General features: G+C 41.1%; 6 protein-coding genes across 10 annotated transcripts; 3 read left to right on the top strand and 3 right to left on the bottom strand.

The window, feature by feature from the left end:
• Window positions 1-331: 331 nt before the first annotated feature.
• peli1b (pellino E3 ubiquitin protein ligase 1b) lies at window positions 332-34558 on the bottom strand. Its single transcript, XM_026309688.1, has 7 exons — window positions 34242-34558; window positions 15067-15384; window positions 10121-10250; window positions 8873-8974; window positions 7436-7633; window positions 6699-6887; window positions 332-4136 (listed from the first exon to the last, which is right to left on the bottom strand). Exons 2-7 carry the CDS (start codon window positions 15147-15149, stop codon window positions 3558-3560), a joined length of 1281 nt encoding a protein of 426 aa, XP_026165473.1. The 5' UTR covers window positions 15150-15384; window positions 34242-34558; the 3' UTR covers window positions 332-3557.
• An 8400-nt stretch (window positions 34559-42958) lies between these two features.
• Window positions 42959-63323, bottom strand: abch1 (ATP-binding cassette, sub-family H, member 1). Its single transcript, XM_026309207.1, has 21 exons — window positions 63217-63323; window positions 61327-61441; window positions 59025-59167; window positions 57896-58055; window positions 57578-57732; window positions 56319-56426; window positions 55359-55452; window positions 53870-53944; window positions 53425-53602; window positions 53113-53209; window positions 52839-53007; window positions 52159-52259; window positions 49746-49816; window positions 49523-49572; window positions 49261-49317; window positions 48995-49065; window positions 48732-48820; window positions 48027-48130; window positions 46045-46204; window positions 44422-44526; window positions 42959-43686 (listed from the first exon to the last, which is right to left on the bottom strand). Exons 1-21 carry the CDS (start codon window positions 63321-63323, stop codon window positions 43580-43582), a joined length of 2316 nt encoding a protein of 771 aa, XP_026164992.1. The 3' UTR covers window positions 42959-43579.
• On the top strand, window positions 62443-71574 carry lgalslb (lectin, galactoside-binding-like b). The gene is made up of 5 exons (XM_026309208.2): window positions 62443-62723; window positions 63274-63357; window positions 63446-63534; window positions 64236-64422; window positions 66946-71574. Exons 1-5 carry the CDS (start codon window positions 62691-62693, stop codon window positions 67087-67089), a joined length of 537 nt encoding a protein of 178 aa, XP_026164993.1. The 5' UTR covers window positions 62443-62690; the 3' UTR covers window positions 67090-71574.
• Window positions 71575-73098: 1524 nt separating this feature from the next.
• aftphb (aftiphilin b) lies at window positions 73099-81806 on the top strand. 5 transcript variants are annotated; one of them, XM_026310017.1, is made up of 11 exons: window positions 73099-73178; window positions 73584-73720; window positions 74564-76089; window positions 76182-76351; window positions 76552-76678; window positions 77024-77080; window positions 77179-77286; window positions 77392-77452; window positions 80923-81024; window positions 81206-81326; window positions 81480-81806. In XM_026310017.1, the coding sequence occupies exons 3-11, from the start codon at window positions 74599-74601 to the stop codon at window positions 81613-81615; spliced, it is 2373 nt and encodes a 790-aa protein (XP_026165802.1). In that variant the 5' UTR covers window positions 73099-73178; window positions 73584-73720; window positions 74564-74598; the 3' UTR covers window positions 81616-81806. The 5 variants fall into 5 exon arrangements, with proteins under 5 accessions (XP_026165802.1, XP_026165800.1, XP_026165804.1 ...); XM_026310015.1 differs by having other exon boundaries at window positions 73099-73182; XM_026310019.1 differs by having other exon boundaries at window positions 73099-73182; window positions 80944-81024; window positions 81480-81805.
• Window positions 81807-82293: 487 nt separating this feature from the next.
• Window positions 82294-93664, top strand: actr2b (actin related protein 2b). Its single transcript, XM_026310275.1, has 9 exons — window positions 82294-82418; window positions 84588-84698; window positions 86477-86692; window positions 87004-87076; window positions 87551-87687; window positions 87847-87996; window positions 89174-89319; window positions 89812-89944; window positions 92065-93664. The coding sequence occupies exons 1-9, from the start codon at window positions 82371-82373 to the stop codon at window positions 92233-92235; spliced, it is 1185 nt and encodes a 394-aa protein (XP_026166060.1). The 5' UTR covers window positions 82294-82370; the 3' UTR covers window positions 92236-93664.
• Window positions 93665-97424: 3760 nt separating this feature from the next.
• Window positions 97425-119377, bottom strand: LOC113131764 (sprouty-related, EVH1 domain-containing protein 2-like). The gene is made up of 6 exons (XM_026309407.1): window positions 118825-119377; window positions 108103-108295; window positions 107846-108014; window positions 107079-107143; window positions 101374-101532; window positions 97425-101131 (listed from the first exon to the last, which is right to left on the bottom strand). The coding sequence occupies exons 1-6, from the start codon at window positions 118848-118850 to the stop codon at window positions 100343-100345; spliced, it is 1401 nt and encodes a 466-aa protein (XP_026165192.1). The 5' UTR covers window positions 118851-119377; the 3' UTR covers window positions 97425-100342.
• Window positions 119378-125559: the final 6182 nt, after the last annotated feature.

The following is a 125559-nucleotide window of genomic DNA, read 5'->3' as shown; positions in this document are numbered from 1 at the left end:
TTTGGAAGCATTTGGCATGAAAACAGGGACCCACATATAAAAACATTGCTAGGAATCTTTATGAATGTGGTTTTGACTGACAACATCGAATGTACAATAATGTCCTTGATTCCAGGAGCATAGATATAAATAAGTTTCAACAGAAACTGCACAGCTTCATAACATTAGCAGTGTTACAGCGAGTGTCACTGTGTTGACCTCTGGTAAAGCCGTCTGTCCTGTTATTCTTCACCCTTCTGTAATTGTACCATATCTAAGCTGCAAAACAAATGGATTTGTCAGCTTTTGTAATCACATCATTCCCGTCTCTGAAATGAAACCCAGCACACAGTGAATGTGTCATTTTAAACTTTATTAAGTTGTTACAAAAAAGTGTTTGCTGGAAACATTCTTTGCTTTTGCCTTTACAAGCACAGGGAGACTGTGGACAAGAGAGGAAGAGCGAATGGAGAGAGGCGGGACGGGGAGGAGGTGACAGCACAAAGTGAAGCCCTTACACACACACACTTCATCAGAGAGAGGGAGTCCGAGAAACAAGACAAGGCTGTGAGGGACTGGAACAACACTAGACTTTAGACCCAGAACAGGCTTTTTATTTGTGAGGTATCCTCAGAAGAGAGCAGAGTGTTTGTGTTTGTGTGTGTGTGTGTGTGTGTGTGTGTGTGTGTGTGTGAGAGAGACAGGTCACTGTTTTACTCCCTGAGGTGAGTTATTGTGCTGCAGTCTGGGGGATGCAGATGCAAACGGTGTGTGTGGAGAAGAGATACCGTGTGGACGGATAAATAAACACAATCATCATGAACACATAAATGAAAATCTCACTCTCATACACACACACACACACACACACACACACACACTTTGCTACTGAAACCTGCAGGAGCTCTGTGCACACTGAAGAATGTGCTGTGCAGAGTCTGGAAGTGCCTGATCAGTAAAGCCGCTCCACTGGTGGAAGGTTTCTACAGTACGAGCGTGTGTCTCGCTCTTTTTCCGACAGGAGCTGCATGAGGGAAGTGGACAAGCCACAGGTGTGTTGTGAGTACGCAACAGGAGTCAGGAAGAATCTGTCCTTTCACTGATTTGCTAAACCTCAGGACTGCCTTCATGAGAAAGGTCTCACTCTGTGTGACTAATACATAAAATCTATATATGTTGCCTGTGGTCTTTCTTGACCCTTAAAACAGTAGAGGGTGAATTTAGCTGTTCTTAAACTTTCAATGATCTTTTCAGTAGATGGAGTCTGATTTCCATTTTATAAAAACCTCTTGGTTGGGCTGCACCAGCTCTTCGTAAATCCATCACTCAGGCCTCAGACACGATAAGCTACTTTCAAACTAAAGGTTTACAGAGTGAAACAGCAACATTACTCTGGCAGTGAAAATAAAACAAAAAGCATCAACTATATAAACAGGCTAGTTTGTAATTTGAGGTATATTGTGTTATTTTGTTCCTTCTACTTTGAAATTCTCTTACTTTATATCATCTTTAAGAATACCACTGTCATAAAAATATTGGCCAAATACGTTGACTAGAGCCCGATGTGCCGATGTAATCGGCCGATATTAGCTCATTGCAGTTGAATCAGTGTTGGCCCATAAATGAAACAGAGAGAAGACGAATCATGTGTCACGAGTACTGCTCAAACAAGTTCCATTTCAAACTGCATTATGTCATGAGGTCTCAGTGAGGACAAAACAGATGACATCAACGTTCACATTATGTGTTTCTGAAAACAGGATATTGGCCAACATATCGACATATCGGGATCTGTCTTAAAAATCCTGTATCGGTCGGACTCTAGTGTCTCTCCTCTCACACTGGATCATACATTAACAAGCTAACGTTAGCTTTGTCGTTTGGTTCAGGCAGCGACGCAAAGGTTTGGATCAGCTATGTAAACTAGTTTGTGTGGTGCAACATCTTTTGATTTAGTACATTTGCATTGAAACAGGCCGAGGTTGAACTTACAGACACTGGGGCACCTGGCTCCTGTTACATTTTAGCTTAAAAACTCCAACTGAATTAACTTTTTAAATGTAAATGTTATTTAAAGCAGCAGCCAAACAAGCCTGGTATTTTGTACTAAGAGTGGAGAGTTCGTCACCCCTAAAATACTTAGGGACCACTTTAATTCACTGTTTGGAAAGCACAAATTAATACGACACCTTAGGGAATGCACACACACACACACACACACACAAAGAGCATTTTGCGGCTTGGCTTAAAGAAATGAAGCCGTGTGTGTGTGAATCAAACCTGAGTCAAACAGCTACAGTTGTGTTTTGTTGCTTGATGTGTCAGATGGATGGGGCTTCCTGAACTGTGACAATTCAGGTGAGAAAGAACGAGAAGGACACAGACTGTAAAACGTCTCAATTCCTCCTTTGCATCTTTGTAAATATGGCTAAACAAACTGGTATTTAAATATTTTACAATACTGGAAACAGTCAACCTTCATTTGTGTTGTGGTTAATGCTAAAATTAATACTGATCAGAAAACTGTTCCCTATCTGCCAAAATATTGACAATGCTTTTTGCTAACGGTGCTCGTAAGCACTAACCACTGACCACACTGATGTGCTGCAGGCTGCCTGATCAGTAAGATCAGTATTAAACGATGATAAAAACTGTTTGACCAGATCTGGTTATAGTGTGTGTGTGTGTGTGTGTGTGTGTGTGTGTGTGTGTGTGTGTGTGTGTGTGTGAGTGTGTGTGAAATATTAGCTACAAAGCTGCAGCATCATATCTAACCTGTGATCGGGGGGAAAAAAAAAACAGAATCACTCTCCTACAGAAATGTTTCACTCAAGAGTTTAAAGGGAGGGATCAGTCATTCAGGCTGTCTGAAGGTGCACATAAGATGCCTAGAAGACTCAGTTTCCCATAATGCTATAGGAGGTGTCTGTTCCAAATCTATTGCTTTGAATGTGAAAAGGCCATAGTGTTATGGGTTAACACACAAAGTGAGAGCATGCCAGAGGACGGGCTGTATAAATACGACAAACAGGTCTGAGAAAAGAACATTGGGAAACAAAACCCTCAGAACACACCTAGAGCTTTATATCTGATTAACAATATATACTGTATTTTCAAATTAAAAACGCTAAATAGTACTGAAGTTAGGCATATCGGACAAAGGATGAAGATAAAGGATGAAGTGATGGTTCCTGGGCCATAAATAAACATCTTTGTTTAAATTAACTCTAAGAGATGTACACAGATTTATATTGCAACAATAAACAGGAATAACCATATGTTTGCACTAGGGTATGTTAGTAATTTAGATAAATACTGTTGTTGAAAACACAGAAACTTTAACCCAGCAATGTTCTTTGTTTGGTTTTTGTGTCTCTGGTTTCACGTGAAAATATAGAAATCTTTGTTGTCATTCATGAAAAAGCAATTACAAAGGTCACTTAAAAATTAGAAGGAGACAAAAAGTCCAGAAAAAGTTTATATTTCAACTGCAGAGGAAGGAAAACAAATCTGGGTAGCTCCTCGTTTTCAATGCAGGGTCAGAATTCAAACAATGGATCCTGGGAAGATACCCCCTGCTAGTCGAGGGGTCCCTGGAAGATGAGTCTGACATAGCCCTGTTCACCAGTCAGCTGCTGGGCACAGAAGGGGCAGGCAGCGTGGAAGGTGTGTGTGCCATGTGGCAGCGGGATCTGACTCCAGAAGGCTGCTGTCTTCTCTGAACAAACATGGCCGCAGGGGTTAAATGCATGAGTGGGCGGGGCGGCGTCCACATAAAACCCCGCCTCACAGCCCAGCCACAGGGGTACATAGGGCCCTTTAGCTCGGCACATGGGGCACTCCCTGTGCCGGCCCTCCCGGCCCTCTCTCTCCTCGCGATGGTTGCCCCAGTTGTGGTAGCCGTGCACGTGGCCGCAGTGGAGGTAGACCCACGGCTGCTTCTCGTCCGGCGTGTCTTTGCGACGCATTGAGGGGAAGGCCAGTGTGTTGAAGCCCACGGGACACTGCGGGCGTGCTGCGTTGATCTCCTGCCGCAGCGCCTCCAGGTGTTTAAGGGTGGGAGTGCGTGACAGGCCTTCAGCAGTGCGCCACAGCAGGGTGGCACCACAAAGGTCGATGAGAGAGCCGTCGACGAGCTCCTGAGTCTCAGTCTCCACCTGCAGCAGAGAGACACAGAGATTGTCGATACAGGCCGCTACTACAAAATACACCAGGACTGAACCTTGGTTTTAAATTGTTGCACTTCATTGTCATTGCCCCTGAAACTAAAAAAAACACAATTCATCATCAGCAACTTTAAATTATAAAATGTAAACTGCTCTTGGGGTCAAATACCCAGAAATAAATAGTGAGGACATTACCTCTGTGTCCTCCATTAAAGGTACAGTCGTGGTTATAATTTGTCCTTTGGACAGTGTTAACATCTACACACTTTCATGGGAAAATATCCAACAGTTGTCAAGACATTTCACACACAAACAAATGTCCCTGCAAAGTCCATCATACAAAGTCCATACACTGACTCTTCAGTTTATCAGTTTTATCAAGTCCTCTAGTCTCTAACAGAAGTTAAAACAATGAAAAGTGACACAGGCTTTACTCTACTGATTCCTGCCTCTACGACAGTCTGGTGACACATGGAGTGTGTACACCACTACACCACTGCATGCTGGGATACACTCTAGCCCCCATGACACTGAATATGACACGTTTATTGAATGAACAGATGGATAATCCTGCAGCTTGAGGTTTGCAGTACTTGTCTGAGCACAGAAGGTGGCAGTGTAACACTGGCTCTCCCATTTTCTCCATTTTCTCCTCAGACGGCTGTGTGTTTCTGGGAGCAGAACTAACAGCTGGAAGCAAGATGACAAGAGGAAACTGAAAGAACAACAACAGTAGTGCACAACTAAAGCTGCTGGAAAATTTAGTAAACTTCAGCCTTGAGGAAGCACTTGGATTAGCTTGGGTCAGATCAGTCCACAGTGGGAAATTCCACATTTAGATAATCAGAGAACAACAGGGTGGAGTGAAAACAAAAAGCCAAGGGGGAAAGTCTGAGCAGGATGACAGAGACACAGGGGGAAACCTTAAAAGATAACAGTTTTTAAAAAGTCAAACAGATAAGGGGAGAGGCAGCTCCCAGGGTTTCTGGTGTGATCACACATGCTAAAATTGAGGTCACTGCAAATCTGTGCACATTTCTGTGGCAGAAGCTGACGTGTCCCTGCCAGTGCTAAGCACATGTCACACCGATACATGACCTCACACATAAAACCACTGTCATTCTGTTGTTGACCAAGTTGGGTTCACAAGGCTGCTCCTGTAATCATTAATCTGTTGCCATGCACAAAATAAAAAAACACTGACAATATGATAAAACTGCCTGGGTCGATTCAATCTATGTAAACATCCACACACCCTCACACCTCGACACACACTTCTAATTTAATTACACTGAGGCAGCTCGTTTATTAGCACAAGAGCTTTTATTAAACGCAGCAGGAGCTCACACTGTACCCTGCTCATTTATTATACTTCACAACACCCCCACTAAAAACAGTGTGTGTGTGTGTGTGTGTGTGTGTGTGAACTGCACTGTAAGATATGCCTAATTATGCTGGATTCAACCTTGTGTTTAACTGCAGAAGGGCAACCAGCCGCCCTGCTGGCAAAGCTGAGTGAGTCCTCTAAAAAGCTGAAACAAAACTGCACACAAAATGACAGTAACACAACAGCTACTACACACCCCCCACTGTTTACAGCTTTATATTAGATAAACACACCCTGTAAAACAGAAGTCATTGTTTTCTCTTACCAAGTGTCTTTTTTTTTTCTAATGATGAATAATTAAAACCAAAACTCATTCTTCAGCTCAGGTACCTATTACTACACGTAGCTCAGGGAGCTTCTTTGGCAAATTAACTAAGAAGACTTGTTTCCTCCTATTCATCTAAAAACCCATCAGATGTTAACTTTTGCTAACACATGGCTATTCAACATTCAGGTCCAGGTGAATGCGTTCATCCTGACAATTAAACCCTATCACGTTCTATCACCATGCGTAATGAAAATAGATGCCTTCCCACAGACAATCAGCTGTAAAAATAATGAGTGGTCTCTGTAGTGGTGGATAATGCACACACTGACTCTGAATGGTAAAGGGCAGTGGAGATAAGAGAGCTGTTAATTTGTGCTGCCTGGGAGAGACTGGAAAACAGCTGGGACGGTGGATAAAGAGATGGATTCATGGCAGAGCTGTGGACATATGGACTGCATGCTTGCGGCTGATGATGTGTATGTTGTGGGAGGAGAGAAGACCTAATTAAACACACCACCAGAAACCAAATCCAATGAGACAAACGCCACAGGTCATGCTGATGAGACAGCAGGAGCGCTGTGATAGGCTGAGAGACTCTGAGGTCAGCTAGAGGATCCCTTTACAAGGTCCCGTTACACAAAGCTTTGACAGCCGGGCCTGCTGCCATGGAGATGCCATCCCGATAACCTCCTGGCGGCGTTAAGCTCTGACTAACCTCCTGCCGCCTGACTGACATTCTTGGTGCAGGCCAGGAATGGATCGGAAGAAATACATAAAAGCTTTGTTTTTTCAATAACAATGTTTTCTAAAGGTTATTCTCAGAGTGCAGTGAAGACGCCCTGACTGCTTTTGCACCACGTTCAGTGAATGTGATGCTATGTTTCATATCTTCTCTCACCATCTTTCCTCTCTGCTGTGCTGAGCGGGTCTCCCGCAGGGTGAACACGTTGCCACAGACTGAGATCTCCCTCCAGACACCTGGTTTGGAGTCCTGGCTGAAGCCGTTTCGAGGGTGCATCACCAGCACACCGTTGGTGGTCAGCCCGTCCATTTGACCGTCGGCCGTCTTCCACTTAGCAGCTTTCTCCTGAGGAAAATGATGACATGGAGAGGTGTGAGCAGGATGAGGACAAGTCAAATATCTGTTTTGTAGGCCTGAACCAAAACATCTGTAATACGTGCATGCACAGCTTGTCACCCAGTTGTCCAACATTAACACTTTATATTGTGATTGTTATGTTCCTGTTTATTTTGGGACTGTACTAAAGACTGATGACAAAATGTCCAAACGCATAAAGAGACAAGACAGAATGTAAATTATCAACATTCAGCTGCTCTTTTTTTTTTTTAATATTCAGCATGTATGGGTTCAGTTTGTAGATAAGGACACTTCGTCATGGCACTGACAAATCAAGAACAACGTTGACTATAAATTAAAAAGATAAGAAAAACAGGGAGTGAGTTTTATCTTTCATATAACCACAACACCAGCTGACTCATCTTTCACTTCTTATTTTCCTCTGTTTTTCTGTTACATTTCCCTTTGGTTCTCTGGGGTTTTCTGCTTCATCTTTCTGCCTTTAACTGTCTCACTCGCCTACATGTGCCTGAAGCACCACATGAAACACAGCTCACCCCTAGGAAGATGTTCTTGGAGGAATCAAAGCCTGCAGCATAGATTCGTGCAGCATAAGGCGGCGTGCGCTGGCACATGATGCGGCAGGCGAAGCGAGAGATGGTGCTCTGAACCGACTGGGTGTCTGCATTACTCTGGCTGCCTGCCACCGTGTCCGTCACAACAAAGTCTATGGGACTCTCTGTCGAACGACCAATCTGGTGGAGAGAGATGAAAATGTGTTAAAACAAGTTTTATTTAAGACACCATCTTTAGATAAAATCCAACCCATTCCAGCTATGAGACAACAACAACAAAAAAAATTTCTCTGTGGGGATCCACAACACAAAATACAAACAGTCAAATAAACAATATGAAATGAATCAGTAAAAACTGGAAGAACAACCAAGAACAAAATAGGTGGATGACAAAAACACATGATACAACATTAAAGGAATTTTATGAAACGGTGACAGACTAGTTTAACTGGTTGCTATAACAAAGCTGCTGTAACATTGTGAGCTTTCTGTTTTATAAAGGGTTTTTGCTGCATCATTACTGTACCATAATCAAAACAATTACAGTGCAGCCTCCCAGGATGTTAAAACCTTTTGAAATATGTTGTGTGAAGGATCAAAACCCTTTGTCCACACCTGAAGATGATCAATGTGTTGCTGATGTCACGTGTTGAACACTTATTTTATGACCTAATACACAACGAAACCAGCTCACAGCCCATTTCCAGGTAAGACGTTTTTTTCCACCTGCTGATGAAAACCCTGACACGTATCGGAAGGTTTCAATGGAAACTGACGGTTTTCTCCAAGGCCAAGAAGTGATGTCTGCTTTTACACCAAAATGATTTTTATCTATTTGTGTGTGTGAATGAATTTAGACTAATACAAATAAATTAGTGAGGCAGTTTTTAAATCACCTGATTAATGTGGTGTTGAAGAAAACGTAACATTTGGATGATTCACAGACAAATTCTGGCATTATAGGGAATTTTTTTAACTTTGATTTCTATCTAAATTTATGAATGTTTATTTATGACAGACACTGGAAATATCCCCTAGACGTCTGAATATCAGCTCAATGTGTGCTCTGATTTAACTGAGTTAGGACTTAGAGAAGGATAATTCATTTTGATGGAAATTGCAGCAATAAGGCTTTTAAAGTGCATTAATTGCAAAGAACTACATGTCAGTCCAAATTCAATGCCTAACTTCTTGTCATGCACCTTTCTATTCACCTCACACAGATTCTGTTCCCCCTCCACCCCTGACTCATCCATCTCCCCCCTCACAGTTTGTAAACCAATAGTCCTACTAACCAGTAGTCTTACTGTGGAGTTTTTCATTTAAGCCCTATGGATGGATGCAGCAGCGAAGTGGAAAAAATACTGTAAATGGATTGTAAAATGGACTGTCATGCTGATCAAATCTGAGGCATGTTACCTGGAACATGTCTGTATTGCTGTCATGGGTGTATTCCACCACCACTGTCTGTGCTCGAGACAGAGTGTACGAGATGCTGTGCTGGTCTCTGTTGCTTATGGCCTGTTGACACAAAAGGAAGAAAGGAACGACAGATGAATAAAAAGGAGGGGAAGGAATTAAAACCTTTAGACGTTCTAAAAATCAAACCCTTCACTTATTGTGTACACAAGAATTAACATGAACATGTTTTATAACAAAAACATCGTTGATCCTTTACAGAGAACAACAGGTGAAGAATAGACAGGTCGGGCAGGTGAAGAGTTCAGTTAGGTATGTATTCACCCAGAGCTCAGCCTCAGAGCCTTTCAGTCAGTCAGGACCACCCACGAGCACCATGACTCCTCCAGACTATAGGTTAGTGCAGCTAAAACCCTGGCCTCTGTGTGAGTGACTAACAGTGCAAAAGTGCAGGTCTATAGAGAATCTATTAACTACAGATGTTAACCCCACCCCCCCAAAATAAAAAGGCAAATGTCCTCACACACATACAACCACACACACCCTTTATAATCCCCCAGTCCGCAGATTTGGAGGATTTCTGGGCAGTTTTGCAACTGATGATGGAAACACACTAACACATGCTTCCCAGTTACTTTTTGCTGGGCTGTGCTCATTTGCTCTTCCTCTAAACCCTCATTATGTTCTAGTTAAACGTTGTGGAAAAATGACTGTTCAAATGGCTTTTAAAATCTCAACAAAGCCTCGTACCTGCTCGTTTTCCTTTTTCTGCTAACTCAGGGAAGGCATGCTGAACTCGTTCCTCTTCCTGTCTTGTTTATTGTGTGTGTGTGTGTGTGTGTGTGTGTGTGTGTGTGTGTGTGTGTGGTACTTTAATATCACAGAACAAACAAACAGAAGCCTTTGGTGGAGCAGCACAGGCCAGATCCACTGAACTGGGTGTGTTTTATTTGATGTTGTCAAACCTAATCACCTACAAAAATCATCTATTTTAGGACATAGAGATGAGGAGAATGAAAGATTAACTAATACTCTCATGTTTATTTTGTTTATTATTCACATATATTACGTGTTTCTAACATATTTCATGAACACTGAAACTCGCATCAAACATAAATCATATCAACTGAGAAGGAAAGGACTGAAACTGCTGAAGTGTGGAGTTTTGATGACTGCAGTTTTGTGATAACTGGGATGACTAAACGATGCCGTTTTGTGTGTTTCTCTGTTTATGTGTGTGTGTTTCACCTTGGCTGCCTGTGGAGAGCAGGCGACGTGAACTGTGCTGGGTTTCACTCCATTTGCCTTCGGTCTTCTACAAAGTGCAAAACGGCTTTTACGGCGGCCCCGGTCTCCGTTGGGCAGAGAGCCATTGTACCTGCACGTACACACACAAAACAATAAGGCATTATTGTCTGAGCAGCTGTATAATGCACTGGAAAAAAGCCTCATTGTGGGAAAACACTTGATGCATTTTGGTGTACTCCCTCAAACCCACTAAGACTACATGCATACACACAAATAGCAGGCTATACTTTTCATACATGCTTCTTTACAAACGCACATCATGTCCCTACAAACAACAAAGCCCTCCAAACATAACCCCAGAAAGCCTGAGAAAACAAACACACACAGAGACTCATTTAGCATGATACATGGCTGGGGAAAGGAGAATAAACAGAGGCGTTCCCTCCGACAGAATGGAGTCTCTGTGATTCCTAACAAACTGGGACTGTTGTCTCTCTCTGAGTGTGTGTGTCTATTGAGTATCTTATAAGAAAACGCTCATTGAAGCATCCATCATCTAAATCTACCACTCAGTAGTTAACAGTGCGTTTATATGTTTCTGAGAACTGACCTGACCTGTCTGCAGTCCATCCATCAGAGTGCTTAAAAACTGGGTAATGTGGGAGAAAAGGGGTCATCCCTCACGTAAAAAGAAGCATTCACAAAATCCAGACACCTCACTCAGCATACCAGAAGGTTCTCAGTGCCGACAGTAGGTCTAATAAATGCAACACTAGTGAACATGTATAGGACGGGTAAAGAGAGAAAGCACGCATATGCTGTGGTTCAAGTTTTCAGAGCTGAATGTGAATATGCAAAGCACAGAGGTACTGTCAAAGATCAACTGAATACAGTTACACTGTTTTCATCTAAACCGTTGATGATTTGCACTGGATAAGTTTTAGATGAGCCATCACCAGCGTGAAATGATATTCCTGCTTGCAACAGCTGCGTTAGGAACATTAACCACACACATAAACACTGCTCACTACTTCAACATTGTTATGGCATCGAGAAAACACAGAAGATATGGACTCCTCCGACTTCACTGATACAAAGACAGCTGTAACAAATGCAACTTAAAAAAAAGATGCCACAGACATGATCACAAATTAAATAGCCCCCTACAGCTTTTAAACATGATATAAATATTTAGGCTAAGCTAGCAAAATAACATTAATGAAAATAAAGAGCAATGTTTATTAACTTCTCCAACACCCTGACAGCTTGTACCACTACCCAAAACTCTCTAAAGCAAACTTAAGGCTTCAGAATTTTTCCACAAAAGCAGAAATCATGTGAGACCACAGAAATACTGGACACCACAGCAATAATGTCAAAGAAATAGCTCCAAGAAGTTGCAGAAAAGCACACACAGACATCATGCTACAGCAGAACTAGCCACGCTGTACAGTACCACGGCACAGCTGGAATGTGTTTTTGACCAATCACACTCTTTAAGTGAACCCACCCACTGTACAGAGTCCAGTACAGACAGCACACGGTTGTAAGAACGCCCAGCCTCCTGCTAAACGTTTCTCTGAGAGAGCAGATCTGCTGGGATCAAACAACGCTGGGAGGGTTTATGAGTAACCATGGTGAGAGAACAGATCCACAGCAACGTTTGGGAAGAGTAACCATGGCAAGAGCATAACCATGGTGAAGTTTGGCCCATATTTGCAGAGAGGGCAGGGCAGTCTGCTGGAGAAAGCTCAAAATCCTGCTGCAAGTTCAAACCCAGGCTCCCATGGGTGGCAATAATGTGTCCATGTACTTACATGCATCCAAATATTCATAAAACAATGTGAAAAAGGCCACTGGGTTAGTGTGTGTTTATGTGTGTGTACATACAATGAGGCTATAACGATAGGAAAAAGTTAGTCTGTGTGTCTGCACAGACATCCTGGACTCTTTTCTCGCCACAATTAGTAGAAAGTGTGTGTGTTTGTGAGTGTGTACCCTCAAAATGCTTGTAAAGTGAAGCTCAGTGTGCAGAAACAGGTTACCACCTATACACTAAACCTATAAAAACATAACGGCAGGTTGTGTGGGTAATTACTGCTTATGGCTGAGTCACTCTTCGTATTAACATTTCAAGGTTAGTATACTGAAGTTAGAACCTGCCAAAAACACAGGCTTATTTTTTGTAAATATAGTACAGTGCTTAAAACATAGATAAAAAAGTACAGATTAAAAAAGAAAACAGATGTAAAAATGTGTCTTAGTGCCAAAGTAAATATATTCTGTGACCAAGAGACCTCTGAATAGTGAAAGAATACTAATTTTAGTAAGCTCTATTTCCAAATCGGAATCTAACCTTTCTTAGACCTAACAATATTTGGCTAGTGGACAAATACAGAACCTCTCTTGTATGTAGACTGATTTGGATTGGATTTGGAGGGACTGCAGTGTATGTGACATCATAGTTATTAAAAAGCCACATGGAAGTCCAGTGTGCCCGTAAACAGATCGTCCCCAGAGACGCTGCAGCATTCCTCCGGACTGGGCCATTAGCATCACTGGGCTTCAAACATGGTAATGTTGGACCGGGGTTAGTGAAGAGGTCAGAAACAGCGCTGTGGTGTGCAATGATGGGGTTCTCCGTTAGTATTTGGTTGTCTGAATCTGTTCTTAATCACACAGGCCTACGTGTTTCAGAGAGGGGAAAAGCATCCTATGTTCCCATGGCCATATATGGCTTCTAATTTGCAGAAACCACAGGTTAATGAGAGTGAACCGTTTGTGTCACAGTAATTGATTCACTTCCCTAAGGGTGGGGGTCTCATCTCCCACTGAAGTAAATTAAAGTGTTTCTAGTGCGGTACTCCTTATGAAATCATTCACGACACAGAGCAGCCATACCTACAGCGCAGTGTGTGACTACTCATCCAGCAAAACATGTCCCTGTTGACCTTTTAAAAGGTGGCCTGACCTAGAAACAAAAACTAGGAGCGGAAAAAGCAGAGCAAAACGGAAAACTGGGGTTCTCCCTCATATGGGCATGGAACTACATTTACTGCTAACTGTGTTTTTCCACTCGGGAAAATTTCCACGGACATCTCCCTGACAATACCGCTCCAGCACAACCCAGAACAACAAACTGTGAGTCAGCTGTGAAACCAACTGTGTGTCTCTGTGTGAGACATGAAAAATGTGTGTGTCTGTGCACAAGAAACAGTACGTGTGTTTTTGTGTATGCATGTAAAGAGTCTTTCCGACTTGTGCATTCCTCTGTGGAGTGGGCTGGGAGGGGGAGTGGAGTGGAATAGCCCTTTGGGGAATAAACAGGAGACAGAGAGATAAAGAAAGTCCTTCCCTGTCAGTTGTTACTGGAGAAAGTGTGTATGGGTGCAGTTATATGTCTTCTATGCTGAAGATGCAGGGTGGGGAGGAGGGTTTTTTCCTACAGCTGAGTATGTGGATTGGAGTCAAAACAAATCTTTGGAAGAAGAGAAAGCCAAGAGGTTTAAAATGAGACTCTCATCCTCCAGAAATACTAAATTCAACCTGTTGCTGAACTGTCCTATAAGTCTATAGTCTGTGCATGACTGTGCAATTCTGTGTTTATGTTGTTTTCTTAAAAAGCACTTCTGTTGGCTTTTCTGGCTCCCTGCCATTGCTCACAGTAACTCTTCAAATGCAGACATCTGTTAATTGACCAAAGTGCTTCTGCAGCAACTCCTCGCTGTATATTCCCCCAGGACTCTTGGTCTTTCACCACAGCAATAGTTATAATAATATATTCTGTTTGTCACCACATTTCCATTGTTCCTAAGCCGTGACTGTCTCGTTAATTATAATGTATATAATTACGAACATGCCAAATGCAACTGTAAACTTTATAACATGCTTCAGAAATCTTTATGACAGTAAGTGGCAGCGACTGGACACACTATATGATTTTATCTGCCGACTGCGAACACCAACTGACCCAAACAGGAACAGACCCAGTCCTCTGCAGGTCCAGCAGCCATCACACCCAAATCAACTGGAGTTATGTAATGCTTTAAGAGGTTAAAGATGGTCAAACTGCACCCAAAATTATGCTGAAGAGGCTTTAAAATGCACGTTTCAGTAACTGTCTTTGGTTTATGTACCACAGGAACTCAAACCAGAACGACAAATGAGTAGGTCACATTTTCAGATCCACATGCGGAGTGAATTCAAAGCAGCTCTCAAAAACACTGACTGAACTGAGCTAGAACCACCAACAACTAGGCTACGTCAAACGCATCCATCCTTTATCAGCCATGACCCAGAGCTCCAGCAACAAGCGCAACATACAGGAAAACATGCAGATAGCAGCTAATTATCTTGACTACAGTGTCATTTTAGCACAAAGAGTCTCCAAGATAAAAGGTTAAAGTTTGTTTTTTTGGTTGGTTTTCGGAGGGGGAGATAACATTTTCTTTCAGAAGTTAAAACATGAAAGTGAGTAAAACAGGAAACACCAGTCTAAACCCATTCAGTTGTCCATCATGTAGGAGAAACAGCAAATCATCAATCATTATTTTTGTTTAAAATTAAAAATATCATTAAAAGTATTATTGAAATGATTGCTGATGGATTTTCTTTTGATAAACTGATCAATAATTTATTGTTGCAGCTCTGAAATAATATGCTTACAGAATTGAAGTACGTGGCACTGTGACTAATAATTTGAAATGCTAGATGTTAATCAGTTGCTGATGTAAATGGATTTACGTTTTATCATCTCGCCTACAGTATCTGAAACCTTTTTTTTTTTAATTTATCGTTTTAGCATGAAATATAAGCGGGACTGTGGTTCTGACACTGGAACCATACCCTGCAAATCTCTCATATCAACTAAAAATGGCATTTACAGAAAAATTCACAAAGGTGTGTTCAGGTGTAATGAAGAGTGTGTGTAACTTGTCAGTGCTTACCCCAGCACAATGAGCTCTCCATACTTTACTGGCACTTTGGTGGAGGCAGTGGTGGAGATGTTTTCCTGCTCCGGGGAGTACATTGGGCAAGGCTGATGCAGGGTTGTAGGAGGAGAGGAGAGGAGATGGGTGTAATCCAACAGGGTGACTGGAGACGGGAAGGGGAAAGGAGGGGAAGGGAGAGGGGAGGTGCTGATCGAATGGAGCACGGGGGGAGAGGAGGAGAAGGAAGGGGAAGGGTCAACTGAGCCTCAGCTCCACCCTCTCATGCACCCTCTCATGCTTCTTGTGTCCGTCTCTCACAGCGCTTGTCCTGCCCTGCAGAGTGACAAAGAAAGGATTGACACAGATGAATGTGTGTTTACTCATGTTGAGCAGGAACAGGAGAGATCGAGATTCAAACTGATTTTCTACCTTTAAAAAATCCAACAACTTTTCTCATTACTGAATTCTGGAGATTTCAGATTTCATGCATGTGGTCAGTGCACACAGTTTCTCAGTAAACCAACAATCACACTGGCTATTTGGGCAATATCTGACAACTTTTAATGATTGAACATGTTTGTAAATAGTTGAGTTTTAGTCCAAGTCATAAACATTATAATGAAGAACCTCATTGGTTTGAATAAGGGGGGTCCACTGACTCAGCACTGAATATTTCTTGAGCAACACAATGCAGTCATGGCACTTACTTAGCAACACCAACAGTGTTTTTCTGCCGTTTAGCTCACAGTCATCGTGAAAGATAAAAAGATCATCGCTATGATAATGGTGGTGAAATCCTCTCTCATAGTATTGTAGCACTGAGCAGCACTCAAATATGAATCTCCCGATTCACATTTCATCATCTCACCACAACCAGAAGCAAGATGCCCACATCAACCTTTAACTCATGGCTGTTTTTGGCCTGAAAAGTTGTTCAAATGTGCTTGTCCATGAGTGAATGTTGGTCATTTAACCAGCAACTCCTACTGTTTGGTCAGGAGGTTGTATGGAGAAGGATGAGACATCATGAACCACAGACTACACCATCCACTCAAGCTGCTCAATGAAAAGTAGGAGCAAGCGGATATGCCAGTGTTGATGAACAAATGCTATTGGAAAAGGCATTTTAACTGTGAAGGAAAAAAAAAAAAAAAAAACAGGAACAAACTCCCTCAGAGCCTAATCATACCCAAGATATATTTAGGGACACTTAAGTTGCTCAGTCAGGTACATGCAAAACACACCCACACACACCTCAACCTCCCGAGAATTTCCCAAGATTTTCCTGCAAAGTTCCAAATAAAACGGCCTCATCAGACATACATAAGAGCGGATGATGTGACTTGTTTTTTCTTGCTTAGTGATGTGGGTGTCAGTAAACGCTGACTTCAGAAAATGACTCAAACACAAACACACACTCACAGAAAGAGAGACAAACACCTAAGTCTAAACACACAGGAAATCACAGCAAAAAGCTGAAAAACAAGTGAGAAAGGAAGATGCGATAAAAAGTAGAGGATGGACTGAAGATCTTTCATGTTCAACTCATCACCTTTCTTGTATGAACTGAAGGTAAGCTTTCCAAACAATGACTCCATGACTTCACTTCCGGGCAGATACCCTCATGAGAAGCAGAATATTTCTCCTACAATCCCCAGAGTGCCTTTCTGCTAAGAGAATCCAGAACCACAGATGAATAAAGCATAGGAAGTAAAGTGATCTGATGAGGCGTGTGGATCGGGGCAACAACAGGAAGGCTGACACAGTCCCATTAGACTGAGTGGGAGAAGTTCGTCCAGAGGCTTTCCAAGTAGATATTCAATTCAGATGGAGTGTCAGTCAGAGGCATTGTTCAGTACGGACTGAAGAAAACATGTTAAGGAGTATTGTGATCCTTCAAAAATGTACAACATACCGTGTATTTCAGTGACACCTATGAGATTGATGCATGTCATAAAAATCCAGATCACTGGTAATTTAATTGAGGGCAGTCTCGGTTGTAGGAAGTGAACAGAAGCCTGACTGGAATAAGACGAGGGCACCTTGTGAGTAGGTTTACAGGAAACCCAGGTGGACTGGAGCAGAAGGAGGAAGCAGGAAAAGTGAGACGTCTATGGTGAGATAAAGTTAAATTAGCCTTGTCATGATCAACAGATTCTCAGAGAGAAGAAAAATGCCACATGTTCAATGGACTGCAGAAAAGGGAAGCACATCTGTATCACGTCGTTTTCTTAGATGGCAAGTTAAACTTTCGTCAACTTTTATTGGCATCGACCAAATATCACATGCAAAGACTGCCTTCAAAAATACCTACATCTCAGTATATGACAGTATTGGAATAAGAGTAAATATATTTATCCACTAGTCACTGAGAATGATGCATCTTCAGTAACTGTATGTTCTAAAATTAGAAATTAGTCACCCATAAAAAACGAGGAACTGACTAACAAAAACACCCTTAAGAGAATACGCTGATTTAATGTCACACAGGTGAAAGGTTACCTGTTCACACTGTTCTACATGCTCATACAAAATGCTTCACAGCATCACACTAGGACGGTTTTAACTCTGATATCTCACTTACGAAGCGCTAACAATAAATCTAATATATTCAGTATATCTCAACAAACATCATCACGGTGGTGAACTATAAGTAGCTTGATCACACACAGTGAGAGAGAGAAATGAGGTTGGAGGTGAAACAGTTGTGCCCCAAACAGAAATCACACCAGAATTCAACACATTTTTAAGTTAGCACTTCGTGCAGTTTATCCAGCAGCCTCGTGCTGCATTTGTGAACAGTCATCAGCATGTGGTGGGAATGGCTGTGAATCTTTTCAGCTTTTGTTCTCACAGAGCACAGTAAATTTGTGGCGGAGGAAGGATGATATATTATGGTTGGTGGCAATAAAAGCAAAATGGAAAACCAGGAAGTGTGCAGGAAGAAGGGGAGGCGTGATGGGTGTGTTCGAACTGTAAGCCTGAGCCCCACCTGCTCCCCTGACAGAATGTGGGGTTAATCCAACATACTCACACACAGGCATACACTTACATTATCACAACACACTGAAACACTACGCTCTTATCTGTATGCACGATAAAATCCTCTCTGGACACATACTGACGTGTGCTCAGCCAGCAGTGTCGAGGGAGCTGTTAACCGTCTTGCCGGAAATTGATTTTTACATATGGATTCAGACGCTGAAGACCAAAAGAAAAATAGGTCTGAGTGTTGTGGGTCTCGTTAACGAACACTTGTCCACAAAGCTGAATTACCTTTCTGCCTTAACTGTACGGTTTTCAAGAACTCAGAAAAAAGCCACTGCCGACCTCTCCAGAGCCTACATCTTACTCAGCCTTTGCAGGAATAAAACACGAGTGACACCTTTATTTTCTGTCATTTAATCATTTGGGTTATGCTTTGCCAGTCATATATAAGAAATACATGCATTCTGTAATTTAAATTAAAAAAAAGGCCAAGGACAATTTTAAAGCAAGAAACTGATTCAAATTGGCATGTCTAGAACACATGCCATATGTATGGGTGTGTATATAATTTCTTGAGTGTGTGTGCCTGACTAAGTGTTTGGCCTTTGCAACCCTGTATGACACAGAAGTTGGTGTGGCTGCATGCCAGTGGCTGCTTAGCTACCAAACACACAGTCCTACAACAATAGAACCACAGCTCAGTGAAACTGGCTTTGCTGGCTGGGGTCACTGATTGTAACAGTGTGCTGTTGACAGCAGGAACAGCAGCCTCACACCTACAAAAGCCCTGTTAAAGCTTCACTAAGAAGGCATGGATGACACCTGCCATTCTTTCTGGCTGCTATCAGACCACAACACATGACAAACCAACGTCCAAGCGCAGGTCTTCAAGTTAACACAGAACCAGGATAATAGCTGCGCTTCTCTTTTTGAACATATCTCCAGCTGGGCCTCAGTGCTACTTGCCACACTGTCCTATTTAGCATATGTCAAAGAGCAGCACACCATGCCCAGAGAAAGCCTGCATCAATCCATCACATCACGCCCAGAGTTAACAGAGCCTTCTGCACGGTGCTGCACCACGCTTTCATGTTGAGTAAAAAGGTGTGTAATACTTGAAAAGGCTAGCATTATAATAAGTTACAGGCTGACACACTTTCAGGATCACAAGGTACGGCTTTCTGCAAACAGACAACCTTTTTATTTAAGGTCGGGAATCAAAAATGGGTCAGAAGATAATCTTACTGGGTACTCCATGCACAAAGAAGAACATCAAAAAAGAGACGACAGTCGTGTGTTAATTAATCTGACATGCCTACTGCATTGCCAATATACAAGGTTGGTCCAGATCCATAACCAGCCAAGAAACACTGGCCTAGGACCTTAAGGCTTAAGGTACTAGCTCAGTTGACAATACTTGCCATACCTCACATCTCTGTAACAACACAGCTAAGATTTGCCAACAATTTGCAAACCTGTTTCCATCCCTGCAATGTTTTCAACCAATTTGTCTCAGTGGAATGAAAATCCTAATTTCCCAACTCAAAAAAGTCTCTTATCAAAATCTTTACTTTACTGAACTTCATTGTGTGCCAGGCTGGGGCTTATTATGTGAGGGAAAATGAAAAATGATTTTGTTTCACTGGCGATGTGTAGAGCTCTGACAGCATCTCTCTGGATAAATAACAAACACTGGTGATACAAAAATGTAGAAATAAAAACACAGTCAAACATAAAAGCAAACTAAAAGCCAAAAACCCCACGCCAGGCACCAGCACACAACAGAAAAGAAAGCCAGGACCTCCTGGAGCGGCATCTTCATTACTGATAAGTGGTAATGATACCCTCATGGTAAAGTGGGTCATCAGATCAATAAATAATAGCAGATGCCTGGAATAACAACAGCGAAGATGACATGTTTCTGGCTTTCTGGGTACGTGGAGCTTTTTAAGCACAACTGAAGAAACAACACAACAAACTGCATTTTTGTGTGAAATGGTATAAAATAATTATAAGAGCTGTTCCTTCCTTTATTCTAGTGCCTGGATTTTGCTGAAAACAAACCCACCTTGCTTGATGTTTCTGATATTTCCTTTCCTGAAAAAGATGGAATAATCACATCTCAGCAAATTGACCAGCTGTCTCCAGAATGTGTTCAGAGACCTGTGGGTTATGTATTCACGTTTCTGTGTTTCGCTATAACAATCAAACAGATACTGATATTCTGCATCTTGGGCGAAAACTAGGCTGAAAGTGGTTGACAGTTGTTGTGCTAAAAATGAAAAATCTAGGGGCGGAAAAGAAAATCCTCTTATTACTTTTGGCTGTTGTGATGTTTATCAAAGCCCTTTATCAAGAAGGTCATTGGATAGCTAATCATCCCAGTATTACTGGCTCTTACCACATCCTCAAACACTCTCAGGCTTTTAGGCATCTCGCACCTTTCATGTTGCCAATGAGCGGCTTGTGAGCGAGAGGCTTTGAGCTACCCAGCTGCTCCACGCTGTGCAGCAGCATCACACATGGTCTTAAAAAGCTTACAGCAACAATTTCCCGAAAACAGAAAGTCTCTCTGCCTTTGCCTCCTCTCCACTTTTCATCTTTTCATCACCTCTAACAAACCGCTTGTTCCCTTTATTGCAAATACAGTTAGATATGAGACAAGACAAAGTGGACTTTAAATTCTTGGTGTCATGTGTACACAAAACAAACACATTTATATTGTGCCACTGTAGTATGAATGTCTATTTGAGTTCACTTTACAAGTAGATGCCCAGTTCTAGGTATCTGTCCTGTTTAGGTAAAGTTACCAAAGTGCGACACCAACCAGAGACACCTTCAAAGAACAACGAGTAACCTCTGCTGTCAAATAAATAACGGACAGATCAGGACAACTGACTTTAGCAAAAAAAAATACCTCACACATCCAACTAAACCAATTTATTCATTATCTATACCCACTTAGTCCTTAACCAGGGTCACAGGGATCAGCTGGAGCCTATCCCAGCTCTCTTTGGGTGAAAGGCAGGGGTCCACCCTGGACAGGTCACCAGTCCATCACAGGGCCACATAGAGACAAACAACCTCACACACTCACACTCACTCCTATGGGCAATTTAGAGTCACCAGTCAACCTGACATACATGTTTTTGGACTGTGGGAGGAAACCAGAGTACCTGGAGAAAACCCACACAAGCACAGGGAGAACATGCAAACTCCACACAGAAAGGCCTCTGCTGGGTTTCAAATCAGGAACCCTCTTGCTGTGAGGCAACAGTGCTAACCACTTATCCACCATGTCACCTCAACTAAAAGCATTATGTAGATATTTTAAGACAGGACTTGTCGATTCCCGTTTATTTCATTTTGCTGTTTTTTTATTCGACTGTATAAGAAAGTTGGTGCACCAGGTCTGGTGTTAACAAACAAATTAACAAATGTCTATAGACCAGGAACCACAAGCACATGACATGAAAATACTAAAATCAACTGACTAAGACTAAGAAACCTACTCATACTCATCTCCTTCTTCACAGAGAGTGGGTGTTAGCCACCTTTCCAGTAGAATTTACAAAGATGATTTAATGGTAAAAGTAGTGGTTATTTTTTCTAACGTCAGTGACATCTGCTCCTACCCACCTTCCTCTGACATATGTGTTGGGTTTCTATTTGTAGATGCTAACCCAAGCTGATTGCATAAAAAATGACTGCAGTGAAAAGGCCGATGGGATTTCCCTGTAAACAAAACAATGCCAAAATGTACGAGAGGTACCTGCAGTCAAACAAAAAAATATCACTGAGAAACAATCAGCAGGTCAACTGTTTGCTGCTAAGCTAACCAAGGGAATTGTGGGTATCACTAGTTTTCTTGATTAATGTAGGTACAACTGGGTCACACCTACATTTTACTTCTTGCTGCAGTCCTTAAAATATTTTAAAACATGGAGCTGCCACCCAGCAAGATGCCACTGTAGGAGTCAGTGTGCTCAGCTGATCTACATCACGCTGTTGAGGTTAAGCATCAGAGGAGATAAGGCCATCTCTTCTGAAAAAAAAATCAATCCCACTCCAACAGGAACTCCAACCCACTTAACCAGTGTCCTGTTTGGAAAGACTTTCAGCTGCACAGGCACATCCATGTGCTTAAAGTCAAGGAAATGAGGTGATCATTGCTGCAGTCAAACCACAAGGAAACAGCAGTGAAAATGTCTCCTGGGAGACATAACTGTCACTGTAGATTTTGTCCATTTAAAGTAAAGCTGCATATTCACATTACAACAATACTGACTCCACTGGAGTGAAAATGATTTCCCCAAAAGCTACAGTGACAATAAGTATTAAGCAATAAGCACAACCATCATCATCATGGGACACTGACACACACACACACACACACACACACATATATATACATACACACATACACATGCACACAGTAAAGACAATGTCATCTCTTTGGTCTTAGATTTGAATTTAATTAAAGCATTTTTAGAACATAACATAATGAGAAACAAATATTCTGCTTTTTAAATAATTAGCTGGTTTGTACAAGTCATTAATAAAATATGAAGTAAAATTTAAATAATAAACTGCTTAGTGGCAGCAATACACTCTGTTCATGTTTACAGTGTGTAGAGATCTGCTGTAACAGCGATTACAGCGTGCACACAAAGGTTATGTTAAAAAGCAGCTGTGTGTGTCACCTTGAGTCAAGACCGTGTCATAGACAAAACAAAGAAAGACTAAAATTCTGCTTTTGACAGCAGAGTTTTGAGAGGATCTTCATGCGAGGGGAGCCGGCGCCACATCAACGCCTCAAACCATAATCCTGAACTTCCTGCGACAAAACACCAGCTGCTTGGTGGGAGAGCCAACAAGTCTTAAGCAAGCCAGCCAGCTCACAAAGACCACAAGTACCTCAGCTCAAAACGATAAAACGACAGCTTTCTGCCCCATCATGATTTCTCATTCAGAAAGAGGATCCCACCTCCTCAACTAGAACTGAATGAGCCAACTTTCGATGAGAGACTGGAACCAACTGGTACTGCTCCACCTCTGAAGAGAGTCAGCACAATGTTTGTCTAACAGTCACTCTACAAGTGGGATTAAAAAAAATAATCTAAGGTCAGTTTGAGACAGACAGAAAAAAGAAAGGATGCACTATGAAATTGGATAAAAGGCTTAGTAGAGTTCTCTCAAAATGATAACTAACATGGAGGATTATGCAACACGTCATGGAGGAGCCTTTACTGGTGTAGGAAAATGGAAGAACTGCTGGGTCTGAACCTAAACCTCACCCTTATAAGTGGTTCCTGTCTAGAAATCAGTTTAATCTTAAGGACACTCATTAACAAGTCAGAGCATGTGTTAACTCTACAAATTATGGGGAAGTATTTGGGATATTTCCTGTTTAGGGTGGGAGGTAATGTGTGTGCAACAGCAAGTTTTTTTAATCCACCGTCGGTGTTTGTAATCCAAGTGAAATAGATTTGTGCCTGCATATGTGAGCATTTGTGTAGGAAGAAGCCTGTTTCGAATGGCTGGATCAGAGAAGAGGGACTGGTGTGCACACTGAAGATTACGTGCTCAATGTCCCAGAAACTGATCTGTGGGGATGAGGGGGGGGGTAAACCTTACGCCAGATTCCTTCTCTCTTCTACCTTCCACTCTGTCTTCTCCTCTGTCAAACCTGTGCGATCAATGAGCATGAACAGATGGCATCACCACTACAGACCATGAAAAGAAGAAGCACGGAAGAGGAGAACAATCTACCTACCTCAATCAACTGGAGCAGCAGGAAAATGTTCTTTTTTCCAGTGTTTTTATAAAGTGTATTTGAATAATATGTGCATACACTTCATTTATCTTGTATCCGGCGCACTTCTTCTGTCAAGCTGAACCCTGATTTTAAAGCGTCATGCAATATGGATAATTCTTTTTCCTGGATTTGATCCAACACTACATAATGCACCCCGAGCCTAAAGTGGGCCTACATTAAAACCACTGGAGCAATCCAATTTAAAAAACATACGATTGACATCTGCTCCACATTTAGTAAATATACAGTAGGTCAATGCAGTTTGAGTAGCAGCACTTAAGAAGCATGCTGCACCTGCAAAATGTTGCTGACATATAAAGAACGTGTCCTGAACCAAAGGCAGCTTTTACTGAAGCTGATGGTGCATGCATGTATATCATTAATTATACCTCATGGCTGCTATTTCATATTCATCTGTGTTACTCTGCAGTACTACTACACATAAGCTTGCAACACTGTGCTCCCCATATAAGTTTCAGTGTTTTCACAGAGTTGTTGCATTATTGATGTAATCAATTTAAAAATACAATAGTCTATTGTCTCCTGTTGGGAACAATGCCAGAGAGCTGTGAATCTTTCAATGTGTCTGAATACAGACATTTTTATACTAAGTGAAGACCTAACTGTTACCTCCATACCACTATCCACAGAACCTGAACCAGCAACAAAAGCCACAATGGGAAACCACACTCTTCAAAACAGGATGATTAATGACAGTCATCCTCCTGATGACTGTGAACAAAGCTTTTCATTCGCCCCCACCTCAGCCAATGCATTTCCACAATAAAGAGATCTTCCTGACGTCTGTTTGTTACCTGCCAAACTGACTGGATGGCAACACACACTGAGGAAAAATCTGAAATCTGTCAGCGTTTGGCAAATGGTTAGTGTTAATTTTCCAGCCTTCTCACACTCTCTTTTACTGGTGTAAAGAGGGTTTCAGAAACATGGCTTCAACAGATCTCCCAAGTAGATTTTTTTACAGTTAATGTAAATATTTTAATGTGTTTAATTGGATTTGTGCTGCAACTAGCTCATGATGTCTCCATGTCTCTGTAGCTGGCGACTTCCTGACTCCAATGGGAAATGACGAGACTCATTTCCATTCACACACCACATCTCCCAAAAAAAACCTCCAATCTTCTGTCTGTGCCTCCAATGAGTACTGGCACACATAAACCATTTCCATCCAGAGGAAACTATAAAGCCAACAGAGGACCTTTAACAGGGAAAATCACTGCTGTTGCCACACTACAGAAAACTAATGTACTGAAGTACATCTCCAGAAGCTCAGCTGGGTGTGCACAGACAGACTGCATTATCAAAAGTGTGAATTCCTGGCATGTGTTACTAAGCAGGAAGTTAGACAATGGAAATAAAACATAACAGTGTTTAATGCATGTAGATGTATGGTTAAAATATGTCTTTATTTTGAGATTATATAGATCATTCTGAAGATAAACACTCACTGGATGGATGGCACAGTGGATGGCACAGGAGCACAGGAACATGTCTGTGTGTGACCATGGACATGTTTGTAGCCAGCCCACTCCAAAGTGATTTACAGTCAGTGTGTCAATGGGCACAGGAAGTCCCAATTCCCTGCGCACTCACAGACAGGCGCACATTTCTCATGTTCACTAGTCCCTGGAGGTGATCTCCAGTGTGTGTGTGTGTGTGTGTGTGTGTCTGTGCATCTTTGTCTGTGTGTGGTCCAGTATTTACACCAAGGTGGACTGGTGTGGACCATATGCCAGAATCACGAGCCCCAAAACAAATGCTTGAGAGGAAGGAAGAATTACGGGGGGGGGGGGGGGGGGGGGTCTATTCTAGACCTACAATGATTAGTCGATCAGCCAATCACCAGAAAATTACTGTAGCTGTTTCCAGCTACTTTCAATATAAAAATATGCAGGTTTTTTGTTTTATTTAACTATAAAATTATTTCCTTAAGGTTTGTGTTTTTATACTTCACAAATCAAACAATACAATCACAGACACACAACTAAGGCACAGATCAAAGGATAATAATGATCAAAATAGTTGATGGATTTTCTGTTGACCAGTTTCAGCTCATATGCAGAAGAACAAGCATCAAACACAATTTCTAAGAAAAAGCCTCTAGTGATATAATTCATGTATGTACTAAAAAAAAGAGTCGTCATATTCACACACTGCAGCACCTTATGGCCACCTTGTTACCACGATGATTTAAATAAACACCTAATATGCAGTAGATCTGATTTTGCTGGTCTGAGTCACCAAAGTTGAGTAGCACTGTTATTTACTCTGCATGAGTCTCCCAAATGCCGTAAATGTAGATGTGAATAATCAGCAGGCTTAGTTTGAAAGGAACATACTGCTTACTCAAGATGCTGCACACATGCTCTCTAACATGGGGAATAAAAAATTAATTAGCTTCAGTCCATCTGCCATTTTTATGTGTGGTAGGTTAAATTTCCTCCCTCTTCACGGAAGCATATTACATGACGTCCACACTCTGTGGTGTCTGGGCTCACTGGAGTAACCATTAGCCCGCACCAGAGAGACCATAAACTGGCACACAAATCAGACATCTTCCCCATCTGCTTTTCACAACACAGTGAGTCTACACAGACACTGAAGTGGCCAATATTAGGCCACACTGAGCTACTTTTAAGAGGATCTTCCGTAGTGTTGGATTAGTCAGTAACAAGGCCGAATAGAATAATCCACCAATGGACTGATGCCAAGCACTTGACCAGAGGAAGCGTTGCCACAACAATATTCACACTCACCAGCTATAAACAGCAAGGCATGAAATATGTGGAACAGGTCAGGAGGAGGACTAGAACATTAGAAACAAGATGGGGAATGTAAATCCAAGTTGTGTTGCCGAAAGCAGACGTGAACATAGTGAACATGGCATCAAAAGCCACTGGGCCTCATACAAAATCAGCCCATGAGGAAACATGTTGAAATGTCCCGTAAACATTCATGGCTGATGAAAAGACAAAACACCTCACTCCTCTCTGACCATTTTGAACCGAGAACATCCCACATGAACCCGGGCACAGATCCCCTAAAGAAAAATGCACATAGTTAACTTTAAAGTGCAGCCAGGACCAAGTCTTTCCTAGTCCTTGACGGCACCATTCACACCTATACCCTGCACTCCTTAAAAAAGGAGACTAGAGTCGAACCCTTCAGCATCAAATTCTTGCTGAGAATCAAATGAACTCATCAAAACAAACTACTGGTTGCTCTGGAGGATCCAAGAGACTGGCATGTCTACAGAACCAGGCATCCTCGACTGCTCTCCCCAAAACAGGATCCTCCTGCTGAGTGGCTGGTGTCCAGACTCAATATGTTTGGACTCAGGTACTCTGATAACTGTGAAAATATGCAAATCTGACTCGTGTGATATTATCTCAATGTTTCCTTCTTTCCACTATAGACATTACAGTGTAACTGTCAAACAAAAGCAGCTTAGAAGGAATAATCAAAAACAGTGATGGTTCCTGTTTTTACTTTATTTTCGATGAAAAAAACTCTTGGAATATCCATATGAATCAGACTTCCCAAAATCTAACCATCGCTGCCTTAAATTAAAAAGACTTGGCTTCTCAAAAAATGGCTAAAACAGTACATCCCATTTTGTCTGAGGAGTGGAAGAAATGAGTTTCACACAAGGAAACGATGGGCTGCAACGGCACTGATCTCCAGAGAGTAAAATGAAAAAGGACTGTGCCATAAAACATGTGAATAAATGTGTGGACATTATGGTATGGTGAACGACCACAAGGTGAGCAACTTCATTTTAGTTTGGTCAGTCAATCATGCTAAAACATAACTGACAAATCTAAATGTTACTCTGATAATTTATTTGTAACCAACAGTTGTGCTTTGTCAGTTTCCAGGTCAGGCTCGCTGTGCTTTGTCAGATCAGCCCACCAGTTTTCCTGTAAGCTGCACTGGGAGGAGGCTAACTGATGACAGAAGGTAGGGGAAGAAATTCTAGGGCTAGCGTTCAAGTTACAGTCTCATCAATGATTCAGTGGGAAGAACAAAGACCCGTGTATGTATGCTGACAACAAACAGCCCTGTTGGTGGATGTGCAACAAGAGGCAACCCCATGCAAGGACATTTAAGAATGCACACAGTCACATTTCAACGTAGAGGGCCCTGAGAGGCACATGTGATCTTTTCAACATACAGTCAAAGACATCAAGTGTTTCTGGAGCCAACCACCGCCTCCTGATTGTGCAAGGGGCACACAGTGACCTTCCAAGAAGCTGGGCAGACAAAGAAATTTAGAGTATGTGTGACTTGAGAGTGCGGTATAATTGGAATTCATTTGCATTCAGTGTAGCAGGGAAAATTACACGACCTCTTAAAACTGCTGTTAATTATTCAAATACATATTTAGCACTTTTATAGTGCTGTATGATTTAAATAACTAACAAAAGTGCCTCCACACTCTTTATTTAAAGCTGTTATTGAGGCCACCATGTGTCTGAACTGCTGTTTTCTATCATTTCAGCCTTTTGCCATTTTACGTATTTGACAAACAAATGATGGCAGATAACAAACTAATCCTTTTATACACAGTTTCATCTGAAAGCACTGTAAAACCAGAAGCTCAGCTTTATGTATTAACTTTAAGGGGGTCACTTTCCTCTTTAGTTACACCATTACATTCATCTTTATAGATATTTTTATTGCAATAAACCGTAGATCGCCAAATTCCTGGTACGCTTCTGCAGTTCACTCATGGAGAACATACATTTGATATTTTGAGAAATATATATATATATATATATATATATATATATATATATATATATCAATACTGTGGGCTTTCAACCAGCCCATCTTGATTTTAGTTCAAAAAATTAACCTTTTGAATTTGGGGAGACCGAAACATTTAAGATATTTCATATAAAAGCCAGCCATAGTTCATAAAGTCAGATGCCAAAAGTGGTATGAAATCATTCTGTTCCCACATACCCTGAACTAAAAGTCAAGATTACAGAACCTACAGCAGAAAACATCAGGGGAAGAGGTTTTCTGTAGCTGTATACATAAAGCTGATTCATGTTTCCGTCTACCATCCGTTCCTGCCTGGGTCCTTCAGGTTGCATATCTCTGGGGAGGTAAGAGGAATAGTCTACACAGGTTTAATTGCGCTGCACCTGGTCACAGTGTGTAATCATTAGCCACTTGTCCAGTCAGATGAGACGGGTTAGTGCTCAGTGCTGCTAGCATTCAGGCTTCAGTGGCGTTAGACTTAGCGTTTCTCCAAATAAATGGGAACCATATATTATGTAATAAATTACATTTAAAAATGATCAATTTTACTTGCTGTTGCTATATTGAGCACAAGGACCTTTAGACTTTCATTATTTAACAGATTTTTCAGCAATAACTACCCAGCAATTACTAACCAACAGTTCTGCCTGGAGAAGCCACAACCTCAACAAGTTGCACACTCGACTGTATATGTGTGACGATGTACACAAAGCTCTTTTGAGGTTGGACATTGAAGCAGGAAATGGTTATCATGCATGATCAGAAGTGGAGTCGACTATTACATGTGTGTACTGTGCGTATGAAAATGTGTATGTGTGTTGGGGGAAGGGAAAGTTGTCACAGCAGTTTCAGCTTCAGTCGCCTGTACAAAACAAACTACACAGCAAGGAAACCACAGAGATGGTTTCTTGAGACTAGTACAAACACATACATACACCCTCACAAAACTGCCTTTCGTGTTTTATGTATAACCTCAGCAGGGGTTTCAGTTTCTGCTGGTAAAAGTGAAGGAAAAAAAGAACAATTAAGGACAGGAATTGGCTGTGGCTTCAGTCTGGGCAGAGGTGTTAAACACATCATCAGGCACACGCAAAACTGAATGGTGAACATTTTCTAAATATTCTGCCTTTCTCAGTTACCAAATAAACATCAGGCAGAAAATAAACAGCTTCTACCACGTTATAGTTATAGTCTACATTTAAAAGGTTTTGGTGCTCTATCAGCCAGCCAGGTACACAACAAATTACTGCTCTACTATATTGAGCTGTAAAACAGGAATTATAGTGAATTTTGGGGTGTATTGTACTATATTTACTCAAAATGTAGTATTGGTCTTGTCTTGGTCTTACTGCTGAACAATGAATTTATTCAGCATCTACAATATATGCAGAGTGTAAAGGACACGGTGTAATAAAGTAGGGCCAGGGTAAACTATATAGGCATGTTGAACCCATCTAGTTTTGCAAAAATCCCCAATCACATCAGCGTCACATGAGCAGACTGAATAATGTCATTCATAATAACAATGTTTAAAAAGTTAGCAAGGAGGACGCCACTTAAAACATCATTAGTAGCAATAGGCCTGCAAGTAAGTATTTTCATTACCCATTGACCTCTAGATTATTTTCTTAATTAAACAATACATTTATTCTGTTAAAATGTCAGAAAGCGATGTCTTCTGATATCTTTTACTGTCCAGCAATCTGTGAAAAGCTAAAGATATTCAGCCTACAATGATACCAAAGAGAGAAGTAGCTAATCCTCACAGTGGAAATGTGAGGAGCAGCAAGTTTTAGCTCTGATCATTTTGCAGCGTGACAACAACTCTACACACAAATAAGATGCAACTGCCAGGTCAAGAAGGACAAGGAGTCCTGCAACAGCTGATCTGGTTCCCACAGAGCCCTGATCTCAACAAACATCATGGAGTCAGTCTGGGACCATAGGAAGGAACAGAAAACCCTGAGGCAAGCTAAATCCACAGAAATGTGGAAAATTCTCCAACATGCTGAAAGAACCAAGTACCTGAAAAAAAACAGCACAAGTGTAACTAGAACAGTTGTTGCTACTCTAAAGAGAAAAAATTAAAACTTCAGTGTATTATTTTTGCAAACATCCTCACTTTATTTTTAGAGGCTATAACTTTTCGCTCTACTTGTGTCAGCAGCACATCCCTGACAGACATTTTCCCAGAACTCCACAAACATTTATATATAAAGAAGCTATTCATGTATTCAGCCGGGTTTCCTTAACATTGCCAAATTGGACTGCGGACTCCCCAACAGCTGTTTTAAAAGTTTCTGTTTCCCCATTACCTTACTGTTCTGACACAGGTAGTGACAGAAAAACTCTGGTGTTGATTACAGCAGCTGAGAGCAAAGGAAAGAATAACCCAAGCACATACTAGGTAACTGTGAAAGAGAAATAAAAAAGGACAGGCAGTGAGAGAAATGAGAAATGTGTTAAGAGATTAAGATTGGTGGTGTGATGAAAAAAGTAGGCAAAGCTCAGAAACAGAAAGGAGAATATGTCAATGTAAAATCTTCATTCAGGTGATGTGCAGGTGCACATGTGCCTAAAGATATTCAGTTTACAATAATGACAGAGAAGTAGCAAATCCTCACAATGACCAACAAATGAGTTTTTGCTCTGATTTTCAAAGGAGTTTTGAATTAATTTACTGCCTATAACCTGTTACTGTAAAGAGAAGTGATTTAAATAATTTACGTGGTTTACAATAAACAGATTCTCCACAACCGGACTTTACCAGATTCATATGAAAATGTGGATAAGTGGTGACCTACATGAACGACCTTAACGGCACCAGAAAATAAGGGATTTGGTTTGTTGTTTGTTTTTCTATCTGAATGAATGCCTTGTTAGCTAATGTACATGAGGGATCGACTGGAAATGATTCTGACAATAGGAATAGTGAAACGTGGTATAAGAACCGCACTGAGCACAAGCTTCCTCAAGCAACAGTATGGAAAATCGCTGGTGGTTTAATGTCTCCCCTACTCTTTTCTTCTCTACCTCACAGAAACAAGCCCATAAAAATGTGCCCACTGTCTGACCCACTTTCCATGACAGACATAATCTTCCTCCTCAAACTTCAGCCTGTTTACCAGCCCAGCGGAGAACAAGCCGGACCTGGAGGAGGATAAAAAGCTCCTCACACACAGCAGGGGGAAAGCTGCTGTTCAGCTGTGCCGACGATTAGACTCATGGATTCCCACTGAACTCGCTGGCCCTCACTGATGAAACTACACAGCACAGACATGTGCACACCAAAAGATAAATGCAAACAAAAACAAAAGTCTCCACTTATGATGAGCACTGTACACATCATTAAGGTTTAAAGTTGTGCAAACAAACAGCTGTTCTGACATGTTCATTTCCTCGTTTGAATCTCAAACATTTTCACCCAGCATCAAGATGATAAACACTGCTGGCACGACTGTTATAGCTCAGAGAAAACTACTGAATTCATTCATTTAAAATCTAAATCATTGTTTTTATTCCATTTGTCAGTTTTCTCTCAAAGCTTGTCCTGATGCTCTATTAGACTGTTGCAACGCTCATTCACTCTTTGCTGAACAAATGTAACTGCTAAATGCAGACAAAACCAAGTTTCTAAATGTTTGTCAGATGCTCAACAACGTTTAGAAAAACTGGACTAATTATCAGTTTCCCACATGGGCTTTATATGTCATAAATAATCTCATACACTTGTGCATGCATTTACAAGTGTAAAGTATACAGCACTTCATAACAAAAGCCTGCATTCCTACCACTGCAATATAATATTTTTAAATACCAAAAATGATATAAAAGCAATAATAAGGCTGCTAAATTGCAAAATGCAAAACTCTTAAAAATTTCAAATATTGAAAACTATATTTATTACGCTGACGGCAAGAACTTTCTAAATCTGTCTGACTGTGTTTCATGGTCCTATTGTATCACAAATCCTACTGAGCCTGTAAAGAGGAATGCTAAAATCTTTAACTGAAATAAAAAAAAAAAAAAAAAACATTTAAAAATGAAAAGGGAGTTATGAGGTGATATAGCTTTCAGTCCAGAGTGAGACTGAGAGGCCTCTCTGTGTCCCTGCAGACCAGGTTACTAAGGATACAGGCAGCACTGAGCCTCCATTAAGACATCAGAGCTCTTTCTGAGCTCCCGCCTGACACTATCAGCTCTGGTTTCCTCCCTAAAATTGAGACTCTGAACCATGCTGGAGAAGACACACACACACACACGCATGCATGCACACACACACTCAAGCCTGCAGACAACACGCCCATGCAAATGTACAAACATAAATGTGTACATGCAACACTTACACTCTCCCCTGTTACAGTGTCTGAAGCACTTCACACTAGACGCTTTCAGCATTTACAGGACTGTGAGAAGGCAGAGCTTAACTACTCTGCACAAAAATATAACAAACATTCCTCATTATTCATTATAATACAGTTTCATCAGTGTTGTAAGTTGACGCAATTTACACCAGATTCAGGTCTGCCATGACCCCTGATGGATCTAATAAGGACCCAACCTGTTCAGTGTAGCCAACCCAACAAATTGATTGCAGGACTATAATCATATGGACACACTATAATAAATTCCTCCCTCCACTTTTTGTTCACTGTTCAACTATTCAACTTTAATAATGAACAATTAAACAGGTAAAAAAAATTGTTTTATTGTCTCTCTCAGCCTGCTGCAGTTACCTTGAAGCAGATGTTGGGCTTAAAATACAGATGCAACAACTACACAGCTGCAAAGTTTAAGTATTAAATGTTCTGCTGTTAGACTAAAAAAGCAAGGGCAGCTAGCAGCGACCAACATTTTAAAATAAAAGCAAAGTTTCCTGATAAAGTCATCACACTAACAAGCAGACAATGGAAGTAAAGCCTGAGGCATCCGGGTGGAGCAGATTTAGTTAATGCATGTTGGCATTTCCAACACGGGGAATGGAAGTCAGTGAGATCCCTGTCAGCAACAAAACTTCAGTCACACCAGAGCAGAGTGAACGAGACAGAAAGTAGGAGAGAGAAAAACAAGACAGACACAAAGCCATGATGAGATGGGAGAAAGTAAAAGAAGAGAGGGAAGTCATTAACTGGCAAATAAGCTTTACGGCAAGACTCCGTGTATTTGCTTCATTCCTTATCAGGCAATGTTCCCTTTGTCACCCCCTCCTCTCTCACTAGTCAGCATGCAGACTGCAGTCATTGCCCACCGGAGGCTTTATCTTTATGGAGCTTCTGATTTCCACTGAGATATAATACGGACAGAGCCAAAACAGGTGCATGTGTGTGTGTGTGTGTGTGTGTGACTTTGCAGCTGCAGCGCTCACAGTATCAGCCTTAAGATGACTTAACGTTACCTGCTGCCTGCTTAACACATGAGCTGAACTTCATAAATGATCGGTTCTTGGTCACAGATCCGTTAACAGGACGAAACAAATGACGCTTAATCCCCCAAAACACTGTATTGACGCTGAATTAGCCCAGTCACGTCCGCGTTTAATCGCTATGATTTTCATAATTCAACACAGTCGGGTGGTTTGTAAACAAGTACTCACTGCAGTAAAGATGATGAAGTCTTTTTATTGTCCTGTGCTGTGCTGCTGTCTGGCTTTCCCAACTTGCTGAGGCTAGCAAGCTACGGTAGCTAACGCTCCACCGGCACAAAAAAAAAAAGAAATTTCGTCTTAATTTCTCCCCCTCTAGGCTGATTTACAACAAACAAAAAAAAGAAACCATAAAAAATGAGAGCCAGTACCAGCCTGTGGCATTTCTTCCCCTCTCCGGGGAGTTATGACTTAGAAATGCTCACCGTAAGACAAAATATCCACGGTGTTATATTTTAAATGACAGGCTCTCCGCGGTGTGCCGTTCTTTGTTGTGAGCATCTCAACGTAAACACAGCGTGTAGAGCGTACGCTGTAGGAGGAGAACACTGACGTCGCCGCAAAGAATTCTGGAGCCTGTAGTTTTTCTCTCTGGGTTCGACTAAGATAGATAGATAGATAGATAGATAGATAGAGATATCACTGTTAAAATACTCCATTACAAGTAAAAGTCCTGCAGTTAAGTAAAAGTATTTCATTATTATTAATTGATTAGTGATTAATTATCAATAATTTAAGAGTGAGGCCAGAAAAAAATCAGATTACGTTTAAGAACCTGCAAATTGCATATTATGTTGAATGACTCTAGTCATCTTGATCATGGGCAGCACAGTGAGTTGGTGGTTAGCATTGTTGCCTCACAGCAAGAAGGTTCTGGTTTGAAACCCGGCAGGGGCCTTTCTTTCTTCTGTTTTGATATGGGGTGGACCAAGCTGGAGTGGAACAAGTCTTCTAGAGTGGTTTCTGTCTGTGTTACTATCACCTCCATCTTATCTTTATCTCCAGAATGTTGCATGGCTTCTTTCTCATTTTATCCTTCTGTTTGTGCATGAGTGAATATGCAGGCATGTGGGTGTGTTTTTACTAGAAATGATAGTTTTTGTTTGTTTTAGCAACCACCTTAACAATATTGAAGAAGCTATATAGTATAATCTGTAAATAATATATTTATATTTAAAGTTTATTTATGATCCTGAGTAGTGCCAATAGCTGCACTACTACAATACTTATGTGTGGTTCTGGATGCAAGTGCAGCAGTCTTGAAGATCTTCATCCAAAAGCTGCAGGGATGTTATTCTACATGCACAATCATGACAAGGTTGCACAATCCTTTACACTTAATATTTTAATAATACAGTTTCCTTGATTGCATTTAATCTGGGGAAACTAGGTTTGATGACCTATGACCTATACACTAATATATATGCAAATACTCCAACAGGAGATTTGTGTGGCCCACAGAGCCACTTAATTAAAAGTAATGTACAATATTTGATCAATGAACAAATGCAAGCTCGGTCATAAGCAATGAAACAAATAAGGATGAAATGAAACCTAAAAACGAGAAGCGTCAAATGCCATTTTAAAGCTTCAGCTACAAAAGAACCTCATCAACCACTTGAATAACCTCATATGAACTCTCTCTTCCAAACAATTGAGAAGTGAGTCTGTCCCAGATGTGACACAAACACTATCACTGCAGTACTGCTCCTGCTGTGTATATATGATTCCTGAAGTTTTTACAAGAAAGACTCCAGTTTCTGAGATTGTGTTTGTGTATACTTGGTTTGAGTGGGAGACAACACCTTCACTGTCAGAATGAGTGGAAAAATAAGGTGAAGCCAAGAACAGATTAAATAAAACTTCCCTCACACTCACACACACACACACACTTATGCACAGAGACAGACTTATTTTTGTACTGCTGGGACGCTGTAAAGCACACACTTACGTTTGCTAATAAAATACGCACTTGCTCCCATACCGAATGCCAGAAGTGAGTAGTGGGTGTTGCGAGTTCCAGTGTTTTCAACGAGCTGCAGAGCCTAAAAGAAAGCAGACTCTGCCTTTAAGACTTTGCCTGAGAAACATAAAAAACCGGTCAACCTGTACACAGCCATACACATTCATGCACACACCTTACGCAATCTTTGCACACATTTTAATCTGTGTTTGAACCCTGCTGTTTACGTTGCTATGGTCACAGCACCAACACCTCTCCTGGACGTTTCCAGCGCTTGGAGCAGCAGACACACCTTCCTTTGATTCCATGGGTGGAGGAGTTGCAGCCAGTTCACTTCACTCCTGATGGATGTTTTGACAAGTACTTCTCTATAAAAGCCAGTGGGCTGCACTTCTGTGTGAAGCATCAGGAAATAATGAAAAATGTAGAGACACACACATGGTGCGTGTGGTCTGATTACAACCCCCACATAAACAGTGGCTCCAGCCAGTACTTGTGTTTTCACACTGTTGGAATTCATGGTTGACTTCAAATTCATGTTGCTCTGTGAGGTTTTATCTTTTCTGTCTGAGATTTCTCCACTGCAGGTCGAGTATTTTGACTGGCAATGAAAATAAATCCACATTTACTGTACTGTGCAAAGACAAAATAAAGAAAAATACATAATCAAATAGGTGGTTACCAGACTATTTAAAATGTCAGTAATTAGAAACACACATGCAAAACATCAAACATAACATCACAAATCAGCAATGAAGCCATAAAAAATAAACTTTAAAAATGTCAAATTCAATGTGTTTTAAGGTCTTTTTCATTCCCAACATGTTCATTTCCAGGAAAATGAATGTGACATTGACAAGCCTGGAAAACAACTTAAAATATTTTACTGAATATTATACTATAATTAGAGTTTTTTTAAAGGTCATAGTTAAAACAGTGTATGTATGTATATGTATTCACATAATAAAAGTGAATAACAGTAATTAACATAATATAAGTGGAGACATTTTTACATTCAACCAAGTGTTTAAACAATAACTAGAAAGTATTTAGAACCTTTTAAAAACGTAAGTTTGAGCTGCACTGAAACTAACTACAGATCTCTGCAATAAAACATGATCATTAAAATGTTTTAATTATCTTTTAATCTAAATTCTGATCAGAATAAATAAAGTATCTTGGTCTGCATTTAAAATTAAAAGTCTGCCTCTGCTTTCTGGTTGAACTGCATTTTAAAAGTTATTTCTGTCTGCAGGTTTTGAAACGTCTCAATTGCAGCAAAGTTTTATCCCAAAACAGCTTCTGATAATAGATTTTGATAACTCAGTTTTAACATCAACCCAGGACACAGGTCTGCTGCTGAATATTTTGACAGAGATCGAGCAATGACCTCAGGTCTATGAGATAATCTCTTTAGCAACAAAAACACTGTTAACTGATTAAACAGTTTTCAGATGGTGTTATAATGGGGATCAAAATAGTTCATGCTGTTTTGTTTTCACCAGCTGCAGAAGTCTTATTTTGGCCTTAGACTCTCAGATCTGTTTTTGACCTGATTTACTTAACTTGAAACATTTCCTTAATATGATGTAAGTGCCCTAAATTTCAGGAAAAGCATCTGGTCTAGTCCCATGTGATGCTGACAGTGGATAAAGTGTGTGCAACTGCACTAAAGGCAGACTGTTCTCAGTGAGCATTTTGCCCTTTGTTGTTGTTGTGTGATAAGACCAAAACATAGCAACAGCTGGGCTGCGTTCAGCCGCACAAGGGAGTCAGGAGGTCTGCATGGAGAAGTCTTCTCTGGTGTTGCAGGATTATGTGATAGAAACATGCTGTGCTTGTGCATAGCCAAATATTAAATAACACTACTGTCCTGTGTTTGAGGGGCAGAGCTGAGCAATGTTGTCATGCTGCCATGGTGACAGTAACCATGCACAGGATAATGTTGACAGAATGTTTAGCATATCACAAAGCAGACACATAGGGTGACTGGACCAGACGAATCAAATGTGTGTGTGTGTGTGTGTGTGTGTGTTGGCATTGCAATCCATTATGTAACAGACATACTGTTTTTTTGCCAGTTGCTCATACGGAACTGTGAATGGCTGTAGTGTGGAATTGCTTTTTCCACTGAAATTACTACTATTAATGAAAATGAATTACTACTGAATAAACTACAACTTACAATACTTTAATACTAATACTACAATACTTTAAAATTCCCCCTCAGGGATTAATAAAATGTATCTTAATAACTACATGGTATTCCAGTTGCTTTTAAATGAGTGTAATTGTTCTGTATTACACAATCTACCAAAGTTGAAATATGTCCTTTAATATATTCCAGATGTTTTAATAAATAAACTTGTCAATGGGAAACAGCACTGGTTGTTGCATTGCTCAGTGAGAATGGTTGAGATGTGATGACCTTCTTCCTGATAAGATTTTAAAATACCAGCACCTGCCTGCACACATCATACACACATAAATGGAGGCTACAAGTGATACTTGGCAGGCAACAGCAGTTTGAGAAGATAAACCTGCCAAGACAAGAGGCAGATGACTGACAAGATGTTTTGCTAATTCAGCTGTTGGTGTGTTGAGACTGTCCCAAAACTTTTAGAACAAAGTTGCTTTTGCAGTTTTAACAATATGGCATGTTGATTCCAGCATGGAATACTACTACTATTACTACTACTACTAATAATAATAATAATAAAATAATTCAAACACATGGAAACAGGCACACAGATGATCACCATCAGTTCAGGCTGTCTACAGTATGATGATAATGTCATTTCAGGCCTGGCATCCTATAGGTGACAGAGAAATCAAAAACTGAGTGCTGCATATGTAAGGATCAGTTTCTAATGATAACAAAAGTGCAAAATAAAAAAGATAAGAAACATATAATCCAGTGCAGCTGATGACCATAAAAAAGCAGACAGAGTGTCATCAGTTGTCGCAGTGGGATAACAGTTGGAGGTTTCTCCTGCTCACGAGGGATTTGTTGGGTTCGTAATGAAAAGCAGATGTGGAAAGCAGTAAATTGAGTTTAATTCTAAATGTTACTGTGATTTTCCTTTTAATTGAAGCTTGAGAAACACACAACATCTGGATCAGTTTGATGACTTACTCAGTGTTCTTCCATTATTAGATCTAAATAGCGCGTTCTGTCCCGATCATTTTCCTTGTGCATGGAGCAGGGACATACAGTATGCTATAGCCCTACAAGACTTTGGGCGTCATTGCATGTAATTACAGAGTCATTGACTGTAATTAGGCGTGGTGTCATCACTAGGCTCACCAGGCACAGTAAGTGGCTGCAGATAGACAACCACTCTCATTTCACACTGAAGAACAAGAGGCATTTATTAGCAGCCTATCAGTAAGGCTGTTATCTGCTTTCCAGTGGTTGTGTTACAAGGTACACAACATGCACATCTAAAACAACACACAGAGGCATTACTTAATTGTTTCTCTTGTTGTGTTTAGTTTTCAGATTTGATGGCAAATTAGCAAATAAATATGGGGAAGGTGCCAGCAGAAGAAAACAGGTCCTCAGACCTAAACAGTCGTACAGGTTGTGTGTCCCTTCCCTCCGATACGACCCAAACCTGCGTGCCACAGATCAGCTGTTGAAAGGGGCATTTTGTTTCTGTGGTAGTTTTGCATGTTTTGTTGGTAAACAGCATAAACAGTCACTTCCTACAGTGGCTCTCTGGGCCTGTTCTTGTTAGGCCTGTTCCGTAATTCATCAACACACCACAGGAAACGTGTACGCACACGCCGACTATCCCCATTAACATGAGAAATATTCAAGGCTCACGCATCCGCACAAAGTTCAAATCATCGAGCAGTCACATGACAACCCTGAGAAGTCAGTGGGGGTCGTCCTCATCACCATGGTGACAAGCAACACAGTGATGCAACCAGGTATGATGTCATCGAATAAATCTGTCATCCAGGGCCTCTGGGTGTTTCTGTAACCAAGGAATTGTGGGGGATTTTTGTACATTGGCACCGACAAATTCTGGCACAACTCTGCAGAGCAGAACAAAGAGACGAAGGGAGGAGTTCTCGTTAAGGTTTATTGTTTAAAAATACATGAACAGAACTTGTGTGCTATCACAGTGCATACATGTCAACACAGGAGTGTAAGTAAATGGTTTACATGTCCTTTAGAGAGAAACGACGGAGGTAGTGGATTGGAGTTCAGAGCAGCGTGGGCATTTTATATAAGCTTAAATATTTGTGACTAAAGAGGCAACAATCAAAACATACATTTGAATAAACATCCTGGGGTCTTATTAATGAAGAGGCTAACACTCAAAAATGCTGCTGATTTGCTTCATCAGGATTATTTTTGGTGTAGTTTGATTGACAAAATAAGTGGTATCAGACTTATATTCAAATTTAGCTAAAACTCTGGGGCACAGAGCCACTCCATCAAAACAACACAGACATATATTTATCGCAAAATTAAAAAAAAAAAAACTTGGCAGACGATTGTGTTTATGTTGCTGACAGTAAGACATTAATTGAGGCAAACAGGTTTTCAGGGACTTCAATTGAGCTATTGTGTCATATACAGCAGGACTATAATTACTGCCGAAAACACTGTTTAAATTTGCTCAAATGGTAAATCACAATAATAACAGAGGCAAAAAAATGAAGACAGCTGTTATATAACACAAAGATAACATCCCCCATCATAACTGTAAACAATATAATAGATATATTTTAGACGTGCTGCAGTTCATGTGAGTGTTACATAACAGGAGTTTTGTTCCTTGTTTTATGCAATAATTGGTTAATATCACAGGAAATCCTAGAGTGTTAACAGTGAACATTGTTCCTTGAAAGTGGATGTAGAACAATTCAGCAACAAACACCTCCTGATTATCTTAACACAGCTTTGGCCATAATATCTCAAAGGTTGTCAAAAAATAAAAAAGCCATACTTACCAAAGTATGTCCATACTTTTACATAAGCAGTACCAATTTCACCAGCGTCTGTCCACCATTTTAAACATTATACATTATGGTGTAATGGGAGGCACAGAGGTTAATCCCTACTTCAAAATGGTAAAAAGAACAGAGATGCAGTGTATATCCTCGGTGTTTGGCAAAATCCAGTTGAGGCTACCACTCTCCTATTTCTACCAAACGAAAACATAATGTCCCTTAAATTGTGCAGCTGGGAGACTGATCAATGAACAGCAGAGCAACAACAGCAGATTTACAGTGCAGCAAAGAGTCAGCATCTAACAATGCAAACAGAATCTCTAAACACAACTTCACCATTAGCCCATAATGTAATTCAACACAAACCAATCAGCAGGATTTACAGTCATTAAGAGTCATTATTTATTCTGTGAATGGACACATAAAAACAACAAATCATAAAATCACGGCTTCTAGAGAGGAGGGAACATTCACAACACATCGAAACACAACACATGCTGTGACAGTAAGCATGTTTAGTTCTGCTAATAAAAAATACTCATAGGTATTAAGCATCTGTCCAGATCAATGTAAACATTTCTTAATCTTTAATAGAGTTGGCACAATGTGATCCTGGACCAAGTCTGTAGTCTGCTGTTTTTTCAACATGCTGGGTCTGCTGAAGGTTCTCACTTTTAAAGGAATAATTTAAAATACACCTATGTGTTTTCTTGTTGCGGGTTGGCTGAGAAAACTGATGTCACCTGCAAGACAAATATGAGGCTCTTTCCTGTCTGTTTAAGCTTTGCAAAAATAAGAAAAGTAAAAATGATCGTTTTTCGTTTTACAAGGGTTTTTGTGCAGGACAAATTACCAAGTGTTATAATAAAGAGCTAAGTTAACTTTATGTAATAAGTTTGTTACCTTTTCTATTAATTACCCTTTCCAACCGTATTCTTGATTATTTTCCATTTTTCCATCAAGAAAGAAAATATAAAAAAAATACCACTTATAGTTGAAAAATACCCCACAATCTAAAGTCTGCCCCTGGTTTTTAAACAAAAAATATTCTTATGATATACTCTTTGACATATATCCACTTATGCATTTTAAAGTATCTTAAAGGACAGAAAACCAAGCTTTTTGACTCAAACTCATTTGGTCACTGTCATCTCTAAACGACAATCCAACACCACCACGCTCCACATTTCACAGCAATTTGTCATTTCTGGATGTTGCTTGGATTTTTCTTGCTTTTCTCCACAGTTCAGACATGACAACATCCCAAAGGCACATCTCTGTGACTTGTTGGATCCAAAACAGCATTACTAGTGTGTGCTTTTAGGCTGTTACTGTTACTGGGGGAAGATAAATAAAAAATAGAAAGTATGAGCAGTTTGGGTAAAACCTTTGCGTAAAAAATATAATATATTTTGTTCGGACGCAGACTGACTCCACTCTGTCCTGCAAAGTGGAGAATAACTCAAATTTTAAAAAGTACAGTCCCGACACTTTCCCATGACCAATGTCAAAGCACATGTTGTTTTTCTCACGCAGGAGATGCAGGCACCAAAACAAAAGCTATGTTGAACCTAAACGGAAAACATGCTCATCTACACGGCGGTTTGCACCTGAGGACCTTTTAACGCAGCTGGATGAAACACAGTTACCACTTCCTGTGCACAACTGCACACAGATACAACAAGAAGCAGGTAGAGAAGACAGTGTTGCTGTAGGAAGCCTGAATGTGTGAAGATTTCCTGGACGACATGAAGCAATCAACACTTTAAAACCTATTCTGCAACAACAAGCCTCTCCTCATCTTTTCAACAAAAAAGAAGAAACTTCTGGTAAACAAAACATTTTCTTGTGCTACTTCTCGTTTTCTGACAAGTTTACATATATTTTCACTACAATACAAACAAATGTAAAACACAAAAACTGTAAAGACGAAAGCAATGCCCTACAATAATTTCCCCAGTATTTTCCAGTTTTTCCCTAAGTAGACTGCTTTGGCTTCACCTATTTAGAACAAACAGCCTGCTAGAGAAAAATTTGTCTATGAGCTGAAAGACTCGGCACAAGCAGAAAAAAAAGTGACCCTGAGTTGGTGCATGGCCCATTCTGGGGTGAAAGGTTTCAACAAGCTGCACGTAGAAGTGAAGCAAACTAGAAGACTTCACAACACTCTCATAGCCACATGCTCTCACACTCTACATGTGCATATTTGTTTTGTGCACTCCTACATGCAGCAGTTTAGAATTTCACTTGCACTTGAAGAGGCTAAAGCAACTGTTGCAGGATCAGGCAGCTGGCTGGAGACCACAAGAGTGTGTGTGTGTGCGTGTGTGTGTGTGTGTGTGTGTGTGTGTGTGTGCGTGCGTGCGTGTGTGCGTGTGTGATTGAGAGACAGATAATTTAGAGGAGAGAAACCGGTGCATCAACCCATCAGCATCAGTCGATTAAACAGTGACGCCCACCCCCCTTCCCTTCTGTCCTCGTCCATTCACAGAAAGGAGTCTCAGGCAAATCGTGGGCGCCTGGGATTTACCTGTCCACTTCATCTTCACATTAGAGGATCTTTTCTGGATTGAGTCTCTCACTTCCTCAGCTTTAAGATGACCATGGCCAGGATGAGGAAGAAAGTGTTCCATCCCAGCGTAACCACGAAGCCTCGCCACACGGGCATCCATGACAGACCCCAACCTGTCAGCAACATTCACATTTACTATTTAGATACAGGAGGCCAGAAGTAGACCTGGTCAGGAATTACCTCAGGTTACTTACACTATGTTTTTAGTGCAGGGTTTTACTTCTCAGGTGACATACAGACCTACTGAACTTATGGATATTGTTTGGGCTCTACATGGAAAACTACATGGCTGCAAAAAGTACTTTCACCTCCTCTTTATATTATCCAGTTTAAAAAATAAACACAATTCATGGTATTGGTATATTTGAGCCAAACTCATCCATTTGTACTAGAAACGTCACCAAACCTCAGTAAAGTCCTAAAGCTAATATGGATGAAGTCCTTCTAGTGCTCAGAGAAATAGAAAATTGAACATCTTCAGTTTCATGACAAGTGTCACGCAGCATTTACTGGTGATACATGCGATGAGACAAAGGCTCGAGAATGGCCAGTGAATGTAATATTGCTCCTGTGACTTCTTGTGTTGACATGCGTCATGTAAAGTGGAGGCAAGATGTTGTCGGGTCTTAATGAGAGGACGAGGTCCAGAGACGGAGAAAAGATTGGGAGACAAAGCGAAACCACGATGTCCTGCATTCCAGGAAGGCGAGTTAAACTGGATCCAGGGCTGATTAATGATTTAGACGTCTGGCTGACACACTAGACACGTGCACGCATGTGACTCTACAAGCAGACAAGCTACAGTCACTTCTAACCTTTTAAAACGGATGAGTGTGTGTGTGCATTACCTCTGTACATGATACAGCGAAGCGCTTCGGAGGCGTAGGTCTGAGGAAGCACCAGGCTGAGGTAGCGGAGAGGATAGGGGATACACTCTACAGGCCAGATGATACCTACAGTACAGGACAGACACGAGCTCACATTAGACTTAAATTACACCTGATGTTGACACAGAGTTTGTATCTGGATGATCAATCTGAAATGAATCCAGTATAGCACCAACCTCCGGTCTCCTGTGTTTTATTTATTTCACTCTGAACATGCAAAACAGGTTAGACATGAGGTCTGAAGTTCATTCTTGAAACTAAAAATCAACTAGAAACAGTGTTTGAGAAATCAATACCACCACACAGTTCACTTAGCAGTTGTTCTAGAGAGTTCAATCATATGACAGGGTCTTCAACATTAGTTGCCAATGAAATTGATCTTTTTTTTTCTGAATATTTTAACTTCTCAGTCGTGTTGCCTGATGTTCAAAGCTCTAGACCAGCTGTGAAACAGACCTTGGTGTGAGTGTGTTTTCTTAGCTGCTGTTCCCAAGATCAAGAATAAACATTGAACCTCAGTTTCAAGGTCAACATGTGGAAAAATCCTTTATGTGCTCAATAAAAAGGAAACTTTATCCTCTGAAAACTGTGCAAACTCCACCGGTGGATGAAAATCAGTCAACAGCTTCAAAGCAGCTATGACATGTAACCCTGGTGGATTGTGGGAAGTGTAGGTGTCCTTTGAAACATTTCTCCTGAGTGGCACTGATGTTTCTGGCAACAACAGTGTCTCAGCCAGCAACTGTGATGTTTCAACTGGTGATAACAGTGCGGTCATCCTGTAGCTCTGACGTGTCAGCCCAAACAGATACTTATCTTGCTCTTAGCTCTTCCTGTATTGCTAAAGAGTTTCTGTGTGGTAGAACATTCAATATTTCTGTGTCCTGAGCTGAAGTCTAAAATTCAACCAGACCTGTGGATGACCCGCTGTACCGAAAGCTGTGCACAACCTCTTTGATGTCGTTTTGCACTAAGCTCCAAGACACATAATCACTGTTCACTTTGGAAGCAAAAAACTATTATTGCAAATGAGGGGAAATTAATATGAAAAGTGGCCTTTCATCAATCCAAGACAAATCAAACGTGAATTTTTCACTGAACTAAAACAACTCCTCTTGTTCTGTCATTTACTTTTTCGTCATTTAGTGTGTACGTTTGTTGTTTGTGGACCTGATGTAGTGACCTGTATGAGGATGTATGACAACCCTGAACCCCAACTATATGTGACACAGTGTCATAAAAGATTAAATTACAAAAACCTTGGTCTAAAAAGCATCACTAAACTAAACATGTACAAGGAGCTGGACTCTGACACGTGTAAAAACATTCAGCTCTCTTTACTCTCGGAATATGCTACATGTTAGTGAAGGCTCTAAAGTTTCAATGTCATATTCCAACCCAAAAAATGAATCCAGTCTACCTACACGCAGGCCACCCACACAGAGCTCATAATCAGTTTTTCTGGTTCAACACTGGTCCAGTAATTGGACACCTACTTTTTAAGACAGTTCACAAATTTGTTTTTAACTTTCAAAGAGCACAGGCTGCACAAGCTGCTGCTGCTCTTTCATTTAGGAGGCCTACCGCTCATGATGAGGTTAGGGTAGAAGATGCCCAGGGCGGCCTGGTTGGCGCTCTGCTCGTCATCTATTGCGGCTGAGATGACGAGGCCAAACGAGATGCCAGTGATGCCCTGCAGCACAATCAGTACTATCACCAACACCAAGGAGCCTTCATTCGGCATCTGCAGAGGGAGAATGTGACAGCGGTGAGAAAACATAACAGGCTTGGAAAAGTCAAAGATATTTTCATGCATAAAACTGTAGCTGAACTGAATTTTAAAAAATAGGAAGACAAGGTTGAGCCAGTACAACAAAAACACCATGTACATTTTGTTTGTTTGCACAAAATGTAGTTTTTATGGAGATTCAGTTTTCTTAAAAGACTTCTGTAACCTGCTCCTCATCTCTGCTTGGGGTTATATTAACATTACTGGCATATCACACCTGAATCTCCTGAGTGTGGATGGTTGAATTGCATTGTGGGTAATACTCACCTATCATTAGATTGAAAGTGTTATAGGAGTGAAACAGATAAATCAGATGAAGAAAGATGAGGAAAACGATAAACAGGGAATAACTGAGTGAGACAGAAAAACTCCCTGATGTTCTGCACTGATCTTCTGCCAAAAATACAACAAGAACTTGATTAAGTCTGGCTGTTAATCACACAGACAGAGGGGAGTGTAAACTGAGCAGCGGCGTTGAGGAGACATGGAACGATTCAAAATCCAATAAAATCAGAGAGAAACGTCTGCAGGTCTCAGCTCAATAGATTCACGTTGATAACTCTTTTAACTTGAGCAGAATCTGCAGACATTTGTGTTGTGCGTGTGTGTGTGTGTTAAGACACTATCCGTCTCCCCTGACAACGTGCAAAAATAGACTTGTACCGAGAAGCCACATGACCACTTGGTTGCCACAGCAATCAAGGGCTGTTGTCGTGGCAATCCTGCAGCGATCCTTGGATATGACCAACGCAGGGAGTGATTTATGGAGCGGTGGTCCTCTTTAGACTTTACCACTTCAGCGCACACACACACACACACACACACACACACACACACACACACACACACACACACACACACACACACACACACACACACACACACACACTCACAGAGGCATGGACACAGATCAACACACAAATGATTTCTATCCAGGCCATGTCTCAACACCTTCTCCCTGTATTGATCTCATACATGTGTATTGGAAATCACTGATCAGCAGAATTCCCGTGTCTCCGCTGGTTTGTTGTTCTCACAGTAAACCTGACCCTGCTGACCTTCACAGCCTACCAGGCACACACAACAACATTCACCACAAATTCACTCTCCTGTCACATGCGGTTTGTAAAAAATGCATAATGCATCATAATATTGGAAAAATAAAAGGTCTGTTTGATGGTTAAATGATTTATTATGTTCCTGTTGTCAGTTTTTTGATGATGCAGTAAAAATGCAAATGAGCAGGGTAAGAGACCTGCTGCTAGATTCATGAAGCATTAACCCTCAACATGTCAGAACTGCTCAGTACGTGTCAGAGAAATGCAGTGACCTCTTTCAATCGCTAAAAACTCCTGACATTTGTAGCCAAATAGCACAAATTATATTATGTGTCCACATTCTGCTTAGGCTTAATATTGATAGACAAGATTGTGCTTTCCATAGAGGTTAAACAGGACAGATGCTGCTCTGTATGTTTTACAAATAGGTATCAACCTTACAACCCAGAAGAATGATCCAAAACAACAAACAGCATTGTGAGTGTGTCCCTGTATTACCTTAAACTGAAAATAAATGCCAAAAAATTTAAATTGGTTGGTATTTGTTGTGTTTGATTGCTTATCCTACATGTTCCTGCTGTTACTTCCCTCCATGTGTGTAATTTTGCAACTGCAAAGCCCCATTTCCTAATCAATAAAGGTTTGTCTCATCTGAACAGTGTGTGTTTGTGTTTTTCTGTGCAGCTGTTTTGTTGCATTATTGTGTCAGAATGACAAACCTTGAAGACGAGCAGCACGAAGAGGAGCTGCAGGATGATCTGAATGCTGATGACAAACAGCTGAGAGAAGAGGTGAGCGAGCATCGTCTCCACAGAGCTCACACCTGGTACACACACACACAAATATTCATATTCATATTTGCATATTCCTATAAATTTCTTCATGATTTTTAAGCTACAAAATGAATAATTTATGTTAAAAAATAAAACTGTCTGCTTTCTTGCTGGTAAACATCTTCTCATTCTGCTGTGATCGTATTACTCCCTCTGCTGGAAATCTTTCAAATTACACCTGAACGACTGATCATTTAGTTTCAATTCAAGATTTGTTGTCCCGCTCATTATTGTCTGCAGATTTGAATTAATCTACAGAATTTTTTTGTATTTCTAACAAAAATAAACCAAATATGTAAATGCACTACATATTCATATATGATATCATTTATTTCTGTAATTGTATTTTCCAGGGACAATGATGAGTAGTCTGTTTATCAGTGTTAGAGTTAGCCGTCAGTAAATAAAACACACATGAAGTTAAAACAAGAGAAACAGGTGGAAAACAGCATAAAGCAGACAACCAGCAGATATGGCTGCCTTTAATGAAGATTTAGGATTAATTGCAAAGGAATTGTATGATTTGCTGTATTGTATATTTAATGGAAGAGAGTGGCTTTTGTGTTTGTGTAGCTCTGTATGATTTCTCACCTGCGACCCAGCATCTGTCCAAAAGTCCTTCCTTCCTCTCCAGGACAAAGGAGAGCGCCGTCAAGCCCACAGCCAGGTAGAAGGTGATACTGCAGAGACACTCATGATCATTTCCATTCTCTTTAACACTCCCCTTTTTAAAACAAACCATACATAAACCAACACATAAACCAACGCTGCTATAGTGAGTCAATAAAACGCTGTTTCTTATATCTGGTGGTCGATAGCAGCAGTCCAGCCAGTCAGCCCACAATCACACTGACCTGAGCACAGCTCCAGGGGTCACAAATGTAGTGAAATCTGTGTTTTGGCTCCCATAGATCGGCTCTTCAAACTAGAAAATGACAACAACAAAAGACTTATTTTTATTTATTTGTTTCTATACGTAGCATTAGATAAGAGAGATCGACATAGAGTGTTAACGTGACTTTTATTTATTGTACTGCATTTATATTGCACCACAAATTGATGCATTTTCTTTTTCATATATTCCATTTTTATTCTGTTATTTCATAAACTTTCTTCTTACCTTTATCGGGAGGGCAACCAGGTACGACATACTGCCCAACTTCTTCTCCACAAAAGCCTGCAGACAGATGACAGTGTTTCAACAACACATTTAATGAGTATTTGCCTTTTTAACAATCTAAGTTATTGCTGTAGCAGAGTGTGGTGATAATTCAGTGCTAATTATGAAGTAATTAGTTTTACACATTTAAAGATTTTGGTCTTGATTGCGGACTGGAACAGCTGAGTATTTACAAAACAAACAGCAGGACACACATTTATACCTGAAAGGCCTCATGAAGTTTCTTCTGCAGCATCACAGCAATTTGTCGATCTAGAAAAATAAAGTTAAAAATAAAAATAAATGATAAAAATGACCAAATTTATCTTCTTAGATTCACATTAGATTATCATGGTGTTTGGATAAATTGTGTGCACCATTACTAAAGAAGCTGACCTATTTTAACACAAAGACAATAAGCCATGATAAGGATTGACACATCTTACTTGTCAGGTCCAGCCAGACATGTACTGATCCTCCATCGATCACCTCTCTAGAAACCTGCCGCTGGATCATCCTGTAAAACCAGGGGCAGGATCATGATCTGAACAACTAGTTCAGGTTTGCAGATTTATTATCATTAAATGTTTAATATTTAGCAGAAATCAATAAAATGCATAAATGCAAATGTTTTAGTAGCAGCAGAGGGTGCAGCATAGGTGGGATAGAGCTTTGGTTAAAACATAATTTCAATAAATCAATGCATATAACCCTGTTAAGCCACTGGCGATGATAATGCAATGCAACAGTTTAGATTACTGCCACCTGACTAGGACCCGAAGAAGCAAACACCTTTTGTTTGCCACATGAATGACACATGATTCAGTAAGAATGAGAACTTGATTGGTCGACACCGAGCTGGGACCTGCCCAGGTGTGTTAGAGACAGGAAGGACCAGACTGTCCACCCCGGGTGTCACATACACAAATATATACAGGACAGTGATCCACACCTAAAACAATAACTCGCACCCTTTCCACTGCAGAGATGACTCATCTTCACATGATGGCAAGTCTAAAAATGAGAGCTGCAGTGGTTTTATAGGTGGAAGGCAAATAACAAAAATGTAAGTAATAATAAACAGATGTCAACTGTATGGATGTGCAATAGGTGCAATAGGGATCCTCTGAGCACCAAGAACATTTGTACAAAATGTCATAGTAAGCCATCCAGTAGTTGTTGAGATCTTTTAGTCTAAACTGAGGTGATGGTCAGACTGACTAACCATTTAACTGCCATCTCTACAGCTGTGATGCTAATGTGGCTAAAAAACCATCTGCCAAAACACTGTAATTTTTATTGTGCAAAGTCTCACCAACATGCAAAATAATCAGCCAGTCATTTTAAGGCCTTGTTTGGTTTGTTGCACATTAACATATGGTTGAGTGAAAAGGTTTTATATCATGAAATGACTATGTCTATGTCTGCAGTGAGCTTGATCATTTGTGTGTTTATCAATTCTCCTCATGTGATGAGCTCTGCAGCTATTATATGCATGTTTGCGTGTCATGCTGGCGTTTTAATTAAGACATGTGCTTTGCTGAAGAGCCCTTTGGCACATGCAAACAATGTTCTGTAATCAGTAGCTCTGTTGTGGCATACTGCCCATAAATGTGAATAATCTGAGCAAAGTCAAACAAGAAAGGAAAAGCGAGAGGGAGAGGAACGTAAACGAGACCACTTGACCAGGTCAGATCATGTCCAGAAATGTTGAGGCTCATCAAGTCAAAGATCAGATTTTAGCTCCTGGTGCTTCATTTTGAAACCTCCCGCTAAAGACATGCTAAGACTGGGCTGAAATACCAGGTGTGCATTTCCTGTGTCATGCTCACACTTCACTTTCCCACACACACCCAAGGATGCCTTTATATCGCTGCTGTGCAAGGCCAAAGCCTGGACTGTACGTTCCGGCAAGAGATGACAACCTTAAACTTACTGAACTAAAGAGAAATCTATGCATATCTTAAATGACCATTATGGTCAGACTGATGTAATTACTGTTGACCATCAGTATCTGCAGTAATTGCTTCTTTCTTCACTCATCTCTATGCCATCTCCTCTCCCTCTTTCGTACACACCAACATTTTCATTCAGCTGCTCCTGTTAGGGGTCACCACAGCAGACTGATTGATTGGCCACATGTTTTTAGGCTGCATGCCCTTCCTGGTGCAACTCTCCTCATTTACTCAGGCTTCGGACCGACACCGAGACCAGATTGACTTGTGTAACCTCACTGGCCTGGAGTCTAACAGCCCCTGGTCTCCCAAGGTGGTCTCCCATTCAAGTACTAACCAGGCCTGGTCCTACTTAGCTTCCAAGATCAGACAGGACAGCACGGCCTCAAATACACCAAATTGAAAAAGATAAATACAGTACAATAAACATGGTTCAGTCCATTTCTGAGCCAAATGGTAATTATTATCTTATTATATCAAGAAACACCGGCTCATCTCATGTAGTTCTGCATGTTTCTATCATCAGACTAGTCCTCATTTTCGCACTCCACTGACAAGCCTAGCTGCTTTGTGTGTTGCACCAGCTTTGTCTACTGCATCAGCAGCTGTTTCTACAGCATTATGCTCAAAAGCAGCAGTACTGAGTTGAACAATGTTTAGCCACATAGGCAACTACATGAAACCAAACCCTTCAGGCTAAAAGTGGATTTGAAGTGAAATTTTTCATGTGACTCCAGTGTGACTCATATTGAGGAAAGATTTCTAAGCGGGTTGATTATAAGTTTACGGATTACGGCTGCACTAAGAACAAAGTCAGCGCCCTGCTCTGGCTGAATGCAACTGAGTGAACCTAATTTTATAACCGGTCACCTCACGGTCGAGACCTGGTGCCTGTTTCTCTCACCTTTTTGTCAAGTAGCTAGTGAAGTTCTTGCCAAAGCCAATGACACCCCAATACTCTCCATTATAGACCCCATCAAAAGCATCAGCATGAGACAAAGGCACCTGCAAATAATAAAAGACGGATGTGATTTTATATACTACACACTGTATTTTAATTCTTTCATATTACACTCACCTCAGCAACATCTTGCCGCACATCTAAACCCTGATATACATTAGAACATTTCAGAAAAGGCCAATTTCACTTTGTAGTCTTTATTCAGTTGAATTGAAATGTTGTCTCAGTGTGATTCAGAAACACAAACCTGTGCAACAGATATTAATGCACATCAGGCCTGATCATACCCTCAGCTGTCATATTTATATCCCAAAACCAAAGAGCAACTAGCTGATTTCTATATTTGTTTTTTCTCAGTAGCAGTTCTCCTGTTGGAAGATTTATTTGAATTTCACAGATTTCCAGGAAAACAGAAGGTTTAGTGAACAAAAGTGAAACTTATTTAAATATATTTCAAAATAAACATAATAGACCGAGTCATTTCAGATACAATGATCACTGTAATATTTTCAAAATAAAACATTTCTGGGCAATCTGATCAGTTACAACTACTACTGAGAAAAAAAAAACTTAGTTCTTCTGGTTTTGGTGTATAAATATGAGAACTGAGGTCAGATAAATACCTGATGTACACTGGAGTTGTCCAGGAAGCTAAGCAGCGATTGGCTGAAAGAAGCGGGGGAGGTCTCGTTGTTCACCACAGCAACCTCGATGCCCTTTGGATCTCCTCCGATACAAAAACAGATCAGAGTGATCTGGATGACAGGCAGCAAGAAGTGGAAACACAGTGAGCTGCAAACACATTGGACACGGTAACAGTCACAAACATGTGTACAACACATACAAAGCTGTCTTCATTTGCAGATATTACTATTAAATACTATGACTTTGATGTACCCTGGCAATCTCTTCATCCTCACCAACGTTTTGATCATCAGGGCAGCGATGTTTCTGCATTTTGGCAGCATGTGTCTGGCTCGCACTTTCCACTCCACTGTACAATAACACAAGCACTAAAAAAGTTAATATACAGGTATGTCACATATGAATATTTACTTCACACAGCATTAATATCTAGTATTTATCACCCCTCTAACTTTATACTGTACACTTTAATAATATACTCTGCTATAATTATTTCAGATAACTGTATTTGTAGCTGATTAATAAACTGGAAAAACTTCTGTAATACATGTTTCAAGTGAGTACCTGAACATTTGGGACCTTCGTCTGCAGGACCTGGTTCAACCCCAAGAATTGGCCGACTCTCTTCTCGTCCGTTTTCGTTTGACGGGCTGTTCTCTAAGGGGCCGCTCTGCGGACTGGACCGTTTAGAGCCGACCTGGTCTGACATCTCACACAGCTGCAGGAAGGCTTGTTCCAGGGTCTGCAACACAACGTGATGCAGTATTACCAAAGTTATTTTGTCCTCACAAAGCAGGAAATATCACTGCACATTTGTCAAAGTCATTTGTTTTAGTTCTTTAGTCTATTTGTTGAGTTCCATATTTCTTCTTTGGTGAGAGTTTTTTCAAAATTACTTTCGACCAAATGGCACAACCCTAAACTACTGATGCTGTTTTCAGGTCCCTGCCCTGACTCCCAGCACAGTAGCTGCCCACATAGTTCACCCCAGGTTTTATAATGTACCCACAGTTGAACTGTGCTGCTTCATGACAGCGTCTGGGGGAGCTTCAGCCAGCAGGCATCCATTCCTCATGAGACCAACCTAAGGAGAAAAAGGAAAGATAAAAACATGATTTAGAACAGATATCAGTGTCTTTAAAAACAGCAGTGTTGTCAGAACACTAACTTCTCTGACCTATTTATGGATAAATGGATTTATGGATACATCCAGAGGTACAAAAGAAAATAGATTCACCTGCACATGTTCCAATCCATCCAGTCCTCCCTCAATTTAACACATATATAAACAAAGCTACTGCAGAAACACAAGAAGCCTTTATTTCCAAAAAGTACCTGAATAGTCAGACAGACTATTTCCCAAAACAAGAAAAAGAAAGTGGTGCAAATAACAAGCAGAACGCAGTGGACAGGAACATTTTATAACACCAGGTCTTTGCAGGAGACAGTAAGACTTATGATGCTGCAAAGTTGCACTGTTGCACCATGTGCTCCTTTACCTGACACAGTTCTCTCAAAGTGCAACAAAGACAGAAACACATCAACATACACCCTCAGTCTGGGTGATTTTCCACCCACCTCTGATTAAACTCAGAATGGGGACATCAGTGAGCTGAGTGAGTGGTTGGACTGGTTTCTGTGAAGAATTTCCCTGTGCCTCTGTGTTTATATGGAGCTGCATGAACAAGGGACCAAAATGTCCTTGGGCCTCATTTTGTGCAGCCTGAGAAAAAACTGTAAGTTATGTCTCACAGGCCAGAGACTCTGAGTATGACTGCACCAACACAAGCTGATTAATGTTGAGATGGTAAAAACCACACAAACAGGCCAGCGCATTCACATGAGGATGTTTATAGAGTTATACAGATACACCTTGTCTATACCTGAATTTAGACAATGAAAATATTTAAACCATCACGGGACAAAATAATCTCCACTGAACCCCAGACTGAAGAATGTGTTTTAGTTAGCAGCATCTGATCTGGGAAACAGTACATGAATTTTTTTTTTTTTTAAATGTTCAGTGTTAAATTACAAAAATGTTTATAGTCATGATTAACAGATCAGCCTCTGGAGGCTTGTATGTGCTGGAACAAGCAGCTTCAAAACAATTTGCCTTTCACCAAAGCAAAACATTTCAATTCGTAACTAACATGTAAGCAAACTATTTGTTTAGTCAGTAAAACAGAAAGACACAGCAGAGCTTTTAGAGAAGGTCTATACAAAGTTTACTTCAATGTATTCCCACTCAATCTGAGCCTTTGGCCCTCATGTCAAAAGTAATGAAGATTAAACCTCATCCAACATTTTCACACAGAGCAAATATCAAAGGGCTCATTGTTTTTCTATGAAGTGATGGAAAACTAGGACTCATGTAAACACGGTGCTATTGATTATGAGGCTGTAATTCTGAGTGTGTTTGTGTGTGTAAGTGCTTTCAGGCTTATTTTCTCTTGTGTGTACTCCGAGTGTGGCCAGGCACGTAAGAATGATCTCACCACGTTAGCTTGCCTGGCCTCCTCTATGTAGTGTGTGGTGATAATGACAGTGACCTTCATCTCCTTCACGATCTTCACCAGATGCTCCCAGATCCTAGACGGAGAACAAAGAAACCAAATAAATTACATAAGGCTCACTAATAGGGTTCTCCTAAAATCGCAGTGTGAAAGGCTTAGTGCTGTGCCTGCCAACCGTCTGATCTGATGAGGATTTGTTATGTAATTACACAATAAAACTGGAGCAATATATTAAAAGCTTCAACCTGCCCTATATTTGTTTATGGCTGCACCATAGTGGGTTATAAACCATTAAGCAAATGTTTCTATACAGCTAATAAAGGCTAAACAGGGGAGCTTAAAATAAACAAGGTTTAACAGAAATACATATTATGGAGTATTAGACACAAACAGGTGAAAACCTTTGATTTCATGTTTGCAAACAGTCATTCTGACCATGTTAAAAGGTTCACAGATACTGAGACTGTTAAAAGTAATAAGTGAATATCTCATATTTTATATGGAGTGCTACCTTTTCATTGCAGCCATTTTTACTTGCACTAACTACAACATCAAGTTAATAGTTAATATTTAACATCTTAGAAAGAGTTTGAACAAGGAACAGTAGCGGCAGTTTACATATTGTACATTTACACACGTGCAGCACTGAATGCTAAGATGCAAGATTTACTAAAGTTTATTATGAGCCATGTATCTGTGTCGTCATCTGTAGCACATATGTGAAAAATCATGTGCACGTTTTCATGACCTGAATTGTAAAAAGGGAACATTTCTGTTGGAAGAGCAGGATTTGGCCTATAGGCTGTTATTTGGCCTGCAGACTGAGACTGTGTCACAGGTCATTCAACCACTGTGGGAATGAAGTCTGTTGATATGACAACAGCAAAAACAGTTACAGCATATGTGTGTGTGTGTGTGTGTGCGTGTGGTCGTGTTACATACTTAGCCCTGAGCACAGGGTCCACGCCGACTGTTGGTTCGTCCAGGATGAGCAGCTCTGGATTCTGAAGCAAAGCCACTCCGAGGGACACCCTGCGCCTCTGACCCCCACTGGACCACACACACACACACACACACACACACACACACACACACAAAACGAGAGAAAACACAAATTCCAGTGACATGTTCTCGCATGAGGTGATAGGAACTGAAAGCAATTAGCTGTTTTCCTGACAACACACTGGAAAACAACAAGGCCCGAACAAAGGATGTTGGAAGAAAGTTTGTACTTACGTTTGCTGATTTTTAAAAAATATACAAAGATTTTTTTAACCTACTGTGTCACAGATTGATCCCACTGTATTAAAAACAAAATGAAAAACACATGCCATGTGGCGTGTTCATTCATACCACATGAACATGTCAGCAGCCTGTGTTTAGGTCAGGCTGCAGCACAGCAATGAGAAGACGAGGAGCCTGTTGCAAACACAATAGACTTTTAAAGACTTACCTTCAGGCAAAGTTTGAAATGCAAGTGGCTTTACAGGGAGACGTCTGCTCAGTAACAGGACAGTCTGGTGCACCACAGATGATTTATTCAGAATTTCCCCCATGGGGGATGAATAAAGTTTCTATCTATCTATCTATCTATCTTAACCACTTTTATTGATCCCTATTAGCGCATCAGAGATTTCAATAACAATGGCAGTTTTCTCTTTTCTGACATAAAGAAGGAAGACTTATTTCAGAAAAATGTAATAAACAGAAATCTACCAGAAATATCTGGGGAAAGACTAAACACTTTTTAAACTGTATTTCTTGACTGTTTCTTTTTATGGCCTGAGAGAAAGGCTTTCTGGTCTTTGTATCTCCCTCTGTGGAAATGATGAAAATGTCTCTGAAAAGAGAGGTTCATGTGTGGGTGGAAATCCTTTCTTCCAAAACAAAGAAACTACAAACTAAAAGCATTCTCAACAGCCAGACGTTTGCAGAGAGCTGATCGTCGAGGCCTTGCAGATATAATCGTCTTGTTCAGAGGGAAATTAAGTTCACAGAAAGTCAAAAATCATCTACTGCTGCACAAAAAAGACGAACCTGAAAAAAAAAACTGAAGCCCTGCTTAAAGTCACTGTTAATGAAAATTTTAAAACCTTATTTGAGTGTAAATGCAGTAGTATGATGTACAGTGACATGGATCTGCCCCTCTGAAAGGTAACTGCATACTGAACGTTATCAACAGTAACACCTCTGGGTATTACCTGAGATTTCGGACCAGGCTCTGCTTCGGAGGTAAATCCAGAATTGTGACGAGCATGTCCAATCTTTCCTGGGTTTTCTCCAACGTCAGGCCATGGATTCGTCCGAAGAAGATCATGGTGTCACTAATGGTGAACTCATTGTACAGCGCTAGCTCCTGTGCAACACATAGACAACCATGTTCAAAGCTGTTGCCTCCTCGTGTTAAAGGCCTTGAATTTGTGTAAAGGTTTGGCCTAATGATATGGTCTGTTGCATCTAATAAACACGACAATTCACACCAACCCTTAAATGTGATGAAGATATATTTTGTTGTTTACCTGTGGCATGTATCCAACCATCTTCCCTGGAACTTCATGACCAGGAAACGCAGGTGGTTTCCCCAACACAGTGATGTGACCTCGGGAGATTTTCAGAGTTCCCACAATGCATTTCAGAAGTGTGGTCTTCCCACATCCACTGGGCCCCAAAAGACCATAACTGTAAGAAGGGATGGTGAGCATGTAAAACCAGGAGGCTTTCGACAGATCTGTGAGAGTTTATGACCTACATTTAAATTGCATGTCAAACAAAACAGCAGTATTTGTAGGTTTGTTATTCCATCAATCACATCAAAACTTTATGAACTGCTCCTTTTAAAAGGTTTGAAAAGAGCAAAGCAAAGTTCACAGATCCACCTATGAGCACCTGTAATTAACATATCTTATGTGTTAATACGTCCACGTCTGTGGAGCTACCCAAACAGAAAGTCACAAACTAGAAGCTGTGGTTATGGAGTATCATTTCCTGACAAACTGTAATTTTCACATTCCCAGTTTGTATTGTCAAGAAACAGTGACAGCAGGTCACTCACTTGTTTTTCTATGTCTGGTTTTGTACCAGTTTAACATATTACAAGATGTGAATAAGTTTATTGCCAAAAATGTCTTTTCTGTTGTTTGACAGTTGTCTTGTATTTTTTGATTTACTTGTTTGGTTGTTGAAGATTAAAAGTGCCAAATGAATAAAATGTTCTCTGTGTTTTGAGGGACTGGCTTTTTAAAGCTCGTTCAAATCAGATTTTGTGCTGTAAAAATCAAAAGTTTGTTTTAAACAAAGTGAAAACAAGAAAGCAGATCACATGCACCATGCTGCCCAGCTCACTTCATACCATGTGTAACACTATCTCATCTTTGTCATCCAGCACATTTCTGACCTGTTAACTATGTGAGAGCTTTTTGTTCTTGACAGGCTTGTTCATGTTCATCATTTGTAGCTCAGGAAAAACCATAAATGAAGTTTTTTTGTTTTGTTTTTGGCATCTGATTAGTCTGCACATACCTCATCTAAAATGCTAACCTCACCGCTGGATAAAAACGTATTTTTTTAAGATGAAGAGATAAATGTCTTATCAAAACAGCCTGATATCACAGCCATGATAAAAGATTTGAGTCAGCACGCTGCACTCACATATATCCCTGTGGAACTGTCAGGTTGAGGTTATTGAGGACCTTCAGTTTGCCGTACGACCGACAAACATCTCGGCACCGGATCGCATAACTCTCCTGTCCAGCAGGCAGAGGAGCCTCCAGGTCAGCCTTCATAGTCCCCCCCTGCAGGGGGAAGAGACGGTTTTGTTAAATATGAATCACTGTCACTTCAGATTTTCAAACTGCACTAAGCAAAGATAGTTACAGTCTCTGCCTGCACATGTGCACAATAACAACCTGTCCTCCAGCATCTACTGTGCATAAGGTTTTCATCACATGTGCATATGTGATATGAAGGTTTGTGATCAGTTTCATAGTCTTAACTTCAAAGAGTCACACTGTTTCACTGTAAGACGACATCTTCACCAACAGGTGATATTGTCTGTTCAGCTCCATTTAAGGCCTGATGCTCAGGTGTATCTTTGCGTGTGTGTGGAGAACCAAAAAGAAAGTGTAGATTTTCTGCCACTACATGAGAAATATTGTTTGCAGGAACAAATGAACAATGAGCAGTGGTGCAATCACAAACTCTTCCTCCAAGAGAAACGAGTTTGCATGAGGAAATATGCTGAAATAATATTGTTGACCTGAGAAGAAGTAAAGCAAAGTGAAGTGTTTTAAAATACTGAAGTTTTATAAAACACTTCTTCAGACTCCAAAAACACAGAAACTTTGTCAGGCATTGCTGATAAAGAATAAAACGTATGGTATAAATCTGACTTATAACCAATAAAGTAATCTGCCAATGACATTGGAGTCCTGACTGAGTTGTATTCCTGTGTAGTTCCCATCTGTGTAGACATTACTGAAAGAAAGCTGGCAGCTGAAAGAAAATGCAAAAAGCTTCTTCAAAATATAAACCAGGCACCAACCAAGCACTGAGACAGATGAACAGATTGGTCCTTTGTCAAGATGGGGAGAGAAATGAGTTTTAACCCAAAAATACAAGAGAACTCTCACTTCTGTCCCAACAGCATACAGAATGAGCTCTCTCGTTCCTAGTGGTTTCTCTGCATCTTGTCGAGCATCTGCAGAATAAGTATTTAGGTCATAACACACCATCTGCCCAGTAATCTCTACTAACAGCCGTCTTTCATGAGTTTCCCTGGTCTCCAAATACTCCCTGCTTTAATCCAGCTTCTCTCATTTTCCAGCAGGAGACTGGGGGGATTGCATTGCGTAAATTGGCACATTCGGTGGGCCTCCCCTTTGGCACTGTAGCCTACACTGACATCAGCATGAACAAAGACACATCTAACCATCATTCTTAGTGTTGCTGTGAGAATAAAGCAGCAGTGAACGCAGACACTCACCCTGAGAGAAGACATCGAGAGGTAAGGAGGAGTGGAAAGGATGAAGAGCAGCAGATGAGTGAGTCCACAGACTGAAGACAACAGCTAAAGATCATGTCTCAGCTGACTCAAACATTTGAGATGTGTAAATGCAAAGTGGAAGAACAGGTTTGGTTGACCATGCTTCTAAAGAATACCCAGTTATTACACATAAACACACCCTCCACTGCGGCGTGTAACAGGGAGGCTTTTCAGAAACCTACATCACTGATTAAAGAAAATATTTTGCAGTAAGTTTGATGAAAAACACCAAATACTTAACGGTTACACCTTCAAAAGTGGTGAGATTGGTTTAATTTTCATATCATATCATATGAAATGGAGCCCCAGTGAAGACTACTTTGTGCTCTGGTATTTTGTGCTTATGACTGTTTTACATTTTGAGTGTTTGGTTAATCCACCTGCAAAACTGTCCTGATGTTCTAATCCAGCAAACCTCCTCCTGATGAAACGGCCTGTAATAAGGTAAAGTTGGTATTCTGCATGGAAACATGACTTTAATCAACACAGCGAGGATTCTCCTCATTCATACTCTGCTTTTGCTCTGCTGATCAGGAAGAATTCCTACGTGCCTGCCTAGTTATCGCCAACTTGTGGAGAAAAACGGGTTTAACAGGTGCGCTCAAATCTCTGGATTCAGCAGAAAATCCCAAACTGTGAGGCTATTCCCAAACTGAGCCTGGGTAGCCTACATCCACCGAGCCACCAGATGCTGCACTTTCACTACTCCCTTTAACATCAGTGCGTCACACATCAAGCCCATATTCCCTCCATCTGGTGTTGAATGTCTGGCTGGTTATTGCGCCGGGGAACCACACATCTCTCCATGTCTTTACAGCAGCGCGCAGGAAAGGCCTGTCGTCGGGGGAGATACGAAATCCTGAAGGTTTCGCCGCAAAGAGCATGCAAAACCATCCACACACATCTTACCCGCTCCGCCATCTCGGTGCAGTCTGCAGGTCCGGCCGCCCTATCATCCCCACCGGCAGCCTCCGCGGTCATGGCAGTAGGGAGGAGAGTGGGCCAGGACAGGAGGACTGCGTCTCTGTGAGGAGAGAGACAGGGAGAGAGACAGGGAGAGAGAGGGAGAGAGACAGGGAGAGAGAGAGAGGGAGAGAGACAGGGAGACAGAGAGAGAGAGAGAGAGAGACAGGGAGAGAGAGAGGGAGAGAGCGAGGGGTTTGATCCCTGCTGGGAAAAAATGAAGCCAAGTTTTTAAAATTAATTTCACATGTTCCTTCTTTTTTCTCCTTATGCTATAAAAAATGCTTTTAAATTAAAAGCTTTAGAATAAAAATAAAGAAACAATTCTTGGTTGGTTTTCTTTAGCACACACACTGAGAGGTGATTGGATTCAAACGCTGGATACATGACAGTAATATCAAATGGTAAATTTACCTATAGGAGAAAGGTGAGATATATTTCTATTCAGTCTGTATAGTGCACACTAACAGCACTTTGAAACGTTACTTTAGTTGTAATTCCCCCAAATGTCCACAAAGGGGCAGGATGGACCAGTTAAAACGTATGAAGGTGAACTCAGCCTGGGCTGACAGGGGAGGAGACAGATGGGAGGGAGGGGGGAGGTTTGCATGCACAGGAATGGATGGATAGAGGTGTAAAGACGAAGGAGAGGGGGTGCTTGTGTAAAAGTCAATAGAAAGGGAGACAATGTGAATGTCCATTTCATTCACTGAAAACCAATTAATGTCCCAGGGACACAACTGGGCAGAAAGTGCTGTGTTCCTGTCTATTTTTGGCCCCCGCCGCCGCACACTGCCACAGTACTGGTTAATCATTCAAAAACATTGATTTTGCAGACTTTGGTCAACCAGGCCAGAGCCCCATGTGTCACACTGCAACTGGGTGAATGACGGTGCAGCAGTGTGGGCCATAATAACCAGCAGCTATTCAGTCAAAGTATTTTTCTGGATTATTGTTCCAGTCGCGTAATAAAACAGCCCAGAGAAGGCGTTTCTTAATTAGGTGAAGGGTTGAGGAAAATCTGTCTGATTAGCCTTCTCCAGCAGACGGGGATTAAGCTTTTCGTCTGTAATTATTATAAAGCATACGTCAGCAGATATCCACCCATTACGCGCAGACAGAGGGATGTCCTGGTAGGTGTCTGTGCGCTTTGTCAGGCCCGGTCAGACGTGGAGCCCCAGGAATAGGAGCCGGACTGGAGCAGGAACAGGACTATCCTCCTGAGCCAGTGCCACGACGCTGACCGCCCACACTCCCCGGCAGCGCTGCCTCTGCTCTGATTGTAAGCATCCTATGTTACTCAGCTCAAGATGGCGGTGCAGGCAGCGGAAAAGGACGGAATAGTGAGTATTCTGGAGCTGCAAGGGAATCGAGGCGGGTGTCGGGGTGTTGGTATTTGTTGTCTTTGCACAACGGTCTGTGGCTTTTATTGAAGCGCACCGTTATGTCGATTATTGTGAATGCGGAGCGCCGTGCGCTGTGTATGCGCTGCGCACGGCGACTCCTCTTTCATCTGTGGCTGTAGAGGAAATGGGAAAACCGATAGGTTTGTGTTGAAATGTGTCGGCGCTGCGTGCTTACCCAGGCCGCTCAGCCGGTGCCCTGTATGTGCGCATTTACGTCGCGGTGCGAGATGTGGCCTATTTGGTTCTTATGAGGCCAATTTCTAATCTCATGTGGCTCACGACAGGATCCACGATAACAACATGACAGGTCTACTGCCACCTCGTCATTGTTGGAAGCCGCATGCGGGGCCATGCTGTGTGTATTTATTAAGACACAGGCCTGCAGTCGCATGCTGGGTCTTTACCTCCAGCCAGGCCCGTTTATTCCTACCTGACAAAGTGATAAATGACTGTGTGCATCCTGTGTGTTTTGTCACTGGTGTTGAAGAATGTGGAAGAAGACCATCTGAACGACTCGCTGGGGAACCCCGGCCTCATCTCACCTGACAAAGAAGATTTATCACGTCTCCTGGTATGTAAGATGCCTTAGCAGTCTCCTAGGTGTCCTTATTTGATGCTGCTCCAGGCGGTGCCTAATAAATTCTACGTGCTTTGCATAGACGGTCCCATTCAGCGGACGCATCCGGGGTGGCATGCGGCCCGGGAAGAAGATCATAGTGATGGGCATTGTCGACCTGGAACCAGACAGGTAAGATAACACGTAGCAATTCATGCACACACCTTATCTGGAGCCTCGCCTTATCTCATCACATTTAAAACTGTTTTCTGCCATCTGTACGCATGCTGGGTGATTTTAGAGAAAGAGGTTTTTGTTCTTAGGCCGGTCAGACTTGCAGAGCCACTCCAGGACACACGGAGCAATGAGAGAATGGTGCCTTCTTAAATATGCAAAGACAGGGCGTTTCCTCACTGCCTTGGAGGGAAAACGGGGGGAAGAGGAGACCCAGTGAAGCAGACTTCTTTGGGTGTGGACTTCCCCTACTGGGAAACTTGTGTCAAACTTGGAAGAGCCCTAACATGACCTCATCATGTTCAGTGGCTGCTGCTGGCACAGGATTCATGCCAGAGTTCATGTGAATGTTCCAGCGGACAGAGCTGCTGCAGGGCTATGAGCAAACAGCTGTTTCTTTTGTTGATTGTTGTGATCAAACACACTTACACTGAGATGTTTGTGTTCAGGGGTGAACCAAAAGCAGCAGCAGGGATTATTTAATTTATATTTGCAGTTTGTTTGCTCTTGGGCAGCAGCAGCAGCAGATTTGTGCATCAGATTGATTTTGTAGATTTGTGCATGTTGGATTAGTTTTTGGACTCATATCCTACATCTGATGTCCTGCTTCATGCTCCCTGTCTGACTCCTCAGTGCGCTGGTTTCTTCTTCTTTCTCAGGTTTGATGTGAGTCTGACCTGTGGACGTGACTCGGAGAAGGAGGAACCTCCACATGATGTAGCCCTGAAGCTCATTGTCCGCTTCACCGACCGCCAGTTTCTGCGCAGCGCCCGAGTTTCTGGGAAATGGACAGACGAGGAGGCATCCATTGCCTACTTTCCCTTTATCCCCGATCAGCCTTTTAGAGTAAAGACTCCTTTTCATTATCGAGTCATACATCACATGACCCTGGGTACTTGACATTGTTGACCTTTGTTCTTCATGATCATGGTTATAGTTGAGGTATTTATCCTACGCTTGTGGGTTGATGCTACAGGCAGAGTTTCCCAGCAAGAGTCCACATTGAAAAGTTGGTACAGTATTTTGATCAAGTGCACTGGACTAGACTTAGACCTCCTATTGCTTTTGAAACCCTTGCAGTTTGTTCCCCTGTCCATTTGTCCAGCATATTCCAGACCTTGGAATCTGAATATTACACAACACTCCTAAATGCAGCCTTTCAGCTGTAGGGATTTTCAACAGGTCTGGATCCCACCTCTCCACAGCTTTTGCTGCAGATATTATGCCAGTTTTATTAGATATAAAGGGACAATGTGACGAAAAAGTAAAGAGCAGTTTAAATGTACTGTTTACCGCTGTGGTGTCAGTAGGATCCATGTGCAGAAGTTGGCCGTTCTTTATGTGGGCCTGTTACCATACATGCAGCTCTGTTGAATCTGGTCTAACTAACATTGGGAGCATTGAATTCAGGAGTTGCATAAGTTAAAACAGATGCTCTGCTGTGAGAGTTGTTAGCTGCTGAATATGGAGAAATTACATTGCAGTTCTGATACACTTTGGAAGATGAGTAGCAGCAACAAATGCTGAAACAATCGGTTTAATAATTGATAGTCAAACAAAAGAAGCAGATTAATCGACAATAAATGAAATGACTGCACCCTTAGGTGTATTGTAACGTATATGGAGGGTACAGGAAATATGCTAAAACACAAAATGTTACAGCAGTGTTGTTTTTTACAACATTGTCAACATATATTTTAAAACTGTCAACATTACGAGCAACCAACTATAAGACAGACAATGAGTTACAACAGTAACTGTTAAAAATATAAGAAAGAGGAAATGTTTTTCCATGCCACATCGTATTCGTCTAACATAAGTCTAACATAAGTGGTGTGTTTATGTGCTGGATGAGGTGGACGGTTGAGCACGTATGCATGATGAGTAATTTTCATAAGACCGGGGGCTTGTTAGCTCATAATGTCATTCTGCTCTAATAATTCTGAATGTGGACATGAGTAACACACATGGTGCTCCACTAAAAATGAACTAAGCAGAATTTAAAATCGGTCCTTAAAATGATACATAAAAACTTTCTACATAAAAAGAAGCTTCAGTCCCACGTTTCTGTTAAAGAATGCATACAGTAATACACACAAACAGGATGCATCAGTAGTCGTCAAATGACTCAGAAGAAAACGCAGCAACTCCCATATTTATTTTTAGAGGCAATCCCTCATCAGCTCTCTGATAGTGTCATTGTTTGTGGTCGGAGCGTGACCGAGCAGGTCAGCACAGTCATCACGCTGTGAAAAGCTGTGGGCTGGAGATTAAGGCTGTCGTGTGCATTGTTTCCAACACACTGCCTTTAATTCAGAGGCATGTCGACAGACCACATGATGTTTAGAGCAGGATGGTTCATGTCTGTTACACTGTATCGTGCTGTGAGATCACATGACATTTACGGTAGTTTCTCTGGTCCAAACTGTGCAGAACCTCATTTAAACATTGGTATTTGGTTTGTTGAGGTTCACCGTTTGCCGGCACAGTGAGCCACAATTTGTAAGCCAAAGTGACATGGACACACTTAAAGAGAGGGAAGAATGTGTTTTGGTGGTTTGGCGCATGTTGTTTTGATTTTTATGACCCACAGATTTACTGTTTTGATTCACTCCCTGTGCTCTCCACAGTTGTTTCCATCACCAGGGAGCTGTTTCCACCGAAAACACTCTAATTAAACCCACAGAAACAGGTCTAAGATTAAAATAAGACCTGAGGCTAAAAGATTAAAGATCTGCCTTGTTGCTGAGGTTTAGATGGTTAGACTGATACTACTCTCATATCTGTCTGTGCAGTATATGAACCTGCCAGTCAGTTATGTATGCAGTAAGACAGGAAACTAACAATTGTTTTTGTGCAGATTAAACAATCAAGATGTCAGTAGGTGGATATTGTTACCTTAGACCAGGGGTCTCCAACCCTGATCCTCGAGCGCTAGTGTCCTGCTTGTTTTCCAGATCTCCCTACCCTACCCACTTCTGGTTACCTGGATCTGGTATGTTCTGGTACCAGAAACTGGAAGGGCAGGGATAGTTGGAAAACCTGCAGGACACTAGCACCCAAGGACCAGGGTTGGAGACCCCTGCCTCAGACAGAACCAGACCAGAGTTTTCTCCCCTTTTCCTGTTTTTAAGATAAGCTCACTGTATACTGTAGCTTCATATAAAGGACTGTCATCTAATCCTATGAGCATGTTTCTCAAAATGTCATTGCTTCTTTGTAGACTTACAAGTTGTCCTTTGCTTCACTTCAGCTTTCATTAGTGATAATTTGTGTCATTTGATCTTTTTTTCTCTCTTCTACGTTCTTCTGTTCCCTTCTTTCTTCTGCTGTTCCTTCTATCTTTCTGCTCTTCCCCCTCTCCTGCAGATTGAGATCCACTGCGAGCACCAGAGGTTCCGGATATTCGTGGATGGACACCAGCTCTTTGACTTTTATCACAAAGTAAAATCTTTGTCCTCTATCGACACAGTACGGATACACGGAGATCTACAGATCACCAAGCTCGGTTAAATTCCCCACAACTGCCACTCTGCAAGTCGTGTGTGAAACAAGGACTTGATTACAGATGACCACACACATATGCGCCTGTTACGTCATCATCCACGATCCATCATGCAACACTGCAACAGCATAGCAACTGGGGAAAAAACAAGCTAAGGTTTTGTTTTTTTTGTTTTTGTTTTTGTTTCATTTCATCCCCTTCTTTCTGTTTAACCAGGATCTGATATGATGAGGCTCTGTGGATGAATGTGTTTGCTCCATTTTCAGGTATGTTTCTTTGTAGCCCCAGTTTTGTGAGATCAGGGACCTCAGCTTATTAATAGCACATTCATTTTTAATGCTGAACCCTTTAGGGATGCTGAGGTAGAAGCAGGTGTGAAAAACCTTTCAAGGCTGGGGAAATAGCTGGGATGTAATAGATACCAGCTACTCTGGAAAAATACCTGGCACTTAGCAGTTAATATCACAGCAAACTGTTTCTTATGAGAGAAAAATCTCCAAATTTGGTAACTGGCCACAATGTTTAGGTTCAACTTGTGGGTGTATAAAAACCTTTCAAAATGTTTAGGATAAACAAAAAAATCTAGCAAGCAAAAAAACAAAAAACAAAACAGTGATCCTAGAGAGATTTTTACTGGACAAAAGTAATAAATATACTGTAGAATTCAGCACTAATGAACCTGAGGAGTGTTTAGATACTCAGTTATGACCAATTCCCACAATAATAGATAAACGTTGCAGGTTATTTAACACTTTCAGATTCAGTTTCACTCAGCCTAGCTGGAGAGTTTCTGATTGCAGCGGAGTGCAGTATTACACCCTGTTTTCTCAGTGTTGATGCATCTCCAACTCCGTAGGTGCTTCCCTGTCATCCCCTGGGTTTATTCCAGTTGTCATGGCAACACGCTGCAGTTTCACCGACCTAAATCCACAAAAACGAGGATTATATCATGATAAGATTTAGCAGAAAGCGTCGCATACTGTACATGTGTTGGTAGCTGTCGCTGTGGAGAAATGGCTTTAGAATGAGATTTCTGATTTGGACTCGGTTCTGTTGTTGACCTTAGAGCACATTTTTACAGGCAAACCTCATCAGAGTTGTACACTTGTACAATATGCAAATTATACTCTCATAAAACTCACACTTCAGTATAAATTTAACAGAAACTATGTTGTCATAGTGTGCAGGTGTTGGCTGAGTGCAAACCAAAACCCCAAACACCTTCAGTCATATTCGACCATCAGCTTTTCTCGAAGCAGGATAAGGAGCCCGATAGTGTTTTGAATGTAAAGAACCTATGTCTCTACAGTAGCATAGAAGATATAATAATGAACAAACTTTAATTATAACTTAATTTAACATTTTTTGCTGGTACGGCTGGTGCTCAGTCAGTACCTTGTTTGTGTTTGCTGTTCCCTGGATCATCAGGCAGATAGACATTATAAAGCAGTTACATCCTTGTTTAATGCAGCCAGTAGTTTTTTTATATGAGTCAAATATTGTCATTTTTGTTTCGTGTTGCATTGTGTTGTCTCTGTTACCGTTCCACTCTACAAAGGATGTTTTTTCCTTCACTGAGGCAGAAAGGAAGTTAAATAAATACACAGCGAAAGTTATTATCAAAGGAAAACTTCCAGCATTAGAAGTATTAAGGTGCTGTGTTTACATGTTTTTCAGTATCCACACTTACTATGCTCTAACAGTAGAACTGTACACAGCCCACTTTCTAATAAACAGCTTCTAAGATGTAACTTATGGTTCAGTAATGGTTACACTATCATTTTCTAATGTTTTATAAACATACATAGAAGCCACTAATTAAAGCGAATGGGTTGCAAGGTGTAAAAAATCATTATGTATCCAGTAATAATGCGGTTATTAATGCTGGTGAACAAGTTATTCAGTTATAAATGATAAATCATGATAAATGTTTCTGACTTCCCCATGCTGTAGATGATTATAAATAATAAATACATGGTCCAGACGCTCTGCAGCTGTTTTTCAGAAGGTCAGAATAAATAAATAACTAAGGTCAAGCAAAGGGATTTTTCACAACCTGGCAACCCAGATGGTGGTTCACTATAATGGCTTGGAGCATTATGTTTTAAACATTAGTAAATTATGTATTAACCATTAATGAAGTATGATTTGTAACCCCTTTTTTAACATATAAAATATTACTAGAAGGTGGCACTGATTTCTACTGGTTCCACACAGATGCTAGTAAATCTTGAAGCAGAGATCTTCTATTATAATTCACAGAAAAGTGATATCGATGCTCTTAATGCCATGTAATGGTTTGTATTTAATTTGGCACCACGGTGAAGAAGCAAAGAGTACCATAGCTGTAGCTGCATAGAATGACCTTAAGTATTCAGTGTTGGTCTTATCACCCTTTGCTGCTGTGAATTTGGAGTAAGCCATGACAACATGCAGAGCAGCTGCACTGACTTCACTGCTCTGTAATCGCTTACTCATGTTAATGAAGCTTCCTCTGCTATTCTGAGCAATGTTTGAGGAAACTTTTGTTCAACAGTGGGCTGCTGCTGCTGCTGTCTGCAGTGTTTGTTAACAGAGTGAATCCTTTTTTTACATGCATGCACTGAGTATTTGGAAGTTCCTTTCACATAGCAATACAGGCGCTGCTGTAACACTGACTGCTCCGGAGCAGAACTTGTTGTCCCCTGGTTGCTCAGACAGGGTCTTCCTGTGTTCCTTTCCTTTTGCTTGACAGGCGCTGGTTTATTTCGGACACAAACAGGAAACGAGTGGCGTTTGGTATGAGAGGGCAATGAGGAGTTGACTTTGACAAGCTGTGGGCCAGTGATCCAGTGTTACAGCAGAGCAGACGTATAAATAATGTGTTATTGTGTTGACAGGGTGTGTTTTTGGATACAGTTTTTTGTGTTATTTCTATTAACTGGTGACCATCTGTTTGTAATGCCACAGTTTCCAGTAATGATGTATTAATATAGACCATTTGGAGAGTAAGTCTCTAACTCAACAGTATGTTCCTCTGATCTAGAAACAGGATGTGTGTTTAAATGCGATGCAGGTTCATGTTTTTGGCTCCTCGGCTCTCACGCATGGAGCAAAGCTGGCAGAAAGTCAACAGCTGCACTGCTGTTGCTAGGAATTATGGGGGAGGGAGATGAACAGTTCAAGACTTCCTGAATTAAAGGGCTCAAACCAGGAAGTGCTTTGTGTGTAAGTATATGTATGTGCAGGGAGCTGACGTGGGAGTGTGTTTTGCCCAGCATAGTGCAGTCTGCCTCTGTATTAGCAAACTGATCTCGAGACTGTTGTTGGTTTTCCAGCTGTGTACAGGCACATTGTGTTTTACCAGATGTGGTGCAGGTACTCAACAAGCTTGCTGGGTACTCAGTCTTACTTATATGGTACTGTTGCACATGTTGCAGGAAAGAACAATTGTGGTACATGTTTTAGAAGAACCTCAACAAATATAGTGTTTGTTCCTAAAATAACAGGTCTCTCCTAATGATCCCATGTCACTTAAAGAACAATCTTTGGACATAATAATTCTTGCTTTTATCTCATATTTGAATTGTTCCACAGCCCTTTATAAATACAGCTAAAAAATGAATGTCATTGTCTTTCTGATTGTAATCTGATGATAAATACACAGGTGAAAATATTTTTTTTCTAATCACCTCAGTAATCCAGGATCATGTCCTGCTGAGTTGTGAAATAAATCTATGATCCTTCTTCATTTAAAGACTGAGGGGGACTAATGTAAGAGAAACGGTTTATTTGATTCGGGTCTATATGTTGACCTACCTTTGGACTTAGGATGTACATATTTATGAACATGATCTCACAGCATTTTGTTGTGCATGTACGTTAGTAGGACTACCTGACTCTTTTGTAAACATGAAGGACTGAGTTATTCTGTTGCTGGTTTTTGTTCCTGCATGCTTTTTCAGTTTTGTTAACCATCTAATTGGCATATTTCAAGAGCAGATCTAACCTAATGGCTGCTTTTTATGTTCCTTGGGCCTGTTCTAATCTAGTCTTTATGACCAGTCAGGTATAGTATTTACCTTCATAAGAAGTTACAGTATTTGCTGACATAAATATTAAAATGCACAAAACAAGAATATGGATTCAAGTATCTCAATCATGGTTCTTCCTCTTTTAAGCACATGGTGCTGAAACCAACATGGCTGTGAGAACAGCTGCATCATGATGTCCATTTATGTCCTTTGAGTAGAAGTAGGCTGAGCTATTGCTTAATGTGCTGTGTGGATGTATAATCATGTTATCATTTCTATTTATTGCAGTGTAATCAGCAGGTGTGTGTGTGTGTGTGTGTGTATGATAACATCATACCTACCTAGTTTTTGCTGTTTATATGAAGGCATCTTGTAAAGTTGAGTTTTTTTTATAACAGTAAAAGTGTTTTGTTTTTGTTTTTGTTTTTTTTTTGGTGCTGGGCTCCAACATATAAATATTACAAACCATACTTTACTGTATGACATAGGGAAATGTGTGAAATATGTATTGGATCAAACTGTTCCCTCTACTCTTTTTTTTTTTTTTAAAACCACAGAACAAGGTTAACCATCATTTTGACAGGGGTTTTTCCAGGATGTAAGTCTGAGGATCACCAGAGTATTTGCTGTTGTAACTTTGATCTTCTGCAAGTCTTTCATGCTGCCAGGCATGATGTTGGCTGTTTGATCTGCTGTTTACAGCTGGGCAGCATTGCAAAAAGCAACTTTGCTTGCATTTCCAACACGATGTCTGATACCAGGAAAAAAAAAATCAAAAATCATAGATCACCATGATTTTGTGTCTCATTGGACAGCATTTAGATGAAGACGGTACATTGGATCTTTGTGTTAGACCTCTCCAAACATTTCTTTCTTCCTCATGCTTTTGGAAAAACAGCTACTTTGCAAACCAATAAACTTCTCATCTTGGAGCCGTGTCTGTCTGAAAATGCACAGGTACTCAGCACAAAATATTCACCTGCAAAGCAGGAAAAAAAGGTTTCAGTAAGCCTGCTAAATCAAGGTGTGTGTCTCTGTTGTTACAGAAAAAATTAAATACATTCAGGGTTAATGACAGAACATATGGGATTTAAAAAAGTAGATAATTTTTCCCCACCACATTTTATTTACTCATATATTTAGGTTCAGTAGAGATTATTGATATTTACACTATAAAGTGTTAGTTCTTAAGTACAGTTTAGCACAGCAAATGTTGCCTGTCAGAATGTCCAATATAACTATTTCTAATTATTATTGTAGTGAGTGACAGTTCTCTACCACTGGTGTGTCACGAAATGTCAAGGATGTTAAACTGTTGGAAATATCTCAGAGAAGAGGAAGACGAGGAGGCGATGCCACGGGGAGAATGCTGAGCCAGAAGGTCAACGCCAGCAGCGACGTCATATTTCCATGAGGCGATAACATGCCTGAGTCCTTAACACTTTTATGCATCAGTCTGTGGAAATGATATGTTTATGCAGGAATTGTCTACTCCTCAAGTATTTGGAATACATAAATTGTACTTTTTAACCACATACAGTTAGAAGCTAAAGTTTGGGCACCTTTGGGCAAATAACATATTTTGATGTTACTTTTCTTTGTGTGCCTTTCTCAAAGGTCAGCACTCATACTGATGCCCAGTGTAGCTGAATTAAACAATATAACGGTGCCACTTTATCCTACCCTGAAATGAACCAAGTCTGTCAGTGGGGCTATAATACCACCAAGGTTTGAATGTATGATAATACAGCTGCTTATATGCTTAACTATGGTAATAATGAACATAATAAAGAAGCAGAATAAACTGTTGATAGGTGCAGGGTCAAATTCCTCAGCACGTTGGACAACAACAAAGATCCTTTATTAAAATGAGAATTCCCTCGGATCTGAAAAGCGAACACCGGACATTTCCCCTTACGCTCTTTCCAGTGAATAACTACGGTTCCTGGAAACGGGACATAGTGACTCCTCTCTATTTTTTTTTTACATATCTTCAGTAGTTACAGGGAATGATGTTGAGAGATGATGGAGCAAAGCTGCGGCACTGACAGGCAAAAAGTGACGAGGGGGCGAAGTGAATGAGTGTCGGTAAATGAAAAACTTGGGTCATTGCATCGCTAGTTAGCATTTAGCCTCGTTTCATTAGCATGTCTGTGTTTGGTTGCTTTTTACAGACAGCTAGCTAGCGTTAGATACTAGCTACACTAGCTAGCTGTAATTTTAGCTAATTAGCTGCTGTGTTGTGACAGTATAACAAAATGTGATTTGGAAAGTTATGTTTCTTTTTTTACATTATTTCAAACATAACATAGAAATGATTATCGGCAAATAGTGAAGTAGCTGCGCGCTAGTCGTTCACAGCTCATGTTTACATGGCGTCATATTCATTATTGACACCTGTCAGTCCAGGCTGAGCAAACTATTCACTGTTGCTTTGTTTATTGACGCCTGTAGTTCTTGTGTTTTCTGTGTTTTATATACAATGACAGATACCGGTCCAGGATCTTGAAGTGGCTGTAGGACCTGGTTTAAACGGATTATCTAAGCAGCACCAAGCTGCGGATAATGTTTCCCGTATCAGCTTACTGAGTCCAGGATCAGCACCAGGAGAGCCACAGGGCTGCTGGTAATAATAAACATCTGAAGGGTTATTGTTAGGAAAATAAAATGCCCATAAGCACTGAAAAAGATTTTATTTTGTAGAGAAATCATGCGCTAAATCCAAACTGCGCCAAAACAAGTAAAGCCTTATTTTACTACCATGCTTTCATTGTAGGTTGTTAGTGTCTTATATGGCATATAGGAAGCCTCACATTTAAGAAGCTGGAAAAAGCAATTATTTTTAATGTTTGCTCGAAAAATGACAAATCAAAATAGTTAAGAATTCATTCTCTTTCGATCAGTTGACAAAAAGAAAGAAGAACTGACAAAGCAGAATATCAATAAAACAAATGAAATGAAATTCAGAGAAAGAAAGAAGTCGTTTTACAAAGCAATTATGATTTAATAGCCTGAAACTTTAACTTGTAAAGCTGAAAGAAAGCATGGGTCCTTCTTGGTTTTCGGTGTAATGTTCTCCCAAAAAAGCTGTTTTGGGTTCAGCTTAGTTAGAGGAAGAGCCACATGGTTCATGTCTGAGAGTCTACATGCAAGTTGTTTGAAGAGAGTATGTCTGAAGTAGACAGACAGACACCAGAACATTAGCTGCCTTTAAAGGAATCAATAGGAATAAAATCCCCAGACGAAACCCTAAACAAATAGGCAACTAATGTAAGGATATTAAAATGAAGTAGTATTACAACCAAAATCATTTAGCATTCTCAGTGTCTGCCTCCATAGAGGTTTTTGATACGTTGTCATTTCAGCAGATCTTGACATGTACCATAATCAAACACTGAAACCTCTGTCTGCTTTCCAAAGCAGCTATTGTTCATGATTCTTTCCTGTTTCTTTTCACTTTCCACTTCAGGTGCATGAGGCCTTCAGGCTTTGCTAGGAGAAACCATGGAGCCGCACATCATGCCCTTGCACTCTTCCTCCCCCCCTCCATTGGCTGATGACAGTGAAGGGGAGGTGGGATCAGAGGAGGATGAGTTTGGGGACTTCGGGGGATTTTCTGTTGGGATGTCCTGTTCCCCTCTTGGCTTTGCTGATTCTACTGAGCCACCATCCAGCCTCAGACAGCCTTATCCTGCAACAAAACCAGCCAGTGATCAACCCGACTGCCACATTAATCACCCAGTTGAACAATCCCAACCTGCATCCACTGTGACCTCCGGTTCCAGCAGGAGCCAGATAGACATGGAAGGACAGGACTCTGATGCTCAAACATCTTTGCAACTCACAAATGGATATGAAAAAGTCCACACTCATGGGACCCATAGTGCTTCTATAATGAGCATTTGCTCTCCAAAGGAGGAAGCGGGGTTTGCTGATTTTGCTGTGTTTACAGAGCAGGCAGCACAGCCCTGGTGCTGTGGCTTTTCTCCCATAGGCAGCACAGAGCAGTGGGATAGGACGAAATTGGGTGAGCAAATATGTGATCCAGGACAGGAGGTTATTATGTACTCTGAACCTAAATTGCATTGTGCATATAAGGAGAAAGAAAATGTTTACACTAAGGTCCAGCACTGTGAGAAAAGAGATGCAGCTCTCGTGCAACCATCTCAGGACCACGATCCACCTCAGGAAGCTGCCGCAGCTTTGGCTTTTCCATCTGCAGAACATCACCTTAGGGAGGAGGATGAAGGCACCCATGGGACCAGTTTGAGGGAAAGGAAGCACAGTTTTAATTCTTTACAATCCTCTGTGTTACAGGAGGATACAGAGTCAGACGAAGATAGAGAAAAGAGCATTTCTGCTGTTCCCCAAACAGTCAGTGTTTATGAGTCTGCTTCAGAAGATCTAGCATCTTTCTGTGACGATTTCTCATTTGAGGGGGCTTCTGTAGACATGGAACCAAATGTTTCATCTTTTGCTTCTCAAGAGGATCAGACTGATTGGGACCAGACTGATGAAGAGGATGAAGACCTGGGAAAGTACAGATATCGTGACTCCTTTGTCAACAACAGCATGGGAAATCAGTTTGAGGCAGATAAGGCTGTTCATCATTGTGACCAATCAGCAACTCAGGAAACTTCTGCTACCTCCAACTTTTCACAGGCTGGAGCACATGCAGAAGATAAATTTGCAGACAGCAAAGATGGAGGTTTTGCACAGCACAGAGAACGAGAACTTGTCCACAAAGAAGAAGTACGGGTTCAGATCCTAGGGAGCCTTCCTCCAAGTGACAGTTTTGCAGATTTCTGCTCAGCACCCACACAGGGAGATGGAGAAGGGTTGTGGGCAGAGTTCAAGGATCAGAGGGTTCAGGAGGAGGAAAAAACTTGGGCACAGTTCAGAGAGCAAGTCAGCATCCTGCAGGCTGAGGAAGATACTGAGGAGGAGCAAGGAAGGGAAGGACAATATGGCGTTTTAAGGAGAAGCAGCTGTGAGGTGAGAGACATTTCACTGTCATTGCTCTTTATGATGTTAACTAGCTGTGTTCAGTTGGTTTATTGTGCATGGCTTGTCCTTTTTCTGGCCAGACATCACTGTCCTGCCGTGTCCAGCAGCTCCTCCAGGCCAGTTTCCCAGAGGCAGTGGTCCCAGCTATGGATGGAGAGGAGGAGTTGTTCAGCCTCAGTGCTCTGCTTCACAACCGAGACCTCCCTGAGAGTGAGGAGGAGGAGAAACCAGAACTGTGCGGTGCTCAGTGGTGAGGATACCCTCCAGAATTAGGAAGGTGGTTGGTGATGATGATGATTCCAAAGAATTAGCTTTACTGCTCCATTTTGTAGAATTAATCCACAGATAGTTTTATTTGTGCTAAATACAGCTATTTCATATGTCATCTTTGTAAATGTTGCTGTTTTTAGAGAATTCCCCAGATTGTCTTAGTTGTTAATGTCGTCTCAGGGATAAACGAGGACTGTGGTGGCCACATCAGGACATTCACAGTGCAGTTGGACTGCAGTTTCAATGGGGAGGTTCCCACTCACACAGGACTCTGCTCAGGTGCCTCGGTGTGGACACAAGGAACATTGTGAGTTTGACATAAGTGATCCAAGCAGCATCTGCACCAGTAACTGTGTGAACAAGCTGACAACTACCAATTATGACTGATCCACACACTTGACTTGCTAAAGTGCTGGCAATGCTAAAGTGAAGTAGACTTTATAACCTGGATTTGAAGAATAACAACTGTCTCACTCTTACTTGTAAGTTGCTGAAGATAAAAATCTGTGCTAGACTGGTTGTGTAGCTGGGGCAACTACACTTGCACTTTAGAGCTCAGTTGTTTTAAGTCACAAGATACTGAAAATGTCTGAACATTAAAGTCAGTTGTATCTTTTCTGTTTTTGTTTTCTATGTCTTTGCCTTCTGAAAGGTGTTCATTGGCATGAAGAAGCAGCCAGTTTCTGTACCTGCTTTTGCATCTGGCCTGGTAAGTTACCTGTAAAAAAAAAAGAAGTGAACTGAATTAAATAAAATTGTATTTCTTTGCATTTTTGGGGATTTCTACCTCATTTTATTCCTCAACAGGGAATGCTAGAGCCCACCAAAGACTCCACGCACGCTGCCTGTACTCCGAAACACACAGCACCTCCAGGGCCCTCTGAGAAACCAGACCCCTCAACAGATTCATTGAAGGTAAATTGGGTTTGTTTGATTTGACTAATTTAAAAGAGACCAGAATATAACAGAGGTAAACATTAACCTGAAATTATATTTTAAAAGTAATTTCTCTCACTGTAGGAGGTGCTTCCTTCCAGCCAGCGGGACTGGAACAGCCGTGGCCTTAGCAGCTCTCAGGACGGTACGTCCCCTAGCCGAACCCCTTACTTCTGGGGGTGGAAGTAGATTACCAGCTCTCTTCTTACATGGCTTTTTCTAATGAGCAAATACTTATGAGAGTTTCCTCTAGAATCCGCTGGACTCCTCCTCACTTCCTCCATGGCATGTCTGCTTCTTTTATGCATTTATGCCATGTTTCCCCTCTACTCACTCACTAGTGGGTCACCACAACATTGTGTGAAAATAAAGACACATACCATGTTGTTATGATTTACCCCAACAAGAAAAGTTTCAGGGCTGTAACATACAGCAAACCCTAAACCAGAACCAAAAGAAAAACAGATGGGCAACCCAGATAAAGTATTTCCCCTCAGTCACCACAGAACAATTAGAGAAACACTGATGATTTTCTTTTTCTCCCTTTTTTTCAGTTATTCTAGTGTGTCATTTTTACCTGCCATCACCTTTAGTGACAGAATTTATCTCAGTATTCATCAGTCCCAGTTGTGATGAGGAACACTGGGGTGTAATGTGGTGTTTAAAGCTGCTGAAAATGATTGTGAAGGCTACTGAACACAAGAAGTACATGCTGTTACTGTGTTACTTGATCACCCGGAAGTATTTAACTACAGCACAAACTGTCTCAGTATAATGCTAAATTTATGTTTCAATAATAAAAAGCACTAAACTAAGTCAACTCAGTGAGCATGGCCATAATGTGCATTAAGTTAATGGACGTGTTTATCCAAAGAGCCATTTTTATTGTGTTTGTGGTGTGTGAACTTGATTTCATTTGATACAGACTTTGTACAGAAAGAATTTATCCTAATCTAATCTAAGTAGATCTAATGACAAAAACAGAACAAAATCGCAAATCATAAGAAAAATAAGAAAAAAACGATGGGACATGAATCCTGCTTTTGTCATTATTGTCCACTGCTGCTAATATGCAGCTACTTTAAAAATAAAGTTAAGTCTAGATATGAATTAGCTTGCAATTCATAAAAAGCCTTAATCTAAGTTTGCATGTCAGAACAGTGGCAGACCACACACCTGGCAGTATAATCTATATCGCTGCTGCATGTTTAAAGTGGGGAACGCAACGGTTTGCTGAAAAATATATCTAATAAACAATGACTCTCACTGTAGCCAGACACTCTAGATAAGGATTTAAGGAGGAAGATATTTTATTTGCAACATGCACAAAAGATATGTGTAGCTACAGTAAATGCACTGCGGCATACTCTTAGTTATCTTGTTTATCTTAAAAGTACTGAAATACCAGAATTAGTAAAAATAAAAGTAACCTTTTTATTGTTAATATGGGAACTGTCTGTCAGTGCCATGTTTAGTGCTGCACATTGATGTGACTGATTCTTAGCTGTGGTGTGTAGCATGTTAGCTGGTGAATTTGTTTGCTGTTGGGTGGGACTGAGCAACCACTGAATCTATGTCAGTAACTTTACCAGTCATTTCCTTGCAGACGCCAAGCAGAGTTGAGTTTACAGGTATAGAAAAAAACATTTAGATTGAAAGGAGGCACCTTCCAGGTTTAGGAACACCTCTTTACCTGCTCTGTTTCCATATTCCATTAGTTTATGTTCGCTTTTGAAAGTCACTCTCTTGATGCAATGGCAATCCAAATAGACAAATGAAGATGAAGTCACTTAAAAACATAAAAATATTGAAACAGAACAGTTTTGCAGAAATTAAAAAATGGACAGCAGAGGGCAGTGTACTCTATGTAGGGTCCTGAGTGCAGCAAAAAGGTTTAAAACATTTACTTCATTAACTGTTGGAACAAATAGAAATAATCAAGTAATGTCACATGAAACTTTGTAATCTGCCATTAATGCAAAAGGACATGTATTTCATGTACCTTAAATATCTGTTTCTGATCTTATTGTCTTTTTTTCATATGGTTTGGTATATAAAATCTATCACTGGGGTTTGATCTATTCTGTTTGGGGGTAGTGTTCATAATAGAAAGGAATTACGTGTCTTAGACATGATTTCACAATCTAAATGGGGGAAAATGGTGACACAGCCTAAGGGGTTGTGATTACTGCTGTTGCTTTATGCTGCTTTTCTTGTTTTTCAGTTTGTACTCCCTTGTGCACTGATGTATATATGTGAGCATGCCGAATAGAATAGAGGAGTGTTTCATTCCAAAGCATTTCATTTTGACAAAAATCATACCTGAAGTCCACAGTCAGCAGTCACTACCAATCAAAAATGCTTCTACAATATTTGTGTAAACCCTGAGTTGGTTTGGAACTGCAGTTACAATATTTGATCATGAGTTGTGCCTTTATGCCAGCACTCCTTTTCTAAAACAAACTTATTTTTTCAAATGGTTTGACAAAAAAAAAAAAAAAAAAAATTGTTATTTTTATTTATTTAGTCAGTTTTTCCGCTTAAACCCAAGTTTAATGCACTGCAATGAGAACTTGTAAATACTGAAATAAACCAGTTGATTCTTTCTGCTTTGTTTTGCTTCTCTTCCTCAGCTCTTCTCTCTTGCTGAAGGCTTTATTACTTTTCTCTCTAGCTGATGCAAAGTTGGAGTTCTCAAACAATCTAAACGCTTTCTGAGATTTGGTGCCAGTTTTTGATATAAAACTGTTACTATTAAAGGGGGCATCAATATCAACGTAGTGTAGCTTGAGACAGCAAACATCTTTAGAAAGTAACAAAAGGTTTCACCTTCCTTCAACCCTTCTATTATGATCTGAGACTTTTTAAATGTGTTTACAGGTCATGGGAGTCCTACTGCACATGTCAAAAGTTGTATTAAGCTTTTTGTGGCTACAGAAGTGGCTCAGTGAGACCTGAGAAAATGCCTCTGAAGAATATAACTGAAAAAGAATAGCGATCTTATCAGACTTCTGTAGCTTGTTCCTTATCTTTGCTTCTGTACTTGAGGCGACATTAACCCTTACTAGAATAACACAATTACATCTCAGACCAAACTGTCAGTGGTCAAGGGCATTTTGGGAAATGTAGGTACCAGATTTTGAGAAGAAATAGGAACGTCTAATGAAAAAAATATCTGTGGTGTGTTGATTTTAATACTTTTTAAAAACAGTCCATTATGACTAAAGAAGTGCAATGCTTATTCACTGGAGTACACTTAATAACAAATTCCAACTTAAGTTAATAATAATAATTATAATTATATAATAATTATAATTTGTCTATACTTGCATGTTTCATACTTTGATGTGTTCTTCAAACTTTGCAACAAACTGCATGGCCGTACTGGTGCTGTTTGAACTCATGCTGCACGTTAAAGGGCCTACTTCATAATATAAAAAGAAGTTGGACAACAACAGCTTTGCATTACTTTTCTCTGTGTCACTCTTTTTTTCTTCTGCCTTCACTGTCTCAGTAGAAGGAGAAGGCATCAATCAGAGGAAGATGCTCGGTTTCCTTTTATGAATAAATCAAGCACCCCCATCCTTCACAACAATGTCTCTTTATCTCAACCAGTGTCTGTGTTTGCTAGCACAGGCTACTCAGCTCTCAACCTGGATTATTTTGGTCCTGAGGAGAGCAGATCCAGCAGCAGCCTTCACAACAGTCCACCTCCAGGTCAGAGTGTGACACTGCAGAAATGTTGATTTTTTTTTTTCAGTTCAAGAAGTTTGGGCTATGACTCCACAGTGATGATTCTTCCTCTCGTGCTAAATTTAGCTTGTGCTGTGTGTGAGTACATTGACACCCTTACGTAACATGTCTTGTGTGTGTTTGTTATGGGCACTTACATTTAAAGGAGTTGACCGTGAGCTCTATGAGTTGACCATTAGCAAACTGGAAACCAGTGCAAACTGTTACCACCTAGAGGACACCTTGGATCGCCTGATGTCTGCAGTTAAGACCAGTGACTCACTCGGGTGAGCACAGATGTTACATTTATGAACTCTCTATGTTTTATTTTTATTTTTCCATCATATAGTGAAGCAAAAATGAAAATCACATGCAAGGTCCTCGTACGGAATTAATAAATATGTATTGATTTTGTGTGTGTATGTGTGTTTGTTTTTTAGGAAACCTCAGCAGGATGAAGAGCTGAGTGTGGAGGCTTGCACGATGATCTCTGGACTTCCTAACCTGTCCTTCATGAAGGCCAAGGTCCTTATGTTCCCAAGCATCCTTGTACCCAGAGCATGCTGTGAAGATTGATTTGTTTTTCTCCATGCATATTCAGTCTGGATGCCTGATTTACCAGTTACTACACATTTACAGGATTTAAATACTCCTGTAATGACGCAAGAGGTCAATCTTCCTGCCTTGATCAAAGTACTCCACCTCCAGGAGTGGCCTGGTCAGTCTAACAATTAACAATAGGCTTATTTTGGTTAAATCTAAACCATCTGTCCATACATATGTCACATTTTTTAGTTTAAAGAATATATTTTCTGGTTTGATTGATAAATATAATATTTTCCTCTCTCTTTTCATGTTATAATTGTAGAGTATCAGCCAGTCAAGCTGATTATTTGGTTTTTGGTTCCAGTTTTGCTGAGAGTCATTTCAGTTGTCTGAGTTGAATATACAGAAAATAAAAACAACTGGAACTGCTTCAGTAATTTATCACTTTTGGTATTTGGGTCAGTCAACACTCCTTTACAGAGTTATTGATTTATTGATCCTGGACTTTCAGCATTTCACACAATGAATCACCTCTATAAATAAAACTCTAGTGTCCTGTAAAACGTGATTTTGTTTTATTCTGAATCTGTTCTTTCTGCTCATGTGCTGTGTTAGTAAAATTAAGCATTTTAACAAAAAAATAATGATAATTTGGGCACATATGTTGGAGGGAGAGCACCGGATGAGCACCCTGCCCTTCCTCCTCTCGGCCGACTTGGTGTGCCTTCCTTCCGGCTTGCCGAAGAAAGTTGAGGGAGGTTCAGCGGCATCTGGGCTTTTACATAATGGACAGCCAGGGAAGGAAAGTGGTGGTGTGCGACAATGGGACCGGGGTAAGGTTTGCGCTTCGGTTTGACGAGCTATCAGTCCGCGGTTTGTTTTAACCGGGGTCGTTTTTGTCGAACGATTTGCTGAAACAGGAAGTGGGGCTGTTAGCTCTGAAGCTAACTGGGTGGCTAGCTAGCTAGCTAGCTGTTAGCCAGCTAATTTTCATTCATCCAGAGCCGACACGGAAACATCCCGCAGACTGTGTGTAAATGTGTGGATAAAAGCTGAATAGACATCTCTGGCCATAACACTGGCAGCTGCACAAACATCGAATTAAGGCGGATTAGTTACGTCTCATTCGCTACCAACGCTTACCCAGCTAAAGCAGCTAGCTGGTGTCAGCCAGCTAACGTTGGTATTTAACAGCTGTCTGGTTTATTTTTTGTGACTCATCTCGGGGATTTTGCTCAGCAAACCACTCGGACATTGATCGTTTTTGTTGTGTTGCTGTTGGGCTACTTGCTGTAATAGCTGACGGCAGATTGATGGGATGTGGGGCCGAGTGTGCAGGATTGAGGAACCACCTTGATGTGTTCCTGTGCAGCAGCTAACACAGAGAAATTTATTCAAGTGTTTGGGAAGAAGTATATTTAGTCAAATACTGTGCAATTTTAATGTTTTTTTTTCAATTAGATTTCTGAGGAAGATTTAATATTGCCGTTTTTACTACCTTTATTTAAAGAGCTAGTTTTATTTTCAGATATTTAACATAAAAACACATACAAGCTTGTTCCAAGATTAACAGCTTTTCAGATTTCTCTGACTCAATAGCAGGTTGGTTTTATTTACAGTTTAATACAGAAAAAGGTAAAGGTACATATTGCTTTTCAAATTTCTGATGCCCCCCCCCAAAAAAAAAAGAAAAGAGATTTCTTCATTCTTCTTTCTCTCCCATTAATTATCTCAACCCCCTTCTGGTCCTGGTTTACAACCAAAGTAGCTAAATCTATGGAAAATAGTTCAAACATGCTCCACTTCAACTATCTATGATTGTAAAATGCATCATACTGACTGATCAGGATAATATTCATCTAATAATTCCAGCAATCACAGGGGACATTTTACTGCACATGTACTTGTTTGTACATTCAATATTCTGCAGATAATACTTTCACATTTTAGTTTTGAGTTTAAATACAGGACATCTCCTTGTATTGCAGTATTTTATGGAGTATTTTTCCATTCTGGTATTAGCATCTCTAGTTAAAGTTAAGGATCTATGTCAGATTGTGTTTATTCAGTGCACACAGGTAACACTGCCTCTATTGGAACGTGGGGACTTCCTCTCTAATCTTTGTGAGCAGTCAAAGAGGATGTTGCCTCACCATGTCACTGACTAATAAGGCTTTTTTTGAGGCATGATTTTTTTTTCAAGCTTCTTGTTCTAAGACTGCCCTCTGTTACAGTTAAACTGAGAAATCAAGAGGAAGTGAGAGAATCTAAACCACAGCCATATATGTCACCAACACATTTACGTTCCTGTTACTTGCTGATTTAAATTAAACTGTAAAGTCTGAGAGTTCAGCTTTGCATCGTGAATCTGCAAACACATGCAGCTGCAACACAAGACAAACGACAGCTGAGTTGAGTGTTTTACTGGTAAATTTCACAATCTGCTACTAAAACTCAACCTGCAAGGTGGAATGGTTCTCTAGGATATTTGCATAAAATTCAACCTGCTTGGCCTTAATCTTTACAGGGTACAATTGTCTGTGGGTAAATAATTGTTATAGTAAAAATTGTTTAATATTTAATCCGTAATGAATTTATGCTAATATAGATTTTTGGCATTAGAATGATCAAGTTGATTTAATATGAAGTTACTTATAACTTGATAATAAATATACTTTTTGTATTGATTAGATGAAATTACACTGACCTAAACTGTGTGTTTTGTGACTTCATCAAATGCAGTAGGTCTAGTAGGTTTTCTTTTTTTGTACCGAAGGCTGAAGTATGTCGTGACCACAGATGTTACACATTCAAACATACGAAGGTGTTGACACTTAAGCATCTGTGGTTACATTTCTAGCTCAGTCTAAATGCCAGTTAAGCCCAGTTTTATCATCAGGATGGTGATGATCCTGTCTTGGCTTTTTGCAGTTTATCTCGTCAGTGTTTAATGTATTTCCCTTATCATTTCCTCTGTGCTTTTCTTGTCCCTTTCTTTTTAGTTTGTCAAGTGTGGCTATGCAGGCTCCAACTTCCCAGAGCACATCTTCCCTGCGCTTGTTGGGAGGCCCATCATTCGCTCGACAGCCAAAGTGGGAAACATTGAGATCAAGGTATGAATGCGTCCCCCTGGTGTTCCTGGAATAAAGTTTTATTTAACCAGAAAATCTTGATTTCAAGGATGAACCTGGTTAGGAAACCAGTGATTAAAACATCAGTTATAAACAGGAGTGAAATAGTAGATTTTAAATCACATGTAAAACAGACAGCTTGTTTTTTTATTATGAGTACAATATTGAACCTACAGACTGTATATAATTTTGCTGGATATGATCTTTTTCTGTTTTGAGTGAGCTCCCATGAGCTTTAGCAGCCCAGTTTAGTTCTGAAACCTGTTAGATAACAATAAGCTGTCTAACCCCCCCAAGTTCGACCAGTTGAGATCTTTGAATCAATACAGTAATTTGGGTAAAGCTCAGTTCATTACACAGCAGAGCTCTAAATGTCTGAGTTTACCATTGTTTTAGCATGAAGCCTATCTCTTTCTCCTGTTCTTTCCAGTTCTTTTGTTTATTCATCTTTTTATTTTTTTGTATCTACCTTCCTCTTCCTCCACGTTTTGTTCCTCCACGGTGAAGTAGAATGCTCAGAAGATGGTAAGTTCAGGTTGGTGTGTGCCTCCTGTTCTTGCCTGCTCCGGACAGTCGTTTGTTTTGGCCTCAACTAAAAATGAAACTATTATGTTTTGTTTTTCTTCTTTCATTTCTTTTTTTCTTCCTTGTTTTCTACTCTATTTCTTCTTCCCCTTCACAACCGGTTTGCTCATTTTTGGCGTGAGTTTGGGTGTTGTTGGCCAAATGAGTGGCAATCATTCAGTTCAGTGTTTAACTCCTTACATTAATGCACTCCTTTCTGCAGGGTGAAAGTGTGGCTGTGATGAATCATAGGCCAGCTGTTATCGATGCAGTGCTAAAAGAGATTTTGGACCGGTTCCATTTTCAGAGTCTCTGATCTGCTGGTGCATCCTGACAGCTACACCCCCCCACCCACAACCCCAATCCTGCTGCTATTTAAGGACTGAAATAATCTGTTTTCAGCTAAAAAGAAAGTGTCAGCTGAAGCATTTGGTGCCACATGTTAAATATTGTGTATCTGTATGTATCACAAATTGATTTCATTATGAAGCAATCACTGTATTTAAGATAAGAGCCTTTATTTTACTATCAGCAAGTGTTTCACCACTTACAATTGAAGAGGATGTGTCCACACTCAAGGATGCATGGCAGACATCTGAAATTTGGAGACGGAAGCACATCTGTTTTTCTTTTGACTTTTTTTCTATTGAGACCACATGGAGGCGATGCCTGTGGCTGGTACTTTGTTAATGCCAAAGCACACAGAATGAACCCATAAAATGGCTGCCTTCAGTAGGCTTTTGATGTCTCCAAGTGGAACGTGAGATGCTTGACTGTGTGACTAACTGTGAGCTCTAACCCAGCAGTTGTTTACACTGCCAGGCTGCCTTGCATGCAGTTAGGTGAATGGTGCTAAAACAAGTGGTTTATTGCAGCTAGAGGGGAGTGTTTCCAGGTGTAGATGCATGGAAAATAATGCCTTGCTGTGCATGCAGGCTAAATGAATTTTAAAGTCAAGCGCTACTTGAATGCATCTGACAGATGTCTCATCTTGAGGCGAGTGAAAGATGGATGATGAGTTTTTTTGGTTCCAACTGAGCAGCAGGGGGCAAACTGAAATGATGTTATTGCCCAAATCCGTACTTGGTTTTCATTGCTACTTTCAGTGTATGATCCAAACTGAGCTTCAGAAATGGGGTCTGTGCTGCCCAATGTCTAAATACTTCTCTGCACCGGCATTTGAACTCTCCCTACAGGACCTGATGGTGGGGGATGAGGCCAGTGAGCTGCGCTCCATGCTGGAAGTCAACTACCCCATGGAGAATGGGATCGTCAGGAACTGGGATGACATGAAGCACCTGTGGGACTACACCTTCGGCCCAGAGAAGCTCAACATCAACTCCCGCAACTGCAAGATCTTGCTGACTGAACCCCCCATGAACCCCACCAAGAACCGCGAGAAGATCATTGAGGTATGTTAAAATTTGTCTGTGTGTAGCTTGACAGTATTTGTGTACCAAGGGAAATTGGTAAATACAATTCCTACTGGGGATCAGAGGTTCCCCTCTTTTAAGAGCCATTAGGGAAAGTGTATTTTAATGCCACATTGGTTAATCCAACAGTCCAGTGTTTGGACTATGTGTAGATGAAATGATAGTATGTGTTACTTGTGTATTTTACTGCAAAGTTCATTTCGCATGTGCTTCTGTGCAGATGTACTGTACTTACGTTTGCATCAACAAGCATGTTCTTACCGTCTGATGTTTACTGGCCTGTCCTGCAGGTGATGTTTGAGACATACCAGTTTGCAGGAGTCTACATTGCTATCCAGGCTGTGCTGACTCTGTATGCCCAAGGTAAGAAGACACTTGAACTGCAAATAAAAACAAAAAAGACACCAACATTTTTCTGTTGACTGTTACAGTTTCCTCATCACACAAGAGTTAAGAGTATTTTGTAGATCACCCTACACATCCTTCATGACTTTTACCGCAGTAGCAGGAACAAGGTTTTTGTTTTAAATGTGAAAATATTCTTGTGTGCCTGTATTTAACCACCACACCTTATTCAAATAGGTTGTGCAAAGATTTGTTTTATGAGACTAGTTAGATCCCAGATATGATATTCTTTGTCAGATCACTGAACTTCTCTTGCAAAACCTAAGACTTTATCTGACCTGTGCTGTGTTTCAAGCAAGATCAGAACAGTTCTAAAACTGTTTGCACCTGCAGACAGACAGTGAGACTGTGTATTAATATATACAAGTAAGAATAAGCTCACCTAGCTTTGTACAGTTGTATGTTAGTAACTCTAATCTGTGTGCTTTTAAGGTCTTCTGACTGGTGTGGTGGTGGATTCTGGTGATGGCGTGACACACATTTGTCCAGTGTATGAGGGTTTCAGCCTGCCTCACCTGACGAGACGCCTGGACATCGCAGGCAGGGACATCACCCGCTACCTCATTAAGGTATCCAGCCTCTCAACACTCCCAGTCTCTTAATGCAAATAGGATTTTATAAAAGTCATGTGGATTTCTCTTCAGGTTTGAATACAGTCTCCTTCCTCACCTTCTTTCTTCTTTGTCTTTCCCATTTCCCTGCACCTCTTTCCCTGTTTGTGGATGCAGTTGTTGTTGCTGAGGGGTTATGCCTTCAACCACTCTGCAGACTTTGAGACTGTGCGCATGATGAAGGAGAAGTTGTGCTATGTGGGCTACAACATTGAGCAGGAGCAGAAGCTGGCACTGGAGACTACTGTGCTGGTGGAATCGTACACGGTAGATAATTTTGTTTTAATTTTCACAACATTAAAACACACGTGGCTGATGACCACTTCATCAGGGTCTTAGTAGAAACAGAACCTGAAAACAAAAAAAGCTGCTGTATGGACAGTATGTGTTGACTTTGTTTTTTTGTTTTGTTTTGTTTTGTTTTTTTTGACTTGAACCATAGTAACACATTTCCAGCCCACACAAGTGATTTTTGGTTGTCTTTTTTTTGTTTTAAAATACATAAATGTATAAAATGGGTTCTTTTTATGAACACCACATGCACAAGGTCTCACATTTCTACTTAAAAAAAGCATTGCTGTAAAAAGAATCCTTCCCAAAGGATTTGTAATAAGTTAAATGTGGAGGCTTTTATTTTGAAGTAATCTAGACTAATTGGGTAATTAAATCTGTTTCTCTACTGAGCAAAGTAGACTGGCACATGCCATTTGTTTGCTCTGTTGGCTCCTTTAGGACAGGGCAGTGGTGCTGACTAACTGTTTTCTCTGGGACTCAAACATCTGCGGGTGCAGTGCTTCTCCACCAGACTTGCTTTTCTTTCCAAGGCCTTTTCCCTGCAGAACCACAGAATCTAAACGCAGGTCCTGATGTCTGCGTTACTGCACGCCTTAGCGAGCACATGTTGTGTCTCAGAGCTCACTGTGACCGTGTGTGTTTGGGTTAGTGTAGGCGTGTGTGTTCACGTAGGTGTGTGAACATGGGTGTGTATCTTTTTGTGTGCGTGAATGTGCCGAAACAAGCAGGGCAATGTAACTGTGGCCGAAAGGCCCTGAACTGCACATTACATCATTTCCTGTGCAGCCACTTTGCGGCGGTGGCTGAGTTCCACTTTCTTCCACTGCCTTTGGCTGAATGAAGCCCTTTTATAGTCCCACACACACTCACTCTACTCAGTTTGGAGTCTACACTCTCTGTGCTATAACGTGTACAATATCATCAGAGTATTGGAGGCTTTTATTTACAAACTGCAGTAAATTCAGTGTTCTTTAAGAAGTTTTGTTAGAGGTTATTACTTCCTTTCTACAGTGCAAACAACTACAGTGAACAGTATATTTCATTGTCAAGACTTACACCCTTTACCAGTTGAGTCATTAAATCCTACCTTCACAGTGGTGTCATACTTTGTTTCTTCTCCTTTCATGTCATTCCTCCCACACATCTCCAGCTGCCAGATGGTCGTGTGATTAAGGTGGGAGGAGAGCGGTTTGAGGCCCCGGAGGCTCTGTTCCAGCCCCACCTTATCAACGTGGAGGGTGTTGGAGTGGCCGAGCTTCTCTTCAACACCATCCAGGCGGCCGATATAGACACCAGGTGAGGACAGCAAAGCCCCTCGGGAGATATCTAACACACACAACATACAGCATTAACAAGCCATAGTGCACACACACACACACACACACACACACACAAAGATATGTAAAGTGTCAGCAAAGCAGAACTCCCACTGAAGCAGTAGTGGGTTTTAGGCATCACACAAAATATTCCTTGCACACCAGAGTTCTGTATGGAAAATATGAAGTAACAGCCAGAAATGTTTGTTTAGAAACAAAATCTGTGACTATTAATCAGTTGCTGTTGCAGTTAAATGATCTACAGTATTTTAAAATACCCACCACGAGTCAACAAAACAGCTTGTAAAGTCTTGAAAGTAATGTTTCATCCGCTGTGGACATGAAATGGGAAAATATGGTCTTTGGAAATTAAACTAGTAACATAACCTGCATGACTTTTAGGTTGTGTCTGTACGCGTCAGCATGTTACTGTGTTTCTTCCTACGCTCACTCTTTGTCCTCCCAACATCAGGCCCGAGTTCTACAAGCACATTGTGTTATCAGGAGGATCCACCATGTACCCAGGACTGCCTTCCCGACTTGAGAGGGAACTCAAGCAGCTGTACCTCGAGCGTGTACTCAAGGGAGATGTGGACAAGCTTTCGGTAAGAAACTGACCCTTATCGCCTCATCTATAATTGTGGTGTTGACTATGTGAGATCATTAGGACTAAGTAGAACTCAGAGCTAAAACTACTCACATGTACTTTGCAGAATGACTGTGACTTTGAAAGCAGTCAACAGCATTAATTTTAGTCCAAATTACACCTTGTTTACTGTCAGGTGTGCTGTGACCGATGAGATTTTCAATAAAGTGTGCTGCTGTTGTAAGATACAACAGAACTTACATTTATTAAGCCAAAGTCTGGCTTCGCTGCACTGGGCCTCTCACTTGGCGTGGATTCATATTTCCGGCTGATTCTCAGGGTTTGTTTAAGTTGGCCTGGGTGGGGTTTCACCACATGTGAGACAGCAGTAAAGTACCACAAAGATACAAAAAAACCCATGGGAATGTGTTTGAGTCACTTTCAAGAATAAACTGTGACTGACAACTAACAGGGTCTCCTTTGTCTTGATGAAGAAGCCCAAACTCCCAGCGTTTAAAGTAGAATAGATTTTTAAAAACAACAGCAACAAAAAAACGTACGTGCAGTTACCATTTGACCCATGTCTGGCTCAAATTGATCTGTGGGGTTTAACAGAATAGTATGTGATGTGACATTGTACAGAAAGCTACCACCAGGTGGTGCTAGAGGCTAACACAAATTCATTTAATCTAATCAGAGCTCTTTAATCACAACATATTGAATGTGGGCTTCACTTCCCATTGAGAAATTGGAAATTCATTATATTTTTGCATCATTACCCTAAAGACACAGAAGCATTTTGTGAACCAAGCTCTACAGATGAAGCTCAGCAGAATCTCATTATGTAAAACCAGCCATACTTCTATTATTGTAATGCGTGTTTTTCACATATCTTTCACGAAAACCAAGAGAAAGGTACAATATGTAACAAGAAAGGATCTTCTTGGATAAATCCCTACAAACTCCAAATCATTTTATGCTACTCCACCTATGTAGGCTGGGAAATAGCTGTTTAGTTACAGCTGATTCTATTGAGAAAAGGAAAATACTTCAAATTCTTCAAATGAGCATCTTCCACTTTTTTGCTGTTGCACATGCACCATCGGTGCCGTGCACCACCTCAGTTTGTAGCCTGAACTTTTAGCTGTTGGTTTGTTGCTTGTGGTTACGTTTAGACAACTCACCATGTGAGCAACAAACAGAAGTTGTGTCTTTCGCCCTATTTGGTGAAAATGTGAGTGTTTGGACATACTGAGCACAGAAGTGGATTATGCTGTCAGAGTGGTTTGGAAACTTTGAACTGTTGTTGTGATACTTTTCCATCTGAATGACTTGTCACCATTGCAGTGACATGAATTGAATCATGCTGATTTGAAGTGGATCAATGCAGCATTAATCTTGACTTTTAAATTAAAAGTGGATTAACTTAATGTGCGATGTAGCTACAGTGAATTAGCAGCAGCTCTCTGGAGGTTTTTAGCATCTTCAAGCTCATTTTTGTGGTTTCACAACCCAAATTGTTTCTGTTCAGACAACTGTATTCACATTCATCCCTCAGGAGGTGGAGACAGAAGTGGAGCTAAAATGAAAGTGAATGTCGGACTTTATTTTGTATAATATCCAGTGAGCAAACAACCACTGCAGATAAATCTCGATGTTGCTCTGTGTTTTCTGGATGTTTAAATTAGCAGCTGTTTGTTGCACTATATCAACTTTGTAGCATGATGATGATCGATGTTGATATTGCATTTACAGCCTGTTGCGCCTCCATGTGGCTAAAGATATCTAATAATGCAAATGGTAGCAGTATTCACAGTGCGTGTTCGTCATGCTAAACTGCTACATTATGCTAATATAGTATCCAGTATCAGTATGACAGTGTTTAAACAATGTACTCGTGTTACTTATTTTATTTAAATGTTCTGTGTTGTTGCTAATAGTGGTCGAGCCAGGCTTAAAATATGGCAGCTGTTCTGAGATTTGGCTTGGCAGCAACTTCAGATTTTTATTTTTACAAAACTAAGATTTATGTCTCTGGGTCAATTTTAATGCATCTAAACACTGAGCTGTGGACACAGCCTTAGTCAGCAGGAGTGTTCCTTGTCATCCAGGATCTTCTTATATCTGCCCCTGTTGTAGAAATTTAAGATCCGAATTGAGGATCCTCCCAGACGAAAGCACATGGTGTTCCTGGGTGGAGCTGTACTGGCCGACATCATGAAGGACAAGGACAACTTCTGGCTGACCCGGGAGGAGTACCAGGAGAAAGGAGTCCGTGTGCTGGAAAAACTTGGAGTCACCGTCAGATAAAGCTCTGAACAGACAGACCACGCATACACACATACACACGCGCACACACAGACACACGTCACATGCACACATTTCCCCCTTGCCCCCATTGCAGAGTATATATCTATTTATCCCTCTTCTTCTCTCTTGTGGCGCTTGATATTCGTGAAACATCAGAGAATCAAGTCGTCACCTCCCCGCTCTACTTCTCCTCTCCCCCCCTCTCTGCCTCTCTTCTCTCCTGGTTTGCGATTGGTTCACACTTGTCCTCGCAAGTCCTGATTTTCCCTGAAACTCCTCCTTTATTTTACTATGAATAGAAGAGTTCATGTTGCCATGCTGGTGCATTTCAGAGTCCGATTCTCATTGAGTACTAGAGAAAGTTCAAACCGGGGTGGGAAATGTTAACACTGCATGTTAACATGCAAAGCGATTGTTAGGCAGATAAATCTGCCAGCCACCAAGTATTTCAGAAAGATTAGTCCCCTCCCCCTTATGAAACCTCCAGAGGGTGTAAATTGATGCAAAGTTTCTAGGCAACTTGTAAGCATCTGTAATATCACAATCAGGTCCACCACGAGTAGCCACGGCCTGCTTTCAGCCTCTGTTCCAGGTGTGCAAGAACTGATCACATTTTTATGTCGGTTTTTATAAATGATATCATGACTTTCTTTTCTGGGAGAGGGCTTGTTTTTGTTTCTGCTTTTTCTTTTTTGGATGTGTGAGTTCAGTTTATCTAGAAATTCAATATTTTTTTTTTTTTTTTATTATTCTTTTGTTGCTGTGCACTACTACCGTTGGAAATGGAGTATATTATGGTGACAGTTAATCCATGCATTTATTTTTTAGAATAAGTGGTTGATCTATAAAGGGACAAATACACAGGAAAGCCCCTGAGCTTAACATCAGTTGTGTGATGGTACTTTACGGTTTGTGGGTGGTGAGACAACGATGGGATACGGGGGGGAGGGGTGTTACTATTTGTTCCTCATCAAACAGCCTCTGCCTCCTTTCTGGGTGTAAATCTTGATATGAATGAACGGGTGTGAGCAGTTGTAGTCATAAGTCTATAGCACATCACCTGTTGTGTTCGTTCAGATGCACCGAGGCTCGGAGGCAGTCGCAGGCTGGCGATGAGATCTGTTTGAATCTGGCGCTGCGCACCACAAATCTGGGAAAATAAAACGGTATTTTATAGAAGTTGAAATGCTGATGAGACCGTAATGATTACTGGAGGCACTTCTATTTTGAGTGTGATAAATGTGTATATGTTTTTTTTTTTTTTTCCTCTTTCCTTGAGCGTCTATCCAGTGCCAAGCGCAGTTCATGTTTACTGGATTTGTCATGTTTTAATGTCCTCCTTTCTGTCACCATTTTTGTTTTTATTTTCCTGTGTTGTTCATAGCTTAACTGCCTAACGCTGATTTAAATAAAATTGATTTATAAGGATTATAGTATGGCATTTTTCTTCAAAGCAGGTTTATTGACCTATTTGAATAGCACTGTAAAATCTTAAACTGCCAATCGTATGTCTCAAACGTGATGATATCAAACAGCTTGTTGTGAGTTTTATTTGGTTCAACCTGCTGCATAAATCAGGTGTACAAGGCTGCAGCTAGCAACCTTTCAAAACTGGTAAGTTTTTTTGACTGATTTATTATTTAAAATTGTAAAAAGCTTTTGCCTGAGCTTCCACCTGATGGTCTTCATCAGGAGATAGACCTCTCATCCCTGTAGTCTGAAACATAAGCATGAGAAGTTCATTCTCGATCTTAGAAATGACCCACACTGAGCTTGATGCTTGGCATCTATTTCTAAGAATCACAGGTTTGATGTGATTTCAGGATTGTACTGTTTATCATCAAGCTAATGAGTTAGTAAAGAAAAAAATGGTAGTTTAGTTACCTATATGTTACCGTTGGAAATGAGAACTAGTCTTAAAAACTGTGAATGATGTCGTTTGTAGGACCTCAACAAAACTGTTTCCTTGAGCTAATATTTGACATAACACATTTGTTTCAATTTTCTGCCACATTTAAGAGCTTGAATCCATCAAATCTTTGACATTTATGTGTGAAAAATCACTGAAGTTACCAAAAGCTGTTCATCAAATAGCTGCAGATTCATTTTTGTGTTTGTTTTATACTGAGCAGTTAATTGACTCTGGTCTTTTTGCAGAGAGCTGGAGGCATAGATGGATTACTGAACATACCTACTGGGCACAGGCACATGGAGGCTCATAGACCAGAGAGCTGAGAAGTGGGTGTTAATCTTTCCATTTAAATGTCAATCAAATAGTAAAAGAGCCACAAAATAAGACTAATGTTGACCAAAAGTGACTAGAAAGAGGTAAACCACTAAAAAGAATCATAAAAAGAGAAAGTTACCATAAATAACAGCAAAACAACAGCAAAAATATTGAAAACAAGAAACAAAACGATGGCAAAGAGACGTAAGACAAAGACAAGTAAAAATAGCTGTAAATAACTAGAGAGAAATGCTAAACAAGTGAAAACAGTTGGCTAAAAACACAAAACTACAGGAAAAAACAGAGCACACGTGTGGTTGCTCCAACTGTGTAAGAGGGATAAGGGACTTTTACATGTCTGTGCCCAGGGGCCCATTGTCCTATAATTCATCCCTGGCTGAAGGTGATATTTGATGTAGAGACAGATAAACTGCAGAACCGGAGGAGCGGATGGATGTATGAAGGTGACTGAGGCTGAGCCACAGACGGAGGAGGAGGAGGAGGAGGAGAGCTCTGCACACAGACCAGAAAGAGGAAGAGGAAATGGAACAGTGGCAGAGGACTGGCGCCACCAGAGGAAGAGGTGCTCTTTCCGTGCCTGAAATAAAGATCTCACTCAGACTCTTCCAACCTTGTTCCATTTTATTCCCTCAACTTTTGCCACTTCCTTCTTAACCCTGAACTGTTCCCCCTGATGCACCGTGTGAAGTTTCCTCCCCATCAGATCACAAAGAGACATCGCTGACGTTCAGCAGCGGTGGGAAGGGCGACATTTTAGTGCAGTTTTGAGGGACTGGCCTCCAGCTGTACTTTGAAAATGACCTCTACTCCATTTCAGAGAGGAATATTTTACCTTTTCTCCACTGCTTTTATTTTTTTATGGCAGCTATGGCTTCGGATCTTAACATGAGATAAACTTTGCTCTTGTCAGGAAACAATCTCAACTTTTATCTCGACCAAATGTCAACCTTTAAAGAACAGAGAAAAACAACCTTAATTCAGCTTTAATGAACTTAACTCTCAGCCAGTCAAACTGGTAAAGTTCAAGTTACATGATCAGCATCTCCAGGACATCTACTGTTGTGGTCAAATTCTTTGCTCTGTTACCTAAAAGGTTTCAGAGAATCATCTTAACCTATAGAGAGACATGAAAATGAAAGCTGCTCCTTCTTGTTTTTTAATAACTGATCGACAATCATGCTCATGCATTAGTAGTTTCTTTATGTTTTAGGATGAAAAACGTTTGACTGTGGTATTATGTAAAGAAAAAAAAAAAAAAACTTTTATTACTGTTGGTTTTCAAGCTGCATTTGCATAAACTCTTATCAACAATGTTTTTCCACAGGGTGGGAGCAGAGGGGTGTTTTCCTCAGCAGTCTTATAGGTTATCTAAGGTGCAGGGTTTGAACTCAGTCAGACAGTCCTTAAACTATGCTGAAACATTTATCTGCTGCTTTGGAAGCTTTACTGCTGCAACACCTCTGCTCAGTGTAGGTCAATCAGGCAAGTCAGGCCTGAGAAAGACCCACAACTGGCTGAAATGTTGCACAAGTAACAGAGACAGAACAAAATATCTGTTGTAGTGAGGAAAATGTAAAAACTCTTGTGTATCTCTGAACATGAGACCACAGCACTAGTGCAGGACTAGCCACCCGTTTCTGTAAGCTGCACTGGGAAGTGAGTGCTGGTCCTTTGTGCACCCAGAGAGGGGCCACACTGACCCCATTACATGAGCAGATATCTTAAATGTTTGCACATGTGGACTGTGATGCTGTTTGCTGCAGTTGAGCTGCTTAGCAGGCCCCCATAAGCCCTCAGGGACCTTGGTTTTCTTCTCTTCTCTTCTCCCTCTCCCTCCCCGCTCTCGCGCTCCATCATTATCGCCCACATGCTTTTCCAGAGACATCCTGAGTGAAACAGCTCGACGTCCTCGATGGCTATCACATGTTCCTGCTGAGGAGGGAGGCAGGGAACGACATCTTGAAGCAAATGTAACAGGCTGGGGCTTTTTTTCTTCGTGCTTTTAAACATTTAATACTTCCAGTCTAACTATGGAAGTTATTAAAGCACAATGAGAATTTTCAGTCCTCAACTGACAATTTTTTATTCTCTAGATCTCCTTGTGAAATATTAGACGACATTGTTTTAAACTAGCAGTTATTTATAAAGAGTCTGTACTTGTTTAAACAGTGTGTAGGGATTAATGTGTGGCTTCAAACTATTTGTTGAGTGTTTATGAGTCTGTCCCAGTTCAAAAATTCAATAAACCATTTTAGATAGAGAGCAAGGGGCTTTAAATAATGACCGTTCTTCCCTACAAAAAAAAAACTTCCTAAGATTTGCTTTGCCACAGGAGCAAATGTTTACCACGTCCAAATGTGCAAATGTGAGGACATTAATGGTGCCCAGGGGCTGAATCCTGCAGATGTTGGTGACCACCTGATTTTTATTTTTTATTTTTTTCTCACCACCACAGGGTTAATTTGTTTTTTCTAATACTTTGGAAAAACTAAAACTAGACTAAAATATCATCAATCTATTCACTAAAACTAGACAAACTAACAAAAATCAAAGACAAAATGAATACCAGTGGAAACAAGGAATTATAACGCAGGCAGTAATAACATGTTAAGGACGGGCTTGGACAATAGCTCAGTTGTTTACAGCTGCCACTGGAAGACTGGCAGGACTGGACATGTTAACATGAGGGAGTGATCCTGTTAGGTTTAACTTTTACAGACGTTGATAATGTTAGTGCAAAAAAAAAAGTGACTAGCTAAATTTAAGTGTTTCTATATAGATGCAGCCTTTTTGTTACATAATAGATATTTATTGATATATCGTTTAGCTTCATCGCCATGATATGTGCACCTGTGGTAACCAGTTCACAAACGATATGTTAAAACGGTATATCGTGCAGCCCTGCTTCAGCCTGAGAGTAAAATTAATCAGCAGACTCTTGTTTGGTTTCACTGTCTTCTCTCATTTTATTTGAGACGGAAGGTAAGACACACATTTCACTTTAGTTTTCTCACAAACCTGGCCACCTTTCTTTATCTACAAAGTATGTCCTCTTCCTGCTTGAAAGCAAGAGCTACATCCATTGTACATATTAGAAACAGTTATTTAAAAAACAAAAAACAAAATAGAAATAAAAATGTACAACATACACTTGATATATATAATATAATTTTGCTCTTTTTTTTTTACAGAGGTAAAATACTAAGCGTAAAAAATGGGTCTAATTCATTACAGGGACTCTTTCTTTCATTTTTGAATTTAAATACACGGAGATAAAGAGGAAGCTTTCAGGCACTTGTAAATGGCTCTGACGTGAGAACACACTCAAACACCATACGAGACGAAAAAGATTAAATGACACACAAACACAGACACACACATACACACTTTCCAAGCTGATTGTCCCTGTCTGTGATCACATCACACCAAAGGATCTGATTATACTGCAGAGATGCTAGTATGTGATAGCATATTCGGTTGACCCCAGTAGCTTTAGATCAAGGAGCAGAAGAGGGGAAAGGGATGTGGCATAAACACACACACACACACACACACACACACACACCAAGGACATACAAACTGGTACACAGGACAGGATGTATGAAACAGACACAACCAGGGAAGGAAAAGGACATCCTCAGGCATTCTGTATTTCAACTACAGTAAGTGACATTTCCTTGGCAAAACAATCAGGGATGGATGTTTTTCAGACTCCCATTCTTCTCCAGTGGGATCCTATTGATGTCATGCTTCTTTTTATTTGTTTTCATTTTCAAAAAGCTTATTGTGCTCCCAGCTACATCCCTGATGCTGCCATGAACCAGGCTTAGATGAAGCATAAAGCACCCAAGTGGTTGTAAATTTAGTGTTGTGCTGTTCGAGTGAACAGCAGGTGACACAGGCAGGTATGACGGCTTTTTCCCCCTCAGTGGCCCAGTTTGTACATTTGCACAGAAACTATGATCCTGAATGAAGAGACTTTCTTCTCTTATGTCGGTCGAGCTGCTGTCAAACATCTGGCGTTACTCTCTGTGGGTATAATGATGGAGGGAACAGTAGGATTGGCAAGACTAGCACACGGCAGTCACATGTGGTTTCTGCAGTTTGTCTCGTATGTCAATCGGCCATATAGAATAAAATATTTTGGTGAGTTTGGTAAGAGACAGCTGAGCGAACCATCATCTTTACGTTATGAGTTGATCTCATGTAAGTCTCAGTAAGAAATTGATGAAGCACATTTCCTAAAATGACTCCTTTGACAACTGGAGAATGCCATGCAGGCTCTGATTAATAGGCAAGAAATAACACTCCCTGTGTTGTAGTGACACTGAACATGTCACGGATCATTCATCATCATCGTCGTTGTTTGGCAAAAAAAGCAATAAAAAAAGTTTTATACCAATTTTTACAAGTCTGATGATTTATTTAATTTTTAAAAGCCAATAGTTAGCATCTATATTTTGGGGTTTCTTTTTTGGAAAGGAATCAATGTTTTGGAAAGATTTGAACATATTTTTAGACTGATTTAATTCACTGAACCACATGTTCCACATGTGACTGGTGGGCTTGACCGGAGGGTTTAAAGAGGGAAACTGATTGTACATCGCAGGCAAACTGGAGTCCTTAGATTACACAGTTGATGAGAACCTTTTTAAGAGTTCCTTTTTTATTACAAAAATAGTTTACCCCAAGTGTATATGATTATATGGTGAGGCTGATTGTTTGGAGCCATTACAATGCTCACGCTTTTCATTATAGCAGACATCGTCAGAGGGGTGAAGTTAGGAGCCAAGCTCCACATTTTAAGGCATAATGGGCAGCGACTTCAATGGTATCTCTGATTGGTTTTTCAGTCCTTGACGTGACAGGGACTGTTGGATGAGGTTCTGCAAAGAATGAGGAAATCAGAGCTGTAAAATATCACCCCGATTCAAGTAGATGTTTGTAAAAGGAGCTAAAAACTGGAATTCTGAGACTGGATGGGTTTAAAATATATTTTAGGCACTATTTGAAATAACAAAAAAGGAGCAGGGAGACAGATGCTGGAGTATCATAGCATGACCTGAGGCACTGTCTCTATCGGTGAGTAAATCACAACCCAGCACCTTTTTGCTGGTAGATCAATTCAGTGAGAAAATAAATAGGATAAAAATACGAATCTTTGGGATATTAGAACAAGACTGAGTACCACGTTTGTTTCAGTGAACAAAGTAGATGTCGATGGTGGAGAGCTTTACTCTAAACTGCAGTAAAGACAACAAAAGGTCTCAGCACACGTCATGAGTATGCACATATACCATCCACACACACATACACACACTCGCACACACACACGCAAAGAGGTGTAGTGTCTGATTTCTCTTGTAGCTGGAGTTGAGCTGAGCGGGCCTCATACTGGAATAGAATATATAAACAAAATGGCCACGCATAAGTCAAAGGTGAGGAAAAAAATAGAACAAATAAACAATTCAAGTTCTTTGACGCCGAGTCAGTGTACAAAGTATAAAGTACCTGCATATGTGATACATGACATATAGGTCAGCTATAAAAAAGGCCCCCTGAAAAAGAGTGCTCTCTCACTTAGAGCATGAAATGGCCACGTGGAGAGCTGGGAGAACTGTCTGCCGTAAGGGGGAGCTTATCTTCCCAGGCTGTTCAGAAAATGCACCAATTGTTTTTTTTTCTTTTGGTTTATTTCAGTGTCTGGAATTTGTAGAGAACCCCAGAGAAACCAAGGCAAGAAAGTGAGCAGCCATGTCCACCGATCCCCTCTGTGTACTTCCCCATCCTTCCCTTTCCCTGTGCTTACGTTGGGTTTAGGTTTTTGTTGCTTCCTCAGAGGTTTCCAAGCACAGCTGCTCAGCTCACGGCCTTGTGTCGGCCTCCGCAGCAGCCGCACATGAGCCCTGCCCGATGGCAAGCATGTAGAGGTGGGTAGAGGCAGAGACAGGGCGCCACCAGAGACAAGCCCAGGAGAGCTAACCAGCGTGTTCCGAGTCGGCCTCCTCCGCTGCCCTCTCCCCCATCACAGGTGCAGGGGTCTGAGTAGTCCCCTTCAGGGTCAGACATGCAATGGTAGAGCATGGTGTCTGCCAGCCACATGCAGCTGACCCGCCGGATACATGCACGCACAGGGTCTGGTGCATCCTGGCACCGGCCTCTTCGGTTCTCAGAGATATAAAAGGCCTCACCACAGTGCTCGCACTGAGCACGCTCTATTCTGCCCTCTTTCCGCCCCTTCCCGCCATTGGTGGATGCAGAGGAGCTTGGGAGGAAGGAGCGTGGCTGTGCGGAGACCACAGAGGAAAAGCCATGGCGGTATGAGCCACCGTGGCCCTTATTAGTCAAGGGTCCAAGGGCTGGGTCAGAGCCTGAAGGCGACAGGGCTGGTGCCAGTGGGTAGGTGTAGTCATGCTTTTGTGCCTCCGTCTTGTCAAAGTGGACATAGGATTCCGAGTCATCCATTTGGATGAACTTGTCACGCACTGTAGCGTGGCGGTAATCGTCGTAGCCCGTGAACCAGGGGCGAACCAACTGGCGTCCTTGGTGCCGCTCGGTGGTTCGCTCCCAGTTGTGCTCCCGAGGGTTAATGCGGACAATTTCCTCGTCCTCCTGGAAGGTAACATGGCGAGGAAGCCGAGACAGCGGCTGAGGGAAAAGACAGAGTTAAACTTAAACACTGCTGGAAGTAATCAGCCCATTCTGGTTTAGGTGAGCGGCAAAAACAAGAAAACAGAAAATAAGTAGTCCTAATAATGGTAGCTGTTTCTGAAAACTGTTCAGTGCAAACTGAGTTCCATCAACTTTTGTATGCTGTTAGGATTCAGAGCTATATGTTGCCCACTGTATTGGTATTTCTGTGAAATATAACGAGATGCTTCTTGTCTCACCTGTTCCAAGAAGTAGTGGTCTGAGAACCGGTAGGTGTCGTGGAGGTCGTGTCGATGTCCCAGCATGCACTTGTGTCTCTGCGGAAGGGGTGAGGACTCGAGCTGCTGGAGAGAGCTCTCCAGTTTTTGGGAGGAGTTGGATGAGCTGTCTGTGGTGTTCTGAAGAGACAAACAAACACAGGATGCGAGCTGAAAGTTGTGTTCTGATTGGACATGGCAAACAAATAGTTAGTACAAGCGGACGACATGATTGGACAAACAAAAACAGGAAGGCTCGGCACAGCTCTGATTGGGAAAACAGGAAGTGTGCACTCTGTTTTTCAAGCTACTTGATCCTCATTTGGATCACCGCGTGTGTGTTGAACTTTTAATAACAACATCTGCCATAAAACATCAGCAACAGTCACACAGAAAAACACTGTAGTAATCAAGTCTAAAATTAAAACCAGGCTAAAAGGTTAAAATTAGGTTAAAAATTCAATTACCCATGTACATTGGTATGTTGCCAACGGAGACCCTTTGTATTTAGAACATTTTGAGTTCATAAGGTTAACATGGAAAGGTCAAGTAGTCAATCCTGTTTGAATATGCAGTAAAAACCGATGCACCTTATCTGACCTAGCAACAATATTTAGTTTAGCCTCATTGATATAAATGGGAAGGACAAAATACAGTATTAGAAACACCTCAGTATATCACAACAGCAGTTAACAGCAGCAGCAACTGCAACCTCCAAAATGACCCAACAGATCAACACCTCTCTGAGCTCCAGCAAAAACATTAACATTGCATGACAGGTGAATGTGTTGTAGGAAGTGTGTGTTAGACTTCATTAGTTTTAGCTACATGTGCCTAATAAGTGTGTATTGCCTTTGCTAATGAAAAGGATGCATTTCTCCCAGCAACCTGTCCTCCACTCCTTTAACTAACACATTTCATGTTTGCTTCTCTGTGTGTCAGTGTGGACATTGTCCTGTCCCGTCTGGACTAAAGGCTGTCAGGGCTCCACTCCAGCTCAAACCTTGGCCAGACAGTAGACAGCCAGGCTGCTGTCGTGTAGAGCTCACACAGACACTGGGGGTCTGCCTCTCCTCTGTGAGGCGTTTGGGTGCACCCGCTGATAGACAGGTCCCGACACCTCCTGTCTCATCACGTCATCTTGGTTATGTATATGCATGTAGATGAGACATTGAAGATGCATTACAAAGGGTTGAAGGTGTTTTGTGACAAAAACAGATTTGGTGTTTGGAAGGTCAGAAATGAAGCTGTTGAAGCTTTTCGTTTGTTTCTCATTGAGGGCAGTGATGGGGAGATTTTCTTTATGAATCATGCAGAAGATATGCTTGATGTCTTTCTTGGATGGCTAGTTGTGTATAAATAAAAAAAGGTATACTTGAAGACCACTCTTACAAATGCATATTGATGGTCAACAAGATTTTAAGCATGAAAAGTTGGGCCATGGCTGAACTTGACACTGTCTTTGTTCACCAGCAGCCATGAGATGTCTACACTTCCTTTTTTCCTGTGCTGTCATTGCATTTACAGAAATAAATCCACCTTACAAGCACAAAACAGATGAGGAGCTTTTCATATGTTCCCACTTCTCTTCAACTTTATTGGAAAGACAAAAAGCAATAAATACCTCAGAGAGGGGGGCTGTAGCTCAGCTGGTAGAGTATGGTGGTTATTAATGCTGAGCTTGCTGGTTCCAAATCCTTGAATGTGATATATACACATGCTAGAGTTTGCTAATTAGCACTACATATTAATTGTGCAGCTTTTTGGTCAAAAGGCAAAGCAGCAGTAGAGTTTAGTACTTTGGTACAAGCTGAAAACTGGGGGATAAAGAAAATTGATGACAGCCTGTCCTGAGGGAAACGAATGTATGAACCAACATTAGTGCCAATCCATCTGGTTGATGTTGAGATATTTCAGTCTGGAACCAAATTGTGCACAAAATAACAGAGACCTTCTCATCCCTACAAATGTTAAGTCACTTTCAACAAAAAGCAAGAAAACAATGCACCCAAACTGGCCACGTCTATCAGGTCACTTCTATATTTTCAAATGATTTGACATCTTTATCTGAGTTTCTGGTTATATAATCATCCTGATCTGGTACCCCAAGAAGCCAAGAACCAACTTTATGAATTATTTAGCAAAGTTACATGACCCAGATCTGGTGTCTGTGTGTCTGTCTGTCTGCTGAAGCTATCCCTATTATATACTACTCCCCACATGGATACCGCCATGCTGAGAATTTCCCCCAGCTTTCTTACAAAGCCCTCAGAGCAGCCGGCCAAAAATAACATAACATGCTGCCTCCGCTCCAGGCCCCGCCCCTCTGGAGAAGACATTACTGGGGGGAGGAGCTGATACAGTTTAAAACCAGTCCAGTTCTGGCCTCCTCGACTGAAACTAATTCAAAACACAGACCAGACTTTCAGCTGCAAGGGAGAGAGTTTATATTTCTGGACATCCTCTCTCTATATATTCTGGCCCAAGGCTGGACAGAGGGTATTTCAAGTTATTTTCTGACACAAAACATGTCCCGGCTCAAAGCTCGGGAGGATTCATCCTTCAACAGGCCCGTCTAACTCTCCTGGGATGAGCCCAGAATTGCTTCAATAGCTTTGACTCCCCCTGTTGTGAATGAGCCAAAATAGAGACGGAGAGAAGCGACGTGCTGAAGGGAGGGACAGAGGAAGGCTTGAGTTAAGTTTAGATTTGGCGAATGAAGAATAATTTAGGGAAGTATGTCCATCCTAGCCCCCTCCTCCTTATCTTCTCCCATCCAAATCCTCCCCCATCCCCTCAAAGGCAGTAAATCTGCTGCAGCATTTCCCTCTGTCCACAGCTACCCGCCTCACACACTCTACCACCACCGCTAACTTTTGGAAAGGTCATCAGCAGAGAAACACAAGCACAATCAATGTATTGATTAACCTGTGGTCTTGGTGTCACAGCTGAAAAGGCCGACATAGGACAAGATCAGGTTTGGTCCTGGTAGAAAAGCAGTGAAGCTAGTTTTGCTGTTTGGTCTCAAGATGTCTTGTCATTGAAGGACCTCAGGCTATATGCTCCATGCCTCTTTGCGCTTGCATAGACACAAGTGCAACTTTACCATGATGCGGGTGTATGCAAGCGAGACTGTCAGCATTTCAACCAGAAATGCAAAGACAAAGACACACAGACAAAATAAACACAGATGACCTGCATTTGCAGTTTCCACTAGTCGCAGGTTGAGCAAGTTAAATCTAGTGGCAGACGTCTAAATGTCTTTAAGACCTTAACTGAACCCGACTGACACTGCCAGACAGGAGACTCCATCTTGACCAGAGACCAAAAGCTACAATTTAGCTTGCCAGGCTAAAGGCCGACACTCGTCAAACGGGGTATTGCATATCTCTGCAACCCATGACATCTATGAAAGTTGGTGACTCACACGATCAGAGAGAACTATGCCTTATTAAATTACATTTGAAGGTAACCAACCCAAACATGACTTGAAAGTTCATATTTGTCAGAGCATGTTGAATTTTGTTTCAAAAAGCAGATGTGTAGTGAGGTGAGCTCTCTGACTGGGTAGCCAACCTTGCAAATCAGGGATTTCACCCAGTTATTGGTGTTTCAACAACATTTTTTTTTCTCCCACAGGCAGAACGTCTAAACGTAACAGTGCTAGTCTCAGCACATATAATGAGCCAGTTTAAATATAGTCTCAGGTAAAATAGTAGGCTATATTTTGCTTTGTGTTTCCACTGGTTTTTTGGTTGCAAATACAGACCTCAAAACAGTTATTACTCTCACGTGGTGCTGGATGTCTGTGGGCTGTTACTCGTAACCTTTAGGGTGTGTTCAGGTACAAATTTTAAAAGCAGACAAGGGGAAATGCAAAAATATTCCTTCATCCTTTCTTTGTTGACCGTCGAGGCTCATATAGTGAACAGGGTGGGGCGTCCCTGTGCTAAAAGAATTAAAAAATGAATTCAGTAGTTTGAAAGAAACCAGAAACACAGAGGCTTGCTCGCTATTTGCTGTTTGAGCGACAACGCCACAGGCTCCCTTGATTTTGTTGTACTCAAAGCTTCTACGTTTCTAAAAGTCCTGTGCTCTACTTCAGGCATTACTCCACCCTGTGACAGTGCTGTAGCCCCCCTCCTCGTGTGTTTGTATGCATCTCTGTGGTGGCTGTACACTCTCAGCAGAGCACCTATTAGTCTTGGCCCTTACAGACAGCTCGAGTCAAAGATGAACCACGAGGAACTTCCTCTCATAAATCACCAGTCCTGCACTAAGTTGGGAAACAGCTGCTAGTTTGGTGTCTGCTCCCTTTTTCAACCGGGGAGGTGGAGAGGGTGGGGGGGTCACTCGGCAAGAGGGAGGCGGTGGAATACAGGAAGTGACCTTGTGACCCTGCCTGCTGCTCCTGGTGTCAGGTTACACAGTGGGGGGGGGGGGGGGGGGGGGGGGGCAAGGGGGTCCTTCATGTTAATAAGTTGGTTAAGTAGACTTCATTCACAGGGGCAGGTATTTGTGACAGCAGAGCAGGGGTAAGAAAATCCATAGAGATTCTTTTGGACACATTTGGGATGAGAGTTGTTCAGCGGGTACTGAAACCACAGTGCATCCAGCAGAATAGTTCTAGTGGAGATTTGAATCAGTTACTGGTAGAAACTGAGCCCCAGCCTGGTAGGAGAAGAATCCAAAATCACGTAAAAAGAGCTCACGGTGCTGCGTTCATGGGACTTTGTTGTCTAAGGTCAGGTCAACATGAAATCTGATCCAGGAAGTTTGGTTTGAGCAGTGTTTTGACTTATTACATGCCAAGACACTGCAGAACAGTTTGTAGTACTTTGGAAAGACCACAGGAGCAACTGTTCTGTCTTTTGTTGCAACAATAACAAGATCAACAGTAAAAATACTCTGTTCACATTAAAAAGTAATTTAATCTCAGTATGTGCAGCAGGAGTTGAGCTGAACCAGCTTTTTTCCTAGATGACCCTGTTTTGTTTTGGCCAGAGCACTTTGTGTCGACACTCCTGCTGTGCTGACAGACTCACTCCATTCAAATGAATAGGAGGGCTGTGATGCTTCACGCTGTTCTAAAGTCAGTCTGATAACAATCTAACCCCCCATTCACACTGGCTCCAGTCCTCATTCATTTAAATGGAGCCACGTCATCCAAACTGTAATCGTGGCCCATGTTCTCTCAGAAAGGAGCATTATTCAGCAAGGCACTTTTCCTCACTATTGTCGTGACATGAGACACATTTCCAGAGCAGGGAAATTCTTACAGTATGAGAAACCTCTGCAGGTTTCATGGCTCTGTTAACTGGCCTTTCTGGACTGTATAAAACTGTCTCAACAAGAACCGAAGCAACTTGTTTTCAGTCTGATTGGCCCCAAAGACCAGGTGAACCTTGCAAAAACACCCTGATGCTGCCTCAATGTGACTCAGCATTAAAAAGTTCCCGACCTGGGGAAATTCATTCATGCAAATGTCAAAAGATGATTTACTGTGTCATTTGACAGTTTATCTAGAATCTCTTTTCCTCTAGTATACTTTCTTCAGACCTGTCTCCTCGAGGCGTCCTAGCTATTGTCCCTTGACGCCTTGAAGTCATTAACTCATAGGCAAATAGACATAATAGGACATGAGGCAAATAGACATAATAGGACATGAGTGTAGGTCACATGCTTACAGTAAAGACATCGTCGTCGCCCAGTTCACCCTCGTTCTGGAGCACTGTAGAGGAGGTTGTGGAGCCTACAGAGAGGAACACAATCTTAAATTCATGCAAATCACAATTTACTGGATGACATATGACTGAGGGGAACTCATAGAGCTCATCCACTGATGTTGAACAGGAGATGAACTTTGTGGGAAACTTTGCAGAAGCCCAGGAAACATTACAGTGATAAGGAACATCGGGTCGTCTTATCTGTCTTATGTCTGTGGAGATTCTCAGTCGTCCAGGTGAAGTTATCTAGAGGTTAAGTCATGGCAACTGGACTTCTAGTTTTTAGGTCGAAGTTATCTGTCTGTTATCTGTCTTATGAACTAAACAAAAAAAAAAAACATCACTTCATTCATCTCTAAAGTTTCCAATTGACTTTAAGTGAAGCTGGAGAAGAATCCATCACTTGCTTCTATTTCTACCTTTTAAAGTTGTTGCTTTTAACCAGAGTCCACGCTGTAGCCAAAATATTAAAGGTGAAACTCAAGATATTTGATAATACAGTACTCTGACTGTTAGTACTTCAACATACAGCAAGTGTCCTGACATCTTCTTCATGTATTAGTTGGGTTTTGGCATCTGCCTTTGCACGTTTGGGAGGACAAGTATGACTTTATTCATAACGAGAACCTTGTGATGTCTTAACCAGACCTCTCGACTGCATGTGGTCCACCGGGACTTAGTGATCCCTGACAGACCTGCAGTATAACCTTTGACAATAACCAGCATACCTTCAGCCAGGTCCTCAAGTGCTTTCCGCACGCCCCTGTCAAAAGCTCTGGCGTCAGCTGGACTCTGGAAGGACAGGCCGCACCTCCTGTCCTCCACCTTCCAGTGGTGAAATGTGGGTGTTGCTATAGTGTAAACCAGATCCTTCCTCAGAGGATAGTCCAGGATCACCTGTTTATCCAATACATAGCAAATAAATTTCCACATGCTCTGCTAAAATCATGTCTGTCGTGCTGTTGTTGATGTTTGTGTGTTTTACCTGCTTGTCCCGCAGACGTTCACCGCGGATGAGGAACTGTGAGCTGCTGGAGGTCGGCACAGGTGCCAGCTCAGGCGGCAGTAGGCGGCACACCCCCACCCTGCTCAGAGCTCCCCCGTCCTGTGCCAGCCAGCCGCCACTTGAGTCGTCCCGCGTCATCACCACCGCTTTCACACGCACGATGTAGCTGTCACTGGATGGTAAGAGCGAGAGAAAGAAACATTAGAAGGATTATATTAATCAAGATAAACCGAGGCTGAGCCATTTTCATAATGTGTCTGAAGGGTTTGAACTGGTGTGTTTAAGACACAGACACCAGCAGCTATTCATTTAATTATCTAACAACCTGTGTGACAAAATATTTCTATGTTTTATTTATGTGGAAGGCGGACTGCACTGGAAATATCTTTCCTAGAGACAGTTCTGGCAACTGGGACAGTTTTAAGGGTGATTATCCTTCTCTATTGAATTAATTACATTTTGGATAACAAACCAGCAGGCCTAAGAGCTGTGGTTAACAGACACGTCTAAGATGTCACTGCCTTCCACAGTAAAAGCACAGAAAACAGCTTATGTAATAAACATCAAATGTATCATGGGCAAATTCTTGATATATCTATAAAGACGTCGCCATGTTAATACATTTACACCAAAGGAGGATAAATCCAAAAGAGAAATGCAGGAGCCAAAGAAGCAACTGGGAAGAAATGTGAAAAAGTGCATTTAATCCCTAAAACAAATATTTTCTACTCAGCACAAAAAGTCTTCGGGCAAGAAAAATTCTTCCCAGGAATCAGCTCCACTTCGTCCTCGCTTCAACTTTTTAAAACGCACTGTGCTGAAAACTGAAACTTGTCTTAATTTTCCTGCGTCTGTTAATGCCACAGCAGTTTATTTTAGAGCTGGATTCACACACCGGCAGAATGTTTGAGGGCGTCTCAAGTCACGACTTTGCCTCGTCCTCGCTAAGCTGAGGTAGGAGGTGTTGCACCAGGACAAGTCACATAACACACACACACACACACAAAGTTTAATGCAAACGGAACTTGTGTTGGGGTTAACTCAAAACATCAAGAATTTCGACACAAATTATGATTACGTGACCACCAGAACACGACTGATTGCGGGTTTCACAGTGTCTCATAGTGGTCATTTTCCTAACATATTAAAAAATTTTAAAATATAATATGAACAATTTGAAAAATAAAGCAATTTTTTTTATATACAACAAATTCCATATATTCCAAGACAAATTACAAACATAACGTTTTGTGAGGATTGTGATGTTTCTCCGGTAAAGAAAATATAATCATTTTCTATTTTTATTAATTGATGAGATTTTCTCAACAAACCCACAGGTTATTCAATGATGATACTTATTAGAGCCAGAGCAGTGAATGGTCCAGGTAGAGATACTGGCCAATATTAGCTTATAGCAGATATTTCTGTATAAGGGTCATGCTGATGGATCATTATTGAATTTTCAGACACTTGTATATCAATCTCAGTACTGGCCTAAGAAGTCCTGTAATTAAATAACTAAAGTAATCAATTAACCAATGAATTGATCATGAAAATTCTGATTAGTTTCAGCTCTACACACATTTTGCTTAGTAAACCAGAGTAACCGAGTCCAGGAACAACAGTGGACTGGAGCCATGATCAGCCCCATTAAACAAACTGAGAGCCAATACAACTACAGTGTAGTCTACACAGCCTTACAAAACAATCCGTGACAAAGCTCCCTCTGCAGCCATTAGACTCCCCTGAATAATGAGACAATACAATGGAGGTAAAACACAAGCCAGCGTTAGCATGACAGCCACCACCCTCACAGGGACACAATGAACACGGTCACAATCCACACAAATGATCCGACAATAACAGGATGTACCTCTGTGAATTACATCGACGCTGCACAGTGTGTTTGTCTGTGTGTGTGTGTGTGTGTGTCTGTGATGAGGAAAGAAAGAGACACATAGTGAGAGAGACAGAGGGAGGAAGGGAGGGAGGCAGAGTGGGAGTGAATGAGAGAGGTGTTGTTATATAATTAGCTTACAGACAGTCCCAGGGATTTGATGTACACACACACACACACACACACACACACAGACACACACAGAGGTGGTAAAACTGGTTCACCAGCTCCCACCCACACACATTCATAAAACTCAGTGAATGACAGACTGACTGACAGCAGACAAACAGCCTCGTAAAGACAGTCAGCAACCACAGATTCACCCACAAGGTTTGCACTTTTGTGTAAACACACACAGACACTCACTCACTCACTCACTCACTCACTCACTCACTCACTCACTCACTCACTCACTCACTCACTCACACATGCTTAAAATAAATGTTTCCTCTGAATCCACTTCATCAGATTAGACTTTTCCATTCACATATTAAAGTTGGGCTGTGTACAGTTATTACAGACACACCAGCTGAAACCTCCTGTAATAAGCAGAAGTGTATTTAAACGGTTAAAGTAACACATTAAGGACTCAACACTGACATAAAGACAAGAGTTGAATAGTTATTGGCAAACTGGAGTTTGTAGGCAGATTTGTCAAGTGTCATGCCAAACCACGATGGGCGGAGGCAAACAGTCATTCAGGTTCTACTTGGACCACGTGAGAAACTTGAATAACAACATATTAAATAATAGAAATTCAAAATATAAATGTCAGTGATCTATTTATATTTCCATTATTTCGTGGTCTTGGAAGGCCAGGTGCAAACAAAACGAGTCTTAAAGTTGAGCTGGGTGACTGGTAACTGTGTTTACACGGTGCTACTGTAAAACGTTACACTGGCTTATGTTTATCAGGGTGGAAGTAGCTGTTTATCTGCCACTGTGCAAGTTTACTCTGGGTATCAATGCAATTACTATATTTGCATCAAGCTTTTGCATGATGGGAACAACTAAAGGATAAGAATTGCCCCATGCAGGTTATGAACTGAAGCTGCTAGCTATGTTATTGTGTATACTCTATTTAGTTAATGCTGTTTGCCACTTTGTCTTATGTAACAACAAATACTGTAACAAGAGACAACTAAACAGACACATTTGTGTAGGAAGAGTTTGTATTGTAGGTTTGGGAAATATACTGAATTTGTTTGAAAGGATCAAGTCAGTAATAGTAGCGTTCTGGATGCCTTGCCTTCTTTGTTGTTGTGTTGTTGTCAGTAGGTGGGTTTCCCTCCAATATGGCACAAATTTAAACAAAATCTAAAAAAAAAAAAATGGCATGCATGCCATGATTCATTTGCTAGGTGTGTTTCCACTCTGCTTTACCACATTTTTTGCTGTATTAGTGACAACAACTTCAGTCAAGTGCCAAAACTTTTGTGTGATATTTTCTGTGATTAGACAGAATGAAACCACCTACAGAGGGCGACGGTGATGATAGACGAGATAAAAATTTCTGAAACGGGGAAAAATGTTTAGGCTGAAAACCCATACTGCTACTTAAGACTCAAACACATGTATGACACACTGACATACGGAACCACACATCCAGGCCACCCACATACAGAAATAACAGCAAATTCTGTGCTATATAAGCACAAGCATTTCCAGATACACGATACTGGCTATCAGCTCTCTGAGATGAACTTGTCACATTTTGGGCCGTCTCATGACCCACGTCTGCCGACAGGCCCTATAATCTGTGGTTAGAAGATACAGACACAACCAGCAGCAATGTGCTACTTTAATACACTTGGGAGTGACCACACATTCTGGCACAAATACACACAGACACACACATACAGGACATTTGCGAACTGTGAATCTAATTCTGTCTACACGAACATTGCACGAGGTAGCGATGCTGAAAAAGGACTGTGACGCTCACTTTGAGAAAAGCTGGTCAATTCACTATTTATAATCACCTATTTGTGCAGAATAGGCAGTCTTTTACCGTATACATACTTCTTTCCTTCCATGTCTAATATTTGACACAAAAAGTGAGCTCCTGGTGTTTACAACTGCTTACACTGCAAATACTTTTCAAAGGCTATTTTAGTTGGTACAAGGATGTTGAGTGAAGACTGAGTTTGGAAGGAAAATGAGGGAAACGCAACACCTCACTGTTAAGAAAGGGCATGCAATCCACATATCACATCCTCTTCTCATTTTCATGAGCTGTTCAAAAGCCAGGTTGAAGGTGCAGGGTGTGTCTGGCTTCTTAACCCAGCATACAGCTCCTGCCAGCAACTTTTTACACAGTCTCTTTCAGTATTCCACAATAAACAGCTGCCTGCTAGGAAATGCCCTGTAAATGTCTTTTTAAATGTATTTATGCCATGATTTACAGCTTTGACCACCCACTGTAACTAACCTCTGGGTATCATTTCATATAGTATGTTTCAAACACCCATTCTGATCTTTCTATTTCTAGAGCTGGTCCTTAAAAACAAGTCTGTATAATACTCAGGAAATGAGCCGTGGGTGGAGTACACACCTGTGGATTCCCTGCCAAGCCACATTAATGCGCCGTCAATGAACTCTGAGCTGCGTTTGTTAATTTTATTTGCCTGTGAGCAATATCAGCATGGATATTCTGTCTGTATTTACTATCAAAACACCAAAAGGTTTTGCTGAGATGAAGACTTACTTAAATACACACTTCTAGGCCAAACTATGAGCACATTAACCAGACCCTTTAAATACCCGGTGTAGTCTGACTGTAACAACGTTGTAATAAAACAGTAAAGCGGGTTGGAGCTCCGTTCATGTGTGACAGATAAAAGGGCCAGGGAGGGCAGCCCAGCCATGTGTGATAAGGGCGGCTATACTTCCTCTGATAAGGAAGGACTGGCTGTGCCTCTGTCTGATTAACAGAACCACACACAGGGCACACCTTTCTGGACTTCCACACAGACAGATTAGGTCCCATGTGCTGTGATCAGGAAATGACGGTGCATCACAGTCGGGATTATGTCATTATTGGTTTTTACAACTGAGCCACAGTTGCTGTAAGGGGCAGCAGTAATGCTACATATAGTATGTACATGTAAAAACATATAAATGATGTTTATTAAGTGAAAATCACAACCCTGTGTTTGCTACTGCTGCTCAAATTTACAGTTTTCTTTCAGTTTCATATAATTTTAATTGAATATCTCTGGGGGCTTTGGGCTATTGTTCAGACTGACAAAGCATGTGTACAGTCTTATTAACCTCAGCTACAGTAAGCACTGTATGTACTGAAAAACATCTCAATATACTTCTATTTTAAATTGGTGGGAAATGATGAAAGTGTGAGAAAAATGTGGTACAGTAAAACAATTTTGAATTGTGTACTAGAAATAAGCACATTTCTATAAAATGATTTGTCTAAAAGTAAAGTATTATTTTGACATCTTGAGCTCCACATGTGATAAATTATCTAACGTTTTTCAACATAAATTTCAAATTCCACTTTGTCTTTTCATTGTGAGAATTTAAAAGATAGAACTGGTGTGAACTGAGTTAATTCACAACTATTGACACTTTAGGCTCCTGGGGGGACATTTGATCGGCTTCCTATCAGTCAGCTGCAGTTATGCAGAGTACTCACATGTCTATACAGCACAAGACTCAGGCTGCTGCTGGGAATGACTGTGAGTGTGTCAGTGGACATGACAGTGTGCATGTTGTATCTGCTGTGTTAATGGATAACTCCCCATACCCAATCACCCAATTCTAGACTCTTGATTATTAATATCTCCAGGAGCGAAATGGTGCCGCTGCAATTAATAATTTCAAATTTGATGAAAAGGAGATTCTTCTCAGGTCTTCAGTACAGTAACTCCAAAGCATTATTTGTGCAGCCTGTGGTACTTCAATAAGTTTACAATGCAATAAAAAACAACATTTGCAGATGTTTAGGGTCCAGTAATGCTGCCTCTTGAACATGGCATCCTGTAACTGCACTCTGCAGCCCCCTCAGCCTTCAGTGAGGTGGAAACCAATCTGAAAATAAGCTGATTGGTCCCAAACCTCTTAGCCAAGACAAGACCTTCTATAATGCCTCATATCCTCTTACTGTGATAGACTTAGGGGGCAGCATAGTGGCTGAGTGGTTAGCACTGTTGCCTCACAGCAAGAAGGTTCCTGGTTTGAAACCCATCAGAGGCCTTTCTGTGTGGAGTCTACATGTTCCCCCTGTGCTTGTGTGGGTTTTCTCCAGGTATTCTGGTTTCCTCCCACAGTCCAAAAACATGTATGTCAGGTTGATTGGTGACTCTAAATTGCCCATAGGAGTGAGTGTGAGTGTGTGAGGTTGTTTGTCTCTATGTGGCCCTGTGATGGACTGGGGACCTGTCCAGGGTGGACCCCTGCCTTTCACCCAAAGAGAGCTGGGATAGGCTCCAGCAGATCCCTGGGACCCTGGTTAAGGACTAAGCGGGTATAGAAAATGGATGGACGGTGATAGACTCACCCCTTTAGGTCACATGTAAGTAAAGGGTAGATGTCCGCCACAATGCTGTGTTTGACCAGGTGTGCTTTGTTTACATAAACTGTCAAATGTCAATGGTTAATTTTATAATTGGGCAGCCAGTGGCCCCGCTCCGGGGCACCAGACCAACTGAAAGAGATGCACACAAGCACTAGGAAGAAAATTTGCTGATTTTATTCTAACACACATGATGGGTTGCAACATTTCCTGTCGCCTTTTGTGATTATTTTTAAAGAGCCTTCCTCTGTCATGCGTTGCAGCAACAGTTCTAATTGTATGCTAACTTGACAACATCCAGTTTTCATGTATGTGTCAGAATTAACTTAAATGACTTTGAGTCTGTAGGTGATTTTTCAAAAATCTGAAACTGCTTAAAAGTGACTAAATATAAACCAAGTCAGAAGAAGACTGAGAGTGAGTGGTATGTTACAGGAATAAACTGTGTAGTCTGCACAGCAAGACAGTTTCAGATACCGTCTCTCAAGCCACCAAACACAACACTGAACTATACAAACTTTGAAATCTGTCCAGCAAAATGACGTCTTTTTACTATAAACGTCATGTGAAACAATGCTGGTGTTACTGGAGGAGGATCTAAATTTAAAGAAGCCTTGGCCTGATGGTCTCTTTTTAGACAGAAGAGTAAAGATGATCATCTGAAACAACAGCTCGCATCATTTATAATATTAGTCTGCATAAGCACATATTTGTGCTCACTGATTGTCCGTCATATGATGATTTAAGTCGATCGTCCAGGCATTACCAATTCAAACTAAACCTGCACTGTATGCTGAAGAAGTGAAAGTTCACAGAGTTCATTCAGTGAAGAGCTGAGAGGTATTTGAGTCTTCAGTAACTAGCCCAGTGAATTGTTGTGTACTGGGTGTGACAAGGGAAAAACACGCATAGGGAAGTGAATGAAAACTCAAGCTATTATAGTCTTGGTCATCCAGTCAGCTGATGAGCAGAGATTAGTTAAAAAAAAAAAAAAAAAAAAAAAAAAGGCAAACAATCTGGGTCCATTGTTTGGTCTCCAGATATAAACAGCTCAAGCCATTATATAAAGGCTCCGAGTAGCAACCAGTGATGAGCTGCTCTGTAATACACAGGAAACACTGTGAACAAGGATCTGTTCCACATGATGCTTGTGTGTGTGTGTGTGTGTGTGTGTGTGTGTGTGTGTGGAGGGGGAGTACAGAAAGAGAGAGAAAATGCGAAGGGAGTGTGTGTTGATGTTCTCTTTGTTTGTGGATGTGCCTGAGTATGTCATGTTATTAACATCATGCTAATTATCTGTGAATTCATACATATTATCATATGGATTTATTTAGCCAGATGGATCTAATCCCATGCACTGCAGCTTTAAGCAGCACTATGATTCCAGCAAAGATACTAGTCATATATTTCTGATTTCTGAAGACTGTCATGTTTCTATTTGTTTGTCTCCATGCTATTTTTTTCACTTTCACATATACGTACAACTAACAGATGAACATAAGGCATCCAGATCCTAGCCTGACTTCTTCTTTTATTGTGGGAAATGCAGGAATCTTAAATTTAGAGACGCAGCTGGTTGAGGCAAAGTTTTATGACAGTCTCAGGGGACTCTAACGGTGGATTATTCCTTTAACAAAATGTGCAGCATAATTGTATGAGACTCCACTAGATACAACACTGTTAAACAATGATATTTTCTTAAGACAGATCTTACTCATAGTACTGACATCTGCCTGTAGAGAACCATTTCGACAATATCTAAAATGTAGTACAAATGAATCTGCCAGTTTTGCATTGACTATGAGCTGCTACTCCAAAATTGCACACTTATCAGGTTTATTATAGTCTCACTATCTATCAAGTGCTGCTAAGGCAGAAAAATATATGTGTGGGGAACAGAACAGTCCTGCTGAAGGAACATGAAGACCTGCTAACTCCTCACTGCTGTGTTTTCCAGTTGATGAGTGCTTTTTGTTCAGGGATGGATTAGATTTCGTTGCTACGTTGACCTTAGCTGAATGTCACCAGGCATCTCCTGTCCAATACTGACTGTGCACATGCTGACCCTGCAGCAGTACACACCAGATCAATACATCCTCTGCTCATGTTTTGAGTTTACAGGGTGTGTACTGTCTATGTGTGTGTGTGTGTGTGTGTGTGTGCGCACTTCAAAAGATAAATATCCACAGAAAGACAGGGCAAAGAGGCTCATCCTCCACATTGTTTGGATGATTTTAGATTAGGACATGTAGTCAAGAGAAGGCAGCAGGTACTGTACGTATGTGTGGCTGTAATCCTGCTACCTGCTGACTGCAAACTGACACATCAAATGTGATAAAGGTAAATTAAAGACAATAAACCTCTTACAAAGTGAGAGAGGCAGTGAAATATCTAACCTGTGATTCAATCAGAAGAAAAGCTGCACCTTTTAACATGAACACAAAGGTTTAACAGGTGTGTCTTTTATCCACAGGTCCTGACGGCTTTTATTTCTGATAAGAAAACCGCAATACGCAGACTAACAGATAACTGCACACTGATTATTTCCTTCCAGGAATAAGACAATAAAAGCTTTTGTATGAAGCACAGCAGCTTCCAGTCAGCATTACTGTAATACGGTTGAAAACGACCATAAATGAAAAGTGACTATCAAATGAACTAAACTGACCAGTGCACCACAGCAACTAAATTAAATATTATGTTTTTTTTTTCCCATCGTGAAATTACAAACGGGATTTTATATATAACTATGTTGCTTTAAATTTGTACTGACAATGCACTGACCTATAGCTGTTAATGAATCAATAATAAAAGACTGTGCAGTGGCCCATGTATGTCGTTACAAATGTATACAACAGACTTCAGATGCTAGACCTTTAGAAAAGTCATCTACTGAGCGCGTCGTGGATTGGGTTGGTTCACATCCACCTGTGTGTGTCCCTGAGACCCGGGACTCTCTGTACACTGGCTTTGTAGACGCGAGTCCGGCCAGCAGGCATGAATGGGGACGCGCTGAAGGTTAGAGGGCTTTTATGAATGAGCCGGCGTCACAGCACCGCAGCGCAAACACCCCCTCCGGTGCCCTTCGCCCTTCCACCCCCGCAGACAGAGATCTGCACGGCAGGCATTCCGACCGAGCACAGCCCCGTGCAGTCTGACACAAACAGAGGTTGTCGGTATAGGCAAACCGGGGGCCAGTAATTGAAATAGTTCTGGCATGGCTGCTCATATGTCTGCACAATTTCATCTGAGCCTTAAAGGGACTCATTTCGGCAAAGGCTGGCCTGCATACCTACACTGAGCCGCTATAATAATCTCCCCGGTGGCCTCTTCGTGCTTGTCTTAAGGTCTGTACGCGTCTGCTCAGCATTAGGTGCAGTTCAGATTAACCTGACGTTCCTTGTTGGTACAGCTCATTTAAAGCTCCCAGCGCTTCCACAGCCCACAGGCCCATAAACAGGTCTGGGGGCCTACGTGTTGCAGCTCCGGCTCTATATTAGCTGTATTTTGCAAGACGCAGACGCACGATCCGCGGCTCTGCCAGACACCAGCTCATGAGGCTCGAAGCAAAGAGAAACAGGCATATTTCTTTCAGGGCATGTCATCGTTTACAGGCGCTATTTTTATGAATGGAGCGCGGTAGGCTATGCAAATGAGGGCGATTGAGAAAGAGATGGCGGATGAGGCATATCGGATATCTCATATCCTGTGAGACTTCCCCTTCGGTTGGAAGCAAACACACAGATGTGGCCGAATAACGAGGCGAAATCGCGTCTTCATACGCCGTCGGGTTTTTCTTTTTAGTGCACAACGCACAAACAAGAGGTGCGTGAGCTCGCAGCTGTTTGCGTATTTATAAAAGGTGTAACTTCGGGGCGTGTTTGAGTTTCTAAGTTACGCTGCAACAGGGCCTGCTCTCGCTTCAGATCCTTTCAGAAAATGTTTCCGATCCACCCACGCTTATTCCCCTCCTCCTCTTCTTCTTTCTCTCTTGCCTTCTCGAGATTAGTCTACACCAAGGTGGGGGCTCTAAAACCCCCTCTTATACAGAACTGTCAATGCGTCGCTTTACAGCGGCATTACGCACCGAATGTAACCGAGGGAAATAAAATTAAACATGCATAACGCAGCCTACATGGAAACCAGCCTTCTGAGGGGGAGTTTTAGGTTGCACATTCCACCAAGTTACCCCAACCACCTCCAACTTGTAGGCACAGGGAGAGGAGAAAAAGGAGAGAGACGAATAGAGAAATCTGTGAGGCATAGTACTTACTCGTTTGGGTGTGTTTCTTCTATCATTTTCTCGTTTCACCTCAGGTAATGTACCACGGCGGTTGCATACTTTTCGCTCGTCATTCTTTCACCGCGGCTCCTCCGATTCTGTCTCCAATTCCGCATAAATCCCCCCTGCGCCTTTGTGCGAGTGTCGGGTCTTTGGCTGGCTTTCGAGTGGCCGTGCCTCCGTCTGCGTTTCCTCACTTTCCCCCCTTTTTCCCCCGGAGCCACCCAGTTTCTGCTGGATCGCAAATGCCCCTCTAACTTTAATAAGCCATCGCCTTCAGTAGGTAACGTAGCCTTTACAGACAATTAAGTAGCAGAATCCAGCTCTTCTCTTCGCTTTCCCCCCTCCCCAAACACACACGCACATGCACACAAGACACACGCTCCAGTTTTAATTCCTGTGGTGCATGATTTCACCGACGACTCCGGTTCCAGTTATGCGTAAAAAGCGCGTCGTCGCTGCTGTTACCGAGGGGTGGCCCCGTTAGAGCCCCATCTCTCTCTACTCCATGTTGGATTGCAGGCAGCCGAGCAGCTCCAACGACGCCGGGGGAGGGAGGAGGGACAGCGAGGGTGGGAGGAGGAGGAGGAGTGTATGGGGGAGAGGGAGGGGGGCGGAAGCGGTGACGTCGATCTACATTTTGGTGAAGAGCCCGCGATGGCTGCAAGCAGCAGGGGCCCTTGATAAATGAAGCCCCCTCCACTTCTCCTTCCCCGGGTACTTTATGTCGTCCTGAATTGCGGACGTCACCTTTATTCCCATATACAAATCCCATAGGTTTCTATTGAGATATTATACCTAATCAATAGGTGATCAGGACGCCACACGTTCGGCTATGAATTAGACTAATGTGCCTGGGCAGGACACTGGAGCCACACAGTTTGTTTGGAGTTGGTTATCTTGACCATGTTGCTCATTAAAAAGAATATTGATTGATTTATCAGTTGCGTCTGAATGAACGAAAAAGTTCAAAGTTTATTCTTCGTAAACTCCAACACTTTGTCTGATGAAAGAGGAAAGATTAAAGGGGTTTCTCGCTAATCTTGTTACCACCATTGCTTTGACAGACACAGGTAATCCAATAGCGGCTCTTATTGCCTTTGTTAAATCAACTACTCTGCGGACTGAGCTCTTTAACACCTATTGATCCCCCACGGTGTGGAGAATTTAGATGATTGGCGCTTTTGTTTTCTTTGAGTGTTGCCAGATTTGTGCTGTTGTTCTACACAATTGCCAGCATTGTTTTCAGGGAGGAGAAAAAAAATAAACACATCTTAGTTTAAAACAGTGGTCCTGTAGCGACCTCAGCTGGCGATGACTACATCCTACACCTTTAGAGTTGGGGCTGATCAAAAGTACAATATCTCTATTGATCAGTTACCATTATACTGCATAAAATAATCAGATCCAACATGTAGGAAAAGTTTTTAAATGACACAATCTTTATTATAAGTAGCCCGCAGTAAGACTGGTAATGATTATGTGATAATAATATGTGTTACTGATTAGTGTGGTTTTACTGATTATTGTGTGAGGTACAAACAAGAAGACATTGGGGAGAAGAATATTGTGACCTCTGAGTTGAAAGGGCATTTGAGAGGATCATTGGCTCAATAACAAACTGCACGTCTTCCCTCACAGCTGGAGTTTTAATTGGCATCATTCACTGGCTGTCAGAATATTTCAAACTTGTCTGTCTTGGATATTTCTATATTCTATATTTCTATAATTAAAATAGCTCTCGTGATCAGTGTTGGACATAAAAGTCCAGTTTATCAAAGGTTGCATAAATTCACTTTATTTATTACAGTGGATTTCTGTTTGCTTGTCCACTTCTCAGAGTGAGCACAGGGAGTACCTACTGCTTAGGAGGAGAGTGTGAACCCAGCAGTATGTTTTTGTTTGGTAGAAAAAAATCCTGGCATGTGCATAAAGCACATGTTCATATTACTGTAGTTAAATAATGAAGGTTTTCATTTGTACTTTTGACGGAGAAATAACTGAGGGAGTAGTTGCCTCAGACACTTTTGAAGTTCATGTTTGGTTTATACCATTTGATTTTTGTCTTTAGATATTTGGAAAATGTCTGGCTCTGTCTGCAGATCTGGATGTTGGAGTACAGTGGAGTTATGCTTCAGTTTTAAAGCAGGAGATCATGCCCATTCATCATTTTCTAAGCCAGTGACTCTTGGGAATCAATGGCATCATCATCAGCTGGAACAATCATGTCTATGGCTGCACAAAATATAAATGCCCAGTGGTAATGGACCCTGAACACAATCATGTGGGATCTCCTCTGCCACCATGTGGTTTAAATGTGAACATTCAAAGCGTAGTCAGCGTCCGTACCTAGAGAAAAACATGAACAGAATTACTTTCTCATGCTGCCAATCTGTTTTGTCTTTAGACTGTCAGAAAACAGACTTACTGCCAGACAGATTGATGTGCATAGACAGTCACTTGTATCTGTACAGAACCTTCAGATGGAAACTCAAAGGGTTTAAGAGACGATGTCCTTGTCAAAACATCTAGATCATCTTTTTGTCTTTGCATTAATTTGGACATTTATACCTAAAAGCACGTGAAAAGTTATTAAAACTGTAACCTGAGGAAAGTACAAATCAGCGGCTCAGTGGGTAAATAGTATATTGTTTTCTCTTAGCATGTGTGTTTTTGTAGCCTTATACCTAATATTTGCTTTATATTCTGTATGTACTTCATGCATCAGAAATTTCACCTCAGGGCATTGAAGGGTCATTCATCAAAAGCTGCTTTGTGTATATAAACAGTTAATGAGTTCACACACATAGTCTGTCTCCCATTTATCATCAGTGGAGCAAACTCTACACAACTAGTCTCAGTTTTCTGTCTCCCAGCTCTGGCAGACACTTATTCATAATATCCCAATTTCACAGTAATATAATTGTTTCATGGTTCTAGACGCCATGTTGTCAATCTCATTTTTAAATTAAAACTTAATAGAAGGAATCGTGAACAATCATGACAAGGATAGACAAACAAGCTCCCAGTAAGAGAAAACAGGCTTTCATTAAGTCCACCTGCAATCAAACTGTGTTTACTTATTTATTAGACCCTCACTGTTATTAAAATATCTGTTGTGCAGCTTGACACTAGAAGGCTGTTGTTATATTCATTAGCTCCATTGTGCTCACCTTAGATCTGAGTTCAGCACATTATGATTTCGACCAGTTTGGGAGCCGGTTGTGCTCTGCTGAGCATGTGTGCTGTAGAAACCACCAACACCAATGGACTGACTTTTCTGGAGCAGGATACTTCCTGCACAAAACACTTAAAATCTTAATTTAACATGTTCCTCCATCTTAGAATTGTTTTAACTAGCACGAAGGGTTAAGTGTAAAAACAACACCAGGCACAAATTATTATCAGTATTTGCATATATTACTTATTACTAATGTTATGGTGTTAACTATTAATGTTTGTATTAGTGTGTGTATATTGGACATATGCAAATGTTGTATTTTCTGCTTTATTATTCTATTTTCATTTTTATTATTATTTAATATTGCTCATTAGTGTCTGTGTGTAACTGAGCTGCTGTGACCAAGGCCTAAACCCTAAATATAGACCATGTAGGGGGATTTTAAGTTGTGGAAAATAAACATCATTAAATGTTGTTTTCTGTGTCAGCAGAACAGACTTGTTTAGAGAACCCTTTAACAACAAACAACAAAACAAACAAACAACAACAAAGATATAATAGGAAGTAGACTATCGTATGGGCTTGTCTGACCGCACACCGGACACCTGCGCGCACCTGTGACAGGAAGTTTATTTTTTTGGTGCGTTCACGAGCCACATGTGTCTTTTTGGTTGTCTCGCTTGTTTTTGCCGCGTGGCTTTGAAAAGTAGCAAGAGTCGTTGAAGGTTTTCATCCTACAGGAGAAGTTTATATTTTAAAGGGCGTCATTTAACAGACACCCAGAAGGAGTAAGCGACGGTCTGCTGACTAACATTCACCCAGTCGAGTCGTCGAGATGTTTTTTAACCGGTAACGTCGGTGAACCGGTGCTGACTTTGCTGTGGTCTTGTTTGGAAAGCTACACGAGCTGTGTTCATGCTGGGGAGTTTTCAGCTGAGGGCTACATGTGGAGTTAACACAGTGAAGAGTCAACAGAAGGTAAGTTGCTGCTGCTGTTGTGTCTGGTACAATGTTTGGTAACACTTTGCTCTGGGAGAATTACACCTTGTTGCTGATTGAAAGAAATAAAGTAGAACACGCACAGAACAGACACTTTTTACTCTGTGAACTTTAGGAGAAATATTCAAACGGTTGTTGTGGCATGTGGGAAAAGTTTGGGCACCCCTTTGCCAACTGTTGATCACTGTAGTGGGTCACCTGGGCCTGCTCTGTGGGAGCCTAAAACTGGAAAGAGGCAGGCGGCTTCCAGTATGAGGGTTTGCAGTGACCACCACAGTTCTCTGGACATGATTAAAATCTGTGGGTCAGCCTTAAACCTGCTGAGCCTGAAACATCTCGGCACATGAAGCGGTAGTGAGTGAAGATAGCTAAATGGAGACTAGAATGAGGACAAAAAAGTTTTTAAGAAGGTCAGTTTGTCTCTAATTCAAACCACACCACGCTGTGCTCCCCCCTCGTAGCTGCCCCTCCTGAGTATCACAAAACATTCATCAGGCCTGACTCCCTGACCTCTCAGCATCCCCCCGCCTGCTCGCCAATCAGAATCAAACCAGACAGCGTCTCTCTGTCTGTACCTTTTGTACATGTACATAAAAGCCTTCTTTCCCTTCAAGACTGCTTATACCCCCCAAAGCCACACTCCCCCTGCAAAACCAACATTGGCACTGCCCTGCACACTAATGACCCCCAAAACACACATACACCCCTGCAACCTTCTTTTCCTCCCTCCATCCCCCATCGCTGCACTCCACATCCAGGTGATAAATGAGGTTGCCCCGGTGTGTGCTATTAGGTCAGAGTTTGACCTAACAGTTCTTTGGGGATTTCAGGGCAAATGGAAGTCACTGGGCCGTGGGCTCCCAGTCAGACTGCTGCCTCACGTCCCACTATAAACACCCAAACTCTGCACTGGTCTGTTCCAGCAGAGGGAGACAGAGGCTCATTTAGCTGCTCAGTCTTCCTAAAGACTGAAAGTATTTCACAGCAGAAAAGGTAAAACGATGGAAACCTTTTGTATTTAAAATGACCTTTGTTGTTTTAAATTGTAGAAAAATGTATATTTAGTCTCATAAATTCAATCACTTGAACAGTGTCAGTTAAATAATGAATTGCCTCATTTTTACATAGTGTAAACAACATATATTAACAGTAACACATTTTATTGTTGATATTTTTTATTGTCTTGGAAATGTCAGATATGAAGAACTTTCTTTATAGTGTGCCAGCAGGTATTAGACAGCCTTCGTATTGGAGCTGAAGGGACTGGAAGACAATTATATATGACTAAACCTTTTTCAAGTAAAAATACCAGACACCCCCATGTTCTGAGTAATGAGTCAGCTCCGTCGTCCAAAATGAGAGACAGTTTTCACTTTTTGGGGTTTTGAAAGTTTATAAATATTGGTAAACAAAATACGCCATCTTGAAGACTTGGCTTTTAGGAAACAGTAAAATGCATTTTACCACTGTGCACATTTTACTTTACTCATCAAGAAAATAAAAATTTGTCAGTAATGAAAATAAGTTTGACCAAAAGCAAAGATATGTGGAGGCTTTCACTGTATTTCTGTTCTTTGGAACAGTCTCTTCCACCATCATTTTGCACCTGGAACCACCATCTAAAAATAGTTGCAGATTCATTTCCTTCCAGTCAACTAATGATTAATCTATTAATCAAAATGAGGTTGGTTGTCTTCATATCAGCATCCAATCAGAGTGTTGGTGGGCTGCCAAAAGCCCAAAATTGTCAAATTAATTAACAGAGAATTAATTGAAAACTATTGACATAGTTAATTGATTTTTCAAATAATCTTTTAATTACTCAGAAATGGCAAACAGTTGATGGCTCCAGCTTCTTTAATTGATTTCCTGCTTTTCCTTGATTTACAAAACTTTGCACTATTGAAACAAAAGTAGATACTCACCGTGGAGTCTAGAAACATTAAAGGACAACTGTTATTAAATATTTTATAGGTCAAATGATTTTATTGGTTATTACAGAAAATAATTGTCCAGTTTCTTTATGGTGAAAATAACAGTTAGTTGCTGCCCCCAATTCTCTCCTGCTCTACCATTAACCACAAAACTGTTGCTTAACTCAGACTATTTGGACAGCAGTTTAGAAAACGCTCATAAGTGCCATTTTGGAGTGTGTGTCTCTGTGTGTGTTTGTAGGGTCAGCAGTGGGGTCATCAGTGTTTAGTCTGGCTTTTTTCAGAGTGGCGACTCCAGCTTTCTGTTTGCATCATGGAGATTTATAGCTATACCTCCTCAACTTTTACCGTCTTAGTAAATATTTTTACATGTACAGTACATACAGCCCCATGTTCGGGATTAAATCTTCCACTGTAATGAAAGTATAGACACAAGCACATTATAAAATGAAAGATGCTGTGTGTGTGTCATTTTCCACTCTCGTGGAAGTGATTTTAATAAGTGAAATTATAACTGTAAAGATCTGAGATTATGGTAGAATACAATATGGAGAAGGATTTCAGATGGAGATCAGTCCGAAAAGAACAAGCACACACAGAGGAGCAGGATTT

The sequence above is a fragment of the Mastacembelus armatus genome, chromosome 15 (assembly GCF_900324485.2).
Source record: "Mastacembelus armatus chromosome 15, fMasArm1.2, whole genome shotgun sequence".
In the NCBI taxonomy this organism is placed as follows: Eukaryota; Metazoa; Chordata; class Actinopteri; order Synbranchiformes; family Mastacembelidae; genus Mastacembelus; species Mastacembelus armatus.
The sequence above is the reverse complement of the archived record's forward strand: the minus strand, read 5'-3'. Positions and strand labels throughout refer to the sequence as shown.

Coding starts and splice junctions, on each gene's coding strand:
- peli1b (XM_026309688.1), bottom strand. CDS start 15,149: ATGTACTCCCCGGAGCAGGAAAACATCTCCACCACTGCCTCCACCAAA. Junction 10,251..15,066: donor GGAGAGCTCATTGTGCTGGG/GTAAGCACTGAC, acceptor GTGTACGTGCAG/GTACAATGGCTCTCTGCCCA. Junction 7,634..8,872: donor GCAATACAGACATGTTCCAG/GTAACATGCCTC, acceptor TCTCTCCACCAG/ATTGGTCGTTCGACAGAGAG.
- lgalslb (XM_026309208.2), top strand. CDS start 62,691: ATGGCGGTGCAGGCAGCGGAAAAGGACGGAATA. Junction 63,358..63,445: donor AAGATTTATCACGTCTCCTG/GTATGTAAGATG, acceptor TGCTTTGCATAG/ACGGTCCCATTCAGCGGACG. Junction 64,423..66,945: donor TCCCCGATCAGCCTTTTAGA/GTAAAGACTCCT, acceptor CCTCTCCTGCAG/ATTGAGATCCACTGCGAGCA.
- abch1 (XM_026309207.1), bottom strand. CDS start 63,323: ATGAGGCCGGGGTTCCCCAGCGAGTCGTTCAGATGGTCTTCTTCCACA. Junction 61,442..63,216: donor GTCATTTATCACTTTGTCAG/GTAGGAATAAAC, acceptor CTCTCCTCACAG/AGACGCAGTCCTCCTGTCCT. Junction 52,260..52,838: donor ACAACTCCAGTGTACATCAG/GTATTTATCTGA, acceptor TATTATTTGCAG/GTGCCTTTGTCTCATGCTGA.
- aftphb (XM_026310017.1), top strand. CDS start 74,599: ATGGAGCCGCACATCATGCCCTTGCACTCTTCCTCCCCCCCTCCATTG. Junction 77,453..80,922: donor CCTTAGCAGCTCTCAGGACG/GTACGTCCCCTA, acceptor TATCTCAACCAG/TGTCTGTGTTTGCTAGCACA. Junction 81,327..81,479: donor AAGACCAGTGACTCACTCGG/GTGAGCACAGAT, acceptor TTTGTTTTTTAG/GAAACCTCAGCAGGATGAAG.
- actr2b (XM_026310275.1), top strand. CDS start 82,371: ATGGACAGCCAGGGAAGGAAAGTGGTGGTGTGCGACAATGGGACCGGG. Junction 87,077..87,550: donor GCTGACTCTGTATGCCCAAG/GTAAGAAGACAC, acceptor TGTGCTTTTAAG/GTCTTCTGACTGGTGTGGTG. Junction 89,320..89,811: donor GCGGCCGATATAGACACCAG/GTGAGGACAGCA, acceptor TCCCAACATCAG/GCCCGAGTTCTACAAGCACA.
- LOC113131764 (XM_026309407.1), bottom strand. CDS start 118,850: ATGATAGAAGAAACACACCCAAACGA. Junction 108,015..108,102: donor AACGTCTGCGGGACAAGCAG/GTAAAACACACA, acceptor TTGGATAAACAG/GTGATCCTGGACTATCCTCT. Junction 101,132..101,373: donor ACCACTACTTCTTGGAACAG/GTGAGACAAGAA, acceptor CTTTTCCCTCAG/CCGCTGTCTCGGCTTCCTCG.